Source organism: Gobius niger, assembly GCF_951799975.1.
Source record: "Gobius niger genome assembly, chromosome: 7".
Lineage (NCBI taxonomy): Eukaryota > Metazoa > Chordata > Actinopteri > Gobiiformes > Gobiidae > Gobius > Gobius niger.
The window spans coordinates 23428186-23550081 of NC_136858.1; the positions used below are offsets into that span (position 1 = coordinate 23428186).

Below are 121896 nucleotides of genomic sequence, written 5' to 3' on the forward strand. Positions count from 1 at the left end.
ACAGGTCGCCCCGTGCGACACTGAGGATGGGTCAAATGCACAGATTTCTCTGTATTTTACTACAAAGCGCCGCGGAGAAGACTCAAACACGTGTTTTCGTTGCATCTGCGCAGTGTGCTGCACAGACGCAATAGGCCCGGCCTGCTTTCGAAAAGGACCTCACTCATAAGTTCAAGTCTGAGTGTTGTGATGTGTTGATTACGAAGTCCAGCTCGGAGGAATGCCAGGTCTGGCGACGGGACTGGTTCAAAAGTAAGGCAGACTGCCACGTGCAGCGCCTCACATGGACGACCGTGCTCAAACGTGGGGTCACGTCCTCGACCGAGCGCGGAGCATCGGGAGAAGCGCACTTAGAGCTGTGAGGGCGGAAGGGGGACACCCGCCAACCATCACGATCTGCCAAACTAATACCAGCGATCAATGGGGTGGAGATGCCGCGCACCTAACGCCCTCTCGTCCAGCGGTGAACTGGACTCGAACTACTTATATAGCGCTGCAGACAAACAGAGGTCTCGGTCACGGTTTGGCTCGTGTCAAAACATCAGCAAGACGTACGAAGTTGACTTACTGCTCATATTTCGTACATTTAATTGGAGAAATGGTTATTGTCCAACTTAGTGGGGAGAGAAACCCGTTTATAGCGTTATCCTTGTTGATGGAGGGTGTTTTCACCGATGTCCCAAGTTTGGTCCAGAACCGGAAGTGCCGCCATGACGGAGATGTTAACGAGACGGGCTGTGGATGTGTTTTTATGGACAAAAACACAAGGGTTTCTGATTAACCCTCGACATCGGATCCCTAAACTTCTCACATAGCTGAGCAGTTGTACAGACAAAGACTTCATGCAAAAGGAAAAAAAAAAAAGATTTTCGATCAAGCTTAAGTTAATTGGGGATGAAGATCCACACGGATGCCCGTTTGTTCAGTGGCGAAGCCTCCCGCAAGTCATTTGGGGAGGCAAGACTTACTCTTGGTAAACGGTAATACTGCAAAGGAGTTTCTCTGTCTGATCTATTGTGACAGACAATACCACCATTTGGTTGTTTCAAACTTGTGTTTGATAGGCGAGCACATGGGTGAGTACAGCCATATTATGTCCGACATTTGAAAAGTGCAGCCCTCAAACTTGTGCATTTGCAGCGAACACTCTTTCCAAAGTAAGATCTGTTATTCATGTAAGCGCCAGAATCATCTCTAATAATAGTGTAGAATGATCATCAACTTTGTGCTGGTGGTCACCCTCTCCACAGCAGTCTTTATCACTGTTGAAGTGAAATATTTGAGGTGAAACTGCGTCAGAGTCCTGCACCTGCACGGGTCTATTTTCGGAGACCCACCCGCACCCGTCCGTAAACCCGTGTTTATATCCCCGTATATACCCGTTTCCCACCCGTGCCCGTGATAAAGCACACATAGAGGCGTTAGGATGTTGAAGCTCCAGGCTATATTTCTTTGGATGCGCATCTGAACGAAACAACGTGACGCTAATGAGAGTTGAATGCTTAAACTGGTAAAAGTCCCATAGCGTCAACTTCATCCTTTTAGATGAATGTTTAGGTTTGATTTAATGGTTGTGAGCGTCCTGCTTCTGACCTCCTGCAGACAATGACCCTTGTGTTTGTTTTCAGCATCTGAAGTATTGGTCTCTCGTCAACTGTAGACACGAGTTTGCACATCCAGTAACGGGCTTTCCTCGTGTGTGCACGAAAACCACACATCTCTGCCGCGCGCGTGACCTTACCGACAAGCTGTGTGTAGCTGAACCGCAAAAGGATATTTATTAAAATATCTTTATCAATTGTTTGTGCTGCTTAGTGCCATAAATCTGTCATTTCTGCTGTTATAGCCTGCTGCTTTTCACATAGTGATGTTTTTTTTTTGTCCCCCTCTTCCATACAGATCGTGCGCTTGCCTCAGAGCAGGACTTAAGTGGACGCTTCAAGGCTTTAAGGTTTGTAATGTTATGAAAAAAGAATCAACATAGAACAACATATGTATAAGGGGCAGGGAGACCTCACATGTGACTGATAAAAGAATCAGCAATATTTCAAAACCAGAATAAACACACATTTCTGCAGCACAAACGATTGGCTTTTTAAAAATCGATGACGGAAATAAATGACAATGATTTTAAAGATGTATGTTTTTTCTTTAATCTGTTTTTCCAGATTGAAATTGAAACAGCTGATGGCATGAATTCCAGTTTCCTGTCCCTCTCCGAACTCACGGGTGTGCTCTGCAGGGTGCTTTTCTCTTGGAGCAATAGCCTGCACTTAAGATAGTTACAGGTAATACATTTAAAGTAGACAAAACATTTTGCCGGACACCAGCATTTCAGCCATTGACAAGAATCTCTGGCCGTTCATAAAAAGTAATGAATGTGTGACTCACTAACACTGCACCTCCATTTGTTTATAGACGGAGCGCTGCATGGCTGCCGGCTGCTCAGATCCAAACATAATGTTGCAGAGACCATGGAGAGCGGTAGGTGTCACGTACCCCACTCAACACATCTGCAAACACTCAGACTGCTGGTAAACTTGATCTCTGTCCTTGTCCAGCTCTGTCCGCGGCGTCGGCTGTACAATGTGAGTCGGGCTTCAGGATGCGCTCCCGCACCTGAAACGTGGCTTCAGGTGCAAAAAAAGCAATTACTGCCCTTTTCCACACGTCACCACCCGAGTTTGAACTGCATTTACTTCAAGTGAGTTCAGTCCGTGTTCACACGCGCCCATGTACATGCAGTGTGTAGCCATCAATAATATACATGTTCACGGTTTTTTATTTGTTTTTGTTTTTTTGGTCAAGGCCAAAGGGAGCCATTACAAGGCTGAAGAGATTTTGCAGACCCCAGTCTAGAGCAATTCACCACGGACCCAGCTCTGCCACACAGGAGCGGCTCAGAATAGCGGTAAGCCGGGGCAGTCTAAGCAGACAGGCCAAGAAAAGTGCCTCTGAACTGGACCCTTCTTCTCTGAAGAGCCACTGCACTACAGCGTGTCAGTGTGACTTAACACTCGACTGTTTCATGAACCTCTAATCAAATGAGAAATGCCTTTCATTTCCAGTGCAATAATGGCGTTCTAACTGTGCTTTGTAAAATATGGGCGTAGATCTATTTTGATCAAAATATTGAACCTTTATGACCGCCAGGCGAGTTTCTGTTCTCTCTCCTTAGGCCCTCCTTTCTCTTTCCATCCTCCTGTCTCCTGCCCAAATTCCTTTCCTCACCTGTCTCTTGTCTCCTGCTCTCCTCCTCATCTGCATCTTCTCTCCTCCAACTGTGTCTTTCTATTTCGTTTAAAATCAATGTACCATATCTAACATGCGCAATGTCATGTAGGAACAAGTGGATGTCCACAGCCAACGTGCCTTGGTTCTATCGTGTGCATGAAGACTGCTCCAATTTTTGGAAGACACTGGAGGTCAGTGCACAAAGAAAACTGTTAACGGACTGTATTTGTATTGGCATTTCCTCATTTGTTCTGCTTTGTTTTTTAGTTGAGGCTAAAACCATGTTTGTTTGTTGATTTTAGACAGCAGCTTCTGATGAAACGGACATAGAAAATGTGTCATTGGGTCTTCTCTCAATCAATGCCAACAACACTGACAAAGCTGAGCGACCATCTGTACGCTCCATCCCGCACCCCGGTCTGCAAAGGATACAGATGTGGCAGTGCAGCTCCTTTCTGCAGAGAATGCATTGGTCTGGGACTGTGACGGGCACAAGGATCGTTGTAAACTTTAAGGACAGAGACAAGAACTTTAAAGAGGCGAGAACAAACTCCAAATGCGACAATTTTGGAACTTGCTTCGGTCTTTCTCTCTTACAAAACTACCGTATTGCCTTTTTTCTTCCCGCGTTGCTTTACTCACTCATCCCCGTGTTCAATTATTTTCGTGATCAGCGGAACTGAAAAGGCTCCTCTGCTCCTCACTCCACACGCACGCTTCTGTTAACAATGTGTTAGCAAATCATTGTTGTTGTAGAATAATTAGCGAGGCTCATTGTGATTCATGTTTGGACTATAATATCTTGAGGGCTCCTCCGCTGTACTCATCTTAATCCGCCCCGCCCATGCAGGCCCATTTTGGCCACGGACTGGCGCTTCCACTGTGGTGACACTTTGGGTAGAGCGCAGAGTCCCTTCATTAAGTGGGGAACGAGGGAAAATGTTTGCAGCTAAAATATGATGTGCAGTAGATTGATTTGTGTCAAATGTTCATTTTCAACAGCAAGTCAACATCTATCTGTCTCCGTCTGTGAAGAACTGAGTTTCTCTGACATCTGCATTCTAATGTAGCTTATACACATGTAGGGGCACCAATAATGGTGGCGTCCACTCCAACTTCCGGAATAATGAATGTTTGAGTTGTAAAGAAATTGTATTTATTTATTTATTTTTTATACAAATGGCACAATAAAGGTTTTGGTTTAGTTTCAATAGTTTTATTTGTTTTTACCAAACAAAAATATTTCAAGTCAATAGTAATTATTACGGTTAAACATGTTCATTTGAATGCAAAGATCTGCCAAATTAATACCAGCGATCAATGGGGGTGGTTATGTCTACAGATGGAAATTAGCATAGTGCTAATTCTGGTCAATCTTTTTCATGTCACTGCACACTGTCCTTTCAATAAACTAAACTAAAAAAATATATTAAAAAAGAAGAAGAAGAAACTCCACTGCAGAATAACATGTCTCTGCCGCAGACACAGGTTTTTTCATAAAAAACAGAAACAAAGCAGCACTTCCCTACCTACATGTTCAGGCAATCTTGTGCTATATGACCCTGCCCGGGCTCGAACCCAGGACCTTAGAGTTGGCGTGTTTCCCAAAAACTTTGACACCTCGGGTTGATTCGGATGAAAAGACTAGAGAGGCCTCCCGCTTTCCTCCACCGGCCGGTGGATTATATGCGGGAGACCTCCCAGTGGGCGGTTTACTTACAACCTGCGGGCGGTGGTTTACCCGCTCGGCCACCGCGCACCGAACAACATAGGACCAAAACGTCTATTTATCTTCAATTCACCAGAACACGACGGTAACCACGGCAACCTCATGAGTTTGGCCAACCCAGTCTCACACGAAACTGTGACAATGTGACAGAGAGTGGGTTGGTTTGGCTCAGCGGTTAGCGCTCGTGCGTCTTACGTCGAAGGTCCCGGGTTCGATTCCCACCTGGACGGGGCCTTTCTGTGTGGAGTTTGCATGTTCTCCCCGTGTCTGTGTAGGCTAGTGTTAGGTTAAAGCATGTGCAATAGGTGAATCCTCCAGCCAGGTGTTTCTGACCACCAGCCTGGCTCCACATCATGGAGATGGTTCCCCCGAGCGCCAGCGCGTGCTGGCAGCTCACTGCTCCGACAGGTCGCCCCGTGCGACACTGAGGATGGGTCAAGTGCAGAGAACTCATTTCTCTACACAGAGATTAATACAGTATAACTTAAATGTCATCACATGTGAGGAGGGAAAGAGCACATTTGGCCATTTAGGACAGCGATTTTTAAACTGTGGCGACATGGGACTTCCTCAGGTGGTCCAGGCATCAATGTAAATGTACCATAATTAGCATAATAGCTCAATTGCATCCGTTGTCCTAAGGCAGGTAGAAACATTAATAGCCAGAAGATAAATACAGACACAGACCCCAGGGCTACTTTGTAGCTGCGCATCTCTGTCATAGAGCACGGCTCCCGTGTTGTCTGGGCACAAAATAAAACATATTGATCATGAGAGAGGCGTATGAACGATCCTCATGGCGGCTCAGCTCAGCTTCTCCTGTCATAGACACTTTCCCTGTTGATCCCCCGCTCTGAGAGTCCACGATGTCGGCCCCTTTATGCATCTCCGTCCCTCTGCAGAGGGTCTTGGGTGCAGGCAGTAACAGGTGCGGGCTCGTTTGTGTTCAAAGCGCTGAAGTCCGCGGACAAGACTCCGCGTTGGAAGTGTGTGTTTTACATTCAGACACTGGAGCTGTCGCTGAAGGCTGGAAATGTTCAGGCAATCGTGTGCTATATTACGAAGGAGCATTGTAGTCAGTGAAAAAAAGAAGAAGTCTGTTTTAACGAGAAAAGTTCTGTTTTTACGAGAAAAGTTCTGTTTTGATGAGCAAAATAAATCCTGTTTTTACGAGAAAAGTTTTGTTAGAGTTAAACAATGTTTTATCGAAATCAACGTGATATTCTCCGAGAGGCGCAATCAAAACAGAGAGCCATCCATGGAGCCAACATGCTGTTCCAGTAAAGCGCGTTGGTCCACGAGAGTGAAGGGTTCCCAGCAGTGAACCGCTATGGCGTAAGCCTAAATCAAAATAAAAGCTAATTAAACTTAATTGCTTAATTGTGACATTTTCGCGTCGGCAGAGATAGTGAAACCCTATTCAGCTTATGCTAGTTCTTGTAAAACAGACAGTGGATCCTGACTTTGCTTAGAGGAACTTTTCTCGTTAAAGCAGGATTTATTTTGCACGTTAAAACAGAACTTTTCTCATTAAAACAGAACTTTTCTCGTGAAGACAGAGTTGTTGTTTTTTCACTGACTACAATGCTCCTTCGTACAGATGTGCATCCAAAGAAATATAGCCTGGAGCTTCACTATCCTAACGCCTCTATGTGTGCTTTATCACGGGCACGGGTGGGAAACGGGTATATACGGGGATATAGACACGGGTTTACGGACGGGTGCGGGTGGGTCTCCGAAAATAGACCCGTGCAGGTGCAGGACTCTGACGCAGTTTCACCTCAAATATTTCACTTCAACAGTGATAAAGACTGCTGTGGAGAGGGTGACCACCAGCACAAAGTTGATGATCATTCTACACTATTATTAGAGATGATTCCGTCGCTTACATGAACAACAGATCTTACTTTGGAAAGAGTGTTCGCTGCAAATGCACAAGTTTGAGGGCTGCACTTTTCAAATGTCGGACATAATATGGCTGTACTCACCCATGTGCTCGCCTATCAAACAGAGGTTTGAAACAACCAAATGGTGGTATTGTCTGTCACAATAGATCCGACAGAGAAACTCCTTTGCAGTATTACCGTTTACCAAGAGTAAATCTTGCCTCCCCAAACTACTTACGGGAGGCTTCGCCACTGAACAAACTGGCATCCGTGTGGATCTTCATCCCCAATTAACTTAAGTTTGATCAAAAATCGTTTTTTCCCCTTTTGCATGAAGTCTGTCTATACCACTGCTCAGCTATGTGAGAAGTTTAGGGATCCGATGTAAAGGGTTAATCAGAAACCCTTGTGTTTTTGTCCGTAAGCGACAGCCCGTCTCGTTAACATCTCCGTCATGGCGGCACTTCCGGTTCTGGACCAAACTTGGGACATCGGTGAAAACACCCTCCATCAACAAGGATAAAGCAATAAACGGGTTTCTCTCCCCACTAAGTTGGACTATAACCATTTCTCCAATTAAATGTACGAAATATGAGCAGTAAGTCAACTTCGTACGTCTTGCTAATGTTTTGACACGAGCCAAACCGTGACCGAGACCTCTGTTTGTCTGCAGCGCTATATAAGTAGTTCGAGTCCAGTTTACCGCTGGACGAGAGGGCGTTAGGTGCGCGGCATCTCCAACCCATTGATCGCTGGTATTAGTTTGGCAGATCGTGATGGTTGGCGGGTGTCCCCCTTCCGCCCTCACAGCTCTAAGTGCGTTTCTCCCGATGCTCCGCGCTCGGTCGAGGACGTGACCCCCACGTTTGAGCACGGTCGTCCATGTGAGGCGCTGCACGTGGCAGTCTGCCTTACTTTTGAACCGGTCCCGTCGCCAGACCTGGCATTCCTCCGAGCTGGACTTCGTAATCAACACATCACAACACTCAGACTTGAACTTATGAGTAAGGTCCTTTTCGAAAGCAGGCCGGGCCTATTGCGTCTGTGCAGCACACTGCGCAGATGCAACGAAAACACGTGTTTGAGTCTTCTCCGCGGCGCTTTGTAGTAAAATACAGAGAAATCTGTCCATCCTCAGTGTCGCACGGGGCGACCTGTCGGAGCAGTGAGCTGCCAGCACGCGCTGGCGCTCGGGGGAACCATCTCCATGATGTGGAGCCAGGCTGGTGGTCAGAAACACCTGGCTGGAGGATTCACCTATTGCACATGTTTTGTATAACCTAACACTAACCCACACAGACACGGGGAGAACATACAAACTCCACACAGAAAGGCCCCGTCCAGGTGGGAATCGAATCCGGGACCTTCGAGGCAAGACGCACGAGCGCTACCCGCTCAGCCAAACTCATGAGGTTGCCGTGGTTACCGTCGTGTTCTAGTGAATTGAAGATAAATAGACGTTTTGGTCCTATGTTGTTCGGTGCGCGGTGGCCGAGCGGGTAAACCAGCGCCCGCAGGTCGTAAGTAAACCGCCCACTGGGAGGCCTCCCGCATATAATCCACCGGCCAGTGCCGTGGGGGTCCTTGTACATAGAGCTGTGGCCGGTGGAGGAAAGCGGGAGGCCTCTGTAGTTTTTTCATCCCAATCAACCCGAGGTGTCAAAGTTTTTGGAAAACACGCCAACTCTAAGGTCCTGGGTTCGAGCCCGGGCAGGGTCATATAGCACAAGATTGCTTGAACATGTAGGAAGGGAAGTGCTGCTTTGTTTCTGTTTTTGTGACAAAACCTGTGTCTGCGGCAGAGACATATTATTCTGCAGTTTTTTTTCTTCTTTTTTAATATATTTTTTTTAGTTTAGTTTATTGAAAGGACAGTGTGCAGTTACATGAAAAAGATTGAGCAGAATTAGCACTATTAGTCAGGGACCCAAACTCTCATAACTGGGTTGAACCTGACACGGTCTGAGATATGTTTTATTTGTGTTTTTTCTGTTAACTTTGACCCTAAGGACCAGTAATTGGAGGGTCTGTTCTGCTGGAAATATCGCGAAAAAAAATGGTGGCCATTTTAGTGCATGTACCCTGTATTTTTATCAGAAAAATGTGAAAAACTTTTTTCCCTCAAATCCTCAGTGGGTTGAGTAGGCTGTCAATAAATGCATTCCAGATACACAGAACACATGTGCTGATAACATCCACTGAAAAAATCGCTCTAAAAACACATTTCTACACATTTTTGCATCAATTTAATGCAAAAAAATGTGGCGTTTTCTCACTTTTTTCCAATATTTGTATCTTTACTTCATTGGCAATCAACTATTCCACCCAGTTATGGCATCAGTCAACATGCCATTATTTTAAACAGACTGTAGACACATTCCACAGAAAAAATGATCAAAATCAGACCAAAATCATTGGATCTGTGATGATTTAAAGACCAATAAGTGATCAACAGACTCAGAACCTCAGAACTGTCAAAAGTCACTTTTGACACTGGTCCATATTTTGGTTTAGGCCATTTCCAGCCCATTAGATAATGATTTACACCAATGTATTTGGTATCATTGGAAAGAAGACATTGTCATGTTTCATTTGTGGCCAAAGGTACTAACTCTGTAACAATTACCGTGGTAACCAAAGCTCCTCAGACTCAAATGTGAGAACATTTTTTCACAATTTTCACAAAAAAATGTTTCACTACGTTTAACGCTGTTTCTTCCAGGAACATCACAGACGCAAATCTCTGATACTGGGTAACTCTCTAGACTCTGAGGGTTCAGGAAATGTATAACATGTCAGTACCTTCTCAGCTTAAGGCCTCACTGTGACCCATGAAGTAAAAGAATGTCCACCTCATATGAGCCTCTCCCATAGAAATAAGCCTATATCTGCCAGGGTGGAACAGCTGGTGGGGCTTTCTGTTCAGGACAGGCCCAACGTAACTTGAAATTACATCTATAAATTACAATTATTCTGCATCATATATACTGTATCTTAAATTGTATATATATATATATATATATATATATATATATATATATATATATATATATATATATATATATATATATATATATATATATATACAACTTAAGATACAGTATATATTGCTCACAAAAACTTAGGGCACACTGTTAGACTGTCCAGTTAGTGTGAATCAATTTCACTTGGTGTAGTAGAAATTAAACAGACACAGGTGGAAATGAGAGGCAATTAGCAAGATCACTCCAAAAGAGGAATGGTTTTGCAGGTGGTGACCTCAGACCATTTCCCTGTCTTCATCCTTTGTACCGTATTTTTGGAACACTTTTGCATTTGTCCAGTGTTCTCACCACTAGAGGTATCATGAGGAGCATCTACAACCCACAGAAGCTGCTCAGGGAGTGATGCTCATCCAAAATGGCACGTCCATTCGTGCTGTGGCAAGAAGGTTTGCTGTGTCTCCCAGCGCAGTGTCCAGAGCATGGAGGAGATACCAGGAGACAGGCCAGTACACCAGGAGACCTGGGGGGGGCCGACCGAGGTCAACAACCCAGCAGCAGGACCGCTATCTGCTCATTTGTGCACGGAGAAACAGGAGAAGCACTGCCCGAGCCCTACAAAATGACCTCCAGAGGGCCACAAATGTGCATGTTGGTCCTCAAACGGTCAGAAACCGACTCCATGAGGGGGGTATGAGGGTGGTATGAGGGGGGTATGAGGGGGGTATGAGGGGGGTATGAGGCTGGTATGAGGGTGGTATGAGGGGGGTATGAGGGGGGTATGAGGGCGTTGGGCCGGTGCTTACTGCCCAACACTGTGCAGCCCGATTGGCATTTGCCCGAGAACACAGCGATTGGCAGATTGGCCAATGGTGCCCTGTGCTCTTCATGGATGAGAGCAGGTTCACCCTGAGCACATGTGACAGACGTGACAGAGTCTGGAGAACGTTCTGCTGCTGCAACATCATCCAGCATGACCGGTTTGGTGGTGAGTCAGTGATGGTCTGGGGAGGCATTTCATTAAAGGGCCGCACAGCCCTCCATGTGCGAGCCAGAGGTTCCCTGACTGGCATTGGGTACCGGGATAGATCCTCATACCTATTGTAAGACCATATGCTGGTGCTGTGGGCCCTGGGTTCCTTCTGATGCCTGATAATGCCAGGCCACAAGAGTGTGTCAGCAGTTCCTGCATGATGAAGGTATTGATGTTATGGACTGGCCTGCCCGTTCCCCAGACTTAAATCCAATAGAGCACATCTGGGACATCATGTCTCAGTCCATCCATCAACGCCACGTCGCACCACAGACTGTCCAGGAGCTGACTGATGCTCTAACCCAGGTTTGGGAGGAGATCCCTCAGGAGGACATCCGTGGTCTCATCAGGAGCATGCCCAGGCGTTGTAGGGAGTGCATTCAGGCACGTGGAGGCCACACACACTATTGAGGATGATACACTCGTTTGGAGGAATTTCTACAGAATTTGGATCAACCAGTGACCTGATTTGTCACTTTGATTTTGACTATAATTTTGGATCCAGACCTCCAGGGGCTGAGAATTTGATTTCCATTTATCATTCTTATGTTATTTTGTTCTCAACACATTGCCCTACACTCTAAATGAAGATTTTCATCCGAAAAATCGAATTGATTGACATCTAGGATGTGTTTTTTGAGTGTGCCCTAAGTTTTTGTGAGCAGTGTAGCCTTTAACAGTTACAGGTGAAATGGAAAATTAGAATATCGTTCAAAAGTTCATTTATTTATGTAATTCAAGTTAAAATGTGAAACTAATATAGGATATAGACTCATGACATGCAAAGTTCCATATGTCAAGCTTTTGTTTGTTATCATGATTATGGCATTTTAAAAATATTCAAATTTTATGAGATTTTTAATATGTGGTTTTTACAAGGCGCACTAATTAATGCTGGTTTACCTGTAAACCTGTAGGTGTGTAAACACAGCCAGAAACTGATACAAAAGTCGCACCGGGATATAAGGCGCACTGTTCAAATTAAAGGCTTTTATGTGTGCCTTATAGTGCAAAAAAATATGGTAAGTTGAATAACAGAAATGAATGCACTTTTTAACGTTATTCTAAAAGAAGCTACACTCCACAGGATATAAGTATAAGTAAGTGCTTTGTCAGTGTATATTTGTACACTGACATTGTGTTCAGGTGTTGGGTTAGCCCTGAGTCACTGCAACTGAGCGTGCTGCCTGACCACCATGTTTTTGGAGATCAGGAGTACCCAGAGGAAACCTGGCTGCCTGCTTTCAGTGCTGTTCTGAAAACAGTGCAGCGCCTCCTGGGTTTGTCCCTGTTTCAGAGCATGGTGTCCTGCACTGGTCAGCTCCTCTTGCTCCTGTATATTCAGGCCAGTGCTAACAAGTTTGGTGCAACTCAGAAACATCCATTGTGACCTTCCTGGGGTCATTGTGTACTTTGGGTCTTTCTACATCGTACACTCATATCCAGACGAACCAGTCGAGGTGATCAAGTCCTGCCTTGTGTGGTTCAAATTTTCAGCCTCACTTGATCCACAACTTTTTACAATGTCTGAAATGTTCTTGAGGGCATTTGTCTTAAGTAATTCCTTTACTGACAACATTTGTAGTGCTCTTTGGAGTCCCGTTTAGTATTTAATGCATTCATAGACTCCCAATAGGGAAATTGACCCTCTGCATTTGACTCATCCTTCAAGCCTCAGAGAAACCTGCAGGAGCAGAGCCATCACGCTGCCTGGGGAACTATCTAGATTTTGAGCCAGAAGCTAGGTTAGAAGTACTGAGGTGTTCTAGAGTACTGGAACTGGATTCTACTGAAAATTAACTGATGCTGACTTGAAGACTCCTTCAGGTGTGTTCACGCTGTCGACTTGAAATGAACTCTTTTGCCCTTCCTGGGAACATCTGCTTCGTCTGTGCAAAACCCTTTGACCCAGGTCTGCACCCATCCATCCATTTTCTTACAATTTACCCACGGTCTGGTCATGGATGCAGCAGTCAAAGATTCACAGATATCACTCTTCACAAACACTAACTCCAGCCCTTCTGAAGGAATCCCGAGGCATTCCCTGCCCACAGAGAGATTTAGTCCATCCAGTGTGTCCCCAAGCCACCTCATCTGGCTGCTCCTGACAGCAAGGAGCAGTGGTTCTACTCTGAGCTCCTCCCAAGTAACTGCCTTACCCCAAGCCATCTTGTGAAGGTAACTAATTTCGGCTGCTTCACACTCGGCTGCAAACCAGATCAGCTGAAGGTCCAACAGAACAACATCATCTGCAAACAGCAGAGATGAGATCCTGAGGTTCCCAAACCAGCAACCCTTCGGGCCCTGGCTGCGCCTAGAAATTCTGGTCATAAAAGTTACTTTTTGTTTAATCATTCATAAAGCACATTTCTTGTGGGTAGTACAGGTTCAATGTGCCAGCGAATAAAATAAATAAATTACACAACATTAAAGGTCCTACATCATGCAAAATTGACTTTTTAGAGCTTTTAGCCATGTTGTTATGCTCTTTCCTTCTCAAAAACACCCCCAGAGTGTTTTTTGGCTTCATTCACGCAGTTCTCAGTAATCCTCCTGAATCCTGCTCTCTGAGCAGCTGCTCCGCCCTCTGCTGGAAAACCACTGACCTGTGTCAAACAGGAAGAGCACGACTTCTGTAATGTAATGCCTTACAGCCTGATTTTAATTAAAAAACTAATTGAAAAAAAAGAAAAAAAAGGAAGTGCCTGGCGTGTCCACACTGCCCCTGCGGAGAAAACAAATGCACCCCTGAGCGTCTGAACAGATGTCATGTTTGCACTGAAGGATGTGAAAAAGGAGCTCTTTCTAACCTACTCTGGACACACCTGTTCTTTTTTCTTACCTAACAATAATGTCAGGCAGACGTCAACTCCTTATAACTGCATTATAAAGTAACTTCACTTATTGCTGTGATATCTATATTTCTTTTACTGCTAATAATGCATGAGCCACATTACTATCTAATGTATAACAAATGTGCAGTATGAAAAGCCAAACTGTTGGAATTATCTTGGATTATTGAGGATTTTTCTTTTTACACATTTAAAGGGATGTATATTGGAGTGAAATCAACAGACGTATATTGTGTATATGGCATAGTAAAAGATAGATAAAAAGTTACATAATATAAAAAATAGATGAACAGCTTTATGTAAAAATACAGAACTGTTCTTCTCCATAAATGTAATTTCAAGTTACGTTGGGCCTGTCCTGAACAGAAAGCCCCACCAGCTGTTCCACCCTGGCAGATATAGGCTTATTTCTATGGGAGAGGCTCATATGAGGTGGACATAATTTTACTTCATGGCTCACAGTGACGAATGATCCGAGGAGCTATGTTGTCTGGGGCTTTATGCCCCTGGTAGGGTCTCCCATGGCAAACAGGTCCGAGGTGACGGGTCAGACGAAGAGCAGTTCAAAAGACCCATATGGAAGTACAACACACAAGGACCGTGACGTCACCCGGCATGGCGCAGCCGGGGCCCCACCCTGGAGCCAGACCTGGGGTTGGGGCCCGAACGCGAGCGTCTGGTGGCCGGGTCTCTGCCCACGGGACCCGGCCGGGCACTGCCCGAAGGGACGACGTGGGCCCGCCCTCCTGTGGACCCACCACCCGCAGAGGGATCCGTAGGGGTCGGGTGCGGAGAGGACTGGGTGGCAGTCAGAGGCAGGTGCCTCGACGACCTGGTCCGCATGCACAGCTTCTGGCGTTCGGGACATGGAACGTCACCTCGCTGGGGGGGAAGGAGCCTGAGCTTGTGCGGGAGGTTGAGAGATACCGGCTAGATATAGTCGGGCTCACCTCCACGCACAGCTTGGGTTCCGGATCCCAACTCCTGGAGAGAGGCTGGACTCTCCATTTTTCTGGAGTTGCCCGCGGGGAAAGGCGGCGGGCTGGGGTGGGTTTGCTCATATCCCCCCAGCTCAGCCGTCACGTGTTGGAGTTCACCCCGGTGGACGAGAGGGTCGCGTCCCTACGCCTTTCGGGTCAGGGACAGGTCTCTCACCGTTGTCTCGGCCTACGGGCCCAACATCGGTGCAGAGTACCCGGCCTTCTTGGAGTCCCTGGGAGGGGTACTAGATAGTGCTCCGACTGGGGACTCCATTGTTCTGCTGGGGGACTTCAACGCCCATGTGGGTAACGACAGTGAGACCTGGGAGGGAGTGATTGGGAGGAACGGCCTCCCCGATCTGAACCCGAGTGGTGTTCTGTTATTGGACCTCTGTGGTAGTCGCAGTTTGTCCATAACGAACACCATGTTCGAGCACAAGGGTGTCCATAAGTGCACGTGGCACCAGGACACCCTAGGCAGGAGGTCGATGATCGACTTTGTAGTTGTGTCGTCTGACCTCCGGCCGCGTGTCTCGGACACTCGGGTAAAGAGAGGGGCTGAGCTGTCAACCGATCACCACCTGGTGGTGAGCTGGATCCGCTGGCAGGGGAGGAAGCCGGTCAGACCTGGCAGGCCCAAGCGTGTTGTGAGGGTCTGCTGGGAACGTCTGGCGGATCCCTCTGTCAGTGGGGTCTTCAACTCCCACCTCCGGAAGAGCTTCACCCAGATTCCGGGGGAGGCGGGGGACATGGAGTCCGAGTGGACTCTGTTCTCGTCCTCCATTGTTGATGCGGCTGCTCGTAGTTGTGGCCGTAAGGTCTCTGGTGCCTGTCGCGGCGGCAATCCCCGAATCCGGTGGTGGCGCCCGGAAGTAAGGGATGCCGTCAAGCTGAAGAAGGAGTCCTACCTGGCCTTGTTGGCTTGTGGGACTCCTGAGGCAGCTGAGAGGTACCGGCAGGCCAAGTGTGGCAGCACGAGTGGTTAAGGTGGTAGAAATTAAACATAATATACTTAAAAGTAACTAAAAGACCAACAACGCCAGCTTGAATAAACAAGCACTAAAGGACACACAGGTTCGTTATTGAGTAAGAGGCATAGACAGTTCCATTAAGAAAATACAGTATTTCTTTTATTTACTTTGTATTAGGTTCAATAAATTATTTCGTTTCATTTTGTTCCCTCATACCCAGTACCATAAAACCATACAGTTCACAATCTCACGTTGGTTTAACAAACGTGGGCACCATCGTTCATTTAGTTTGTGGTAGTGGAAGGTACAAAGCAGGAGGACAAAAAGCCGAGAAAGCGAGAAGGCGAGACAGCCATGGTGTTGGGGTGTAGATCTATTAAAAAAAAAAGGAAAGTTAGGCTACGAAATAATCACGTTTACCACGGCCTTGATCAAAACAAACACGTACCTCCTCCGAGCGCAGAGGCACGCGCTGTCAGGACAACAACCGGAGGAACACACACATGGACAAAAGCTAGGCCATCGGCCACCATAGCCAGCCTCTGTACACCGCGGCGCAGGCCGGAGCTAAAAGTGATACAATCGCTTGAACAACTAGTAAGATACGATAGTTATGATAAAGAGAGCTATACTGATTACCTGTGAGCCGCCCGCAGCTAACGCTCCGTGACTACCCGGAAGAGGGACGGTGAGGCGGCGTATGTGGGGGCGGTAACAGTGAAAGCAGAGGACGGTAAAGCTACAGCAGGGGCTATTTATATTTTAGGGCTGGCGCCATCTAGTGGCAAGTCCAGCCTGCTACACAAGCGTGCTGCAGCTCGTGCGGTCGCGGAGGCTAAAACTCGGGTCTGGGAGGAGTTCGGGGAGGCCATGGAGGAGGACTATCGGTCGGCCTCGAAGAGATTCTGGCAAACCATCCGGCGCCTTAGGAGGGGGAAGCAGTGCTTCACCAGCACTGTGTACAGTGCGGGTGGGGAGCTGCTGACCTCGACTGGGGATGTCGTCGGACGGTGGAAGGAGTACTTCGAGGACCTCCTCAACCCCGTCGTCACGTCTTCCAATGAGGAAGCAGAGGCTGGGGACTCGGAGGTGGGCTCGCTCATCACCGAGGCTGAAGTCACCGAGGTGGTGAGAAAGCTCCTCGGTGGCAAGGCTCCGGGGGTGGATGAGATTCGCCCTGAGTACCTTAAGTCTCTGGATGTTGTAGGACTGTCTTGGCTGACACGTCTCTGCAACATCGCGTGGCGGTCGGGGACAGTGCCCGTGGATTGGCAGACCGGGGTGGTGGTCCCTCTCTTTAAGAAGGGGGACCAGAGGGTGTGTTCCAATTACAGCGGAATCACCCTCCTTAGCCTCCCCGGTAAGGTCTACTCCGGGGTGCTGGAGAGGAGGATCCGGCCGATGGTTGAACCTCGGATCCAGGAGGAACAATGCGGTTTTCGTCCTGGTCATGGCACACTGGACCAGCTCTATACCCTTCATCAGGTGCTCGAGGGTTCGTGGGAGTTCGCCCAACCAGTCCACATGTGTTTTGTGGATCTGGAGAAAGCGTTCGACCGCGTCCCTCGTGGTGCCCTGTGGTACCCTGCCCGGGCTCGAACCCAAGACCTTAGAGTTGGCGTGTTTTCCAAAAACTTTGACACCTCGGGTTGATTGGGATGAAAAAACTACAGAGGCCTCCTGCTTTCCTCCACCGGCCACAGCTCCAAGTGCAAGGACCCCCACGGCACTGGCCGGTGGATTATATGCGGGAGGCCTCCCAGTGGGCGGTTTACTTACGACCTGCGGGCGCTGGTTTACCCGCTCGGCCACCGCGCACCGAACAACATAGGACCAAAACGTCTATTTATCTTCAATTCACTAGAACACGACGGTAACCACGGCAACCTGATGAGTTTGGCTGAGCGGGTAGCGCTCGTGCGTATAGCTCACACAGAAAGGCCCCGTCCAGGTGTGCGGAGTTTGCATGTTCTCCCCCGTGTCTGTGTGGGTTAGTGTTAGGTTAAAACATGTGCAATAGGTGAATCCTCCAGCCAGGTGTTTCTGACCACCAGCCTGGCTCCACATCATGGAGATGGTTCCCCCGAGCGCCAGCGCGTGCTGGCAGCTCACTGCTCCTACAGGTCGCCCCGTGCGACACTGAGGATGGGTCAAATGCAGAGAACTCGGAGATGCATAAAGGGGCCGACATCGTGGACTCTCAGAGCGGGGGATCAACAGGGAAAGTGTCTATGACAGGAGAAGCTGAGCTGAGCCGCCATGAGGATCGTTCATACGCCTCTCTCATGATCAATATGTTTTATTTTGTGCCCAGACAACACGGGAGCCGTGCTCTATGACAGAGATGCGCAGCTACAAAGTAGCCCTGGGGTCTGTGTCTGTATTTATCTTCTGGCTATTAATGTTTCTACCTGCCTTAGTTTTGCATGTTGGTGTAGGTTACCTTTAAGGTGAATGGTGGGTGGCGCCGACGTAGCTTTTAAAGCCGTGCACGCGCTCTTGCGCACACTTTCTTGAGTGGGCTTTGTGGTGGCGGCGTGCTGTGGGCTCCCGCACTACCTGCTTTGGGCCGAATCTCTCCCCAACCTCTGCGTTCATCCGCATTATTATCCAGGTTAGTTCTACCTCCTCTTCTGGTCCTGCCTATGCCAGCTTTGCTTAAACATTGATTGTCTTAGGTCCGGGACTACGGTCCGGCCGGCTTGTGTGGTCTCCCTCCTTCTCCTTGGGAGTGCGTGCGTTTGGCACGCGTCGTGGGCTCCAGGCTCTTCTCGGGGTGAGTGTGTTCGTTGTCTCGCCGCAACTTGGGCTTGGTGCTGTGCTGATACCCAAATTCTCATTCAGGTCCTGGGCTGTTGCGGGACGCTGCCGCGAATTCCCCGCGTCTCTCCCCCTCCTCCCGCTGCCTGCGGGTGCGCGCACTTTGGCCGGCAGGTAAGACACCGAAGGCTTTACTAATGCAGGGCAAATCTTTAGTTAGTGGCTCACGCTCGTGCTTCTTCTTTTAGGCACGAGGTGCACAGTGTGCGCGGCCCACGTTGGAGCTGCCACCTTCTGTTTAAGGAGGCCGTTGCCTTGTCCCTCTGGTTCTGTCCGCCGTCTCACTGCGTGTAAAACAAGCGCTCAGTGTGCGCCTATGCGGGCGTGGACTGCACCGAGTATTTTGCCAGTTTGCTTTGCATGTTAATTTGCTCATTTTCTTTTCATTTGTTTGATTAATTTTTGTGTGGTTTGGGGTATTATTGCATGGTTTGATTTGTTGTTTTGCCTTATTTTCCTGCTGTAATTATTGCTTTATTTTCCCATTTAAGTTAATTGCTCATCATTTCAAGGTGCCGCCCTCGCTTGTTTAAAGCTGCACTGTACGACTTGAAACAGTTTAAAGCTGCACTGTATGACTGGAAACTGTTTAATGCTGCACTGTATGTTGAAACTGTTATTTTAAAAAAAGGAACGCTAGGCCTATTTTAATTTTTGTACATACCAAATAAATATTCTTTGTAATAACACTCACCCCTTTATTGTCCTGACCGAGCGCGGCCTTTGAGAGAAATTACAAGTAAAATTGAACCAGTCTGGTCCCAGGGCCATAACCCTGGGTGGCGTTGTTGGGACTTTTCAGTGGTCTACCACCGCTCACGCTACATTAGGAACACGGATGCAATTGAGCTATTATGCTAATTATGGTACATTTACATTGATGCCTGGACCACCTGAGGAAGTCCCATGTCGCCACAGTTTAAAAATCGCTGTCCTAAATGGCCAAATGTGCTCTTTCCCTCCTCAAATGTGATGACATTTAAGTTATACTATATTAATCTCTGTGTAGAGAAATGAGTTCTCTGCATTTGACCCATCCTCAGTGTCGCACGGGGCGACCTGTGAGCAGTGAGCTGCCAGCACGCGCTGGCGCTCAGGGGAACCATCTCCATGATGTGGAGCCAGGCTGGTGGTCAGAAACACCTGGCTGGAGGATTCACCTATTGCACATGCTTTAACCTAACACTAACCCACACAGACACGGGGAGAACATACAAACTCCACACAGAAAGGCCCCGTCCAGGTGGGAATCGAACCCGGGACCTTCGAGGTAAAACGCACGAGCGCTCCCCGCTCAGCCAAACTCATGAGGTTGCCGTGGTTACCGTCGTGTTCTGGTGAATTAAAGATAAATAGGCGTTTTGGTCCTATGTTGTTCGGTGCGCGGTGGCCGAGCGGGTAAACCAGCGCCCGCAGGTCGTAAGTAAACCGCCCACTGGGAGGCCTCCCGCATATAATCCACCGGCCAGTGCCGTGGGGTCCTTGTACATAGAGCTGTGGCCGGTGGAGGAAAGCAGGAGGCCTCTGTAGTTTTTTCATCCGAATCAACCCGAGGTGTCAAAGTTTTTGGGAAACACGCCAACTCAAAGGTCCTGGGTTCGAGCCCGGGCAGGGTCATATAGCACAAGATTGCTTGAACATGTAGGTAGGGAAGTGCTGCTTTGTTTCTGTTTTTTATGACAAAACCTGTGTCTGCGGCAGAGACATGTTATTCTGCAGTGGAGTTGTGTTTTTTTTTTCTTTTAGTTTAGTTTTTTAAAAGGACAGTGTGCAGTTGCATTAAAAAATTTACCAGATTTAGCACTATGCTACGAGCCGGGGTGCGCAAGTACATACGGCAGTAATAGTAGCCTACTTGCCGATGTAAAGAGGCTGAGATCATTTTGATAGACTGTCCTTTGGTTGAATAAATTTTGTCTAATTCCTGAAAAAAACATAGACTTTTAAATGAAGTTTATTTTTCAGAAGATGCAAAAACTGCACAGAAGCCACAAAAAGTCAAACTTAATTTTTACCACAGAGTGCAAAATTAAATGATTACAAATATGTAACAGTCGGTATTACTTTAAATCAAAATTAGAGCACTGCAGTTAAATAACATACAATGCATAAATAAATCTCCCAACTCTGCACATTACTGAATATAAAAGAAGTAAAAAAGAAGAGAGATTTTACAATAGTACACTTTAGCATCTCACAGTTATGCTTTTATGGACATATGCATATTGTGTTATAGTTTGGTGCAACATTCAGTGATAATTTCAATACAAAAGATATACATATATCATGTATTGAAGCAATAATTATTTTACAACACAATTTTTAAGTACAAAAGAAAAAACACTGAAGGACAATTAGGTTCAAGTTTTGGCTGGTTGCATTTTGTCAAACACAAACGGTTTCTTAATATTTTAACTCACAACATGGACAGTACGTATAAGGAAACAGATTTATTGCTGTGCTAAGATGTATGTACACATCATAAAACCACTGTGCCTACTCTTTGGAGGTGAAAGAGTTCCCCAGCAGTGCTATTATCACTTCAGAGGCCACTAGCGGTGTCCATATTTGGCAGACCAGTCAGTGCGCCCATGGATTGTCTGGACTGGTGGACGAGGCAAAGTGCCCAGTGTGCTTTTGGTGGGCAATGGCATGTTAGTGTTCATGTGGCTACGTCCAGACCGCCATGTTGCATAATCTGTAATAGATAATAGATAAAGTCAAACAATACAACCAAACCAAAGATCAGGACATTGTTTAGCAAAATAGTTACTTGATGCTGTTGATTCCACAGAGGAAACCGGAGGCCCTCTTTGACCTGGTGAACCAATGTCCTTTTTGTAAAAAGATGGTAAATATCCTCCAGGAATTGTGTTTGTACCTAAAGGTTAAGACACATTTTTACATTGGACACTGATTAACGGTCTCACCTTGAACAGTGAGGACGTGTCTACAGGGCAGCACAGTGGAATCTAATCTAATTGGCAACCCTACTCAGAGGCTGAGGGAATATATGTATTTGGGGTCAAGTCTGCGCTACGTAGGTATGGAAATGTGACTGAAATACAGTCAAACAGTAAGATTGTGAAAATCAAAATGAATGGAAGGTTGGAAGATGTGTGTTCTCTTTAATATAATGACAATCAATTTGATAGTATTCAAAAAGTATTCAAAGTCACTAAATGTAGTTTAAGGAAGTATTCTGTATTCAGAAGCTAAATATAAGTAATACAAATACAAAGTATTCTCCTCAACACTGACTGCATGTACATGGCATTATGTATATGTATATGGCACTTTCAACGGTGTTCAACTCACAGTTAAAAGTGCTTAAAGAGGGGGTATTATGCTTTTTTCAATCACATAGCACCAGTCTATATCACACTACAATGATGACGAAAACCTTCTGTTGGTCTGTAAATGCAGTAAATTAAAATTGCTCTCTCAAAATGGCTGTACTGAATGCCTTGAAATAGGCCTCTGTCTCTTTAGGAACCTCTGAGCCTTTCCGACACGCCCCCTCCACACGCTGTCTGTGGCTTCAGTGGGGAGGGGGTTCTGCTGAGGAGCAGTGGTTGGTTACTCGGCTGGTGACAAAAAGTTGGAGGCGTCTCTAGGAGGTGGGGGCGTTCCTAGGAGGACTCAGGCAAACCTATCCCTAAAATGGCCGCCATCAGAGTTTTTACAGATTACTCAAAAATATGTGAATGTGCCAAGGCAACACTTCAGGCATGTTTTTAATACAGAACAAGTGCCTCGAGAACAACTCGGTCCATGAGCAGAGGCGACTGTGAGGTTCCTGTGAGGAAAACCTCCTTTGGTCAAAATGTCCTGTCCTATAAAGGCAGTGTCCAGTGGAACAAACTACCAACCACTGTGAGGGAGGCAATCAGCTTCAAATCATTTAAAAGTCACTTAAAGGAGTGGCTCAGATCAACACAAACCTGTCAACATAATCGATAACATTTTATGTAAAACGTACCTTAGGGCACCACAGCACTTTAGATAGGTATTTTAAAGAGAGAGAAAAAAAACTTAATGAAAAATTAGATTTTTATAAATCCGTAGCAATTAATGAATTAAGTCTTCCCCTGGGTTTGTGGAAGTGAACCGCCTTCGCTCCCATTTTCTGCCTCACCCTTCCCTGTCCTCCCTGTCCTCTGTCCTGTCCAGTCTTTTGTCATTGTATTTGCCTGAGATCCCTAATGTTCTTTGTACAGTATATTTGAATGTGTATCTTGTGGTCCCATTGTTCCTTGTCCTGCAGTCGTTCTGTTCCTGTACTGTCTTGTGACTTTGTTGTGTGTCATTGTTAAATGTTCAATGTGAAGTTTCACATCAGCCTGTCTAGGGACAACAGATGGAAATTAGCCTATGGCTAAAATCTGACATATTTACATATTTTATATGTTCATTAATATGTACTGTCCCTACTTAAATAAGAAAATAAATAAATAAATAAAAAATAATGAGGGAATGACATAATAACATGATGTAAAGCTTGAAAAAGTTGATTTTGCATAATACCCCTCCCTTTAAATCCTCAAATACATAGGCTGGTACTCATATGCCACCAGAGAGTAATCAGGTGCCACCCCAAAGACAAAGGTCTGGACATGTGCTTACCGTGAGCACCTCTGCTTGGTAACGTGCCTCCAAATGGAATGGTACTGTTTCCCCAAAGGTGACTACTACTACTGGAGTCTTTGCTCACGTTTATTGCCACATTCTTTTTTGTAGCAACTCCTAAAAATGATCAGAAAGAACTTAAGTGTATTGGCTACAGCTATAGAGCACCTAAATCTCACACGTCACAAAGCCAATATTAGGATACATTACCAGGTAAATATCTTGACTGTTTCAGGTAATGTTGTTTGGCAGAGGCAGTTCTTGACGGCTCCTGGTAGTTGGTGGTTTTATTCAGATTTAATGGGCCATCTTCCTGCCCTTTAGGTCGACTATAATCCAGAGCATTGCCATATCTATTAATAAAAAAAACCACAATTTTCTTAATGACAAATCATAAGAATTTAATTCAATATATGCAAAGCATTACTTGGGCAAGGCTTCATCTCTCCGCTTTTCTGCTGGAAAATTGGATTTTCCAAGAACACCAAAAGACAAGTCAGTGTCTTCACAGTCTTCCCACTCATCCCCTTTATGGTGGCCCCACCGTCGACGACCTCCTTTAGGTTTCAGCTGGTAATTTGTCAAGTTAGTGTTCTCAGATTGCTCCCTTTTCTGTACAAAAGCATGAATTAATGCATTAAATAATGTTTTGACATCACTGACAGTAACTTTTTGTCTGTCTTCCTGTATCATGGGCAGTAAATGGAATCTTTCACAATTCGCTGTATATTAGTCACACCTTGATTTGATGATCTTTATCCGCAATGTACAGAAGGTGGTTTTGTGCTGTTCCCTGCTTTGGCTCTGGTTTCAGGATGTGCTTGGGCGGCTCGTGGAGCAGCTCTGTGTGCCGTTGATAAATTGCAGCCTGAGCAGCGGGTGGGACGGGTGAGGGCTGCATCTGCACCAGAGGCCTGGAGGAGCAGTGTTGGTTTGGAAGGGGCTGAGAGGGAGGCACAGGCTTCAGGAGCAGAGGCTGCTGCTGCTGCATCGCTGAGTGAGACTGTGATGGGGTCTGCATTGGCACAAAGTTCGGTTGGGGTCTCCCCTGCTCTAGGATTTGTTGAGGAGTGCCCAAAGCCTGACCCACATGAAAATACGAGTACCTTAGAGCCTGGAGAACATATAACTTGTATAAGAGACCAGTCTCATATAAAAACAATTGTGTTTGTTTTTGAATCACCTGTACTGAAGCTGGTCTCTTCTTGGGATCCCACTGAAGAAAATCTGTCATTAAATGTATGGCCTCTGGACTGGCATTGGGAATCAGTGTTTTTAGACTACTGGGAACACACTGAGGCCAACGGAAATTCATGGCATTTGCCAGAAGATATCCCTCAGGCCAGTCATTCTAAAGAAAATACAAGTTCACTGACCACATAATCCGAGACATTACAAAGTGAACTGTTTGTTGAAACACATACCTTCTTTGGGGTACCCAAGACTTGGCAAATCTTAAAAATAGTGTCTACTTCACTGGAGCCAGGAAAAAGAGGACGAAGTGTATAAAGTTCAGCCATAATGCAACCAACTGCCCATTGATCAATGGGCGAGCTGTAAGATATTGATCTCAGGAGCACTTCAGGAGCTCTGTACCTTTTATAATGAATGTAGCAATGAGTTTTACAGTAAATGCTACAAAACGGTCTTATTTCAATTATATAACTCACCATCTTGTTGAGACATAATCTGTGTATGGGGGACGAGACCGAATCTCACGTGCAAGACCGAAGTCAGCAATTTTCACCAACTCTGGACCCATACACAGAAGATTCTCCGGTTTCATGTCTCGGTGGAAAAATCCTGAAAAAACAATGAAGACACCATCAATAAACACACACACAGCAATCAGTCAAGAATGACGGCAGAAATAACAACACATCACGTAGTGTACTAACCATGTTTATGGATGAATGCAAGACCCTGTAGTATTTGGAACATGATATTTCTTACAGCAGACTCAGGAAACAGCCGAGTCCTACAAAACACAATGAATCAGTGTAAGAAAAGAGTGTAAAGCTATTTATATTTTGGAAGGACATCACCTGTCTTTCATCAGCTGATATAAATTCTCCTTCATGTACTCAAATATAAAGTACAAGTGGTCATTTTCCCGGATTACCTCCTTCAGTTTGATTACGTTTGCGTGGTTCAGTTTCTTCAAGGACTGGAAAAACAGATAAAATTAGCACGCACGTTATAACAACACAATTGTGAAATCATAGCAAGACTATTCATGCTGGACAAAAAACACATGGGTCATTGTCTGCAGGGGGTCAGAAGCAGGATGCTCACAACTATTAAATAAAACCTAAACATTCATTTAAAAGGATGAAGTTGACAGCTATGGGACTTGTTGGCAGGGTCGACATAGTTCTCCCATGCACTGGGATAATAGGCCGTAGTGTATACATGCCAAAAATTGGATGTTGCAATAATAATAAATCAATGATATTACATGCCTTTTTAAAAGTCTATTTACTGGGATTTAGGTGCATACATTAGTGTATTTGCTGTATGGATAACAGATGCCTGAGCCAGGGAACCAACAGCACACAAAAATCACCTTCTACTTTTAGTGACTCAGCTGTGACTTTATGCTGTGAGGAAATTTAGACAGCAACATTTCAATATGAATAGAATTATACAAATAACTGGATATTACATAGAGTTGTGCTAGTTGTAAAGTGAAATGGTTATTTTGTGGGAAATATTATGTAGTAGTACTCTGTTTACCTTGACCTCTCTGAGGTTCATGCATTCTTCCCAGGAGTAAAATTTTCTTTTCATCCTGAAAATACCATATTTTATCAGTAAAACCATTAATCTGCACATCAAATGAATATTACATAGGTTCTACCAATGGTATATGATTGCATCACAATGCAACAACCAATGAAAGAAGCCTACTTACTTTTTAATGGCTACAAGTTCTCCGGATTCCAGACTGCGGCCGAGGATGACAGAGCCATAAGTGCCATCTCCAAGCTGTCTGATTGTCGTGTATCTATTCATTCTGAGTGATTTTCCCGATCACTGTCAGAAAGGTGTAAAAGGAAGAAGTGCCGCCCTCCTGTTGCTGCTGAATGCAGCCAGATTTTCCTGTGACAACAGCAGAACACCTCCGGCTGAGCTGAGGGACCCATTGGCCTGCTCCTCACTACCTGAAAAAATACATGACAATGAATCTGTAAAAGCTCATGCTAAAAACAACCCAAAGCGCATGTTTGGGGCATCGAAACAGACGGACGCTTTGTTGGGCCTACAGCTAGGTTTATAGTGTAGTAATAACAGGACTAGCTATCATTTCTAACCAAAAGCTACAAACGCAGCTAGTCACACATGTTTTTTTATGCACATTGGGTGTGGTACAAGGGACTCTTACAACCGTTTAGCCCAGTAACAAAACAATGCAAAGCTGATGCTGTAAAAAACATCTGTGTTGAACTGAGGCAAATTAATGCACGCATAAAATAGGAAACGCAGAAGACAACTCACCCCACATATGTCATATCTACGGGTAAACATATCCAAACATGCATATTCTATTTCCAGTGAATGCTTCAGGTCGATATAAAACGATGTGCTGCAGATTTGGTTAAACAGCGGTTACACAGAAGGGCCGTTCAGTCAAAGTCTCGCGATGCTTGAGCTCTACCACAAATCACGGCTCAGCCCCCGAGTTTATGAATCTATTATTAAAACTGTTTAGAAAGGGGATTCCGGGCCCCAAAAGTGCGAACATCCCCGTTGTATCACATACACACACAAAAAACTTACCGCTATATATCGCTCTGATGTCAATTTTGTTTTCTTCTTACGCTGAAAAAAAAAAAAAAGTGTGAATGACAAGTTGATGAAAGAAATGATTTAATATGCTCTAGTTCTGCTCTGTTGTGCACTTATACTAAAGGGTTCATCGTGTGGTTTAATTAAAACTATTTTATTGTTCTTAGTTGACTCTTCAAAGTTGGATAGCCTGTGAGGGGGGGAGTGCGCACCTTTCGTGTTTGTTTTCGTCCCTTCACTTCCGGTGTCCGAGGCTCAGGCTCCAGGCTGCTCGGCAAAATGGCTGCGTTCCTGCGAGCTCGTAAATATGTTGGCTGCGTTGTGCGTTTCTCTGACCGTGAACTGTAAACGCAAGTGCTGACCGAGTGTTGCGAGCTAAAAAACTACTGGCTAAGCTGTCATGGTGGGTCTTCATATTTTTCACAGACCAAAGACGGCTAGTAGCAGACTTAGCGGCTAGTTAGCTGTCACACTGTTAGCCTTCTACGTCACCTGTCAGCCTTCTAAAGATAGCCGCTGGTTCATTTCCGTATTTCCCTTTTAAGTTATTCACATTTTAACGCGGTGTACCATTACAATGCATGTAAAATGTAATTGTTCACGTATGTATAATTGATATTGATTAAGAGTCTATCAAAGTGGTGATGTTTTACTACGTATTATATCAAAAAGGTGAATTCTTGCCATTACCAAACAGCATAAACTTTAAAGATTGTCTGATCAAAATACTCCTGATCGAAAAAGTTTCTTAACTCCTGGACTCTGTTTGACAACCTGACATGATATGATTTCATTATATTTGATAAAATGTATAAATATTCAGGATAACTCATAAAGTATCAAACGCTTATTTCCAATGTGGTAACCTCCCACTATAAGAGGGAAGGGCTACTTGCTGCTGCTGTCCTGAGAGTGAGAATGTTCTTAGTAAACGAGTTAGGCCACATTACTGGTAGTGTTATAAAGGAAATGCATGCTTTTAAACTCAATCAAGTGAGCAACAAAATATGAATAATTATTCAACACCACCACAACAGGCTGAAGATGATGCAGATTTTGGAGGTACAGTGGAGGATGAAGATGAGGGTTCAGAAGACCCGCAACTTCAGGTGAGACTTCAGGAGGCGGCTTGTAGAAATGCAACACTGTATGGTGGATGGCATGCATTTTCAGTGCAAATTAATGAAACGTAAATGAAGTATGTCTTTTTTCTTTTGGAGTTTTATTTTTTTTCCTATGTCTACTTTTTCTGTATGTCAATTGAGTGAAAATTTTCCAGGGGGTGTGTATCGTTTGGCGATCTGAATTAATTTCATGTCATTTTGATTTTTATCCCATTGTAAACACTCTTTACAAAAAACATTTTGGGTGCTTTGACCCAAAAATGTGCTCATAACTTTAGAAAGTTATAAAAATGAATGAAGGATTGATATTTTTTGAAAGTTGTTTGTATTTTGAAGGTCCGACCCTCTTGTCATACATAAAAAAAAAATGTTTTAACCCATTAATTGACTCATAATATCAGATCATAGCAAGTGTGTCTGTCTGCGGCCTGCAAGACAGAGGCATGTCGTGAAGTTGTAGTCCTTAAGGTTAGGCATTAGAAAGTATTTTAAGATTAGGGCCAAGTACAGGTTAAGGCTCGCATAATCCATACCAGAAATCGGTGTAGTAACGTCACTTCACGACACGCGTCTTGCAGGCCACAGACCGATACTACTCAATCATAACAACGCCGCCCAAGAAATGACTTCCTGTTTGTTCATTAGCTAAGCTGTTCATTAGTTCAACTTTCTTTCTGCCTAACTATTAAGAGATAAAACACTTAAAATGTGTGTATTTAATTATATTCTTGTAATGTTGCAAATACCTACTGAACTAATAATGAGACGAGCTGTGTGCTTTTATTTTGGCGTGCTGGATCGAAACAGGAAGTCACTTCTTGGGCGGCGTTGTTGTGATTTGAAGTTATGCACAGTCAATTGCCAACTTTCTGACCCAAAGAGGAGTAGTCTCAGACCTTCAAAACAAAAAGTTTAAACAAATATCCAGCCTATTTCCATAGCTTTCTAAGGTTTCAAGCACATTTTTGGATTGAAGCTCCCACAACGCTAGCATTTTACTAACATTTTCCTACATAAACAAATTTTAGCTTGGAAAAACAAATCCTTCAGACATCTGGCCACATCAGACACACCAGAAATTCCCCATTTTGCATTTGAGGTTTTTTGGACCATGGTATAGTAACTTTGCGAAGGAGAGTTGGCAATTAAAGGGTTGCAAATGTAAAAAAAATATATTTTTGTATGTACTGTATGGCAAGAGGAAGGTCAGACCTTCAAAATAAGATAAAAAGTTTAATCCTTCATTGAGTTTTTAGCTTCCTAAATTTACAAGCACATTTTTGTGTTGAAGCGCCCACAACATTATTTTCTATCATAATTTTTTTTGTTCAGGGGGAGCTTAATGCATTCAGAGTTCAATGGATGTCGGAACTCAAGCCAAGCTCTGAGGCGAGGGGCAAACAACAGCAAAGTAAAGAACAGAAAATGACCCAAGAAATGGTGATGGAGGAAAAGGTAAGTTATTATTATACATCCAGTTTTGACATTTTGTGTTTCAGAATGCAGAATGCAGTCTATGGGGGTCATTTCCCTAGCGTTGGCTCATGTGCAAAGCAAATAGCGAGGAAAAAGTGGATCAACAACAAAGTCATTCACTTATTTACACACCAGATTTGGGATCATAATTCTGTAATTCAGGCAACATCGAAAGGCTTTAAAGGAATAGGCCACTGTTTTTCCATAGTGAGATATGTTTTTACCTGAGCTTAGACGAGTTGATGCTTAACTGTCTGGTCTTTGTGCGTGCACTCAGTCACGCAAATAGACCAAAGCATACTCCTATAGCTCCAAACTGGTGTGAAGTTAGAAGCGACCAAGCTCTTCCACGGGCACTTGCAAACACCAGACAGTCACGCATCAACTCGTCTAAGCTCGGGTAAGAGCATATCTCAGTATGTAAAAACGGTGGCCTGTTCCTTTAAGTACACCTTGCCAACACAATAGCTAATTTGATGTTCCGGCTTGCAGCTATATCGCACCTGCCTTGATAAATGACCCTCTAAGTCTGTAAGGTAATGCTTTTGAGTAACTTCAGTGCCCCTTGTCCTCAGGCCACAGAGCTGTTCTTAAGAGCTGTTCATGAGGAACAGAGTGGAGCAGTCTATGAAGGTATAATAAAGTTGTTTATGTTCACTCCTATTTAATAGCGAATAATATATGTATGGAAAAGCTTTTTAAGGCCTTTTTTTGTTTCTTTCAGCTATCAAATACTATCGGATGGCACTGCAACTCGTACCTGACATTGAGTCAAAAATCAACTACAACCGCTCTGCTGATGCAGATAAGATGTTAGTCTGATATCGAGTGTGATTTATTTTGTCCTCAACATTTGAAGCCCCCTTTTGTTAAATCAATACTTTGGCAATTTCTATCCACTAAAACTACTGTTTTTCATATATGGGTGTGACAAGTATGTGAATGTTTATGTGTAATGTCATGTTTCGTTGCAGTTTGGGGGAAAGAGACGCGGACAGTGACATTGAAGATTTGCTGTCATATTTTGAGCAGCAACTCACACTGGAAAGCTCTTATCCAAAGTTGTGCAATCCTGAGCTGGAGATGACTCAGACACACATCTCAGGTATAGTCTGTAAAATGTAGCATCACCACAAACCAGCATATTGGCAATCTGAAGAAAGATTTGTTTTATTTCGTAGTTGTGCCTAGAGAGATCCTCATGTACATATTTCGCTGGGTTGTGTCCAGTGAACTGGACATGCGAGCTCTTGAGCAGCTGTCTTTGGTTTGTCGTGGATTTTATATCTGTGCAAGGTTGACTCACTTTGATAACTCCACAAGCATTGAATTACATTGTTTTTTAAACACTTGAAGTCCAAATCTTTGACTTTCTAGAGACCCTGAGATTTGGCGCTCTGCTTGTTTGAGAGTGTGGGGGAAGAGTTGCTCTAAACTCTCCAAACCCTACACATCATGGCGAGAGATGTTTCTTCAGAAACCACGTGTTCGTTATGACGGCAAGTTTAAAGAAGATCCATGAACGAAAACACATTTCAAATCGCTTTTATCAAATACATTTATTTGTTTTTTAGGGATCTATATCAGCAAAACATCATATATTCGCCAAGGAGAGGAGTCATTGGATGGGTTTTACAGACCTTGGCAACAAGTGGAGTACTACAGGTAATTCATTTATTTGTTAAATTCAACAGAGATAGTTTTTAAAGAATACTTGGTGTTACAGGTACTTGCGCTTCTTCCCTGATGGTCATGTCATAATGCTGACCACCCCAGAGGACCCACTCACCATTGTTCCTCACCTTAGAACTAAGAACACAAGGTGTGCTTGTCAAAAACAATGAACATGAACACACTGCAAACTTACAAACACCTTGCGTCATTATTTTTACTTTGCAGATTGGACGCCATCTTGCTCGGCCATTTCCGTCTGTCACAGGAGACAGACAATCAAACCAAAGTATTTGTGGTTCTTACAAAGAAAAAAGATGAGGTGAATGTAAATTTTAAGATGCATTTTCAGGGAAAGGCCTGCAATTGCCTCAATATATATAACTGTAAAAGATGTCAATAAATAACTTAAATTGTGCTATGTTTCAGAAAATGTCTGAGTTTTCAAGGAATCGGTTCAGACGGAATACATTGCCGGACACGGAGCACAGCTTCCATGTGGGTTTACAGCTGTCCTCTGGGGGGCGCCAGTGCTCCAATAAGCTGATGTGGGTTCACCACTCCTGCCACATCACATACAGGTGAAAGATAAACTGTGTTTTAAAAGACTTTTCAATGTGCATACGGGATTTTAAACTTGATTTATTTACAGATTGACCGGGGAAACCGTCGTGACGTCGTTCGACTTGGACCGGATGTACACACCCTTTTTCTTTGCGCGAGTCAAGAGTTACACAGCTTTCTCAAACCAGCCGCTCTAAACCCAAGCTTCCACCAATGATATCAAAAGTTGATTCACCACCTGTCGATGCTCTTGCTGCAGTGTATAAGATTTACAGATAGAAGCTACTTATTTTTCTGATTTCAGAAAAGACCGTGTGGTCAAAGCTAAAATGAATTAGCGTTTCTTTATTTTTAATAATGAATGTTACTTAACCATTTCTATTGAATGGTGCACTTTCATTTGTCAAATAAACGGCGGAGACCAGGCTGGTACTTGTGCTTTTTGCCTTAGTAGTGACCTCTGCATAGTGATCAATGAGTTCAGGTCATCAGCTCATTTTTCTGGGATACACCAAAAGGACTGATAGGATTATTTGAATACATTTAATATCCAATATTAGTTTAACAGAGAAGTTGAGAAAATATACACATTCTTTTGGCAATATAAAATGTATCTTGCAAGCTACATCTAGACCTACATTGCACTCGAGCCCTTTATTACACACATCTAACAGCTTGTACATGTCATAGTACTGCACTCTGCACACTGGGTTGTTTCAGACCAACCAGTGAACCACGATGTTTACATCATGTCCGGCTGGTACTGGTTAAAGTTACATTTCAATATATAATTGACCTGATGATTATGAAACAGGATTGCACAAAAAAAAGTTCATGGAATGTCAGTCTAATGTTAAATGACATTAAAATCAGCTGTAATCATATTTAGTGAAATGTATTGTAGTGTAGCTTAAGGGTTTTGTCATTATGTTGGAGGATAACTTCCAAATGCCAGGTGTTCTTGACCTAAACACTACATAATGGTTGGTATATACAGTATATTGCTTGCATATCTAATATAAATGTAGCTGAGAACTAAGCAGCAGCTACAATTTATTTGGCTAATGCACTGCTAAATTGTTCATTACTTTGTTTTATTCAACGTATTGCGTCACGTTACAACACAGGGCTATTATTGTGCAACAGTGCAGCGAGGAGCGAGTGAAGTCCATCATCAGACAGACACACTGCATGTCGGCCCGTCTAATTGTCACAGCTCCTTGGTTACATTCTGGTGTGTGGTAAACATACGCCAACACACATTCATCTTTGGACTTCTTCTGAATTCGCCTTGGCGTGGTTCATTACTGTGTTCCAGAGGTAAAGTCAGTTGTATTTTTAATTGTGCATAGCTTGCATTAAGTTTTGTGACTAAGATTAAAGATCCTAAAATATTATATTTTCTAACTACAGGTACTAGAGTATCTGACATGCTCAGATGTGAAAGACTAAAACCAAAATCAATCCACTCTGAGTTTCTTGTGCGTGTTTTCAGTCCCGTTTGCGTGTTGTTTTGTGTCACGGGAGCCGTTCTGGAGCTCCTTGGAGGAGGGTTTAATCTTCTGATAAGTCTAAGAAAAACAAGATAAACAGTATGTCATTATCACAACCTTTAAATTGTTTACAGAATCAACATAACAGTGTGTAATATTTTCTATATTCTATTGCACTATGTGGCATGTCCGCACTTAGAACCACTGCTATCACTTATCACTGTATCACTTTATATCACTTTAATGCACCCACACAATATGTAAATCCAATTGTTATAGATTATATTACCTCTTATGTTTTATCCTATTTATTCATTTATTTTAATATTCTTATGCATGCCCCTAAACTCTGTGTTATCTGTTTTTTTAATGTTGCAGGTCTCACCAAGAAAGATTCCTAGTGTGTGAACCTGTTTACAAACATGGCAATAAAAACTATTCTGATTCTGATTCCAATATTTAAAGAATAGTCAATGTATTTTCATTTTAGGGGGATTTCACAATACTGCACCTTTAGACTGGACCCTAGAGCATCTTTTATTATAGCCTGCATAAAATCTAGACCTGATTCATTAGCAACAATGAATTCACCGTTACAGTTAGGCTGGGTAAAGAGACAGAGAGAGAATTAAACCTACAGTGACTTACCTGGAAGTAAAAGTTAGCGAACAGGATAATGAGCGTAAACATGTAGCTGATTTGAAAGCACGTCCATCCTACTGGGAATCCACAGGGCCATAAAACTGCACAGGTGGAGTGGGACACGGTGAGGAAGAACTGTATCTGTGCAGGAAACACGACACACACGGCATGAGAAGGTGACCGGGGCATGTATAGGACAATATCGATCTACAGCTCAAAATATCTCTGATGGACGGAGAAAACATCCGTTCTGCCGCCGTGCAACTGCAACAACACAACAGCTGAGATTGTCCTAAATAGATGCAATTAATACATTGCATGAATCTGTTAAATACTTAACACTGGGCAGCAAAAACTCAAATGTTGACTCTACTATGCTGAATGTTTTCTCTCTGTGTACTTTTTAAAAACAAAACATCTTAGTTCATTGGTACTGACTAATCACACTGAATTTTAGGGGAGGTTCGGTTATATTTGGATAAACCGGTAATTACAGAGATAAAATAACCATAAACCAGGTTTATTCTACTGACAAATAATGGCCTTTCCTCCACTTTTGATTCCTTAGTTTGTTAAAAGCCATGTTTAATGTTCTAATGAATGAACGGCTGAACTTACTAGTTGCAACTGCGTGAGGTATCTCTTCCACCACAGATATGGCCTCATGGCTGGAATAGACGACAGGCCATAGTAGGAATACATCACTACATGGATGAAGCTGTTAAGCATGGCACCAAAGAAGGCTGTGGGCACACAAAGGAGAGAAATGTTAGCAAAGTACAATAAATCACACTTACACCAATTAAAGAAATGGTTATATTGTACTGCATTGGTGAATGGGAACTGTTAGTTTGCTAAATTGTCTCTCTATTCTCCTCCACATTTGTTTTTAAGTTGAAGCACAGTTTGTGATATTTGTGTTTTGCTGAGATCACCACAATTACTAAAGAAAATAATAATAAGCACTTCACTGTATTTGAACCCTAGACCTTGTGCTGTATCCACTGGGTTAACAAGCGTAAGGGGCTGATGGGGCTGATGCCACATGGAACACTTTGACCCCGGGTCCAAACATGGAGGCACAGTCATCTCCAGGTGGCTCTGACTGAAAGGAGGGGTGGGGAGATATTAAAAATCCACATCTGCTCTGGCACATGTAGAACCCGGAGTTTTGGATGATCAGATTTCTGAAGTGAATATAAACGCATCACATTCAGCTTATTGGAAAGAATCACGGGTTGGAGGCGCTCTCTTACACATTGTCCATCACAATTTGACACTAAGTTATTCATATTCTTACACTTGTCCTCATTGTCCACAAATGGCTCAAATACGGTGAGAAAACGCATAGAACAGTAAAAGTAACATGCGATTAGTGTCAGCATTACTTTGTGTAAGCTTGAGCCTAAAAATGGCTTTCTAATGGCGTTTTCTAAAGGGCCTGAATTATTTAACTCACTTTGGTGTTAAAGGGTTACGTTATTGTTGCAAATAGGCACTTACAGTGGCCACAGGGGACCCAGTTCATGACAAACCACCAGATGTTGAACATGGTGGCATGATGGTAGATGTGGAGAAATGTTATCTGGTGATTGTTCTTTCGAAGAATAAAGAAAAATGTGTCCATGAACTCAATGAGCTTGGAAAAGTAATACCACCACAGGGTCCTCATCACCTGGAACATAAAACACAGGTGCAAACACATTAGAAATGGAGCGAATCAAGCCATGCAGTGTCACGGGCTAAAATAATGGCAGTTCAACATTTCACCCAATAAATGTGGGTTTTGGGGATTGCTATAAAAAAAGAAAATGCATCTATAATGTCCTCCTCAGACCTGAATCATCCATTTGCTGTAACCGGGAGATATGCGGCTCGCCTCCGCTGAGCCTTTTCTGCTTTGCTTTGCTTGGCTTTATGTTTGTAAATGTTTTAGTTTTTCGTGTTGTCCTTATTGGGCAGGACAACGCAGGGTGACAGGGGGTGAAGAGCGGGAACAGACGGTCAGCAAATTGTCGGGACTTGACCCACTTCACCGAGGACGAGCAGTGTTCCGCCAAATGTGCAGAAGTCTCAACCACTCGACGATCCGCTGCACGTGTGTTTATTTGACAGGAACAATGCGGACGTAGTTAGAAAGCAGAGTCTGCAGATTATAGGTATAATATACAGGTAGCCAAACAATAGGTTTCAATGTCATCTGTCCCCTTTGAAATGTTTTATTTCAACAGCACACGTCAGTCAAGAATGGCAAAATAACCGTCATTATAATTATTTGAGGCACATTTGATATACATAGAAGGCATGTTTATTTATCTATCAGGGTTTTACAGCAGATACGTTGATCTTGTGACATAGAAACATAGAATCTGGTGTGCCTTTGATGCAATTTTAATAAAAAGCAATAGCTTATCACTATCAGCATACTGGTATTTTGTCACAATGATGATCACCAATAACATTTTTTTTTACATTTGTGTAAGGCTACAATAAGTCTCGTTGAATTGCAATATCAAAATGATTTCACTTTCTAAGAATATTCACAAATTTTGCGGGAAATACAGCTACATTTCCTTATCAACTGCAAATACACACACAGAAATCCTCCTAAACTACACCTATACCTATAATGTAATGTGATAAGCCCTTTGCCAAAAGGTCTTCGCAAAGTCCAGGACGCATCATTGGACAATTCAGCCATTTACAGCAGGAACACCCTGATAACTTTTAATCGTGGCAGAACTGCAAAGCTCTGCACATTTTTCTGTTCTACCTCCTGCACCGGAAAGTCCTGATCATGACACACAAGTCGGATTAATTCGACCTTCTATCTCTACAGCTTATCTGCGATTTACAGGTATTGGCAGCGCCACATCAGAGCCATAGATTTGCAAAAAGGACAGGTCAGAAATTGAGAACCTCCTTGCCATTGACTATTAAAGCATCAAAGGGAAAAAAGTCTGAGAAGAAACTAATAAACCACCTACTGTATTTCTACTTTTTAATGGATATGATTATGCCGAATCAAGCAGATATGGGCCTTGTGATGCATACTGCAGTATTAGGAATACTATACAGCTAGGCATCCTCTGAATGCATTTTACTCATGAAAAGCAATTTTGCTTCACAGCACAGGAGGGTTTTCTAGATAACTGGAGAAAACCAGTTTGGAACAACAATAAGTCAGAAGGTTCAATAGAAACAGATAAAGTCCAGGTACTCATCATTTGCAAAAATTGAAATGGAAAAAGCCAGTATTTCAGGGGGCAGAACCACCAGGATGCGAACACCACAAGAAGAATGAAACACCAATCTGACTGCACGTGTAAAGGTAGGAGAGAGAGAATTGGCTGTCATAGTTTTTTTTAGACACCAGGGGTAGACATTTCACTTTGACACCAATGTGGAAAAATTAGAATAATGACTAAATAAGAAGAAAGATGCGGATCTTAATTCAGGCCTGGGTACACTGTTGTGTTTTTTCTATTTCTATTCATGCACATCCATGATCCATGCACAAATGATGAGCGCATGGATCTTTTCATGTCTATTGAACTCCATCTTTCTGTTTGCTGGATACCAGTAACTCCCTGTTACAATTGCTTTTGAATTATCCAGGAGGGTCAGCAGACTCAGAGACTGACCTTAGTGTCCACTTCTGGTCCACTATAGGTGTTCTGGCAGAAGAAATTATAATGGCCATGCCACACTGCAGGAACAAGCTGAAGGAAAAGACAATACATTGTCAAATACAATGTAACATATCTGTAAGTATTGATCATTTAACAGAAAGGCCTAAGCAGTAAATCATATGAAATATAATAAATAGTATGAAATTAAATATGAATAATTTGAATGGGTAAGTAACTAATATGAGACAGCTCAAATAAACATTATCAAAATTAATACAAACAACTGATTATACAATAGGAAAAACAGAGATTAGTTGAAGGTCGATACTGAGTGGCGAATAGATCCTGTCACTTTGTCCGTCCCAATAAGAGGATTTACAAACTAATACAAAAGCCAAAAAGCTGCTGCAGGTTAAGAGCCATGTGATTATTCAGGAATAATATTGTCCAGATCCAGGTGGTGCATGATCTAATGTGCAGATTAACAAAGTGATTTAGCACAATTAAATCATCATTAAAACATTCAATTACTATCAGCATGTTCTGTAAACAATTCCAAAGTCATATTTGTGTGACCTCTCAGTTGTGCAGGAGATTTCCATTGTTAAGCTGTCATCTCTACTCTGTAGTCTAAATGTTGGGCATTTCGTTCCTCATCAAGAAGCTTGTAATGCAATAAATTCATTCAATTCAGTGCAAAGGTCATTATATAAGTGAAACAAAACAACAACTGCATAAGAGGCTATACCAACAATGTAGAGCAGGTGTCACCCGCCTTTTTAAAGCCGAGGGCAACTTCAAGAGCATTAAGTTGTTCAAGGGCTACCAGATAAATAATATCCCGAAGGCTTAAAGTCAAACTGTTTAATTATAGATTATCAAGCATATTATATGACAAAATCATGCTCTTAAACAAATACTGACAATCGAAAAGACAAATAACTGTTTTTTTTAACATCAAGATGCAAGAAAATGAAGTGCAATATTTTTTTTTACAAAAAACATCAAGGGCTGCTGGGGATGCTGCCTGCGGGCATAGGGTTGGTGACCCATGTTGTAGAGAAAGTAAGTCTACAATCCATTCTCACCTTTAAGTCACCAACCATTCCTTTGATGACAAAAGAAATGAAGCTATATTTGTTAAATATTTGTGTGGGTTCAGCCTGTCTCCTCCAGACTTTGTCCCAAAGTCTAGATCAGGGGTGCCCAAAGTGTGGCCCAGGTGTAAAATCCGGCCCTCAGACCTATTTCAGTATGATTAAAACCTCAAATACTAACAATTTACTTTGAGTCATAGGTGTGATTATGGTTCCAAGGCTAAATAAAGCTGTTGAGAATGGTTTAAACTGCTCTTCAATGCACCCAGTTAAATGTTTGACTGCACTGACCACCGATCTGTGCCCTCCTCCATGCTGTACACACTTCAATATGTGGCCCTCCATGAAAAAAATGTGGACACCCCTGGTCTGAATGAGCCAGCAGACAAAACTAAGATCATTAGTGCTGTCGACGGAGCTTCTCAGATGAGAGGTGTGAAATGTCCAACACTTAAACTACACAGTATAGATGACGGGTTAAAAACCTTTGTGAACAATTCCAAAGTCATGTAAAAATATTGCAAAATGTAAATATGATTGATTTAAGATGGGCTAGATTCAGGGATATAATTATTATATATATTTACAATTTCCTAGTGATACAAATGCAGACCCGTTGTGCTGTTTTTGTCATAAAAGTTTAGATTTGTGATCAATTCCATTACAGGAAGATATGAATACTTCCAATTCACTGTATGATCAATGCCACAGTAGAGCTCTGTTCAGTCTGAATGCTGCAGTTTGCGTGTATGTTTTCCATCATAATACCTCACTGAACATGTGCAGGGACAGCAGCGTCAGACACACATTATACATCAGTAGCAGACCCCTGCAGGAGTATGGCAGCCTGTCCCTCATGTACTTGGGTCCTATCCACACAATGAGGAGGTAGACCACTGTGAGAGCGAAGGTCGGGAGGTAGTTGTCGAGTAGCAGCCATCCTCGCACCCGCGGATCTGTCACAGGAACAAACAGGAGCGTTCAGTGCACTGCCCTACCGCCTTTGATCTGCACAATCCCGTCAGATCTGGGGGGCTAAGTACGAAAGGCCTGGTGGTACTTTGGGAACATCAGAAAGCCTGGACATTTTATTTTTTAATGTAACATATTTATTTTAGTTCCATCTGAATATATTTAAATTTCAGATAGGGGCCATGACACAAAGCATGTATGGGCCCAGTGGCTTAGTGCTTAGCACTCTTGCCTCACAGCAAGAAGGCCCCATGTTTGACTCCCAAACCAGGTGCTGCTTTGCAGAGTTTGCATATTCTCACCGTGTTTATGGGTTTCCTTCTTGTCATGTTGCTCAAATAAAAACAGGTCAACATAGGCTCACGATTAAAGTAAGTGCCAATGCATGAAGTGGACAAGTCTCAGCCTCACTGACAAAGCATGTGTGTGAGAACAGACTTTGTGATGTCTTAGTTCAAAGAAATTATTTACAAACGTTTGTTGTAAAACAGCAGTGACAAACTGTCATCACAACAGCTTTTGGACAGTATTCAAACCACTCACCTCTGGGACCAATCCAGTGCTCAAAGTGACTATTCAGTTTGTGGTTGAATGATTCCATTCCTGGAGAAAACAAACCAAAATCATTGTTTTATTGAGTCATTCAGCAGCAACATGAACACTGTTAATGCAGAATCCTTCAGTTTGTGACTATAGATAAACTGAAAGACCTTGACTTCGAACACAGTACCAAATAGAAATACAAAAAACTAGCAATTTGTTTTGTCATTTTGTGAAACAAAATGTTTACTGTTTACTTTTCTTCTGCAGGCTTGCCACAACAAATCATTTGCCTTGGAGTGTGCAGCGATTTGAGAAATTAGTATTAGTATGCAGGCTAGAGACAGCTCCAATATGATACCCTTTGTTGGCTATATGCGTCATCCTCATATGAAACATATAACCTTTTCTTTACAGAGAAGACTCAACCAAATTCAATGTAGTAATTGAGTCTAATTACATCATGCTGCTGATGCAGCCTCTGGGCTTATGGATGGATGCATTGGCAACATTGGTTGAGAAATAGCTGCTATGGATAAGACCAAAGCAAAGTAATTTTAATCAGTACTATATGCAGGGGCGTCTGACCGGGTACTGAGTACCCAGGGTCCAGAGCAGGGTTGGGGCCCTCGGAGTGCTGCTGTAAAAGCGTTTTGTATTTCCTCATAATTGACATAACAACTGAACATAACCAGGCTGAAATACAATGGTCCTATACAGAATTTGCACAAGCAATAATGAATAATGATGGATATCTCAGGGACCCCTTTAAAAATGTGCCAAATAGTTCAGCCCACACACCGGTGTTCAGCACCGCGCTTCAAGGAGAGCTCCATGATGCAATGACACAGAGCTAGGAAAGAGAAATATTAGTGCTGCCTCGCTTTTTCGCTCTTGGCTCTTATTTAATACTATTATCGCGGGTTTGGGATGAACTTTCTTGTGATAATTGACAGTTAAACATAAGTCAAGTCAAGGCGAGTGCCTCCCTCTCTGCCTGCGCTGCAGCGGCCGGTGCAGAGTGACCCGCCCTCTCCGCTCCTTCTTTCCTCATTTTAATTGCTGAAGTTTCCCTTTCCTTTTATTTACTGTCATAAACCAAATTAATGATGCAAATGAGCCGTGAGCATTCATTGTAAATGCGGAGCTTCAGAGACGCCTTTGACGTGGTTCTAGGGAAAATGTATGAGATGGCCCGTGCCAGACTTTTCAGGCTTTTCAGAACAAGAATTTACCAGCATATAAACTGTAGCCTACACCTACATGAAGGATTCAAATATGGTGAGACCAAAACAGGCTGAAGCATTGGTTTTGTAGTTCATGAAGAGGCCATGTCTATGAAACACACAGGCAACATATCATATAATGAATTGTATAACATAAACTAGTGTTTTAATGCCTATTTCGAAGTCTTACAGTGTCACAGTGCAGCCCCCTGTTTATTGTGATATCTTTAAGGTCAGTTTCAGTAGGCCTAGTAAAAGTAGAATTTTCCACATCCAATTTAAACGTCTGTGTATCAACAACTGAGGTTAAAACAGACCTTTCATTATTGTAGCTGCACTCAGTCCAAATGACATTTAAAGTCAAGATGACATTTACACAATAAACAAACCACACAGTAAGTATACAGGATGTAAGTAGATATATGGGGGGGTCCATCAAAATAGTCTGTACCTAGGGCCCACAATGTGGTGCTACACCCCTGACTATATGCCCAGTGATGCATTACCAAAACATGGTAATCTGCAGGACTTAATCAGAGCATGATGAGCCAGAGCGCAGTGAGAGTGCAGCAGCCAACATGGCTCCAGCTCTGAGCGTAAACACTGGCATCATGCAAAATGTGTCATTTACTATTAAAACACTGAGTGCTCACGAACCAAACTGCTCTCTCTTAAATGGCATACAAACATGCATCAGGCTTAACCCTTTCTTGTCTAGGGCCCTTTTCCCAATTCTTTTCCCTATATAATTCTGAATTGCAGTAAAATTGCAATTCTGAAAAAAGCTGCCTTTTAGTTTTAGTCTTCTATTATAAAAATCAACACGAATTAACAAGAAAAAGCAGTGAAAATGTGCTTCACTTCAATGGCTTGAAACAGAAAGTGCAAAGTAATTCTGTTGAGCAGTAAACAGACGGTAGCCTATATTTTGTTTTCCTCTTTAACAGTAACATTTCTCTCAGCCACAGTGTCTTCTTGTTAATTTTCTTCTTTTTTTTAACGCCCAATTACTTGAATTAACTGAACTAAACTTAGCAAAAGTTAGGCACCTGGTATGTCAACCACCACAACATCTCTGAATACGAAAACAGGAAAGGATAAATGAACTCCTGGTATGCAGCAGCTGCTCTCATCCAGACGAGGAGCTGAGGTCGCCGCTTCAGCATCACCGGTCTCTCCCGGACGCAAGCGCACTGCATCTCAAACGCTGCAAAATCCTCACTGAAGTTAAGAGAACCCGGTGGTGGGATAAAGAAACCAAAGATAGAAAAGTGATGAGAAGCGGTTTGCCCACCTTTAGACGAAGTGACGAGCACGCCTGATCTGCCTGTGAATCCCTGGGTGGTTGCTGGCCGCTCTAAGCACAGTGCAGCCTTATGGCTCAGTGGGGAAAAGTGGGAGGAACGCACTGACTGGCCCGGTGCCCTGTAGTAGGAGGGCCCAGCCACGAAGTGACCCGCTGTGTTGCATTGGCCCTCCACTCACCGCCAGGTTCAACACGGCCCGAGCGCTTTAGGGCGCAACACGCAGAAACACGCCACGGCCCTGTCATCTATTAACCAGCACCAGATTACAAGGTGACATGGCCACTATGCAGGTCGCGCGACGTGCCACGTGTTACAGTGGTCTACAATAAAGTTCTTTTGTGTTCCGATGTAAGGCTGACCTACTGTCTAATAGCCTATAAGGATGGTTGCAACTTGCCAAAAGTTTTGCAAAGTGGAAAAGCTGATGTGTTGTTGTAGCTTAGTCCCAATTCATACCACAGAACAACATTTTCTACTTCCGTAATGTTCTAATCTTACTGTTGTAATTGAGCATCCATGTAGTATGTTGCCGAATGCTCATGCTCCAACAGTGAAGGCAATGTAGGTTCCGCATAAAGCACAGCTACAGCGCCATCTTGTGGCCAAAGCGCCTAAACTACAATAAAGCGTGAGAACGCGCACTCATTTTGTGCATTTTTTGTAGCATAAGAAACAGAAATGTATAATTCTGCATTTTTGGGGAGAACACTAATTACTAATAGTGTATTTGGTCAGTGTCATTCTGGATTCATTACTTGAATAAATGCATTGATAGTAATGATAAAACGTGTAAATGTATTATTTAAGTTTATTTGAATAGGGACAAGTATGTCACATAAACTCATGTTACATACTACAACATTTTAGCCAAAGCTAATTCTCACTGTCCGTCCCCCATGTAAAATGTGTTGTTATTTTGTCCGGAGTACTATTCTTAATACCTGGAAATCTTTTCTTAATTTTTGTGTTTAAATGATTCATAAACCTGTAGACTATGCCTGTTGAAGCGCCTGTTATGAAAATAAGTGCCAGGCAATTGCACCAGGAGCTCAGCACATCACAGAGGTGCACATGAAGCTGAAATTTAATTGGAGTACTCTGATGTATTCCTTTGATTTTAGTGAAGTAACTGTATACCAAATGAGTTACTCTAGATGAGTATTCTAGATACATGTATTCAGGTAATACCCAACACTGTTGGTCAGTCAGTCTTAACACTTTATCCTTATTCCATTAATTTATTTAAAACAGGAAAGTTTCATCATCCATACTCCAAAGAAACGCCATACTCAAGTTCCCATTACAAAGCCAGCCAGCAGGTCAAACGTTTTTGCAAAATGAAAACCTCAACAGATTAAAAACTAGTAACACAAAGCACATGCCCAGAAACATAGTGTTGTTAATTAAAAGGAGAGGTACAGTATATACAAGCACAAGATTAAAAACAGTCTACTTTACAGCCCTTTCCTACATGTATAATCTCTCACAGGTTTGTTTTCCAGAGAAAAATAAATACACATCTGATTTTTCTATTACACAATCCTTTTACATGTTTCAGCCCTATTAAAATAACTGTATAATCATAAAAATCTGATATGAGTAAATATTTACATACGTTTGTGTTCCTCATAACACAGTTTTACACTTGAGTTTGGACCGCTTTCATTCCATCCCACATATTTGGTCTACTTTACATTTTTACCTACGTTTGCTGTGATTTATTTGACCCTGTTAAGCGGGTTGCCAAAAAGCTCGGGACACTGCTCCTCCTCTTTTGCGATCCGGTCACACTTTCTCAAGAGGTCATAGCTGATCTTGTCGGTAATAACACTGTCCTGCTTGTACTGGGGGTGGGTTGCGACAAACTCCCTCATCCACTTGGCCATGGTCATCAGCTCGCCTGTTTTAAACCAAGAAATAAACATTTACATTGAGAGATAAACATTATCGCTCCTTTCAATCATGACTTTGTTACCTGAGGCACGTTTCTTGATGAGCTTCAGATAATTCAAAATAGTGCATCGCGTGTCTACATCAACTTCCATGTTTTCAAGATAGCAGTTCAGAATGGGAATTAGGCCTTGAAAAACCCCCTCCTACAGACAGACAATAGATATGATTGAAAAATGTGCTCCCACTGGTTTTACACGTGAAACAAGAAGGCCAGCCCATTGCTTTTAAAACATAAGCGTTATTTCAGTTTTCAACACATTAAATTCCATTGGTGATTTGAGTCCTGTTGATAAATTCAACCATAAAATGTGCTTAACTAATGTTTTAAATGCATCAATGATTATGCTTTAAGTTACAGACGCTCTGGAGGTTTAGAACTGAATGCACATCCAAACAAATCTCACTTCTGCTCTAGACTAACCATGCTGAAAAACAGGAACGAATGCAGACGGTGAATTCTCTGAAAGTTGGTGAAGGTGCAAAAACAACACCATGGGGTCAAGGAGTCAGATATATATACGTGATGGAAAAGTACCAAGGAGGAAGGACCCCCCGCACCGCCTCTTCATGCATATTCAATACTATCATTGTATAAATGTACGAGCGCAGGGAAATGCGGACGATGAAGACCCGTGCACGTATTGTTGACAGGGAAAGACAAGCGCTCAGGTAATTTTGTATTAGAATTGTAATTGTAAATAGGGAATACACTTTTCTTGAATTAATTTATTGAATATTGTCCTTGTTTCTCCAATAAACGTAGTGTGCCGGTGTTTCACTGTTTAGAGAAATGTGTGCCATGAGTCCCGAACAGACTGTAAAACTCTAAATCATACAGATAATAGCATTTTAGCAACAGTCTATTGAAAAACATACTTTTCCATTGATGATGGTGTCAATGCTCATCAGTGTGTACTCCTCATTAGTGCCGTCAGTCTCCAAACCGTTCTGTGCAGCAGCAGCAGCTCCATCAAGGCCCGGGTTACAGCCTTCGAGTTCACAATAACAGTATCACAATGTGACTTGACCTCAAAAGAATCATATAGACACATTTGCTAATCCCACCTTTGAACATGTCCTTTCTGAAATAAAACATTCCCTCCTGGACTGCATTCCTCTTCTGAGCGGCCTTCATATTCTCATCCACCTGGTTCAACATTAGTACGAGTGTAACTTGTCTTTCAACTGCTGTGACAGAATTCAAAGAGCAGGATTTTTGTTTTTACCTTTGACAAGGGGATGAGGAAGTCCAGTTTGTAAGACAGGATGACTCTTGTGAGCAACACCACAAAAACCACGTATGCAGCATTTTCAAAGTCAGTTAGCTGCACCTTTATCAAGAAAAACAAAAGTAATGTTAGCTGTAGTTTAAAACAACAATACTGTATTGCATCAGCAAGGTTCTACCTCCATTGGGCGAAACTCAACTCTCCAGCCAATGTCAGAATTCGGAGGAGGGGGCTTGAACCTCATCGATTGCCAATTAGTTGACTGGATGTTCTATACAAGCACATTAATCAACGCATGTGATCGTACGCACAAACCGTTTCTCAAAACATTTGTATGACACAAACCTCAAAGTGATCCGACTCGTTCTCATCGTCCAGGTTTATTTTCTCTTGAAACACAGAGAGTGGGTCTCTGATGAAAAGGTGTGCAATGTGCTGAGCCAGCAGCTTGTCGATTCCTGTGAAGAGCGGCAAAGTTAAACCTGACGTCACGTGCCAAGTCTGTGTCCACAAAGCCGTGTACCTCCACTGAGCAGCTGATTGTAGATTTCTTCATCTATTGTTAGTTTAATGTCATTGTACTTCTCCCCGCAGCTTGAAAGGTAGCTGTCGATTGTGTCATATCTTGATTTTGAAATTCTGTATTTGTTGTTTATCAAAGGCTGGAACAGATCAACATTTGAGTTACGGACAAAGGGACAAACAAAAGAGGCTGCATATGATAGTGTTTTTGAGTTTGAGTTGCACACCTTTAATCCACGCTCTTCCGCTGTCCTGTCATCCACGGAGGCAGAAATAATGTCCCAGCGACAATCAATATCGGACACAAAACCTCTGTAGAAAGGTGACGCAGCGCTCAGGGCCATCTGAAACAAAGTGCCTCGTTATTTGTGTGAAATTGCACTGCCTTGGAAGTACCGTATTTATCTTAAAAGGCATATCCAAGTCACCTCGGTGTTTTAAGGTCACGTGAATAATTGAAAGTGTATACTGCTGTAATGCTCACCACAATAGGACAGAACGTGGCCAGTTGGTCATAAAGATATCTTGCCTCATCAATGCTACAAGCCTGGAATGTCACCTATAAAAAAACGTTCAAAGACAGAGAGCGAAGTACATTTATACATGACTTATTATGACGGCAAACTCACACAAACAACATTCAAATGAGGTCACTCTTCCTCATGTAAATCAACACAAACAGGATTTGAAACAGTGCTGAGTCATGTCACTCAATACCTGCAGGCAGCAGTTGCCCATGCCGAAGCCCATGGCGTCCATATAGATATGATCAGGTAGTGCCGCTCTGGCTGCTTCTCCGTCGTCTTCTGGGAACTCCTCCACAAAAGGAGATGGAGTGCACTTGTCTTTAAAAACTACAAGCACAGTTTTGCATGGGTTTATAATTGTAACTTCCCAAATATTTACTTTTATAGTTGCGCTGGTCAGTCACTTACTAGGCACATTGATGACAACTTTCTCTCCTCTTCTGTGACGGATGTTTCTGGTAAGGGTACTGAAATAAAGTAAGAATAAAGCAATTATAATAAAAGTAAATAATACAAGCAAAATTTGAAAATTCATATTCAATATTTAGCTGGAGAAGAGCTCAATTCTTCACACACTCTTGCTTCTGTTGCTTTCAATTGTGTAAGGAGGCCAACCTGAATCTGGGGTGTACATTGATGGCTTGATCTGGGAAAAACAGCGATTTGGACACTCCCTTCTCGACAGGGGTTGGTGCGTGCTCTGGTCTGGTGAAACCCGGGCAACCTAACCTACAGAAAGAGGAAAAACGACAAAAAGGACAAGCATTATTAACAAATTCTTTACATGCAACAATGGGTATGCTCTGTTTTTGCAAAGACGCAGTACCTTGGAAACGCAGTGATGGTAGCGAGCGTCTCGTTGTCTTTGAGCAGAGATGAGGCCTCTCGCCTCCTCTTGCCCATGTTGCCCTCCACAGTGTTAAACTCTGACATGGTCCCACCGTACGGTTGCCCGGGGGTGCCCTCAATCATGTAGCTGCCATACTCTGGTCTCCAAAGGGTCGGGTGACTACAAATAGGTACATGGGCAGTGGGATTAGCAGTTGTCCCTCACAGTAACAAGGCTTTTGATTTAGTCGTCTCAGTTTTGCTAAGCCTTTGTTCTGTTGCCATGTTTAAACGTATGTATTTCATAAACACAAGTTACTTTTCTTTTACATTTTGATGACAATATTCATCACTGGTTACACATGTTTGTCTCTAAATACAAATGTGCAGGCCTACTTCGTACTGTTTTAACATCCATCAGTCACGGTCTTTATAAGTCACAGTCAAAAGACGCGACATTTCACAGTGTGCTCTTTGGTGTGTGCAGCAGAGGGGCAGTAATGAGGAATGCATCATCTCTACTATTCCCCCAGCACTGGTATTTCCCCTGTGTGAAGTCAGCCCCATAGATTTAAACCAGTGTCATGTGCAGTGAGCAAGCACAACACTCACAATCTGCCTGGATAAACACATTCACAGCTCAAGCTCTTATATTTTTTAAGTCATGCTTTAAGGGACCCATCCAGTCAAGCTCTTCCCAGCTGAATTATAAAGAAATAATAAAGAACTTGCTTTTTAGTTTGACTTCAGAGATTTTTTCTTCAATACTGATATAAATAACTATAACTAAAGCAAGACAAACTGGTTCTAAATCACACTGCATTTCTTCTTCTGTAATAAATGCAAGATATGCATTTAAATTTAAGAGTTTAAGATATGTATAACGCTTTAGAATACAGCCCGCGTTTCAGGTGTAAGTACGGGTAACAAGAAAGTAATTACACATGTAAGTACAGGTACTCTTACATGTGTCACAAGGCAGTACAACATGTAACTACGTGTCAAGGTGTAGTAAAGGTATTCATTTTAATTTTTTTTATTTATTTCATTCAAAAGTGACATCATACAATCAAAACAAAACCACCAAGCCAATACAGTATGAATGAAACAGAACAATTAATGGTGCTGAGCTATCAGAGTTGTGGCAAAAGGGAATGTGGTATTGTTCGTACGTAATGTATTATAGTGAAAGTAATTACACATGTAAGTACAGGTACTCTTACATGTGACTGTGACAAGCAGAAGCAAGAGTGAACAGAGAAAAATAACAAGTGTAAGTAAGTAGTAAGTAATCTTTATTAAGTGTCCAAAAATGATCACCCATAATTATAATTCCTAAGTCGTTTCCCTTAGTTGTAGGGGAAACGGGAAAAAACCTCTGTTTGCACAGGAAAAACATGCACATCTGCACAGAAAAGCTCCGTCTGACGTAGGAATTGTTTCTGCTTGTTACAGGCAATGGTGTCTCACTATAAAAAATAAACAACAATCAATAATGGCTGGAGTCAAAATTAATGCACAATATCACATTCACTTTTGCCACAACTATGTGATAGCTCAGCACCATCTTTGCTACACATTAACACGTAGTTACACATTGTACTACCTTGTTACACATTGTTCCCCCTTGTTACACATGTAAGAGTACCTGTACTTACATGTGTAATTACTTTCTTGTTACCCGCACTTACACCTGGAACGCGGGCTGTATTCTAAAGCTTTACCATATGTTATACATTTATGCTCGACCGTAGTGAATCTTAAATCGTTGCCTGGGCTGGGTTTGGTTGAGTGAGGACGTTTTGCTTTTATCCAGAGAAACTTGGCTCTTGCAGTCTGAATGTGACACTGGCCCCAAGCCATATACAAGACTCAGGTCCAGGAGGAAGGAACCAAAACTGCCAATCTATTCGACTTGTATACAGTATCACTCAATGAGCAAGTCTTTGTTGTGCTCTGCCACTCAGCCAGCGGGCAGAGACGACCCATGGATGAGAGGCGAAACAATGTACACTTCAACTACAGAGTACAGAAGATGACTCAAGAACCTCGATTGAAGATGGGAAACTCCTGTACAACTGAGAGCCTACACAGACAATTACAGAGGAGGGTCGTTCACCTGATCCTCAATAGGCTGTTATAGAAAGGAGACAGAGCAGGCGTCAGTCCTCTATTGAGACTGGATTTCTGTTGAATCACAAGAATCGCCTCCTTTACTTTGTTTTGGTTAGACTGCTCTGGTTTGGGTCACATTCTGACCACAAGAGCTGAGAAGAAGCGTCTGTGAATAGAAGATAGAAGCGAAACGTCTTCAACTCAACCAAACCCAGTCGACGATGAACACTTCCTGGACCAATGAGAGCCTTCAAACATTCATGCTTGACCTATTAATTATAAGTTACTACAACTGTATAAGATGTGAGGTAAACAGCGTGTTGTTCAGTGTAAATATTGTTTCTAATGTTCACGCTCTTCACGGATACTTCTCCAATCAATTGCTTGTAGTGGGATGAATACATAAACACGTGCCTCAGAGAATTGACTTACTTTGGGTTTGTCTTTTCCCCCTGCTCCTGGAGCGTTTCCAAAATTTCCGCGGTTCTCAGGACAAGCCTCACCTTTTCCACTTTGTCATCCCACTCCATCAACATGTACTCCACCTACACAGTCAACAGATGAAGGCAAGAGTTCAAAGGGGGTTTGAAGAAAGTAACCCTTAAAAAACAGGTCCAGACAACATCAGGTTTCAAGAATAGGGTTTGGACGCCCACCACATCAATTCCAATCCAACGGTCATGTTTCCTTCACTTTGACTGTGCTGGTGCCGTAATCCCCTGTCTGAAAGTGGGATTAATCTATAACAACAGCATTCCACACTGTTCGAAATCAAAACACTTGGTTTAAGCTGCATCACACAATGACGTTAGTGAACTGGCAGGGGGAAAATAAATGCTGGACAGGCTTAGAAGTCAGTACAAGAATTTGTTTTAAACTTCTACAAGGACATTTTCAGATAAGCAAAAGTTCAAGATTACCAAACTGTAAGGATAGAAAGTCAAGATGCCATTTAGTAAAAGTCAACAATAATGCTTTATATTGTAGATGTTGTTGAGATGAGATATTTGAGATTGTGTTATGTCACATGTTGTTATAACTGATGGATAGTGCCATTCTAAGCTACATGTGTCAATACACTCACGTTGTTGCATCACACACCGTCAAATATCTCGACAGTAGCATCACAAAACTTCAGTCTCTTACCTCGTCACCCCACTTCAGCACATCTTTCTGTCGCTCTTTGACCTTGTTGTAGATGTTTAGGAACTGGATAATGCCGTGTTTCCTAATGTGGTTGGCATACTTCCTGGTTTCTTCCCAGTTGAGAGGAGATCCTTGTGAGAGCAAACCCATCGCACAGTCACAATTTAAACTGCTGACTGCCCTTTTGCTTTTTGTTGACTTATTGAACTCTCTCTCTGCGAGTCTGGGCTAGTTAGCTTCGTCAGTCCCACTCCCACTCAGACACGTCGCGTGGATCTAGGGTCTTGCACACGTCTTTTTTTTTTTATATGCTTCAAAATAATCCACAAGCAGATGCTGAGCCGCTTCGGGAGAACAGGTTAGACAGCGTGCCTTGCCGGTAACCTTAGCTGTGCATCAACATAAGAAGGAAAAGGCCCCCCTTACACATCACCTGCTGCTAATACCTAACGTTAGCCCACTACAGCAGAAGATAATGCTAAATGCTAACGACCTAAAAGAGTGAAGAGTGGTTGCTAGCCTTGGACGTGGCCGACCAGACGCTGCTCTGTGATGGAAAGACAACGATTCAAGTCGATGCAGGTGGTTTCTGCTTCTCAGAGTTGAGCTGCACAGTTCATATAAACGCCCTACTCGCTGCACGCTGCCCGCTGGGCACGTGACAGCGTCAGGCGGAGCGTGGTGACGTCAGCACAATGACTCAGCAGTTCTTCGCTCCTCCCCGCGCGGCTTTCAGGCCTAGTCGGAAATAGTTTAGTCCCCCCCCCGATGATTAGATATGTATGTGTAATATTTTCTTATTCATGCTACATCTTAAGTATTTAAGTGGCCTAGAAATCTCCTCAGAATGACAATGACCAGCCTCAAAAATGAGAGAAAAATTGAATGTATTTTTAGCCCTACTGTAATTGTTGGATGAATGTGTGCTGGTTCGCCCACAGCAACCTAATTAACCATACAGAGTTACAGACACCAAGCTGTACCGGTACCTCAAGAAATACACAAGTTTTAATTTAAAACGAACTAATCTGCAAATGCCAAATGTTCAATCTTATAAAAATCATGTGACATTAACATGAACAACAAGGTTTGATTTTTTGTTTGTTCCAGACAGTTCCACCGTTTTGCAGATACATTATCAGGGCCATCTTTATTTGACACGGTGGATGATTGCACAAACAATAATACATTGTAAGATTGAGGGTTTATTACAGGTAGCCACGTTGGTCCAGTGACTCAGCAAAACAAAACAAAAGGCTGAGATGACGAAGTACAGCACAAACCAGTCATCATGATGTGTTTTATTAGGTTCAATTACAGCTTTATTTGATCATATTTCTTTATTTATCATGTGTATGTCATGAAAAATAACTAGTCCCCATGGAATTTTACACAAAAAATAAACTTATTTGTATGTTCTGAGAGTCAAAACTGAAATTATATTTTTGTTTAATAGAAACAAGGTTGGAAATCTGGCCCTGGTCTATACCTCAGACAAGAGTGGTCACATTTAAGCTATGGGTCTTCATGAAAAAATCTGGGGTAGACTTTCACATCATTAAAATAAGTCATGTTGAACTTCTACCTACTGTAGTATACAGGTTGGCAATATATGCAATGTAATGGCTTTATAGAAGGATCAACCAGAAGTGACAATCAATCACTCGTACTGTTCTTGCCTGTCTTTACTTTGCTGCCACCAGAACAAAAGTTTTTTTTTTTTTTATATACGGTATATATATACAAAACACATGCCATCATGGGATATATTAGATCTCTTTAATAACAAACATTTCTTCAAGACATGAGCAGTTTATATTCTTGGGTTTCAAATAATATACAATTAGGACCAATGCTGAGCAATAAACAATGAAACATTGAAACTTTGTTGTTCTTGAATGATTAAAAATTGAATCTATAACAGGAAAAGGGATGTAAACCCATGAATATGCTCAGGCAGAAACATCATAATTACGGCTGTGTTTTTTATTTCATTTTTTTTCTTACAAAATGTCTGTTTCACCCATTCTGATTGTTCCAACATTTTAATCCTCTCTTTTCTGCACCGTTCCTTTACTGTACAGCAGCAGCCTATAATGAATGTAGAGACACTGCTTTCATTGACACACCCACTCCTGGCAGGTGAATCAAATACCTTCAGCATTTTCCTTTTCAAGTATCAGAGACTCACAGTAGCTAGAAGCACAATATACGGGGCTGTTTTCATTGCTTGTCAAACAACAAAACATATGGTTGGTTTCTTATTGTATAATATTTGATGTCAGGTTAACTTTTCATATAAATGAGCTAAAAGGTTTTTAAGCAAAGTTGGACCCTAATCCCTCTTTAAACATTACAAAATGTGATGCTGTTGATTTGTCTAAAAAGGTTTTGCATTTTTTGTGATATCCAAAATGTATTTATTTATTTGTATAAATAAAAGGGGTCATTAAGCACTAAAACAGCATTTCAGTTACAGACAAGACGTCAACCATAGCACAAGTAAAGCATGTTATGAGATAAGCTTTTATATACTGACTGGTGCAGAGGACACTGAACTGGCTCTGGACTCTCGTGTTGTTTTCTTTGTGGGAATTGTAACAACGCAGCATGAAATGCCAACCGTAGCCTCTGGCAGCTCATCATCTTCAGTCCATTCATTAAGATCAGGGTTGTAAACCTGAATGCATTTCCTGTACTTTTTCTCACCCTCGTTCCACCCACCCAGCACATAGACCTTGTTGTTCAAGATGGAGATACCAGCTGTGCTCACCCCTGTGTGCACTGGTGCACAGTAGCTCCACTGGCCACTGTGAGGGTTGTAGGATTCAACAGCCAGAACATCTACTCTCTCTCCACGCCCTCCCAACTGACTTCCCCCAATCACATAGGCGCGATCTCCCACTGTAGCAGCACAGTGCCAGCCTCGAGGGGTGCTCAGGCTGCTCTTGTCCTGCCAGCTGTCAGTAGAGGGGTCATAGCAGCACACTGCTCTGGAGTAGGCATTGTTGATGTAACCTCCAGACACCAGAATCTTCCCATCAATAACAGAGCTAGCGTGGCAGCAGCGTGGGATCTCCATTGATGCCTTCATCTGCCATTGGTTGGAGGAAGGTACATAACACTCCACTGATGCCTGGACTCCATCAGTATTTCGCCCTCCAACTGCAAACAGGAGACCATTGAACGTGTTGAGGCTGAAGTGAGTACGTCTCTGGATCATGTTGTTCAGGTGAATCCATGTGTTGAAGCGTGGATCATATCTACAAAGGAAAACAATATTTTATTGTTGGAAAATTGGTAAATTAACCAGAATATCAGAACTTACCTGCTGAAGTTGCTAACTGCATGCTTAGCTTGATTCCTTGCATCATTCTGGTCCTCTCCACCAGCAACGTACAGGAAGCCATCCAGTACTGCCACACACTGGTTGAAGCTCTTGGCTGGTAGTTCTGTGAGCTTATTCCACACATTGTCAGCATCCCGGTAAAGCACTTCTTTGCTGAGGGACTTCTCTGTCAGGGCGGGGCGTCCCCCCACAGTCAGAATGACCTTGACACCTCCTCTCACCTTGGTTCTGCGCGACTGGAGGATGTTCTGTTGGTAGGGCAGCAGGTGATAATTCATGGCATCCACCAAGAGACGGTGACACTCAGGGTCCAGCATCATACGGGGTGTGTTCTGGACATGGTTCACCAGGTCTGGAGCCGAGATTGTGCCAAAGCGGATGTTAGTCAGGAGATCGGCAGCATACTTTAGCCTCTTCTCATCAAAGTCCAACCATTTCATTGCAATTTGGAAAGCAGTGATTTCCGATGGGAGCTGAAGTGAGTCATCAGACAGGAAGTCACTAATCTGCTCGTAGGTTAGCTTCAAGAACTGCTCCATTTCAGAGAACTCAATAAAGTTCTCCCGCATGAATTTCTGAGCAGCCTCCTTGGTCTCATTGAGCTCATAAGCATCGGCAATATTCGCCACATACATGCAATTCTCAACACTCAGCTCCTGCATCAGAAAATCGCTGCACATCTTCACGAGGGTTCCTATTTGCAAAAGCCTGGCCGCCGCTATTGTGCTTCCTATGCTGTAGAGCGACAGGGTGAGCTTTCCAGAGTAGGCATATGTAATGGAAGTGGCGAGACCGACGGGTGACAGCTCATTCAGGTCAATCTTCTGCAGCGAGGGATCCTTCTTCAGAATGTTACGGATGTACTCGCTGCATGATGCCATCACAACCTTGTGCACGTCGAAGGATTTGGACTTGGTGGCCACGGTCAGATCACACAGAAAGCTCTCGTGTCGCATGTTGCTCAGTCCCTCCAGCAGGTTCGGGGCGTACACTGCATCCGTGACTTCGGTGGAGATGCAGTTGAAGCCATTGCCCCCCTCCAGCAGGGTGTTGAGCCCATTAATCTTGTTAATGGGGCTGTCCTCCACCATGATGGTCATCTCATTTAAGTCTCCCTTGTTCTTCTTGGTTGTTTTGTTCTTTTTGGGTGCCATGGCTGCTGCAGCCCAGACTTTCTGTAATATGAAATAAACATAATTTTACATTTTATTTATTTATTTTTTAACATGGTTCCATTGGAAGCAACATTAGTCGGTTTTCAATTAATGACATATTACGGCCAGGCCCCACTGTACATCTAAGACCTTTTGAGCCCATACTCCTCAGGCCACACTCTTCAGTCCTCTGGCCAGAACCTGCTTGTCGTCCCCAAGACTCTTATAAGACCCGAGGGGACCTGTCTTTTCAGTCTGTTGCCCCCAGCCTGTGGAACGCCCTGCCCCTGTCTCTGCGTCTTGCCGACTCTGTTGACTCTTTTAAAAGGATCTGAAGACATGTTTATTTAAGAAGACATGTTTATTTAAGACGGCCATTTTTCACCAGTGTCATTAAAGTGACACTGGTGAAAAATGGGTTTTCACCAATGTCACTTTAATTTTACACATGTATAATAAATTTTACTTACTTACTTACATATGGCAATTGTTATCCTTTATCACAGGTTCCTATATTATTCATCTTAAATGCCCCGGGGGTTATAAACAATGGTGGGCCATAGATGGGGGAGAAACTAAACAGTGGCTACTTTGTTGCGGGACAGCTGCACTCACATTGATTCACCTGACCCATTTGCCACAGACTTTTTTTTTTCCAGTGCATAAAGACTTGAATGAAATATTGGGCTCAAAAAAAGTTTGTTTAGTTATAGGTTTGAGATGTTTAGGCAACAGCTCTCCAAACATACTACCAGGTGATGTTAAAGCTACTGAGTGCGTCAACAGACCCCTCAATGCATCTGTCACTATTTATCAGCAGTATGTCCAGGAATAGCAGCTCTGGGTGGCTGGCCACTGACGTTCCTTTTATAGACTGAGGCTGGAGCAACAGGCCTCATGTCCATCGACAAAGTGATTTTTTTTTTCCTACCCCCTTTGTTTCAAGAAGTTCTTCTTATGTTAGTTTATCCATTTGTTAATGACCATAATCTCACACTGTGGCACATTTGGATACATAGTTATGGCCATACAAACTTATAGCATGGCCAAAATGAAATGAAATACCAGACAATTCAGTGAATAACAGCCCTCTACAACCCCATTTACCCCATTTTCTACTCCATCATTTACACAGTTCAAGAGGAACATCTGCACTTACCTGAGAAATGGACTTGAGGCTGGAGTAAAGGGGACTTGTGCCTCCACTTACTGGAGCAGGAGAGAGAGAGCAGGAGTCACTGTGGAGACACACATGCGAGTAACTCCTCCTCTGGGGGTGTCAGTGCCAATCAACACTTCTCCTGCGCATGGGGCAGGGGTCTACGCTCCCCAACAAATGGTGCTCCTCCACACTACACTCTACACACAGTGAAAAAAGAAAGAGGCTTGGTTTATATTTATAGTTCAGTTGACAGTTGCTATGATGTTATCGAAATATTTTAAAAGGTAGACTAACAATATATTACCCCCTTCAATATCCTAGCATTTATTCATAGGTCAGTATCTGTCATGCAACAATTTCATCACAATACTTAAAGGTGCACTATGCAACTTTTGAATGTAAAAAAAAGTTGATATTAGTGTGTATTTAAACTTTCAGTGGCCCAGTGCCTGAATGGCTGTATGCTTGGCACCTTTACTTTCCATTCCGGTGGCTCCTATGATGCTTCAGGATCCGTTTAATTTCAGGGTTTTTTTAGGATTTCCTGTAGGTTTTCGGAATGGAATGTATTTGTTAACAACATAGCATGGATAAAGTTCAATCGTGAAAAACAATTGATCCTGGATTGTCCTACAGGCCATCGGGCTGGTAGGTAAAAGTGCTAACGTAAGTACACGCTTGGTCACTGAGAGGTCAAAAACCTTTTTTTCAACATAAAAAGTTAGTGCACCTTTAGCTAACACGTTTTTTATTTTATTGCTACTTATTTCTAAGGTCCTATGGGCAAAGGCCAGAATTACCTTTTCAAGATTTACAATGCTAGATTTTTGTAATTACAAGTTTCTGCTGACTCTCATTTCTTAGTGTAGGCGTAAAAGTCTTTTCACTCATTGGCCGTAGCCCCGCCCCCTTATTAACGGCGCTTACGTGCCATCACAGGGCACGCTGCCAGCTGTGTGTGGACGCCTGCACGTGAGTAATCGTGATGGCCAACAGCTCTGTCGTGAACAAAATAAAGCGCTACAAACTCCAGCTGACTAACTCAGAGGAGGCCGATAAGGTACTGACTTTACGACCCGCACAGCTGTGAGCAGAGTCGAGGGACCGGGTAGAACAAAAATATTGCTTATGTAGCGTATATGGAAATAAATGTGCTGCAAATAATATTGTCTACTTCTCAACAAGCAATTGCCACAGGCTACAAGGCGTTCAGCTGTAGTCTCCACTGCCATGCACTACCTCGGGGCACCTTATCCACTTTGCAGTAGACTTCAAAATGGGAGGCGCTTTGCTGCTAAATTTGGCGAGTCGTGCAGTTGTTCATCTGTGGCTGCCATTGGATACTCTGAAATGTTTCTCCCTCTCTCTTATCATGTAGCTTTACGGGTTTGACATCTAGGTGAGATGTGCAGATAATGAACAAGACATGCATGGCTACTTTGAAACGTATCACCGAATCAAAGTAATTCTGGGTAATATAGTCTTGTCCAATTATAGCTGTCAGTGGGAGGGCCAGTGGGTGTGAGGTTCCCATACATAGAACTGCAATGAATGCACAATCAGCAACTGAGGAGATACAAATAGGGCATCCATATTTGGCATCAATTATTATCGATTAGAATCAGAAAGTGAATTATTAAACTATAAACAGATGGTAAAAGCAAGCATGCACTTAATTATTTTCCAGATTCTAAAAACTTTGAAGAAACTCAAAGATCTGGAAATCACTTTGGATGTTCTTGCAGTAAGTCTTGATCTTTTTTTTAATGTAATGTTCTGCTATGTATGAAATATAAACAAGTGTTTATAAATCAGGAAACTGGGATTGGAAAGACCGTTAACACTTTGCGCAGACATGAATTTGCTGGGGACTTGGCCAAATCACTCGTGCGAGACTGGAAGAAACTGGTGCCAAAAGGATCCAAAAGGTTTGTAAACCAGTTCAAAAAAATGTAAATATGGACTTTGTTGATCAGTTCTTTTCCTCTGCAGTCCCACTAATGACGATATGGCAACCGACGAATTGCTTTCTAAAGACAAATCGAGCAGTCCTGTTCGTGCAGCAAAACATGATTTGAACAATAACTGTTTGGCTGATGAAAGGGAAGCAGATGAGCCTGTAAACAAAAAGATCAAAAAAGATGATCTTCAGGTTTGCAAAGACCCAGATCAACTGAAAAAGCAACACCTTTCAACAAATGACTTTTTAAACAAATCTAAATTAATTGAGACGGAAAAGAATAATATCTTTGATCAGTGCCACGAAGAATCTCGTGATAAAAACGGAACCATACGCCAAAAGTCAGAGGACATTTTAGGAAAAGGAAAAGGTAAATCTCACAAGAGGAAAAAATATAACCGTTTTTCTGATGATGAAAGCGATCATTCAGATGATTGTGACAAAAAGCTACTGAAGGAGACGACATCTCAAGGCCAGCTTTATCCTGAGTCGAGCCACAAAAAGTGCAAGGACAAGGAGCAATCTGCAATCAAGCACTCAGAGGCTCGAAACAAAACAAAGAAGAAAAACAATGGTCACAAAGAGAGAAGTCAACTCTCTAAAAATAAAAATGCAAAACGCAAAAATAAGGAGGACAACTGTGACACCGAAGAGCCCACGATGTCGTTTGAATCCTACTTGAATTATGATGAAAATATGCCCAAGAAGAAGGAGCGGCCCCAACCCAAGAAACCACGCCCCAAATCAAAGCCTGTGCAGAAAAAAGAACCAGCAAAAGTTGTAAACTTTGAGCCTGAAGAGGAGCCTGAAAAGCCTCTGGCAGTGTCACCATATCATGACTCCCTGATTGAGGTAAATGTAAGGTGTGTATTGTTTACACAGTGATTAAACCCCAGAATAGAAAGTATCTTTTTTTTTTTCTTGTAAGAGTGCTTCGGAGTCTGTTGTGAAAATTCCTGAGAGCCCTCCTTTAGAGTCGTGGTTTCCTGAAGTGGTATCATCTCAAAGAAAAGGTAGACTCATCTTAACTGTTTTAACTGTAATATTAATACTAATGGATATGTATTATTTTAAAAGCTGATAAAGAAAGCGATTCTTGTGACATTTTGGAAGAATCGGCCATTTTCACTGGTCAGCGACTTAACAAGAAGATGCAAGTCTACTCTGGTGTTAAGACAATCTTCCTTCCAGCCATGATGAGCCTTCATCAGCAGTGTATCCGCACGCTACAGAACAACATTAACCGTAAGTCTCTGTATAATTACATGTTATATGTGTTCACATGTTCTAACATTGAGCTGTCTCTCTCAGTGCTGTATGAAACTGGGGGAGTCCCTTTTGATGTTCTTGAGCCAGTGCTGGAGAGGTGTACGCCTGAGCAGCTCCTGCGCATTGAAGAGTTCAACCCAGTGAGACAATACACTAGTCAAGGCAGTTCATTTTGGTGCTCACATTGGTCATGGTACAAAGCTGCCATGGGGCAGATTGATGCAAGTGTGACTGTCATTCAGCCCCGCTGGCCGATTTGTTCTCCATGAAGTTGCAATTGCACTTCCACATTTATGTGGAAAGGTTTTGTAATTTTTGTGTCTTTTAGATGTATATTGGTGAGACCGATCACCTGTGGGGAAAGCACTGTCAAAGGGACTTCAAAGACGCCAAACTACTGGAGTACGAGTCCTGGAAAGAGATGTATCTCAGATTGTCTGAGGAGAGAGAGAGGAAGCTTAAAATGCTCACAAAAACCATTGTCTCTGCACAGTCAAGCAAACCTAAAGGTCTGTGTATTCACATTTAAGCCATTTCTTATTCAGTTTTATGGTTATGGCAAAGCTCAAACACATGTTTCTGTTTTTGAGACTAATCTTTAAAGCCGCCTTTGATAAATGAATGAACTCTAATGTTCAATGTGATGTTTTTAGGTCGGCAGGTGAAGATGGCATTTATTCATAGTGTTGCCAAGCCACCAAGAGATGTGCGAATTAAGCAGGAAATCCATGGAACTGCAGTTCAGCAGCCTCAGCCGAAGTGCAGGTGAGCCTCAGCACAAGCATGAAAACAATAAGGCTCCTTATTTTTTGTTACAAGGCTTTTTATATCACAAGCCCATATGAGTTGAGAGGTCTAGTAGATTTGTTAAAGTTGCGCTTTAAAATTGTATAATAATTGATTTTCTAGTTCATTGTTATATTTTTTCAGTTTGGTGGATGTTCCAGAGTTTATACCTTTTTAAAAGTTGTTTGGGTTTAGTGCCATCATTGAATCATTCTCTCCATAGCTTTAAAATAATATGTGTTCAGTGTAAAGATCCCGGACAGCAGACCCCGACAGATGTCCAAAGAGCCCAAGTCAAGCACCAGCAGCGGCACAAACAACAGCACCAGCACCACCAGCAGCAGCAGCACGTCTGCAACAAACAATTCACTAGACCCCCGTAAAAAGACCAGTGAGTCACATTAACAGATGTTTTTTGTTACTTTTTTAAAATTTATAATATAATAATTTTGTTTTTCTCTCACAGAAATTGCTCCGATGATGGCAAAATCTCTGAAGGCCTTTAAGAAACATTTCGGTCGTCGATGAATGCTCTTATTTTTAGTGTGAGGTTGTGGGATACATTCACCCTTATTATTTTTGGACAGTAGAGCAAATGCACTCACCAATAAACTGATAAAATGCACCTTTGTGATGTCGTTTTGTTCACTTACTATACATTTTACATAGTCGTGGCGCCCTCTGGTGGATGTTGTAACAAAGTGCGTTTCTAAATCCCTCTCAAATGTGTGATGTGACAAACTGTGATAGATGCTTCTCCAGGTCGCACACGCATCATCTGCAATGTTTCATTTTATTAATTGGGCAAAATTGGTTGACACATTGTTCCCATTGAATTATTAATCTAAAATGCAAAGTCCGTTCTCTATTCGACAAATAATTACAATGGGGCCATTCTTGTGCATTTTCTTTGTATTGCATCCTGGTGAAATATATATTGGGTCCACATATGTTGCACTAAATTGAAAAGTGACCAGTGCATCCTTTAGCCCATCGAACATTTAGACTGAATCCTGATTTGGGCAGCACTATGCAGTGTTAATTTCGTCAACTAAAATATTTAGTCTTAATTTTAGTCAAAGTGATATTTTTGATGACTAAAATTGGACTAAAACTAAATTAAAAGTTTTTCATGAGACTAAAACTATGACTAAAATGTCCAGATATTTTAGTTGACTAAAATAAGACTAAATAAAAATGAAAAGGAGAGACTAAAATCATCCAAACTTCTATTGACCGTCTGAAAGAGCCTCAGATCATTTGAATTCACTGCCAAAGGATCAGCTCTGAGCTTTATCCATGTAGGAGCAGCTCCATGAAGCAGAGGAACAAGATTTAATATGATTCTAATGAATATTATCAATGCAAAGTCGACTAAATTTGTCTTAAATTTAGTCGACTAAATTGACATGCAATTTTAGTCGACTAAAACTAAATTAAAATATGTTGTCAAAATTAACACTGGTACCATGTCATTATGGACTGATGGGATTTGTATATGACCTACCACTTACTGTCCCGGGGCAGCCAGGACCATGCCTTTATCATATGACATCTATGGTCAGGAGCGTCTGAATAAACAGCTCTGAAAGAAAAAAAAGTGTGGGGCCCATTGCTTACAGACTGCGCCCCCTGGTGGCTCAGTCGTGGAGCGGCCTGTACAGTGGCCCATCATGGCGCACTGTACGGGACGGGACGGGGTCCGGGGGGTGGGACCGGGGAGGAGCCTGCGGAGGTGACGCAGGATTGGAATGAGGGAGTGAATGTTCCGGGTCAGAAACTGGACAAGAGGAAATTAACTCTGGGACGAGAAGAGGGGAAAAGGATCATGCTGCCTTCCTGTACACGGAGATGTTGCCCGTGTTTTTAACGCTGAAAAGGGGTTGAGCCGCGGTGGTGGTGGGCGTCGCGCGACAAGGGCCCGAGTGCTGAAAAACAGGTGCCTACAAACTCACCAAAGTGACACAGCGACGAGGAGCATTCCCATGTTCGCCGCAGAGCGAACGACGCTCGCTCGACTTCTCTGCGCCCGGAGTTTCACTGTGTTTGTGAGTTTTGCCTGAGCCGTGCACTTCGTGGAGGGCTGTCCCGCCGTAGCAATCTGTTGCATCCCCTTTCCTTCTTCCCGCTGTTTGTTTATCGCACTGCTGCGAGCTTTACAGCCGCCCACCCCCGTGATGTTTCACTGTATACCCCTGTGGCGGTGCAACCGTCATGTGGAAATGATCGATAAACGCCACTGCTCCCTGCTCTATGTGCCCGATGAGATTTACCGCTATGGACGAAGTTTGGAGGAGCTTTTACTGGATGCCAACCAACTCCGTGACTTGCCCAAGGTAAGCACAAACTGTTTCCGCTCGTTTGAACTCACACGCCGCAGTTTTGTCTGATCTAATGAAATGACCTCCTGTGGTGGGGGGAGTGCGGTGAGTCCCGTGGGACCCGGGACACTCATTACGCAAGATCAGCACGACCTGAGTTGGCGGAAAACCCCCCCCCTGGTGCACCTCACACGGCAGGTTAACAGTGCAGGCAGGGTGTTGGTGACACAATAAGCATATCTCACTCACCAGCCTGCTGCCTGGAAATGTCTGCCGTGAAACCTGTTGCTGAGGTCAAACGTGACCTCAGGGCTGATGGAGACAGATGCCCTCTCTGACAGACAAGGAAATCCCTAGATGCAATTGGCCACAAGTGGACTGCACTTATGCAAAATATAAAGGGAATATTTGTGTTGACGTTGCAGGTTAAAATATAAACAGCTGTCACTATTTTGTGCACTGTGCGTGATGGACCTTAATCGGTTTAGTGGAGAAGAATTGCTTTTTTGTCTGGTTGTTTGCTGTGTACCTGACTGATCACAGCTTTCCATGTTGTTTTGCATTGGACATGGACAAAAAAGAGGGGCAGATTATGGGAGAATTGTGTAGAAATTGAGGTAAAATAAAAAAACAATTAAAGTGCCACATGTTGCACAGTTCAAGATACAAATCATAAACACTCAATCCTACACTTTCTATAAAAGGGACACAATTGCATTCGACTTTAAATGACACATCAGTCCACTGGCGGTCACTGCAACGTTGTGTTAAACTTCACAACATATCTTCTCTGTCGCTTTAATATGCTAATGCAGAAGAACATGAGAGTACTTCTGTGTGGCCAAGTGCTGAAAATATATAATTCTAGTCACACTCATCCATAACGCCATCTTCCCACTGGTCTGAAGTGAGTTTGAAGAGACAACCACCAGTCCCGATGGCCCTCAGCAAACCCACACACTTGGAGAAGGGTTTCAAAATTGGATATATTTTCTATTCCCTTTGAGAACCTGCAGTTGTTGGAGTACGGTGAACATCGGAATATAGCAATATAATATAATATAGTATGATATTGTGAAGTACTGCTTCCTGACGACACTTTAGTAGGTACAACAATGACACTGATGTTTGTCTGCATATTGGATTTTAACTTCTTCCTGTCTGACCGGTTTGCCTTCTTTCTTTCTTTCTCCTCGTTCCGATTCTTCATAAGCTTGACACTATAATACCAAGGTGTGTTAGGGACAATATTAACTTTAACACTGATTCAAGACACATTTTCAATCAAATTAATAACATTTAAATGGTCTGTGTCCCACCTGAAGAAGCCCGATTTACTATTAGTGGTTTAAGTCGATGTCACACTTGTAGAGTCTAGAAAATGTATCTATAATTAACTCTACTAGCCATTTTTTTTTTAGATGTTTGGTGTTTATTGTGAAATCCAGCATAGTTAAGTGCAGACGTGATGCCTCACAGATCAGTTGGTGACACAACATCCGCTCATTAACCCATCAGGACTATAGTATTGGCGTCCGCAGTCAGTTTGTAGACATTTAAGGTATGTTTCGACAATAGCAGAGCGCATTATTTGCATTGCAGCAGCCTGTTTTGAATAGGAATGCAGCTTGAGTCATCAATGCTTGCTGAATGACCCCACAAAACATCTCCTCTACAGGCCCAGGTTTCCATTGGGGAATGCGGAGGCCCAGCTTTGCAACCATTAACCCTGCGATCTATTAAAACCTTTCTTTTTCTTTCTATAACATCAGCTGGCAGATTAAAAACGTGCGTAAGTGATCCGAACAGCAACAAGACGAGGCAAGTCCAGCCAGAGAGGAAAGTTTCACTTGTTTAACACAGAAATGCCAGCAAACCCAGTAACTAGTTTTCTGCTCAGCTGGTGTTTTTCTTTTTAGCGCCAGTGTTACCTTTTAGCCTGTTGGCGTTTCATTGCCGCAGTGAGCTTCCATTATACGACTGAAATCTTTGCTATTCTTTGTCTGTTCTTGTGGAGTATCTGCCTCCAGTCCTAACATGCTTTGATTTGACGATAATTTCACATTATAAAACTGATGCCCTCGCTCAAACCACATTTTAAACTTGCATTTAAAAAAAAAAAAAGCATTTCTCTCTTTACATTTTTCAAGAGCCCACTTTGATATTTAAGGTGAGGAGAGGGTCCTTTTGTTATTATTGTAAAGATGAATCCAAATAAGGCTCACTGCCGAGGTATCCGTCACAGGAAGCTTGACATGAATGGACTGAACTGCTGCTGGAGGAAGTTTGTGGTTGGACAAAGTAGTCTTTAGAGCAGAAGTTCATACAGAAAATAGAGAACAATGAAGTCCGTATTCTTGGGGCAGGCTTTCCTTTGATGTCCCAGCTGGAAGCATTTGACTTTGTAGGCTACTGAATATTAATAACACATGAAGTATGACTTGGATTCGTAGCAGGACTTGACTAGAATTGATTGAAGGACTAATAAATGGCCGAATATTTAGGTTTATACCAAAGAATCACATGTTAATGCAGAATCTGTGCGGTGGAATTAATACAATTTGAATCTAATCTTGTTTAAATCAGATCTACACCCAAATCTCTTGTAGTAAAACGGCTTATTGTACATTTTTCATTCATTGCTCTTACATATTCTTGTCTTTTAAAAGCGCTGGGGGTTTGTTTATCCCACGCGTAAGGACCAACAACTGCTATGTAAAAAGCTATTCTCAACTTGACCAAAACTAAACCAGGACAAACTATATAATCATGTAGCCCAAATACCCAACAGAACCTTCACCCCAATTTGAAGACCACTTGTTTTTACACATTGCATGTAAACATTTACTCTGGAGTTAGCCGAGAGGTTAATGTATTCCTAACTGAGTCTGGTTTTGGTGTCACACATGGGTAGCTGGTTGGGGCGTGGACAAAGTCACCAACCGGAAGAACAGGTTTGGTGTCTGGCAGCGAGCTTTCGGCGAACACTAGACAAACAGATTAGAGTCAATTATGACTGGACGGTGCGTCTTCTTCCTCGGTTGTTCTTATGCCACGAGCACTGACTGGGCAGAGCAAATCGAACTCTTTTTGTTCATGCTAGAGAAGGCTTAAGGGTTTCTAAGCTCGCTTCCTGTTTTGATGATAGTGGCAAAAGGAGTGGCTGGAGTGACATGCAATTTCCTCCAGAGTTGAATTTAACATTTAATGTAAAATTCGGCATCGTAAAAAAATCCGGCATTAATTCATTACAAGTGATATAATTGGAGAAAATGCCTAATAAGTGTCTTCACTGTGAGCACGGTCTCCTCACACGTGACTTGGCTGGGACATGAGCAGCTCGTCTCCAAACATCATTACTTTGCTTTGACAGGTAGCTCAACTTTAGGTTTGAATGTTTGGCTTTCTCTTTCAAATGTTCTTTGAAAACCGCCACTGCACAAACAACACTGTTGGTATCTTGTTGAGCATATCTCTGGCATGCTTATCAGTGTTTTAGGACAGATTTGTTCCTTTAGTGAAGCTACATATCACCTAAAGTGTAGCTTTAATAATTTGAATAATTGCCATAGAATTGTTAGTGCACAGATGTTGAATAATTTGCTAGTAATGTGATGTATATCAGAATTACTGCAACCTGAATGTGGCTTAATAAATGATGAAGTGAAATGACTGAGACTGAGCTTCAAAAGCCGCAGGTAATGCCTTCATAGAGCCCAGGTTTATTTGCTCGGTAATGTGGCGGATTAAGGCTTGTTTGTACTGTCTTACATCTTCAGAATTACAGAACATTTTGTTGAAGGGTGGAGTTTGACCTTTGGACTCATGGCACAATATTGAAATGGTATGATTATTAATGCACGTAGATCTTGCTCAAAAACAATAACTACGGCAAACTGTAATTCAGGTTTGAATGATCAAATCCCGCACCAGAGGTCTTTGAGATAACACTTCATTTCCATATTGCACAGCATGGTTAATAATGTAGATAGTACTGTGAATTATGCACGAGGATTACACCCTTTGTTATTTGAAAATGACTGAAGAGATTGTTGTGTAAAATATTAATAGGAGTTGATAACGACAGGTTATGTTGCCATTACAAATGATGTGCTATAATGGCTCCAACTATGTGGTATTAAGACACGGAGAGTACAGCAACGTTCAAATGAAAGGATGCATACCCCCATCTTCAGGTCAAAGGTCACTGTTTACTTTCCTTTTAAGTTAGTTTTGCCGTGAATATGACTCCTGAAAGCATGATAAGTGATGCATACAGATTACACACACAACGAAATGGTGATTCTACAGACCTTTGAAGCTTTTGAAATGGTTTGTTGAACTGTAAGAGCGTGTAAGACTCCTCGTCGAGCTCCACAGAACCAGTTGAGCTGCTTGATTGATGTTTATCTGACGCTGATAAAAAACAACACCAACTTTCCCAGATAACATTTGTAAAGCTACAATATATAACACTTCAAAACTCAACATAATCACATGATTAGATGATGTAGAAAAACTATGCAACAGCAGCACACACGGTTTGTTTGTCCAAAATAATACCAGTCAGTCAGAGTTGATAACATCATTTTTCATTTGTTGCTCTTGAACCATTTCCTCTATAATAACAAAGGTGGATGTTTTATCTGGTTTGATTTCTGTCTAACCTAAAGGGCAACAGAGCGATTGAAACTAATTACTTTTCTCTCTTCCTCCAGCCATTCTTCCAGTTGATCAAATTAAGAAAACTCAGTCTAAGTGACAATGAGATCCAGAGGCTTCCTCCAGAAATCGCCAACTTCATGCAGCTCGTTGAACTGGACGTGTCTAGAAATGGTAAGAAGCAGCATAATGAAAAACAATGTTCTTTTAGACCGACAGGCAAAGTTGTGGTTATTATATTGACTCCGATTAGTGCTGGGATTTGTCTGTGCAAAGATATGGAACTATGAAAAAGATGATTACACACATTCACCATTGCTTGTTACTGTATTACCCTAAACTAATTGGTTTGGACGCAGTAGTGTGATCCATCTGCCTCGCTGTTTTAAGATAGTGCAGCCTCATTTATCATGGAGAGTTCAAACTCAGTGCAAACACAGGCCCTTTGTGTCTTCACTCCACACTCCACTGTACACACTTAAGATCCATTAGCCATTTTCACATGTTTATATCTTCAAACCTCGTATAATGCGTGTGTTTTGTGTTTCATTTTCCCGCACAGATATTATGGAATTACCAGAGAGCATTTCATATTGCAAAGCTCTACAAGTGGCAGACTTCAGCGGAAACCCATTAACAAGGTAACTACGTATTCATTGGCAAAAGGAAAACCAGTTCGGCGCTACCCAAATTTAAAAGCTTCTCAACTGGAGAGCAACAGTGTAATGCCTCATTTGAAAGCGAAGACCTACACAACTGTTAGTAGCGTTTTTGTCTCCTTGATGCCACGTTTTTTTGTTGATTTTTTTTTCTTCACATTTTTTAAGTGTTTTTGTCTGTTTTTTGTGGCTTTTTTGTTATTTTTTTGTTGATGTTTAACTTTCATTTGTTTTTTTGTTGCTTTATTGTCGTTTTTCTGGCCCATGGCTTTTCCATTGATTTTTTTCATTGCTTTTTTGCCACGATTTAGCCAATTTTTTGCTGCTCTTTTGTCGCTCTTTTGTTGCTCTTTTTCTTTTCATCCCTGTTTTCGTCGCTATTTTGATGCTTTGAGATTTGGGTAAAGCCAAACTGGAGAAAATGTGCTCGATTCAGGTGAGGGTTAAGAGGTTAAGGCTGAGTTTTGATTAATTTTCCTGTTTTCTTTGAGTTTCTCTTAATGCCTTAGCCACATTAAACAAAGCGCTAATGGCCTCGGTCTGGATCTGAGTCCAGGCTTGTCATTGTAATTGAATAAAACAATTATCTCCCTTGTATTCAGGCAAAACTAGGCCAGAAGCGTAAGAATGCAGGCGAGTCAAAACAAATGCACTTGGGCTATTGTCCCATTTAATGTTCACGCACAAGTTAACCATTCGTCTCTAATGCAGCCGTAAGACACTTCTGGGCAAAGGGCAAAGTGCAATGAACCGTAATTCATCTTATCAGAGCCTTTATTGCCAGGATGGTGGTAAATTCTTGCCTAAGAATTAGTGGTAAAACAATCAAACAACATTTTAAAGCAACAAACGTCCCCCCCAGTGCAATTGTGTGCGAGGATGCAATGTTGTTTGGCGTTGTGTGTAATGTATGCTAAGCCCTTGTGAGTGCCTTTGTGTGTGACCTCTGTCTTGTTTCACCAGATTACCAGAAAGCTTTCCAGAGCTCAGGAATCTCGCATGCCTTTCCATCAACGATATTTCACTGCAGGTCCTTCCAGAAAATATTGGAAAGTAAGTCCTCTGCACCATTTAAAAGACAGGCTTGGACTCACCTGTGTTGTTTTACATTAGTTTAAACCAGTGTCTGTGCTTTGGCTGCAACTCCAACCGTCTTTTTAATAATGTTTAAAAAAATCTCCTGAGACCGGACATAATCCACAGAGGAGCCATACCCACCTGTGTTTGTGGAGGCTGTTCTAATTGGTTCCATTTCTAGAGGTTACTTTGTTTGAAGGGACATTTGTACAGAAGATTAGGTGGAATTTAATAGAATTGTTATTAAAATTGCCGAAGGATATGCGACCTACTGCTTAACATTGTTCAAATACAGTGTTTTATGCAGTGTATATTCATGGACACGGCTTCAGCTCGTCACATCATGGGAGAAAAGTCAGTTCATAAAAACACACTATTTCGGTGTTCGGTTGGAGCTTGTCTTGTCTTGCAGGACTTGTGCCATAAAGTTGGAGATGTTACTTAACCTTGCAGATTTTTCATTCCCTTTTTCTGCTTTATGTCGGGACTAAAGCAGGTTAAATTGTCCTCTGGCACTTCTTTATTCTTTTAAAGGACCTTTTGGCCCGTAGGCTTTAATAGACAGGACAGTTCAGGATGAAAGGGATGAAAGGGAGTGAGAGACATTTAGCGAATTGACTTAAACCCACTGAACTACTGGACTATCGGCTGTTACTGATCCTCATTTACCAATTAAAGGTTAAAATACTTAGTTTCTCTGAATGTTCTTTTGAATGAACTGTGACTCTCTTAAATACAGTTAAAGCTCTGATTTATTGACACAGATTGGTGACTTTGGAGTTTATTATTAATTTATACTGTATATACTTTTGGTTCATTGACATGAATATGGTTAAAATGGCTGGTCATCACAACCCCCTCACAACGGGTCCAGTGAAGATGTATTTTTACCCGACTGAGTTTAAGGTCAAAGGAGCAGCACATCTGTTTGGGCCCTTGCCCTGTTGGTACGGCATTTGGCCCACATATGTTGTGGCTTAGACCGAGCAGGGAGGTGAGGTCTGCTGTCTGTCAGAGCAAAGTAACAAAGTGCCTTAGCACTTTTGATCAGTTGAACAGGATTAATGCACTGGGGTTAATGGCGCCTGTAGTTTATCTACGTAGATGAGCTTTTTTAACAGTGGGTTCAGGAAGTATTCAGGAATTGTCCTAGTTTGTAGTAGAAGAATAAGAAGATCTTCTTCTTCTACTATTGCCTTTAGCAATACTAAAGGCACAGAGCCTTTAGTATTGCTAAAGGCTCTGTGCCTAAGTTTCACAGCTTTCAGGAAACGGAGTGACTCTGTAATGTTCACAACATTAGCCACCACAAGGCTAATTGTTTTAGCATCGATGTCTCCTTTTTCCTTTAGTCTTTGTGCACACAATATATTGCAAAAAAGGCGACATGGATTTCACTCTAATGCCGGCAGGAAAAGCAGGTACATCTGCTTTAAGTAGAAGCTGTATGTTTATGTATAGAAGACAATGAATGGAATTTCCCTTTGACCTAACTTTAAATTAATGTTAAAAAGCAGCCACTTTAAGGATTATTTAAACATATTTTAGGATACTCACTAAAGACTTTTTACTCATATAAAATAAAGATATTTGATTTTAGTATCATCCTGCAACATTGAGGTAATTGTGAAAACTTTGTGAGCCCACAGAAGTTTGTTTTTGCGGTTCAGCTGATGACGAAAGCCAGATTTGTAGCAGTGAGCGTAAGGACTGTGAACATGTGCCTGTCTCGTAATCTCATGCCTGTGTGTTATCCGCTGCTGAATGAGAAGCGCACTCTGAGGATTAGCAAGCGCATTGTCGACAGTCAACCGTCAGAGCTGTTCAAGAAACAGTCAGTGATAAAAACACGGATATTGGAGTCATGTGTGAGTCAGTACTTCTACAATGAAGTGGAAAGGCAATAGTTTTTCAGTTGTTCAACGTCTAATCCATTATGTATTATACGTATATTCTGTGTATGCAAGTATGTACGTATCTACGCAGAGTAAATAAACACATTTGTCACAGTATATAGAAAATCAAAATGAAAGTAGGATTGTTTTTGAAATTGTATACAGTATATGCAGTCATGAATTTCGCCACTGTGAGATCAATAATGTCTTTTCTTCTCATCTTAGACTTAAGTATCTTTAGTCACTCAGACAATTTACAACTTGCAAGCAAACCAGCAAATTCAGTGACCGACTGCAAAAAGCTGTCAGAAAAATCATTAAATTTGCAGGACCAAGGCAGATATGATAATGCCGTCCTGTCGTCTGTGAAGGGTTTTGGATGTTTTGATCTTCATGTAAAGCTTGAGTTGTTTGTGGTGTGTCAGTCTTATCAAGGCTGTAAAATCTGAATCACATAAAGTGTTTCCTGTCCCTGATATCTGATTGGAAAGATGTCTGCGGCAAAACCTTTAAAATGTTCTTTATAAATCCTGTGTGAGCATAACAACCTGTTATTCTTCTTATAGCCTTTCCAACTTGGTTTCACTCGAGCTGAGAGAAAATCTGCTGACATTCCTTCCAGAGTAAGTATCACCTGTGTGTGCTCTTGTACTGTGCACACAATCAACAAATCTCCAATTCTGAACAGACGTTTCCACTCTCTCGAGGCTTGGGAACATGTTATACCGGTAGATGTTATAGAACGGAAGTCGTGCTGTGTGATTAAACGCTATTAAACTGAAACTACAATTTTATTGGTTGCAAACTGACTTAAGAGGCACAATGTAATTTGCAAACAACAAAATGTCCTGTCTCCTTGGAGTGTTTTTTTTTAATATCGAGTTAAACCTGATATCCTTGTTGTTTAGATCTCTGTTCTGACATGCTTTTAGTTTAGTTGTCAGCTCTTTGACTGCCATTTGTCAATACAGCATCCATTATTTTTTCTCTAATGCTATTCATTTTGCACTTCACAGGTCTCTATCTCAACTTAAAAGACTTGAAGAGCTTGATCTAGGCAACAATGAATTATACAGCTTGGTGAGTGTGCTTGTTTAACTACGCTCTTGTATGGATAGAGAAAAACAACCCATAAATTCACCTAAATGTGCAGAATGAAGACAGACTTGTCCATTTCCCTGTGGTTGTGTCCAGTAGATTAGCATTCCTCGAGCACAGCTTCCTCTCTTATCAAGCAGATGGGAGGATGAGCATCTCCTTTGGGAGATTTGGTTTTCAAATGTGAGCTCAAGGCAGTGGTCTTAACGAAGGAAAATGCTCCGCTGGCACATGGTCTTTACCGCCTCTGGACACTTTTATTTACATTGGCAGAGATGTTGGGATTTAGCTGCTTTGTTTGCTGTTCTTTACATCACTTACCGAAATTAAATGTTTTGGGCCAAGGGAGATTGATAGATCCTGAAAACCGTCAAGAAACAGCATTATACAAATCTACAGTGAATACACTACACTGAAACTCAGAAGTGTAGTGTAGTGTTTTTTTATTAGATTTTCTTACTGTTTCTTACTGAACTAAAAGCTGTAACAAAGTTGATGTTGGCTCCCTATAATTTCTCTTTATTAGCCCTGTTCCTCTTGTTGTTGTGCTGCTGAGAATGTCCACTGTTCATTGTCCCTTTCCAAGCTCATTCCTCCTTTCTCTCTCCCACTCAGCCGGACACAATAGGCTGTCTTGTGAGCCTGAAAGACCTATGGCTGGATGGAAACCAGTTAACAGAAATACCTGCAGTATGTTCAGTCATTCATTTCACGCCCAACTTTGCATTACAGTATGTATTCAAATCAAAAAAGATAACATGTGTTTTGTAGGAGATGGGCAGCATGAGGAGTCTGTTGTGTTTGGATGTATCAGAAAACAAACTAGAGCGTCTCCCAGAGGAACTAGGAGCTGTAGAGTCACTCTCTGACTTACTGGTGTCTCAGAACCTCATTGAAGCTTTACCGGAAAGCCTAGGTAAGTTCATAATGTGTAAACGGCAACTTAAACAAATTGTGACCATTAATAGGAGAAGGCAAGTTTACTGTTGACTCTATTATTATGATAAATGTTAATGGGTGGGATTTGTAATTATATAAAGCAGTCAGTGAACAGTTTGTGCTTCAACTTGGGCAACAAAATGGGCAACATGAGGATTTCACTTGGCTCCAGTTGAAATTGTTTTAAAAGAGGACAAACTCTTAGTTGGGCATTTGTTGCTGATTGGATTTTATGCACCTCGTTTTAGCCAATCACAGCTAAGTCTCAAAACGTAGTTAAAGCAAACTAAGTAACTTGTTTACCTTAATAAATCCTTTTCGTAGTCCCTCTGGGGGTAATACAAGTGTTGATGGGATGATTGGAGGGTCTTTCATCTCCCCCTGGTGTCTCTGGCCAGAAAACTCTAATTGCAGCTTGACTGCCACTGGACCGGGCACCAATACACACTAATAGAATCACGCTGAAGAAGCTAACAGGCTAACGGGTAAAGCTAACTGTGGGCTAGCGCCACTTAAACCGTATTTACAGCCAAGTTTGAGTGAAAAAAAAATGAATATCCCTCTCTCCCTTCGCCTTTTCTGTTAGCGTAGTATTTACTCTCACGGACAATTAATGAGTAAAAACATCGGAACAAACTACGACACCTGCAGTTGCGCTTACGGCCTCTAGGGGCATGAGTTAGTACTGCTTTAACCTCTTACACCCCCACCTTAACAGACAGGATCTCAACGGATCTTTTTCCTTGTGTTGTTGCCATGTTGCCATCACTTTTTTGCATTTTTTCATCTCACTTTTGCCACTATTTTGGCACTTTTTTGTGTGGATTTTCAGCGTTTTTTGTCACATTTTTGCTGCACTTTCATCATTTTTTGTCACTTTTTTATCCTTGTTTTAGTCTCATTTTGTGGCTTTTTTTCAAGACGCTTTTAGATTTGGGTAAAGCCAAGCTGGAGATAATGTGCTCAGTTCAGGTTGGAGGTAAAGAGGTTAAACAACATAGTGCTTTTTAATGTGTTATTCTTGTTTCTATGTCTGTAGAGGCGCACCTTAACGTTTTCTAATGTCGCTGTATTATTAATTGGTATGAATGAAACGCCCACTCATGGCAATATTGTCATGCGATTGGTCCGATCTTCCATATGTGTCAGCTCGAGCCTTTCAAGATTTTAGATTGCTCAAATTATTACCTGCCAGGTCAAAATTTTCAAACTGTGGTCCCTGCCATTCATGTTTGGTGTATTAGTGTGTTTTCCTACAGGTGACTTTGAGGGAAATGTGTCATACACTCAGTCACCATTTGTAGTTGTCATAATGTTATGCTCAACCCTCTGAGTAATTGTATAATTTGTCATCTTTGCAGGAAAACTACACAAACTGTCGATTTTAAAAGCCGATCAGAATCGACTAACGTACCTTCCAGAGAATATTGGCAACTGCGAAGCCCTTACAGAACTTGTACTTACAGAAAACCAGATACAAGTAAGACACGGCTCCCACATTGCATTGTTTTTGTCAGTATTCTCACTTATCTGTGCACGCAATTTGTTTTTGTGTTGTTCGTAAACAGCTGCATCACCACACCCAGGATGAAAACTGCATTCTTGACTCTCCCTGTTAAGATTGCAAGCTAACATTTGATTTAGAGCATTATTAAAGGGCGTGTGGTGATGCTCTGCTAAACTTAGACAGTGTTTTAAATGTGACTGATTTGAAGTGCCTGTCTGTTGCAGAGTTTGCCTAGAAGTATTGGGAAATTAAAACGTCTTTCTAACTTTAATTGTGACCGGAACCAGCTCACGTTGTTGCCTAAAGAGGTAAGTGTTTGTCGGTCACTTCACGATAAAGTCGAGGATTAGGAATTCTTAATGATGAAATATTACTGAGATAAGTAAAACCAGCCCAATTTTACGCTTGGTTCTTGTATTTCAACACCCATAAGTGAGTCAACCCACATTCCTTCTCTACAACTCCCTGCTTTATTGTATGAAAAGAGATAACAACAGATTTCTCATGTGTTCTGACAAAACAAGCCATGAGATAAAATTATATCTGCAATGGGAAGTATTACTCATGTAGAACTGTTACTTTTGTGACAGTAAACTGTAATAGTTTTTTGTTAAAGTGGTGATACAGAACATGATTAAAACTGATTCATTGAAAAAGTTAAAGCAGCACTAAGTCACTTGCTTACCTTAATAAATCCTTTTCGTAGTCCCTCTGGTGGTAATACAAGTGTTAATGGGAGGATTGGGGGGTCTTTCATCTCCCCCTGGTGTCTCTGGTCAGAAAACCACCCTTACAACTTTGCCTGCACTGGGTCGGAGGCGCAATTCACACTAATGGAATCACGAAGAGGAAGCTAACAGGCTAACAGGCAAAGCTTACTTTGGGCTAGCGCCACTGAAACAGTATTTACAGTAAAATTTGACTGAAAAAAATTATCTCCATTGTGTAATTGGATGTACAATATCTCTCTCTCCCTTTGTCTTTTCTGTCAGCGTAGTATTTACTCTCACGGACAATTAATGAGTAAAAAAATGCAACATGCTATGACACCTGCAGTGGCGTTATGGCCTCTAGGGGCATGAGTTGCTTAGTTCTGCTTTAATGTGAAAATCAGTCGGTGACACTGGAGAAGGTACAGCAGGCAGCAGTTATAAATAAAATGTTCTTGAAATAAGTAAATGTGCCCTGATTTGAGTCACTAATTTCAGGAAATCTGTCAATGAGAAGTTTTTTTTATACTTTTTTTTTTTTACACACGAAAAAAATTACATATAAAAAGATCTTAATTTACTTGAAATTATATTGTTGAGGATGTTTTTTGTTTTCTTAATTCAATCTCTTACCCCCCGCCTTAGCCAAGTGCATTTTTTTTGCAAATCCAGTTCACCCAAATCTAGTCTTTAGGCCTCATTTGAAAGCTAAGAAAAATGTGCTTGTTCAGGTGGGGGTTAAGAGGTTAAATGCCTCATGGACAGATTTCTTGTAATTCGTTAGACAAATTTACTTAAGTTAAGAAAATGTTATTTATTTCAATCAAATAGACTGCAGATACACAATCTGAATGAAAGTCAGTTCTGGGGCTTTAGCTTGACTCCTGATTTACAGTTTGTTTGTATCGCTGTATGTGTAATGCTCGCTTCCACAATACGCCCTGTTATTCCTATGGTACTGAGTCTGTCCAGCTCGGTCTGAGTGTGGATTGTGTCTTGTGCAGCCTCTTGTCTGCGTAAGTAAAGACCGGCCCGGGTTAAGTCCTGATGTGAAAGGCTCCTTCACCACGCGCACAAAGGCCCTGTGTCTTCAGGGAGAAAATGTTGGGGCAAAAATTAGCAGTTAAACACACTTGGCCCGTAATTATGATAAAACTGCTGCTTCTCCTCAAACCATCGCTGCAAACAGTTCTATGTTACTGTACAAGCCTGTGGCAGTATTGATCTGTGCGTTGCAGACCGACTTGTCCATTGGTTGAAGCTAATGGATCCTATTGATTCATTAAGTTGTTGTCAACCCATTTTCCAGTTTTTATTTATATTGTGATTGGGGCCAACATAAGGCTTTATTTTATAATCGTATCTATGGATATTTTATCAGTACTTATTCCAGTACAGCTGACAAGGGATTTCATTTGCAAATACCAAACAAAACCTTTTCCAATATGCACAAATCTAAGCTCAGAAGTGCTGGTCATGTGTCTTATGTGATCATACTGTAATATCTAAATAATAGCAAATGTTTCCCCCTTGATAATAATGGTAAACAAAACAAAACAAAACGCTATTACGTAATTTGAGAGAACATTACATTTATAATATATATATAATTGTTATGCATTTCTTGTGGCTTTGGTTTATAGAATTAAGAAAAACCATCACCCGTTTTTTAAGCATTTCCCTCTCTCTGAATGGACTCTCAGCTCGTCTTCATGAACTGTTGCACAACCCATACACTCCCATAGTGCTTTGTTCATTCTCTGGCGCTAATTGTTTCTAATTTAGGTTACTCTGCCACAGCGCATTGACATCTTTTCAGCTCTCCCATCCAGACCATCAATTCTGGGGCAAAGTGACCATATCCTATTGCTGCTGCTCTTTTATTTATTTATCCTTTACTTGCGTAACGAAAGTCTCTTTGTGCGTTTTGCAGATTGGAGGATGCTGTGGCCTAAATGTATTTTGTGTAAGAGAGAACAAGCTGACGAGGATACCGTCCGAACTGTCACAAGCCACTGAGCTGCATGTGCTAGACGTCTCTGGAAATAGGTGAGAATGATCGTCAAGTTCATGGTATGGTATGGTATGGTATGGTTTTTATTTAGACAGGGACAGTGCACAATTTAACATTGACCAAAAGGAAAGATGCATTGTGCCAGGTTATAGCAAAGATGCTAATTTCCACCTGTAGTCCCTGGGCAGGTTGATGTTGCAGTACAAACACTGATTTTAAATGTAGATGAGTACTTGACCATGGATTTATACATTTTGACATCATTAAAAACATAAGTTTTAAGTTTAAGTTTAAATTTCAGTATCAGTGAAGTATCAGGCGGAGAGCAGGGGTATCGGATCAATGGCAGATTCATATTTGTGGAAAAAAGATCTCCCAAATCCACAAAGTTTTGTTGGAGATTAGTTCTGCAAACCTACCACATTAATCTCATTGCTAAAAGTTTTTCCACCTTGCAACAATGTCCCACTTTTCAACACTATAGTGAGTAAACAATGTCTTTTGTATGAAGTATTTTATAAACTTTTTTCCGTGGATATTTTCACATATTAATTTCAGTACTTATGCTAATTTTTAGGGCTGGGAAAATGATTTTGTTAACGCATTGCGATTTATAGAGGTTCATGTTCAGTCAGATTTCCGATCACCCAAAGCGCTTCACACATGAGAAGGGAATTTTAATTCACTCCACACTGATGAGCTATGTGTGAATGTAACCACAGCTCCCCTTGGGGTAGACTGACAGAAGTGCAACTGTGAATCTGCACCACTGGCCCCTCAGAGCGCCACACCACGCAATGGCTCCCAGGTGTTCCCTCACAATCATACAGTCCATTGCGAGGCTGAGGCTGAGGCTGAGGCTGAGGCTGAGGCTGAGGCTGAGGCTGAGGCTTTCTCTGCATTTGACCCATCCTTAATGCCGCTCGGGCGACCTCTAGGAGCAGTGATCTGCCAGCGTGGGCCGGCGCTCGGGGACCCAACTCCATGATTGGAGCCAGGCTATTGGTCAGAAACACCTGGCCAGAGGATTAACCTATAATACATGTTTTTAGTGGTAGAGGAAAGCTACCTAGACACGGGGAGAACATGTCATGTCTTTATATTGTATATATTTTATTTATCTTGTCTGTTCTCGTGACATTGATCCCTTGATCCATTGGTATTTAAACACACCTATAAAGGTTTGTTTTCTCTATGCCCTGACAAAAATCCATTCAGGATCGAAACGCATAGACGCCCCTCTCAAATAAAGGACTTTTAACCGTGCCATCGGAGTGCATCAGATTTTTGCCCACAGAGCTCTTTATGTAAGGGGTTTTAGTTTGTTTGAGAATTTATGTGGTATGTTGAGGATTACTCTTGCAACAACACATCATCAGTAAGGTAAAACTAACCTGTCTCACGATGGTCTAAATCCACTCACATTCCCTATGAGTGGTGAGCAATCCAACGCTTGGTCAATTCTGTTTCACAATGATAGGAAGCACCGAAGGATCAAAAAGCGGCGTCGCTATGAACGCTTGGGCGCCACAAGCCAGTTATCCCTGTGATTTCTGACACCACCTGCTTAAAACCCGTATTGAACTTATTTGGTGACCACACTCTCGACTGGCATCTGTCTCTACGCTGTGCCATTAACTTTAAAACAATCCATTGACTCAGACATAAACATTCACCTCGGACTGTGGAAAGACCTGCTCCTCTTTGGCCTTGTCAAAACAAACTAGAGTCTCCTTTCTGAAACATGTACCCTTCTACATTAAACAATTCCTGACTTAGTGTTTTGTGCAGCTCTACATTTAATCATAGTATGTTGCCAAATTATTTTTATTGCAATATTAGCTGCTGACACATTCATTCTGACACAAACATTCATTCATCGCTGATTTTTATATTTTTATATTGTGTCACGTGATCATAACCACTTGCTTTGTTGTTTGTGTCTACAGGCTCGCTCACTTACCTCTGTCGCTGATCACACTACAGTTGAAGGCCTTGTGGTTGTCGGAAAACCAGTCCCAGCCGCTCCTCACGTTTCAGACGGACCAGGACCCTGAGACCGGGGAGAAGGTCCTCACCTGCGTGCTCCTGCCCCAGCAACCACTGGACTCTGATCATAAAGGTACACACTTTGGAAAATCAAAACTACTGTTGAACAAAGGTTTCAGAAATGTGTTTTATTAACTTGGAGGCCTGACCTAGAAAAATCTTTAGTTGGATTACCATATTTGTGACTTGTTTACTTCTTACCGGCCTTGCATCATGCTTTCACCACTGCAAAGTGCAATACAGTGCATTGTTTTTGGATCCCTGATAAAATCTGGGGCAATGTGTAATTTTGACTGGAAATTGACTGCCTAACCTCTAGACCCGACTATCTTGTGCAATCCTCCAGAGCGAAGATGTTTTGGGCACAGATGTGTGTGCCTTCTTTTTTATGTGTAACAAACACAAGAATCGTTCGAGCTTTGTCTCTTTGTTTTGTGTATTTTGAATGTTGATTTGGTGCAGCTCCCATGCCAGAACGCCCCTTTTCTAATGGGACCTTCCTCACTACTGGCTTGGGTTTCTTGGGACCCCGGTTTAACTTAAATCCTATTCGGGTGTTGCATCTTCGTGTAGTTCAAGCGTCCGTAGAACTGTGTCCTTCTGGCATAGTAGATTGGATTTCATTGAGGAGTCTGAGTGCCAAGTCTGTGACATTTGAGTAATATGCCCCGTCAGTCCGAAAGTGCTGTTCACAAGTATTCAGCGGCCTGCGGTCTTGATAACATTATCACATGATCTGCCTGGAGCGGCACAGCATGTACCTCTCTGACCCCTCCCCACGGAGCTGCTGCTGCCGATTATGAGCTCCTTTAGAGCGATCACAGCTCCCTCAACAAATCCCAGCCTCTGCACTGCCTTGAGGCCCTCCTTAGTTATGTTTTTTCAGAAAAGCACTCGATTAGACAGCTAAAGAGGCTTAGTGCTGTCTGGCATGCTGCCATTAAAAGCTTGCCCACTGGATATAGAAATGTATCAGAAGGTCGCCAATGTTTGGGCTCCTACACACTTACTACGCACCATGTGTGCTGCCTTGTTTTCAACTTCACTTTATTGCCAATATATCCCCAAGTAAAACAGATTTCCGGTGTATTTTTAGTTTTTATCCTTTTAGTGTAACAAAGTAAGTTGGCATTCAAACATGGCTATTAATTTGACATTTCACCTCTCAGAACTGACGAAGTGAGAAAACGTGTTCACCTAAAAAAAAAAAATGTCCGAATGACTATTTTTTTTAAAATTGTTATGCCTGCCCTGGACAACCAAGAGCCCATTTGTTTGTCTTCTTAAAATTATCTAAATGTAAATGAATGGGTGTCCTTGGAGAGGTGAGCGTTGCGAAGTGTTTCGTGTATTACATCATACTGCTAAACATACTGCTTTAACAGTACGTGTATTGCAATATGCTGAAAGTTGAACCCTTTTTTGTGATGCTGTGTCGCACGGGTACTAGTGAGCACATCATATTGGGTTGGGGGAGGGCAGATTTTGTAGCTGTAAGCTTGTAACTAAGCTGGGATTTGAAACTGTGATCTGGCAGTTTCAGGCTCTCATGGGATGTAGTTATGCTGCAATTCTCATTTAAGCGGGTGTTGTGCAGGGAAAACGCTCGATAGACGACGTAATCGATTCTTGTGGGTATAATAATCCTCCAATCTCACCTGCTCCAGAAGATTTATGTACTGTGCTCAAATTGATTTTAAAATGCCTTCACTTTTTTATTATTATTATTATTATTATTATTATTATTATTAAATAAATTATTTTGATGCATCAGCTGTTTGTACTGCATACTGCTGCTAGAAGACCCACACAGCAGCCTTCTCACGTCTGTGCAATAAATACTATTTTAATTGAATTGTGATTTAACTTTGAATCAATAGGTCTGTAGTCAGCCATGTGGCAGGAACAGCCTATTGTTAGTAGGGATATAATGGAAACTATTTTGTGTTACATTTCATGAACTAAAAGTGTAATTGAATTTTTAAATTGAGATCAATCAATATGAGGGGAAAAAGTGTTGTTTTCCTCATTTTGCCCTAAGTGTTCTTTCCTTCATGTACCTACCATCACCATCATCTTCTCCTTTATTTTCACCTTCATCAAAAACTGTAATGTTTGGATTGAATAGTAAAATAATGCAAAGCTTATGAATGATTGTGACTGTGTGCTGCCAGGCTCTGATAACCTGGCCCGGTGTGGAGCTCTGGAGAGTCTGGTGAACGACACGACAGACGACACGTGGGACCCCAAGGCCGTGAACCGAACCAGTGCCATCCACTTCCTGGACGATGACGAGGATGAAGATGATGACAAGGTTGCGCTTTTTCCTTTTACAGTTCTTCTCACACATGTGCTGTCCTCTCGTCATACTCTTGGAAGTCTCTGGTATTTTTGGAGAATCTCTGGACATTATTCTGACATTGTCCTGAAGTGGATTCATTTTCCACACCTCTTATCAAACGCATATGACTTATTCACTTATAATTATTACTTAGTTTGATGGGATGACGCCTGTGGTAAGTAGTGACACAGTTTTACAGTAGTGAAGGGGAAATTTTGCAAAGGAAAGTTGACCAGAAATGCAAAGAAAAGAGCAAGCGTATGTCACTTCCTGTGCCCAAGGATCAATAATGACAGAAAAATCACAAACCAGAGAAAGTTTGGTAGACTTTTTGTAAAATCTGTGAATACCCATGTTCTGGTGATATCCGTCTAATATATTATCTATTTTTGAATCAGATGTAGCAGTCTAATTATATACATACATACATTTCTATACCATTGGGAAGAAAATCTACATTGATTAGCATGCAATCATACATTTAAATTCAGATCCTATACAACGGCAGAACCATGTCATCGCTCTCAATCATGTGCTGTCTTTGAACATTCATAAAAGTTTTGGTCTGTTGTAAATCCCGTTTATTTCCCATAGTACAGAAAAGAGTACAGATTTTCACTTATTGAACCCATTGCATTATGTATCTGTGTCTTTACTTCTTATACTTTTGGTTGTTTTTCTTTTCTTTTTTCCCTGCCGTCATCTTCAGCACAAATCCCTCTCTAAACCCGACACAATATTAACTCTAGTCTACACAATTTACTGTTTGTTGGGGATGTTCTCAGAGCTTAAAACCATAGATTTAACGGTTATGATGTCTGCTCAAACACAGCTACAATACGTCTCCTAGACGTGGATCAAATACTCTCTACACAGTTCAATATGATATTGTTTCCATGATGAACGTATCTTTTATTGCTCCTTCCCATAGCGCTCCTCAAAACATTCATCAAGTATCGCCTCATACATTACTTGGTCAGCCTTCGAGAGCAGTTCAGCTGTCGTACCCGCCTCAAAACACGCTATGGTTCTGGAAGTAAAAAATCTATTCAGTTTAATCAAGCTTAATCCGCTATGTGTTAACTACTGATAACAACTACTGGGTTTAATATTTAATGTATGTGTTTCATGCCACATACACTGCGTGACACTGCAATGTCCAGCGTTGCATTTATTTTTCCACCCAGATCTTGTATTGATGATGAGAGAGTGTAACCACTGTGTACAGCCTTGTCCAGCACATCCCACAGATTCTCAAAGGGGTTAAGATATAGACTGACCAATCCATGTGTGAAAATGATGTTTCACGCTCTCCCTGAACCGCAATGTGAGCCAGATGAATCCTGGTGTTGTCATCTTGGAATATGACTGTGCCATTAGGGAAGAAGAAATGCTGGAATAACTAGGTCATTCAGGATGTTCAGCTGAGCTCATTCTTTGGTCACATAGCGTTGCTGAAACTAGACCTGACCAACTGCAGCTACCCCAGCTCAGAGCAGTTAGTTAAATCCACTCTGCGACTTGTTTTTTGTTGCTCAGCGAGTGCAGCAACTGATTTCCACTTTCTTTTAAAGTCTTAACACATTAAGTTCCTAAAACAAAATAATTTGTGTGTTTTTTTTAAAGGGACTAGGGAGTTTAAAAATGTCAAAATTAAGTATTTTCCTCCCCCTGCATGTTCCAACAATGTCTTATGGTGTAGAATGAGCCCAGACATATTCACCACAACTGCCTCTAAAATCCTGCACTGTCACTCAAAAAGGTGTTAATTCGGGTCCGAAGTGCCGTCATGCACAAGCTTAATATAGAAGCTGCAGTTACACGTATGACCTGAGGTGACAGTAGTGAGTACAAAATGGCTAACTTGCATCTAGCCCCTTTAAATTACGAAACTAGACACTCTAATACACCTTATGCGTGATTTCGGGAGCTCTGTGATGAACAGCTCAAGTCACGATCTGGACATTTCATCTGGGCATATAATCACAACGCAGGAGAAAGGAACAATGTTAGTTCATCGTGTGTTTTCAATGCCCCGCCCATCGGTCCTGCTGTAGCGTGGGGCTCAGAGAGAGAGGAGGAAGTGAGAGCAGAGGGCATCTCCTGCACAGAACAACCATCTCCACACCTGGTGCTTCAGATTGCTCTTTATTTTTTATAATCACGGACCAATGAGGCCAACGGGTCGACAGGAACTAAAAATAAACCTTGTGTCAGGCGCGAGCACCGGCACCCTCGGCTCGCAACGTATTTTTGTCACAATATTTCAGTTCTGTTCTCTTAAAACAACGTGAAACTCTCGCCCAGACATTCTCAATAGTCGATGTTCTTTTCTTAAGCCCCTGTTTTCAGTCGCAGCCCAGGGAAGAGAGTGAAATGAGGGAGACTGTTGTGTTTCATAAAACATGCAATATCTCCCTTTCTAGAAAGAAAACTGTGATTTTGAACAAAACTAGCCTCTGTATCTTAGGATTTCTGAGGAACCGAGGCACGTAGAATTAAACTGTTTTCACCGACTGAGAGCTCAGAGTCTCAGTGTGTGTCCATAGCTATAACACGCTGTGGTGCTGCAAATATCATGAAAAATGGTCTGGCACTCTACTGCTAAATCCCCAAAACAGCGCAGCACTCAACATGTTAATATTGATTTCTGCTTGGTCTATGAGGAAAAAATGAATGGTAAACACTTCCAGAACCAGAGTGATGTTGATGTGGCAGGACACTGTTGAGCTCCATTTTCATGCAGGAGAAATTGTTGCCGCATTTCTTGATAAGATGTGCAAATTACCACTTGTTTTTGTTTTCTGACTAAATGAGATTTCCTGTTGATGGGCTATTATATATTCGTCTCTAATTTGAAATCTGTGCGCTGCTCTTAGGGAACACTCCTTCGCCGGGCCACACCTCACCCCGGAGAGCTGAAAACCATGAAGAAGGCGGCGGAGAACCTGCGCAATGACCTAAATGCTGCCAAAAGTCTGGACTCCAACAAAAACGAGGTCAATAACGCTGCGGCGGACAGAGTAACTACGACTACGTCTGTCTAAGCTTTACCTCGGACACCTGTGCCTCCTGTGTCGTCCCGCACCAGCTGATGCCCCTTCCCTCGTTCCCTCTGATCTTCCCAGATCGACCCGGGATGCCTGTAAACCCCCTCCCCTTCTCCATATCTGTCCCAACAGTCTCAGACTAGCCGTGCCTTCCCATTTGAATCTTGTCCACAGCAACAGTCTGCACAAAGATTTTTAAAAGGATATTTTAAAGATTTAACTTTTTTAATTGCCTGTTTTTAAAAATGTAATTAGGTAGTTGCACTATTCTGTATCTTTTATAATACATTCAAACCTTTCTTAAATGTTTTATAACTATTTTAAAACACTGGGTGAATACATTTGGGGCAAACATAAAGACGGGGGCTTATTGGACCTACTGATTATTGTATAGTCTTTGTGAATATCAAAACTTTTATACGTTTTGGCAGCTCAGATGTAAATAAAATGTATAGCAAATTTCTCTATCATTTTGAGATTGAAAGTTTTTCTTTTAGCGTGGTACTTGTCTCTTTAAATCATCGAAAGGAACAAAACAAAGCAGCCAACGTCTTTTGGTGCATTCGCAACTGCTGTTGGCCTTGAACACTTTTTTTTACATAAATCATTGGAGTTAAGTGCTGCACACTAATCCCTTATATATGACGGACAGTTCTGTCTTATTCTGCTTTACAGAGGGTTTGCCAGAAAATGCCAAAACCTTTCTATTTGATATCGTACTGTACAGAGTAAGTTTAAGTTTAGGGGTTGAGGTTTGCAACTCTGACTTTGGCATCCTTTTCAAATGCCGTTCTTCGAAGTTTCACCTCAACACACTTCTCAGTGTTTCTCAGATCATATTCTTTTATATGGTACATCAAATATATTTTTGTGACTTCATTCTTTGGTTCAGTTGTTGGTGTTTATGTTTTAATTATTGTCTGATCAAACTGCACAAAACATCTCTCCAAGAGGCCTATAGGCCCGGAGGTTGGAATGACTTTTAACCACTGATCAATAAAATAAGTGCAACACTAAGCATGGTTGTCTTTTAATTTATATAAAAAATATTTTATTTCGCAACCACAACAGAATAACCCCCATAAGTTGGCATAGTATGTAAAAGTGCTGACCTCAAAACAAAAGACTGTGGCCTGAACTTGCATGTACGCCTCAGCATGTTGCCTGCCGTGTTTACCCTGCTCTAGCTACTGTTGTGCTGCTGCATGCTCCTCTACCAAAACCAAGAAAGAATAGTTTCGCTTCATTGTACTTTTCTTTGTAAAAATTAATTGCCATTTTTATAATTGACAAGTTTTACACAATGTTGAAAACTATTGAGATCATGTCACTTTAACCCTTTATAGGTCACTCATTGAAATACTTTGAAACATATAATTTCCAGGTTAGAGTGTTATTGGGGGACGTAACACAAGTTTATTTCTGTTGCAACAGTTTTCAAATGTTTTCTTTATCATGCAGAAGATCAATGTGAGCGAAATGACCATATTTGGTTCCTTGCTCTAAACTGATAAACGAAGTTACCATATTTAGTCCTTTGCCCTTTAAGTGGTAAAGGTTTATATATAAAATATACAAAAAGTACTTTCAGGTCTCGGGGAGCTGGTATTCAGGAGACGTGTTTTGTGATATTGATGTTTGAATGACCACATCATAGGTAAGAGTTTTTCTAATGTGATTGTGCTTGACATGCAGTGGGAAGGGTCAGTTTTGTTTGCCTAAAAATGTTACTAAAAATAACCTTTGGCAACATATAAACATAGTCCGAGGTTTATTGGTTCTTTTGTCAAAAGAATGTAAGTATGAGTGATTGATGCAACAGGCATGTCCAAAGATTGGCCAAAACTTTAGGTTTAAGTAACTTTAGGTTTAAGTGAACAGTATGATCAAATATGGTGCCTGCCTTTTTCATGCTGTATTTTCACTCATTTCACTACGACCTCCAAAACCAACACATATATCATCACTTAGCACAATTATTCACCAATAAAATGTGTAAGTTTCGTCAACTTACCATGGTTAGTTTTCAAGTTATGTAAAGAAATGTACCATAAATTTAGCCACACTTGGGTCTTTTTCAGACTTCAGAGAAAACAGGATGTTTAGAGCAGGGGTTCTCAACCTGGGGGTCGGGACCCCCAAGGGGGTCACGAGACAAATTTGGGGGGTCGCCAAAGCAAATAGATAAAAATGTATATTTTAATATTATTATGATGGTGTTGCTATTATACTAGGGTGCCATTATTTGTTCTAAATTTGATTCATTTTATTTTAGCCATTGTTTTGTCTTTGTTTTTTAGTTTTTTCCCTGTTTTTCCCATGGTCTGACCCAGGCGGGGGCCTGGCTCTGCCATACTCTTCCCTGTCCATTCCATGCAGGGAGTTAGTCTGGTCACGGAGCAATTGGAGCAGTTTGAACGGGCGGGCCTAACGCGCACAGATTGTCGGTGAAATAAACCAATTAGCGATTAGCGGACGTGACGACAGCTGTGTCCAATTAAACAAATATGAAGTGAATATAAACTCACGCGGAGAACGCGAGGCAAAATCCTTCACTACTTCATCCAATGATTAGTTTTGGCTGATGTTAACGTTAATTGAACTAAAAACATAGAGGTGCAGCGAGTGACGTAACCTTCTCATTTCTCTGGGACGGTCGTGATTGGTTCGGCTCGGCCTTAGCCGCCAATCAACAACTTGTCTACCGTGCGTGGCCACACCCACCTTCTTTCGTGCAGAAAGAAGGTGGGTATGGTTTATCAGGCTAGGCGGGGGTCACGATCCTAATGAACTGTTATAATGGGGGTCACGGCTCCAAAAGGTTGAGAACCACTGGTTTAGAGCACGACCGGTCTCTGCTGATTGGTCAAATGCCACAGAGGTGGGACCTGATGTAGAGTGATCTCTTCTGACTGGCTGCGTGATGACTACTAGAGTGTGGAAATTACCTAAAATAGTCGTTTGCCAGACCATTTTAGATTGCATTTGTAACATAAATACATCATACTTAAAGGCACACTACGTAACGTTTTGGATTATACCGTTTTCTGCAATATAATACTTCACGTGCTCCTAATGTGAAATGCTGTGTTTGCATTGGGTAATTAAAGCATGGATTTGGGTGAGGACCAAACTTTTTTAAATCTCACATTTGGCTGCCTTTAGTCAACATCTCCATAACAACAAGCTGGAGACGTCCCGCTCCCAGTAAAGTTACAAGTCAGGTCCTTTGAGAGGTGAGCCGCTCATTCATTCATTTTTAAGGCGTTTTTCAACAATAAAAAATATCTGTAACCAAATAAATCCTTGTATTTACTGTGTGAAATGTTACGCAGTGTGGCTTTAAAGAAAATATGTTTAAATTATCCTTTCTTCAGTGCTGGTACTTGTATATCAGTTACAGCTGACAAAAAGTCTGTGTCTTTGTGATAATCATTTTAATCTCTCCCTAATATACAAGTGTCCTGCGTCGCTTCTGGGTCAGTAATTGTGCTCCGATCATGGCAAATTCATCTTCGTTTTTTGTCAACACTGTGGCTACATATCGTTGGAGCAGGGTGGACGTTTACATTTGTATTCGACACAAACACACAGCGTCTCGAGGCTCATTCAGCTGCAGCTCGTGTAGATATAATATACAAGACCAAGGGTTCAGACTGGAACAGACAGGAAATTAAGCTTTGAGGAGGTGCCCCCATGACGCTCGTCTTAGTTTATGTTGATCACTCCTAGCAGGGAGAGAGCTGCCTATATTTGATGTGTAGAATGGCTTATTGTACTGATTAATAACAGCTTTTCTGTTTGACACCGATATAACTCATTTTGAAGCATTCTTATATGGGGCATTGTTAAGACGCTCTGCATTTTGACACATTGTTTTTTCCCTAAGGCCTGCAGTAAAATCCCATGATATGTCCTCACCAGGATGGACTGATCCCATGGCCTGAGTCAGATGACCCACCACACTTGTTAGTCCATAGTGTGGGCTCCCATGTCTGTGAAGAACCCCTTCTCAACACAAACCTCTGCTCCATCAAAGAACAACCCAGGCCTGCAACAACTTCAGACCGAAGCCCTCCACGGAACGTCCAACAAGTGCCAATGAAAGTAAAATACTCTTTAACAGAATTGATCAAATAAATCAATCTATTTCATATTTGTGCCAGTCTTTCTAACTCACTGATAATAACTTCCCTTAGTTACAGATCAGAGTGAGTGGCCAAAGGGGTAGTTTGGGGATTAGCATTGCTGGAGGAAAAGGTTCTTTGCCCTATAAAGACCAGGATGAAGTAAGGGATTGCTCTTTGGTTGATTTGTTTGGTTAAAAGGAAGTCATTGTGAAATAAATGAAGACCTTGCCACTTGTTTCAGGGCATTTTTATCTCCAGAGTGACAGAAGGAGGGCCCTCAGAGAAGGCAGGCGTCCTTGTTGGAGACCGACTTCTGGAGGTATGAAAGAAATCTCCCTGGTCACAAAATCCTAAAGAAATCACAAATGTCATAAATATTTCTCTTTAAGTATAGAATAACTATTTTTTGGATGAATTGCTTGACACATAACATTTGCCTACTATTGGAGCTGTATGTCTGGTAATTCCTCCCGTGGTCTTTAGAGGGCATGACAACACAACATGACTATGAGTGAGACACTCTCTCATAAGTACCACAGAAGCAAGAGATTACATCAAAACATAAAGTGACATTTCTGAAATTTGTCGCATAAGTCCTATTGTAAAGGTTGTAAGAAACAGAGAGAGAGAAAACACTTTGGAATCCTCATTGAGATGACTGTGACAAAAGGATTGATTTATTCCTGACACAACCAACTATGCAGATATATATATCAAATAATTACAAAATAGAACTGTGTGTTCGAAATAAAATGTATCTTAAAAGTAACACACATGAATGTGCTTGCAGATGTAATGGACCTCTGTGACTTGCATGTGAATGAATGTGAGAGAAAACATGAGTGAAGTATTGACCATGTTCATAGTCATTTGAAACATCTCAGAGGAGTAGTTGAAAAGGAGTAGAAATCAGAAAAAGTGAACTGGCGGCTGAGACAGCTGTGAAATTTTCATTGACTTTTTGTTTGTGATTGACATTATATCTTGGAATAAATCAATCTGAGGCACTGTGTATATAAATTAATGGAATTGTACAGAACGGACTGTGAATGGATGTCTGGAGGAGTGGGTATGTCAACTTCTACCTGGTATTACATGAAAATGAAAAAGAAAACCCCTCCAGTTTTTTTATATGTTGTAGTTGACACATAGGGCTACATTTTTCCCATTGGCGTCGGAGAGGTTGGGCGTGTCCCACAGGGTCAATTTCAAGGTCAAAATATAAGTACAAAGGTAATTCAAGGTAATTTTCGCGGAAAAGTGAAAAAATGAAAATGCCATATCTCGAAAACCGTTCGTCCGATTAGTTTAAAATTTGAAAAAAAAAATTCTGGCCATGGATTACATGTATACCAAATTTCACAAAAATTGGAGAGGGTGTGGTTTAACTCATCGGGTGAACTGAGATGGACTGACCCTCATGTGGATCTCTGCAGGGGCCATAAAGCACTAATCATTACTGTGTTGTCCTCCAGGTCAATGGACTCAGCATGCACAGAGCCACCCACCAGCTCGCGGTCAGCGCCCTGAGGACAGCCGGGAGCTCCATCCGGATCAAGGTGCTCAGAGAGCAGCTTGATAAAGAACAACAAGCCCCAGAAGATAAGGCCCTGGATTTGCAGTGCAACACGGGCAAATCATTCAGCCGTCAGGAAGCCCCAGACCAGAGGAGCAAACCACTGAAAAAGGACATCGCTCACAACTGTTTGTCCAGGAAAATCCAGGCAGTTGTCTGTAATGGAAATGGCATTGTGGGTAGTTTTGAAGCACAAAGACAGTGAAGTTTGCTTACAGAAATACACTGCTCATTCAGGGTTTTTTCTTTTCAGGTTGACGTGAACAAGGAGGAGAGTTTGCCTGAAATAAAGAAGGAAGTCTCAACAAATAAACTTTCATTTCTAGAAGAGAAACACACAATGCTTGTAAGATATTTTTCATAAATGAAAGATGACATGTATTTCATCCATTGTTATCCACTGTTTCTCTCTTTCTCTATACCCCCACCCTTCCCTCCCGTGGGTGGTTATTACCTGCAGATCCCGCGGATCATCCTCACTCATCCCTCCACATCAGATGAAGATGTGGAGCTGCTCACACTGAGCCCTGGCCGAGAGCAGCTGTATGCCTTTGACATTTGTGATAGGCGCCCGCTCCCTGACTGTTTCGACAGCGCTTTTTATCCACCTTGACCACAGCCAGAGCCACCTACAAGGACGACCGATGGACCTCTGTCAGTGAGGTCATACAAATGTACTGCATCTCAAGCCTTTTCTGTCAGATTTGCTGTGTAAAACTAACAAATAAACAAAATAACTTCCTTTTTCTGCTTTATAATCACACTTTTGGTGTGAGAGGAATTATCCTTTGTACGTATTTCCACCTGACTCATCTTTTGATGCTTTAGGACATTGCCAGGATCCTGGTCCAGAGTACCTACATGGAGGACTAGTCTGTATATTACATGTTTTATACAAATATTTTAAAGACATTGGGAGAGCATGCAAAAAATACTTTTGATAAATGTTTGAGATCTGTACTGGTTGTGCCACTTAAACTTCAGAAGTGCTTTTAAGGCTACCTCTACTTTTCTGTGAAGGGTTCAGTTGCTTTAAAACTAATAAAGATATTCTAACAAATGTTTGCCCAGTTTGGCTTCACCCAAACGCAACATCACTTCTTTATGGCCTGAGCACTTTTTTACTGTACTTGTTGGAGTATTGTTAAAAGTGACTGTGGTGGTCGGAGGGTCTGGGTGCGCAGATATACAGACGCACTTCTGTCAGTCTACCCGAGAGGACAGCAGTGGCTGCATAAGTCACCTACCACCACTAAGTGTGGAGTGAATAAAAATAAAAAGTTCCTTGCTATGCACTTTGGGCGGCTTGTATCATATGAAAGTGTGAAACAAAGTGTTTCTTTGTGTTCTGAGTGTTTATTATAGCTGCTTTTATGTTGTATTCTTTGGAAATATCAGAATTTTCTTTTTTCATGATTACTTGAATAATTACTTTTTTTTTGTACTCCCACATGGCTTAAAGGAAACTTCATCTCTTGATATTGCACAAAGATCTCTGTTATTGCATCAGTCTCCAGTGTATGCTGACCTAATAACAAATAGTAGGGTGACAGCACATTTGATCAGGGATACTGTGTAGGTGATAACCTGCTGGGGGTAGAAACGTGTTACTGCAGCACAGCCACAGTGTGACTTTTCAATCCACGCTCATATCCTGGAATGTCGTTTATATATTGTCATCAGTCCCGAGGGCTGCTCATGGAGGCCATGAGGAGGACTCCATGAAGCCTCGCAGTTTGGATAACACATAAATAGAACCCTGCCAGCCATAAGTAACACCCGCTATCACCCACCTATTAATAACACACTTTTAAACAGAATAAGCGCCTGCTGACCAGAAAATGCAATCACTGAAATACTATGTGGTCACTTTGAGAGTTCACTACACCCTAAACTAAAGGGTCCATTTTCAGTGGTTTATTTGCTGTTGGCAAATTGTTTTGTAAGTTTTTGGTTGTCCGCTTCATGATCAATGCTTGAATCGACAGATATCTGTGATGACGAGGGAGTAACTGTCAATTATTATTGTTATTAACTATTATAATTTGAGTTGAATAGTTTTGCTTGGATTGTGGCTTGTCATGACATGTTAAAGGTGTGTCCCAAAGTGACACCAGTTGAGAACCACTGCCCTAGACAGACAATATAACAAATTACAGAAGAATTTCAGTATTACAACTCAACAGTCAATGCTACTTTGGTTTCTTATAATTATCTCATGAAATTTGGTAGAAGAAAATGAGCTTCCCAGACTGGCATTGAAGGAATAGATATCTTTATATTTAAAACCACTTCACTTCGTCAATAAATGAACTTAAATAGCCCACAGTAATCTTGTAACTTTGTGCTTTTATTATCATTATATTCTATCAAATCCTTAGGTTTCCTTTTCTTCTTGGATTTCGCTTCATGTACGTGTGCCTCGTGACCATCCTATTTCTTGTAACAATGTCCAATCAGATATGACTGTGGCTCATTGCAGTTTGCACTGATTAGGAATCAACAATTCCTTTGAAATCAAATAGCATTTATCATCTCTGCAGGGGTCATGTGATTTTCTAATTCAGAACAAAAGACATTACGCTCTGAAATATGTTTTCATAATTAGTTCAATTTCTCTGCCAGGGTTTGAAAATGATTCACGTTTTGAGGGTGGCTTCTTTCTTGAGGCTAAATGCTAAGTGGATTCCGACCACATGCCAAAAACAAGATCGGATTTGCACTGAAGTGCGCATCAAGAGGATTATAGATTCACATATGCATAGATTACTGGTATTACTGAACACATACTGAGAAATATTGTCAAATGTAGTGATATACTATTTACAGCTTGCCAGAATTAAAAATGGTAGAATGGTCTCAACTTAAATAGTGATTTTATACATTCATCAGGCCCAAAGCGCTTTACAGCAAGGATCCAGTCACCCACTCACACTCTCATTCATACACCAGTGTACACAGACACTGGAGGCGAGGCGGGTGAAGTGCCTTGCACAAGGACACAACAGCATTATGGAGCTGGGATTTGAACCCTTCCAATCATGAGACAACCCGCTCTACCTACAGCGCCACTGGCTTAAATGTTTGAGACCCCTTTTACAACATGTCTTTAAAAAACATGGGCAAGTTTCTTCTGAAGAATCGTGCTCTTATTAAAGCTATGTTCTATTTTATGTATTTGTATTGAGTTTATATATATATATATATATCAACTCAATACAAATCAACAGAATCTGTGTGAGTATTCATATTCAAGTTCAAAGTATTTTTGCATTGCCCAACAGAAGTTGCTTCACAGAGCTCTATTATATACTATATATTGCTCATTTACAAACAGAAACAGAAACAGTTTGGAAACGGTATGACACAGACAAACAGTGAAACACATGCAATGTCTAAATGAACAGTCTGGATCAGATGTAAATGAGATGGATAGTTGCCCGGGACTTCCCCATCCTTAAACTCTTCCAAATGACAATTAAAAACTCAAAAACCAGTGCCAGGAAACCTTTACAAGAACTCCTTTGGATGGGCAACCTCCTGGAGTGAAGGCCAATGCTCTCCCGCCTGTTTTCAATTATTAGATGATTTTTCCCCCCCTTTTAACATGTTTTAAATCACTTTTGTGTAGAGTGTGTAGTAGCTGTGATACAGATTTTGATATTGTGTTGTGAAGTGCGACAGACATGGACAGCTGTGACAGGAATGAAGAATGTGGTGTACTTAGGGAGGATTAGCCTCTTTGCCAGAGGTCTGCTTTCACCCACCGCCGCAGACAGAGCAGCCATGAAGAAAACACAACAGACAAATGAGTTTGTTTGCAGCCGCCTCATAAGTCATTTAAGGAACATGCTGTGGTGTCTCTGTCATCTCAGTGAGCTGCTGCTGGAGCATCATCTGACGACTAATTCAACATGTTCCCATTTGAATAAGAATAGCACAAAAATAGTGTTTCTTGTTAATAATAAAAACAGCCTTTGCTCTTCCTACACGTCAAATTCAAAGCTCAGCTGTCACTCAAGTCGAGTTCAAAAACAAGCCCTTATTCAATGCAGCAGCAGCAGCAGCAGCAGCAGCAGCAGCAGCAGCAGCAGCAGCAGCAGCAGCAGCAGCAGCAGCAGCAGCAGCAGCAGCAGCAGCAGCAGCAGCAGCAGCAGCTTAGAACCAGGTAATGACTCGGATGTTCATGCTGAACAAGATGAACGCTGGGAGTCGTTGCACAATCATCCCGCGTCGTGAGTCTGTGACAACATCTGAAGAGTTACTGCAAATGTGAGGTGTGAAAAATGCTGTGATCCAATACTGATAGCTGTATTTGTGCTTGTGCTGTTTTGGCATCTACACAGAACTCATGAGTATATCAAATGAATGACAATGAGAACAGGACGAAGAATGAAATAAACTGCTGGTCGTTGCAGAACCAAAAAAAAAAAAAGGACATATCAGGATTCAGCGGCTCAATAAATACCTCAACACCTTAAACTTTTGCTTCTATGATTTAGAGATTAAGCATTCAGCTCATGGACATAGGCCTGCTGCATGAGGCTTCCCAGCAGCACATTGTCATGGGGGGTGTCAGAGGGCTGGCAGTCAGCCGTCTGATAGCTATTTGTGGCTATTATGGGTCTATAAAAGGAAATGCACATGGCGGGACACACACAGTCGCACACATTGAAGTTCAGACGCAAGGAGGACTTTCCCTTTCAACTTTTTAATGTTTACCGAGTGTTTGTGAATCCCTAACATATTCCACTCTTGCACTGGCAGAATGGACAGCCCTGTGGATAAGCGCCTGGGGGAGGTAAGAAAGTTTGACTATAGATTCTAAAGATGAAAAAGATGTTGTAAACAGATCTCTCTGACTTGCCTGTAGCTTTGCCTTAACCTCTACGCTGTAGTACAGTATAGTCTTGATCTACGCCACATTTAAAAGCTATAGACCCTCTAAAACTGAAACTACTATGCTTTTAAAGCCCATTAGTCTATAAAGATTTTCAATGTGCATACTGGCGACCCCCTACTCCGGTGAGGCTTAGAGGCACTATCTGCGCCTCCAGCTGTGTCTTTGATTCAGCATATCACCAACAGGCTCAAAAAGCACTTTGAAAGATCCTGTTTTTTTCTTTCTTCGGACCATGAGTTGCAGATTCACCTTCACTTCATATGGTACAACTGTTTAAAAACTTGCAAAATGCTCAAACCAAACTGAAACAGAAAAGATCATGGACTTCAGAAACTGCAGCTCTACAAAGCTTTTCATAGCTAACAGTGTCTCGGGCTCACACAGAGCAGCCTTTAAAAGAGAACATGTCTTATGTTTGCCTGTACTGAGGGAACGATGCTGATCCCAGACGTCACAGAAGGATAAACAAGCAAAGAAACACCTTTTATTTTCCAACTTTGAATCAGATGGACAGTTGAAGCTGGAAGTTGTTTTGCATTACTTGAAAGTATGTCACAAAGTTGCATTAATAATTTCACTGTTAGACAAACAGTACTGCCACTTCTCTAATCACAGAGAGAACTGATGATGATGATAATTGCCTGTCACTCAGGAGAGCTGCTTTCAAAAAACTCAATTATTAGAGCTAAATAAGAAAACTAAAACCATTAATCACTACCTTTTCAGCTGATGTTATTGTCAACATTATGCTCTAACTCTGATGCCAGTAATAAAGTGGCCAGTGATTGCATGCTTCCTGTACGTGACGGCGATTATTTTTAGCCCGCTTTTTCTCTTGTGACATGTGCATTCCTTTACGGTGGCTGCGGTCAAATGTTTTCCCACACGGGCAGCTGGCACAACGATATATTTACCCTATCAGCCCTGAAGGGAGGGGCAGTGTTTGTCTGTAATTAAACACTTAAGGGACACGCCCGCACTTTCACTGCGGCGGAAAGGGAAGCCGATAGAGAGATAGAAGCATAACGGTATTTGAAGTTTGTGTTTAAAGGAAGTTTAAGATGTTTGACACTCACAATAACAAATTTGACGGCTGACAGTAGGGGTGAACATACAGCACCTGCGGGAGCGAGGAGATGAAAGGCGCGTTATTGAGGGCATCACATGGAAGACGGTGGTTTAAACGATCAGCACTTCATGGGTTGTAAGGGAATAAACTTAAGTTGTTGTATAGTAAACAAACCCAATAAATGGTCTAACGGGGGAAAAACAAAGCAAAATCTAAACCTTCATTTGTTTGTAATGGCTCTACTCTCGATGGTTCAGTTAGGAAATTTGCCCTTTGCGTTTCCTTAAAGCAGTACTAAGTAACGTGTTTACCTCAATAAATCCTTTCCGTAGTCCCTCTGGAGGTAATACTAGTGTTAATGGGATGATTGGGGGGTCTTTATCTCCCCCTGGTGTCTCTGGCCAGAAAACCACCATTGCAATTTCGCTGCCTACAGGTCGGAGGCTCCAATACACACTAATAGAATCGAAAAGAAGAAGCCAACAGGCTAACGGCAAAGCTAACTGTGGGCCAACACCTCTTAAACAGTATTTACAGCCCAGTTGGAGTGAAAACATTTATCTCCCAATGTGTAATTGGATGTACAATATCCCTCTCTCCCTTTGTCTTTTCTGTCAGCGTAGTATTTACTCTCACGGACAATTAATGAGTAAAAAATCGCAACATGCTACGACACCTGCAGTGGCGCTTATGGCCTCGAGCATGAGTTACTTAGTTCTGCTTTAAAGGTGCATTATGCAACATTTTTTGTGTGTGTAATTTACCTTTTAGTGACCCAGTGGTAAGCATGGTGTCTTTATTTTTCATCACAGACCTTTCGAGTTTCTGCTTTCTGAGTTTCTGGTAGGTTTTCACTCTCACGAGAAAACCTATAAAACAATTGATCCTGGAGAAGTGTAGAGGCCATCATGATTGAAAGTAAAGGTGCCATGTTAACCAGCCATACAGCCGCTGGATCACGAAAAGGTCAATCATGCACAAATATCAAGTTCTTTTTCCCCATAAAATGTTGTATAATGCAACTTTAAGTGCCGCCGGGGTAACTAGTTGGTAGCAGTGGGAGACAGCAGTGGCCAGATCATGAGTTATGAGTTTGTTCAGAACGGACGTATTTAGCCAAATGAACATTGGGCCTCCCTGATGAATGTTTTCTTAAGAAATAGTTAGTAAGTATCACTTTAAAGCACTAAGTGACTCATGCCCCCAGAGGCCATAGACACTGCAGGTGTCATAGCATGTTGCGTTTTTTTTTTTAACGTATTAATCGTCCATGAGAGTAAACACTACGCTGACAGAAAAGAAAAAGGGATATTGTACATCAAATAACACAGTGGAGATAAATCACTCAAACTTGGCTGTAAATACTATTTAAGTGGCGCTAGCCCACAGTTAGCTTTGCCTGCTTCTTCGTGATTCTATTAGTGTGTATTGGTGAAACCTACCTGGTGGCAGCGAAGTTGCAAATGTGGTTTTCTGGCCAGAGACACCAGGGGGAGATGAAAGACCCCAAATCATCCCATTAACACGTGTATTACCCCCAGTGGGACAACGAAAAGGATGTATTAATTTCAGGTTTCTGATAAACAGCGTTCTTATGAACTCAAATCTAAAAACAGAGATGGGCCAAATTCCCGAACGTGGCACTCCCTATGGCATTCATCATATTTGCGATGTAAAAACAGAGACACGCCCTCTAATCCTCCATTTATGGGCATGACAAGAGCATCATGAGAGACCAGAAGTTTGTTTTTCTAAAAATATAGTAGTACTCTATACTTCATGGTCACACTTTTATGACTGCCTTAAAAAAAGTTTTCATAACTGAGAAAGGAGAAGATACTTGCTGTGTAATGATAATACCAATAAACCAATTCATCACAACTACTGTTTTTTTTTAAACATAAATATGGATCATGTGCTCTCACTTGTGTCCTTAATAAAGATTGAATGAATGAAATGAAATGAAATACTGTAAGTGGCCATTTATTTTAGCTCTGTTATAGAGATGGCGTGCCACTCTCTGCAATAGGTCACAGTCTATGAGAGTCTCCTTTGAGCTTGGCCTTGGAGGGTGGTCTCTTTCAGGAAGTGATTTAAGGCCCTTCGATGCCGTTGGACATAACCGAGTGTACACATGCCCTGGGCCAAGAGACCATCAGTCGCATGCTCGGAAAGGTGATACACGGACAGCATGACCTCTGCAACTCTCCACGGCAATTAAACATTCATGACGGCACCACGACGGGCAGGGAGGAAGCGCTAGTTTTCACCTTTGCCGAGTGTAAAATAAACTGTGCTGTGACTACCGATGGCAAAACAAGCTCTTACGCAAGAACAGAGGGAAGTAAATAAGATGACACAGGCCTATTTTTAGTTAGGACATTTGTGTGATTATAGTAACAGCTCATAAACAGAGATACAGCGTGATTTGACTTTTGGTTTTATTTACTCTTTCACAAGGACTCTCAATTTTAACACCTTTACTTATCTCAATCTATCTTTCTGACAGTGTTGAAATGACGGCATCATTTCAACATTAATATTAGTGTGTTGTTTTGCAGTCACAATACACAATACACACACTGCTTGACAATAGAGCGAACTGCACTCACCAATGAATGCATTCAGGAGAGACATGGCCACAGGGAAAATTAACTACAACATCATGGACAAACATTGTGATTAAATAAGGCAAAACTGCCTTTAGGAGAGAGTGTATGTGTGATAACTGCAAAATCAACCCAGTCTAAGCGCCAAGACAGTGATATGATGAAACTGTTGAGGCACCTTTACCAGTGTTAAAGATTGAGCGCAATAAGAATTGACAGTCCAGTAATAATTTATGAACAATGCGTATACGATCGGCTGACCTCTCCGTAACCATCACTGCATTTCAACATAAGAAATTAAGGTTTATTCCCTCTAATCCAGGCCGGCTCAAGCGAAACATGTTGGAGCTGTTGCCGGCAAGAATAAAGGCCTTGGATTTTTGTATTTTTTGAGGCTATTTCGAATTTCAAGTCAAGTCTCTGCACCATTTTTGTTTAATTTTTCTTCTTCTTCTGGCAATAATATATTTAAAACGTTTTTTTTTTTTTTTCTAATCGCACAGGTGCAGTCTGTGCTTTGCCTGAACATGAAATGCAAAGTGCCTTGAGCCAAAATGATTATTAGCGAAGCACATTCATAGAGGGACGCTGTGGCTGCAATAATAACGTAGTGTGGAGTGTGTGGAGTGATATTATTATTATTAGTTGTTGCATTTCTTGTGGTCACAAATTAAATAAATAAAACAAAATACATATACAGCGGACAAGGACACACTTGAGGTAAAGCACTGGCTCCATCAAAGGGATAGAACGAGACCCTCTCACGACAGAATGACTAAACTGCTTCTATGGACATTTTGTTCAAAAGACTTTTATGCAAGGAATTGGCTCAGACACAAATAGCAAAAAAAAGAATTTTATCCTTAATCCGTGTGTTAACGGGATGTCAAGTGCCCTGTAGATTATAGGGGGGAATCCTACTTCACTCTCTTTAGTTTAATCTTTATTTAAGGGACAATACACAGACTTTATAGAGACTAGTGGAGACAGAGAGGTACTGCACCAAACTATAGCTAAATATCCGTAGTCCTTGGATACAAAATAAATATCACAATACTCTAAACCAGGGGTGGCTAACTAGTCAAGACCCCAAATTTTCAACCTTGATCCTGTGAAGAACCACAAAGGCACCAACCATTCGTGAGATCCAGGGGTGATTAAGTATAATGTGATAATTATATTTTTATCACAATAAACTATAACGTTATGTCAAGCGCTTTTCAATAATTGTATTAGATTTAATGGTTTTACTTGTGGGGAAACTGGCCAATGCTTTATAGCAGGCAGCCCCTCCCCCAGATGAGTACACTCTACCTAGAGGTAAGTATACGGTTTACATTTACAGGTTAGGTTTCTTTTACTGGAAACATTTCACAGGTTACTTTCGTCCCAAATACGTGTTTTGACTTTGACAACAATCAAACACCAAATACCTAACAAAACCAAACAAATACTCAATAAACACAATACTCAAAACCAGTTCCTCTTTGTGGACCAGGTGGCAAGTATTACCAAGTTTTGATTAGTTAAATGCATTTCAGTTAAATTTAACTGTTTAGTTGGATATTGCCTAAATGATTAATGTGAAAACAATGAATACATGAACATAACTGAATAAAGTGACAAAAATAAACTAATGGGACAAAGTAACCTAAACCTACTTTGACACATTACTTCTAACCAAATCAATTAATATTAAATAAACGTTTCTGGTCGTTCTTTGCATCATAAGGCTGCGTTAGAGCTTTTATAACTTCCTAATTTTGATCTTTATCTGTGAATAATTTCATCATAAAGAGTGACAAGAAACTGTTTTACGTCACAGACTATTGTTTAACCTGTGTCTGGCTTTGAGTGAACCGACTGCATGCGCGCCTTTTACACACTGCCTCGAAAAGGAAAGCGATACGGACTGTCATTCACGTGTGTAGAGATGGGTTCAAGATTCTTCAAGATTGTGGAAAATATGCACCAATACTTATGCAACGAGCCCCATTATATAAAACATACCCTATCATGCAAAGAGCCGCACTCTGATTGGCCACACATTACAATCAGAGAAGAGTTCTGCCCTCTGAAGTACAGATCAAAACATTTCCAAAACAAATTCTCAATTTCCTCATTGGCCTTCACCCGCACTTTTCATCTAGAATCAAAATATATTTGATGAGACACATGATGAGCAGCCCAAATGGATTCAATCAGACGTGTTGATACAAATAATCTGATTTAAAGTTCCTCCACAAACAGCAATCTGAATGCACCATCTGCATGAAAATAACGGCATCCATTTGGTGTGCCCATACGTATGTGGATGATGTTTACACATGTATAGTTCACAACCACGCCCCCACGGGACATTTTTGCAGATGGTCATGCTCACGGAATTGCCCACTGATAGCGTGAATGCGGCGCTGATGCATCTCCAAGGGAACAAGACAGGGTCGGAAAATGATCAATGTTCTCTGCCCAAATTGGTTTCCTCAGTGGTTGATAGAGAATGCCATAGTCTTTTATTAGCTTCGCCGTTATAAAACATATATTCAACATGCTAAAAGCCTGCGGGGTTCCTTCCAACACCTTCCAAAGTGCTGCACAGACAAGTAATAAAATACAAGACACAAGAATAGCATAAAAGTGCTTCATTCAGAGTCAATAAAAACGATTTAATCATGATTTCAGGTTCATAGATTAATCAAAGGCACATCCACAAAGTCAATTCAGTATTTTACATTATAGATTCAAATCTTATCTAGAGCTGCCATAGCTGAGAACTACGACTTCCTTTATGGTTTCTTACAGTTTCAGAAGAGTAGAGATCATACTGATTTGCGATATCAGTGCATGGATTCAAATGAGCAAAAACACGAGAATAGAAGCCGCCTGTTCTGTCTGTATCTTCCAACCTTCTTATAATCCACCCATAGCTGAGGCAAAAAGGTAAAAGGTAGACTCTAGGAGAGAGATAGGATACAGCATCCTAAACAGAAAAGTGTGTGGGGTAATCCCGAGCACAAGGAAAAACAGCAATTTATGTTATCCATGTTACTGAGGGGCCAGCCAGATTTAGTAACACTAAAGACATGCACATTTTGACGTTTTGGATGCAATCATAAAAAGTTCTCCTCGTCCACATCTGTGAATGTCTGAGAATAACTTTCAAGACCCTAGAAAGCATATATGAAGCTCCCTCATTGCATTTGAAATGGGCTGATTTTAATGGCACCTCATTATTCCTCATTGAGCCAGTGTGTATGTGTGTGTGCGTTGGGGACTAAATTGCTTAATCTGTGTGAGTGTGGCTCATCAGCGCCAACATTAGCACAGCTCAATCTGGTGGCAAAACCCTAATCTCCAATTAAATGCCACGAAAGCCAGTGACGAGTGGTGGTGACATGTGCAGGATTACATAAAACATTTTTACTTTTTTTCCCCCTTACAGGTCACAGTGCCCCGCGTCTTCACATTCATGCCAGTTGTGCAGAAATTGCCAATTAAAAGCTGTTTGGAGACGACATCTGGTGCTTCAAAGGGAAAACCAAATGAGGTGCAGCATTTACTCAACACATTAATTAACTTTTTATAAACTCCTGTATGATTGGTTGGAAGTGAGATTGCCCTCTTCAAGCTCGTCAAATATTAAATAAAGCCATTAATGGCGACACTTAGTCAAGTAAAACAAACTCTGGCCACTTCTGATCACTTATGTTTTTCAATTTGTCTAATGGATTTGTGAAGAGCTACAACATTGTTAATTAAATATGTTTCCAAGGAAAAAAGAAGCTTTCTTACACAATTAAAGGCCACACCGACTAATATTTCACCCAATTAAATAAAATGCATTTATAATAATAATAATAATGCATTGGTTTTATATAGTGCTTTTCTGGACACTCAAGGACGCTTTACATTGCACTATTCGTTCACTCCATACTCGGTGGTGGTAAGCTACTACTGTAGCCACAGCTGCCCTGGGCAAGACTGACGGAAGCGAGGCAACCAGTCTGCGCCATCGGCCCCTCCGTCCACCACCACTCACTCACACACTACATTCGCTAGGCTTCCTGGTGTTTCCAAACGGTCTCCCATCCAAGTCCTGCCAGGCCCTTCCCTGCTTAGCTTCCAAGGTCTGACGGGATGGGGCAGAGCAAAGGCGGCATGGCCACATTTATTTGATTACAGATGTTTTTATGGTCAAGGTCAAGGTCAAGTTTATTTCTATAGCACATTTACAACAACCACGGCTGCCCAAAGTTCTTCACAACACAAACAAATGATAAAAACTAGGAATACAAATACAAACAAGGCATAATAAACATTGCATCAATTAAACAAAAAATACAATGGAGAAACAGTGTAACATATTAAAAGACCTGTGTAAAGAGGTGAGTTTTAAGGGAGGACTTAAAACTCCGGGGCCAAACGGATGTTGAGGGGCAGACGTTCCACAGTCGGGGGGCAGCAGCGGAAAAAGCTCTGTCTCCTCTGGTTTTCATGTGCGTTTTGGGCACATCCAGAAGGAGCAGGTCAGCTGAGCGAAGTGCTCTGGACGGGGCATGGACAGATAGTAGCTCAGACAGATACAAAGGTACCAAGCCATTTATCTGTCTTTGCTGTGAGTGGATCATCTCTCTTAAACTGGACTGTGGACTGTGGACTGTAGCTTTACTGGGAGCAGGACGTCTCTGGCTTGTCTTCATGGACATGTCGACTAAAGGCAGCCAAATATGAGATTTAAATAGATCCTCATTCAAATACATTCTTTGATTACCCACTACAGAAATAGCATTTACTGTCTCTAGCTAGAAGCATGTTAATCCAAAATGCTACCCAGTGCGCCTTTAAAAAACAACTTCAACACTTTCACAGAGTATTAATTAAAAACAATTTGCTCATTTAAGCGAGAGCTTTAATCAATGTAGTAAAGGCTCCAGTAAAATTTAGCAGATACTACAGAATTTAGATGATGAACTTTTAAACATTAAGTTTTTAATCTTTTGTTTTGTTCAACAACTAAAGAAAAGACAATTCCTAACTCTGCATTTAGATGTTCGACAAAGCAGTCAAGCAGCAAAGCATGTCACCCCTGGACAAAATGCATTTAAAAATGAACATAGTGCTAACAAAAGAATCTGCACAAATCCAATGAATGTTCAAATGTTTGTAAAGCTCCATAGAGTCTGTTGTTGCTGTTGGTTTTTTTGCTCTTTTTGTTTAATCTCGTCCCAACTGTACCATTAAAAGTAAAAGCTGTTCCTGGAGACGATAACTGCTTCATAAAAAAACATTAAAACAGCTAAGTGCCCAGGGCTTGTAAAATAAATATTTGTTCTTCAAGACTATCAGTGATGCAGAGCGAGCGTACAAAGCCCTCTTCTTATTATCAGTTTATTTCACATGTCTGGCATATTAATAGTCATAGTGTTGCATGCAGAATAACCCTTTTTTTTCAGCTGTGTATAATTTCAAATAGAGTTGGCATTTCCCAGTTATTTTTCCTTTTAGCTCTGAGCAGTAAATAGTATGTTTCTGGTCTGACCCCCCGGTGCGTGAAAGTGGCGCTTCCACATCACAGCAGCTCTTTGGGAAAAGGTTTGGCTCCTTTAGTGTGACGTCAGGCTGAAGACTTCAAAGGCGCTCACTGTGTGGGACTGTAGGCTCGCCAGCTTCCCAACTGCCTGTACCTCCATATGTTATACTGACAGTCAACATATGACAGGCTTTACAGTGGAACAAATGTGGGCTGTGTCTGAGCCCATTTCCCTGGTTGAACAGTTGTTATTTATTCATAGATATCACTACAGCCCACATTTCATGTCGAGTTAGTCTCAGGCATTACTATACATCTAAGTCAAGGTGGGCTTCTCTGTCTAATGCTATGATTGATATAAAATGATATGAGGTCACAGCAGCTCATTCATTCTACACTTCCATCTTCCATTGAACATATTGAGAACAAAATCCTTGTTCTTTGGAGTCATTATGAGGCTGTATTTAGTCAGAGCGTCCGGCCCCAGTGATTTCCTGTTATAAGGAGAGTGTCTTTTTCTTGTACAGCCAGATGCACATGTTGCTATTAATTCCTATTCTTAGCAGTCTGTTTGCCTTTAATTCAATCTGAGGCCAATATTATGTCAGACTGTAGTGCATGCTACATACTGTACATATAATTATGACTCCAATAATGTGGCTGTCAAGTTGTAAGCCCATCCATTCTGACATCTATGTATAGCTGCTTCTGACACTGTAATGACATTAGCCACTTTTCCTGATGATTACAGCTCCCAGAATAAAGTGTTAGTTTGACAGCCTTCTATTAGTTGGATTATGCTGTATCTCAAGTCATATTCTCTAACCTCGGAAATGATTTTGGATTGGATTATGTTGAGAGATATAAAAAAATCCACTATTAATCAATTTGTTAATGTAATAAAGCAAATTAACTGTTTCACCATCATATTTACTTGCTATTTATTAGATAAGATGCACCGATCTGATATGGGAGCCTGTCCTGGAAAAATACGGGATCGAGCATTGATTCCGAATATCTAATACTGAAACGATGCCTGTTTTGGCTCTCACCATTTAAAAAAAACAACAACTTTAACCATCTTTTAAGGACAGGCCATACCTCATTTTGAAGCTTTAAACTTAGAGTTTACGCTCCGCAAATTTACTTTTGATCGTTCATCAAGCAAGTAATGAAACAATATTGGTCAGTGTGGAAGATCTCATTGTTTGCAGTTTATGTCATGCTGTTAAATAAGGCTGGGTATTGCAAACGATACGTATTGTGATATGGGGCCATGATACGATAAGTATCGCGATACACATGCAGTTCAATACAGAGCCAATTTACAAACAGTAAAGACGATTACATATCCCGATACACTTTGAATAAAGAGGCCTTATAAATATATGATATAGATTTTCCTTTTTTTTGCTGTCAGCTAAAAACATGAACATACCAGGATATGCTGTATATGCCCTTATTTCATTCAGTCTGATTCATTGGAAACATAAATGATTTTCATTTTTCAAAAGAAAATTCCTGTCCAAATGTGATCTTTTCTTCTGAAAATAAAGTAGGCTATATGTAAATCAAAAGTATTATTCAATTTTCACTTCCAATTATTTTATACTGTAATACTAAGTAAGTAATATACTTAGTACAACTGATAGCAGTGATTGTTATTAGTACTGTTACTGCAAATATTGTTATATTGTCATTGTGTCCTTGGGAAAGACAACCTTATCAGTGGTGTCTATGTGCTTGCACAGACAACCTGTGAATGGTGAATGCACGGACAACACATGGGACTGTGGATGGAAATTAGCCTTGAGATAAATCCGGCATATTTACAGCATTAGTTGTCTGTTCATAATATGCACTGTCCCTTTCAAATAAATTAATAGATGAAATGAAAATGAAACAGATACAAATTTGCCAATGACAACAACCTTGCGTGGTGTAAACATGCACATGTTTATTTATAACTCAATGTACCTATATTTACAATATATGTTGTATAATTTACAATATTGCATATTTACCAGTCCATCCATCCATCCATTTTCTTCCACTTTATCCGGGGCCGGGTCGTGGGGGTCTGCTGAGACTGCTGCCCCCGCGATACAGTGCCTCTCGTGAGTATTCATACACCTTGAACTTTTGCACATTTTGTCATGTTTACAACGCTAAACATAAAGATTTTATTTTTATTTTTTTACTGAACGTTCACACACAAGTAACAGACAACTGTGAAGTGAAAGCGAAATGATACATGATTCTGTTATTTTTCAAAAAATAGAAGTGAAAAGTGGGGCTTGCATAAGTATTCATACAGCATGCATGAATACTTTGTGGAACCCCCTTTTGCTGTAATAACAGCAGAAAGTCTTTTGGGGTTTGACTCTACAAGATTTGCACATGTCGAGACTGACATTTTAGCCCATTCCTCTTTACAAAACAAGTCAAGTTCTGTCACATTAGAAGGAGAGCGTTTGTGAACAGCAGTTTTCAGATTATTCCACAGATTTTCAATAGGATTTAGGTCAGGACTTTGACTGGGCCATTCTAACACATTAATATGTTTTTATTGAACCATTCCATTGTAGATTTAGCTTTGTGCTTCGGGTCATTGTCCTGCTGGAAGGTGAATCTCCGCCCCAGTTCTCTTGCTGACTCCAGCAGGTTTTCCTCCAAAATGTCCCCATATTTGGCTCCATCCATGTTCCCAACTATTCTTACAATCTCCCCAGTCCCCACTGAGGAAAAGCAGCCCCACAGCATGATGCTCCCCCCCGTATATTTGACACTGGGGATGGTGCACACAGGACGATGAGCAGTGTCAGGTTTGCTCCATACATAACGTTTTGCATTTGGGCCAAAAAGTTCAATTTTTGTCTCATCTGACCAAAGGTCCTTCTTCCACATGGAGCTGTGTCCTCCATATGACCTCTAGCAAACTTCAAACGGGATTTCTTAAGGCCTCCTTTCAATAATGGCTTTCTTCTTCCACTCGTCCATGAAGGCCAGATTTGTGTAGATACGACTTATAGTTGTCCCATGTCCATATTCCCCCAGCTCAGCGGCAGGACTTCACAGCTCCTCCAGAGTTATCTTGGGGCACTTGGTTGTATTTCTGACCAGTGCTCTCCTTGTTCGATCTAATATTTTAGGTGAACGACCGTGTCTTGGTAAGTTCATAGTGGTGCTATACTCTTTCCATTTCTGAATGATGGATTGAACAGTTCCCCCGGGAGATGTTTAAATCTCGGGAAATCTTTGTATAACTTAACGCTGCTTTAAACTTCTCCACAGCTTTATCCCTGACCTCTCTGGTGCTCCTTGGCCTTCATGATGTTGTTCAGTGACCAATACACTCTGACCACAGCTCTGAGGGCCTAAAAGAACAGCTGAAATTATACTGAGGGTAGATTACACACAGGTGGCCTCTATTTAATGGTTAGGCCAAGGTGTGAACATTCTGGAGTCATTAGGAATGTTATAAAGGCAATTTAATGCACTCAGTAAATGCTGTATGAATACTTATGCAAGCCCCACTTTTCACTTTTCTATTTTTTGAAAAATAACGGAATCATGTATCATTTAGCTTTCACTTCACAGTTGTTGGTTACTTGTGTGGGAACGTTCAGTAAAAAAGTCAAAATAAAATCTTCATGTTTAGGGTTGTAAACATGACAAAATGTGCAAAAGTCCAAGGTGTATGAATACTTTCGAGAGGCACTGTATTTACCAGTCAATATTCGAATATCATTAATAATTAATTGAGCATTTCTTTTATACAAACGTTCCCACCTTAGGGAATGTGGTTGCGTGTCCTGTGTTAAAGCCAGTATGTAACATGTGTAAATGTTCATATGTAGTACGTTGGGGGCATGACGGTGGTGACAGCGATTCACCCCTGTGCCCTGCTCACCCCAGACTCTGCTCAGGTTTCACCAGCCCTGTGCCTCCTAAACATTTGCCTCACTTTCTCCTGTCAGAACATGGTAAAGGAGACCACCAGGGAGGCCGTGTCAGGAAAACAACTCTTCACAGCCGTCTACGTCCCCAACTCTGAGGAAACGAAAGGAAGTAGCGGCACACAATCACAGAGAAACACCGACACAGTAAGCGACAAAAGAATATTATAAGTGCATTGCAAATGTTGACATTTTGTGAGATAAGACAGTGCCAGCATTAGCCTGGGCTGCAAGACTCCCAGTTTGTAACCATAATAGCATTTGCAACTTGTCACCAACCTGTACTTTATAAGGTTATTCCCAACTCCTTTTTGCTGAATAAACTATAACAGCATTTTTGCTAAAATTTCTGATAAAATCCTTCAAAGTCTTCTGAGACACAGTGGAAAGTGAAACTTATTGAATTAGTAGCTGCAGATTCGTAAACATGTCAGAGTTTGGTGCCTCATTGAAAGAATATTTCCTGCTTAACTCTTAACTTTTATTCCATATATTTGTGATGATGCCTTATTTAAAATAGCCTTCTGTTAAATACTTAGCTTAGTACTTCATTTAGACTTACTTCTTCTGCTGTTTAATTAAAACTGGCAAATTTCATTATGACAAACATTACTAAATGTCAAATGCTATGAATACAAATTCTATATGTTGCTTTGACCGGTGAACTTAAGTAACACGTTTTGTTCTCCAGTGTGCACTTCCCTCTGACCTCGACTCTCACCCGGCTCCCATCATCAGTGATTGGTCTGAAAATACCCCTCACTGGGGACAAGCCACCATGGAGGCAGCCCGTAATAAACGCACAGACATTTCGCCACAGCACTATCACCGTGTCCCAGGACATGCCTCTGAGGTTAGCTTGGGTTGCTATTTCGAATCACAACAGGACAGAGCTAGCCCCACCAGTTCTGCAGACCTCTTTCCCACTCCAGCTTCTTCAAGAGAGTCCATCTTGTCTGCATGCTCTGACAAAGACGTCTCTCCTGCCTCGGGAAGCCGCACTATCTCACCCTGCTCTTCGGTCTATTCTGGCATCTTCACTCCTTCTATTCTCCCGGTGAAAAAGCACTTCCTGGCACCGGGCTCTAGCCTCATTAGCTTACCGCAAAGTTGCCGCTCTTCATGTGAAAGTTTGACATACCCAATGTCCCCTACTCCAACGCACCACCGCCCGCCATTGACCCGCCTGTCCCTCCTCACCGCCATTTTGAGGAAGGGTCGACTTCCAGTTCTATCCTCCAATGTCCAGCGCCCGTACACTCCCTGCTGGCCAGTCAACAACATTACACTGTCCCATTGCAGTGCCTGCTCAGCGGCTTCCAGTGTCGCGTCCATTCCCCTCGAGCTCTCCACCGAGTTCCCCTCCACGACATCCATAGACAGCCAAAATGACGCGTACAGGGGCCCGAGCCGTTGTGCCACAGCTCCTCCTCTCCTTAGCCAAACAAAATGCCCCCAAACTCAAATTAGGACAAACAAATTGAATGCTGTCCCAAGGTGGCAGCATCTGATTTCACCACCACCACCGCAGAGCGTTTTGAAATCCCACAAGAAAAACATTTCGCTTCAGCCTGTCTGCTCATCTATAGTCAAATCAGTTTCCCCAATAAACCTACATAGATCATACGTCTCTGTTTCCAAGCCAAAATTGCCCACACTGAAGCCTTCCTTCTGCCATAACGTGGATCATAAGCCGAACAAACTCTCATGTCTATCCCCTGAACCTGCGCTCGAACTTGATACAGGTGTGCCACAGAAATGGACCCGCCTCCCTAATTCATCCTTCTCAAAGCTTCAGTCTCTATCGCAACAGCTCAAGACTCCTTGCTCTTCTGAAAATGTCACTTCTGCCTATTCCCCATCGCCTCCACCTGTTCAGCTCACAGCGGGGAATCCGCGGGTCACGAGCCACTGTGAACCCGAACGATCCCCTAACCTGTCCCACTGTCTGTCTCCTTCTCGCTACACGCCCACGGCTTTTAGGGGATGGCCTTCTCCCCGCGCAACCCCCTCTCCCACGCCCAACCCCACTCCCTCACCCGCTCCACCAATCAGAGAGCTCACCCCCTCGCCCTCCCTGTCGCTGCGGTCCACGCCTTCTCCAAGACCGGGGAGTGGAATATCAGACGGCGCTGACAGGGAGGGTAAAAAAAGAAAGGTAGCTTTTCCCATTTGCATGACATGCGCATGATTTTTTTTTAAATTCCCTTTTTGTTTTTTAGTTGCTGCCTGACATACTGTTCTCTGACATCTTTGACATACTGTTCTTTGACATCTTTGACATACTGTTCTCCACCCACGCGTTCACATTTACAAGCAGATGTCTGATAGCTAGATATCAAGTGTATATGAGTGTATTTTTCTTGGAGTGCTTGTCATCAAACTGTCAAGTCAACTATAAAGACATTCCTCTTAAAAAAAAATCATAGTTGGCGATGTTGGCATGTTGTCATAAACTGCAGCAAACCATATGTAAAATACATCAGTGTAGCTTTCGAGGGAGCACAACTAAAAATATATTGAATTTGATACCACACTTCTCTGAAACGTTGGTGTGACAGCACACAAGTTTCACTCTTCAATACCATATCAGTTGAAAGGTCTATCTATCTATCTATCTATCTATCTATCTATCTATCTATCTATCTATCTATCTATCTATCTATCTATCTATCTATCTATCTATCTATCTATCTATCTATCTATCTATCTATCTATCTATCTATCTATCTATCTATCTATCTACAGTGCCTCTCGAAAGTATTCATACACCTTGAACTTTTGCACATTTTGTCATGTTTACAACCCTAAACATAAAGATTTTATTTTTATTTTTTTACTGAACGTTCACACACAAGTAACAGACAACTGTGAAGTGAAAGCAAAATGATACATACATTATGTTATTTTTCAAAAAATAGAAAAGTGAAAAGTTGGGCGTGCATAAGTATTCATACAGCATGAATGAATACTTTGTGGAACCCCCTTTTACTGCAATTACAGCAGCAAGTCTTTTGGGGTCTGACTCTACAAGATTTGCACATGTAGAGACTGACATTTTAGCCCATTCCTCTTTTCAAAACAACTCAGAATATCCATACTGCTTATTGTTTAGATGTCTGTCTGTCTGTCTGTCTGTCTGTCTGTCTGTCTGTCTGTCTGTCTGTCTGTCTGTCTGTCTGTCTGTCTGTCTGTCTGTCTGTCTGTCTGTCTGTCTGTCTGTCTGTCTGTCTGTCTGTCTGTCTGTCTGTCTGTCTGTCTGTCTGTCTGTCTGTCTGTCTGTCTGTCTGTCTGTCTGTCTGTCTAAACAATAAGCAGTATGGATATTCTGCAAGCACTCTCAAGATAAAAAATAAGAATGCAGGAGCCCATGCACGCTATGCAATAAAACACACATGGCTAGATATTTCAAGTTTGAAAAACACAACCATATTTGATCAGTTGTCATTCATAATGTTTGAGATGTTTGCCTGTAGCATGTCCCTCGAGAATGATTGACATGATTGGAGTCAAAACTTCAAGGAAAAAAAAAGACCAAGTTTTCTAGGCCAAGCTTCATTGGCAATAAAAAACACCTCGTTCAAATTAATCTGATAAAGAGCAAGAATAGACAGGAACGATGTTGCCAATGGCGTTGTCGCCTGCCAGAGTGCAAAAGTGCAATGGACTTCCGGGATGACATTTCCTATCAGCACCCCCCTCACGCGGTGACAGCTTTGTGTTAAGGCAGTGTGTGTTTTGCATGATGATGATTACTGTACAGGAGGAGCAGCAGCAGATAAAGCATGCCTGAGGATATGTAGGGCATAAATAATGAGCTTTTTGTTGGAATGCCCTTCAAAAAATATGCTTTCTTTTACACATGCAGCCACACAAAATGAAGTCGGGCTACAAATCCCTGGCAGCGATTCCCACCAACACCCTTCTTCTAGACCAACAGGTGAGTTCAGTTTGCCTGACCAACCTTAAATCCACTCACATGACCTTCTCCTCTTTCTGGTGCCAACAGGACTTTTGAATTACACCATTTGTAATGCTCTCGAAAAGTTATCTCTCTTTATTTCATTTTTACTTGTCTGAATTCCCGCATAGTTTCCAATGTTAAAATGTCAAAATGAAGAACACCAGGAACAGGAGACACAACACTCAGAGATCGGGAGCCCTGAGAAGGGGAACTGTGAATGAATAGGAAACACAGCATTCTGTTCTGTCTGTCTTTTATGCAGGTGATAGATGAGGAGGTGGAAAGAGGGGAGGACTCCACTTGGGACAGAGGTGTGCCATCAAACGCCACAGAGACAGACACCCACAACGAGGTAATTCATTGCACTTTTTCGCGCCTCTGCAGCAGCACCATTGAGCAGGTAACAATACAAATATGTCTGTGGCCGCAGATGTGTTCCCCCGCGTGGCTCAGGAAGGAGTCTGAGGAGTTATACGCGGTTATAGATGAGATTTTGGCGGGCAGCATTTCCTCCGTGAGTGTCCATCATGACGTCTCTGTGGCTGATTCTAGCGTCATGCATTAATGTGTTTATTCTTTCCCTTGTCAGACATCAAAATCGACAACTGTTACAGAGGCACAGGTATACTCTTTCTACTCTCTCTAAATCATTATGTTCTTTTGTCAGCACCTGTTTATAGCCCCCAACTCGTATAACATTCATTCAATGTTAACCTGTCAATGTAGTAGGCATCCAAGGGCAAGAAAGCCAAATGTTACGGCATCTTATGAATTACTGAGAAGTGCAGTCAGATAGAAGATGTGTGTGAAATCAAAATTCAAAGATACGAAGCTAGAGTAATAACATGGTAGTAGGGTGGAAATTGCATGGTAATTGCAGATCATGGGCATAATGCGCTGTATCTTGCAGTTTTATTTTCATATTCTTAACAAGAAAACACTAACCATGTTCTCTGATAATCTATAGTGTTTAAACTGGATTATGGTAAAGCACGATTACTCATGCAATTAGAGTTTTAGGTACCAAGCTTTTTTAATCCCCTTACCATGTTATTAATAATAATGCTGCGAATAATAATATCAAACTTAATCATTGTCCAATCATAAACCATTGCTTTCCAGAATTTTCCCGGATATCCTCCAAAAGAAACTAACGGACCCGGACCTGTTTCTCGATAAATGAGCAAAAAAACTCACCACCGGCTAACTTTTGCGCCAAGCCAGCATTTGTTTTCCATCGGTCTTGTCATTTGCCAAGAGTTTCCTAAACTTTTTCATGAAAGCTGGACGTTTACTTTGAGACCAAAAATCTGATCATAATCTGATTTCTGAGTCCTCAGATTCTTAGACGTGGCATGTAAACAGTATAATCTGATATAAATGAACTGATATATCATATAATCTGATTTCTATCTGATCTTTCGAACTTGTGGATGACCTATAGAACCAGGAAAATGCAACAAAGACACCAAACTAATGTCACAAAGACAGTGATCAGAAGATATTATGAAAGCGTTGAAAGCATTGTTGATTAAAAAAAAAAGAAAGTCATCCATGAAATAAATCTTGTGTGTGTAGAGAAAGTACTGTGTGCTTCCAACACGTCCTGCACGTTTGGCAAAATATTACTCCATCCCCAGCGTTAAATCATTGTTCCCTTTTCTTCACCTTTGCATTTTTAATAGAAGTTGAAGTACAGTTTGTGCAATTTGTATTTGACTTTACTTTTCTGCTACAAGTGCTTAGAAAATAAGACTTTGAGTTACTAAACCTGAGCCGTGTCCAGGCTGTTACAAACTCAAACCACTAATGCCAAGTGGACAACAGTTTAACTCCAAGTCTAAATATAGAGGTGCAATCATTCTCCACCTGGTTCTGCAAGTTGGCCTGATTGAATCTGCTCTGGCTCATGTAGAACCTGGAGTTCTGGATTCTCTGATTTCTGAAGAGAATGTAAACACATCAGATCTGATTATTGAGTCATCAGATTTCTCCAATTATCTGATTTTTGAACATTGGCTAAGGGGCGGGGCTTTTGAGAAAGTCAGTTCCTCACTTCCTCATATGTGCAGGATTGAAAAACCTCGTGGAAGCAGCGGAAGTAGAACTTAAAGAGCATGTGTCTGTCACTGTGAGGGTTATACAACTGCATCTGCTGCATCTGAAATACTTCCCAAATCCCGACGCCATATTGGACTCAGTGAAAGAAGACCAGAGCTCCATTCACTGCAATGCAAAAAGACTGTGGCTTAGTAGATTTACCATTTAACAATTAAAAATAAAAAGGACAAATGATGTACAATACATCCTCCATACAGACACTCAGACACAATATATTGTTCCTATACCCAATAGCATTTAGCCATCAAAAATAAAAAATTATGAACAATCCAGATGTTTTCAGTTATAGTCATCCCATCGACTGTATTTAAGAAATACCCAGATTTGTGTTATAATTTTGATGTGATATGAAGTATGTTACACCACACTGGACAGATAACAATGTATAAAACAGATTCTGCCATCACTGTAATCAGATACAGATCAGTACTTTTAGCCAATCTCCGAACTACAACCACAAAGTTTTGTTTTTGTTTTGCTTTTTTAAAGTTATGAACGGCAACCCCTTGAATATGTGAACGTCATCACCAGTCAGAACTCGATCTATCACTTATACAGCTGAATAGACAGCTGACTGAATATTTGACTCTTCTCTACTGTGAATTCCAAGCAGGAGACAGCAAGGACTCCTTTTCTGTCTTTTTTCACTTCCCTTCCTTGCAATGAATGCACTGAGTTTGAGTGACTTTTATCCCCTTGAAAATATGCTTTTTCACACAGTGCGTCTCATTTGTTTACTCTTCGTTTCCAGAAAAACAGCTCTACATTTCCTCGTGCTTATGGCCGTGAGACTAAATATGTAAGTAAGAACTGCATGAACTCACCTTGAGGCACTGATGAATTATTGCTGTTTTTGCTTTCAGGGGAAATAATAGCTGGTTTTGAGAAGTAAAACAAATCATAATCAATTGTGCCAAGTTAGTTATAATCTGGTTATTTTATTTTATTTATTGTGGACATAGGAGTAAGAGAGTGAGAAATCCGATATCACATTTTTCCCCCTAACATAGAACAGAGTCTTAATGGTGATGCCTTTCCCAATCTTTCAAGCACAAAGATGAGCTATACTAGTGATAGTTTTAGTTATCATTACCTTAATTTGGTTTAGTTTCAGTCTCATTTTAATTAGAAAGAACACTATTTTGACAAACAATTCTGAACAAATATTTTAGTTGATGAAATTAATGATGATTTGGAAAACTGGATAAATCGTCCGTAAAGAGGTTGGACTTTCATATATGATCATATATTTCCCACGGATCAGGCGCTCCTCATTTCATCCAATCACAGCCAAGTCTCAAAACATGGCTCAACTACAAAGCACCAAAGCAAGTAGATATTCATATTTTAAAATATTTTTTTTGTTTATTGATAAAGTGCTTGTGCACACTCAGAGATATAAAGCCACACGACTGGTCTGAATCATCTTTCGAGCCTTTTTTTTTTTAGACTGAAAATTCAGATCTTGCAGCAATCCATCCTTCAGTTCAGCACATTCTTACTAGTGATGTCAATCGATATATATAATGGATCACACTTAATTGCTGTTAATTTTTCTCTGAGAATTATATTCATTATTAATATTTGGCTGACATAAAACACTAAAATTTAAAGCATTTCCTCACATTTCATAAAGCAAATATTCAAAGTTTCATAATTCTATGGGAAAAGCCCAACAGCTGATAACGGTGACCCCGGCTAGAAGCTCCCCAGCTCTTTCTTGGTCGCTCGCCCAAGGCTTTCAACATTTCTACATTTCGATCTGCTTGATAAGCACATTTTAGATACTTTTTTAGGGGGGGGGGGGGGCCTCAGAGGCTAAGCAAGAAGCGCCTGGTCGGGACTTAAACGGGAGTCCATTTGGTAACACCAGGAAGCCGTCACTCTACCCCAGGGCAGCTGTGGCTACAATATTAGCTTACCACCACCGAGTATGGAGTGCTTTTTAATGCACTAAATTGTAAAGCACAATATAAGACTTATACACAGTTATTATTAAAAGATTAACACTGTACTTCGCAATTTGTTTTGTTTCACAAGAATACTAACATCTAATAACTATATTCATGGTTTTATTCAGGCATCTGTATGCAGTTTGCCTTCCAATGGAAATGACGACAGACATGCAGATCCTCATAAGGTGCACCTTTATTATGGACTGTCTACTTAAACATATGTGTGCAGCATACTGTACATACCTGCCTTCACTGTCGTGTTGCAGACGAAGCCAGGAGTGATTCGCTCTGTGACGCCCGCTTCCAGACTGACAACACAGGATCATGATAAGAAGTCTGAGCGCAGTCCCTTCAGGCAATTCGTTGTCTCACAGCAGCTCAGTGACAGCACAAAGGTACAATATAACCATGTTTATCTGCCATTAAACAGACTATGCTAATGTGCAGGACGCCATATCTACTATGGGGGGCAAACAAGGCTAAATGCGATATTATTGCTTGTGTACTGCACTTTGGGCAGCAAGGGTTGTTTTAAATGACATTTATAAATAGATTAACTTGACCGGCCACAGTAAACAAGCCTCAATTCCCTAACGTTCTTTTGTTATTCAATTCATTTTTATTCCGGACTCGTATTCCATTAACAATAAAATAAAAGAACTAGACAATCTATCAAAATGGCATTTTAAAAAGACAATCATGCCTGTGTCTCCACAAGTCAGACTGATAATGTGCTTTTTTTTTTAATTGTGAGGGACACTATTTGGATTAAGTTAAAATAATTGATTTTGAATTACACTTTTAAAAACTCACTCATATAAATGGCTTGAAACAACAGTTTGTTCCCACTAGCGGCAGGTTAAGGTTAAGATGGTCTCAAACCTTTGATCAACTGGTTAACAGGCAATTTCAGTTTATTCTGTCTTTAATAAATTCTTTTTTATAGCCACGTGAGTAACAAAAACGATACAAAAGGTCAGGTGGGCTGAAAAAGAAAGGCATCAGCAACCCGTGTGAAAAAAGTGAATAAAAAAGATATAATTTATCTGTATAACACAGTCTGCTGAGTCTCGAATCAGGCGTGAAGTTGCTCTAAGTGAAAAGAGCGATTGTCCTCAAGTGAATCCAATCCAATATTCTTATGTCCAAAGGCAGCGGCTTCAGAGATATGGGGTCCCCCTGAAAGCGACATGTTTGGTGTGGATCAGATATACCAGATTTAAATTTGGCCATTATATTGTTTCCAGTATTTTACATAAACAAGCAAAAACTTTTCAAAAGGAAATACAAAATTGGGGTTGAGGCGTGTCTTATGAGTGTTCATCATTGTTTGTTCAGATCTGAGGCAGAATCTCATAGACACAAAGAGAGTAGACAATGGAAAAGATTTGTTTTGTTTCACAATGGAAATAAAAGTTTAACCAGGGCTGCAGAGTTGTGAATCGTATAAACTGTTGTATATCTTCCCCTTGAGCATAAACCATGTAGTTTTTGTTGTTGTTAAAGGGGCTAGATGCAAGTTCGCCATTTTATACTCACTACTGCCACCTCAGGTCATACATGTAACTGCACCTTCTATATTAAGGTTGTGCATGGCGGCAATTCGGACCCGAAGTAACACCGTTTTGAGTGACAGTGCAGGATTTTAGAGGCAGTTGTGGTGAACAGGTCTGAGCTCATTCTACACATTAGGACATTGTTGGAACATGTAGGGGGGGGGGGGGGGGGAATACATAATTATAACATTTTTAAACTCTGTATAGTCTATAGTCTAACTTATTTGTATTGTCTTCTCAATTTGAACTTTGTGGTTCCTCATTCAGTTCAGACCAGTCCCTGTCAAACTGTAAACCAATCCCGACCATGAGGTTTATGAAATACATACAAAAATCCCACCTATGTGTGTCCCCAGATAAAACATGTTCAGATCAAATATTGGTTTTACTGATGAGAGTGTTAGTGTTGATTTTGTTTCTTTAATATTATGCAAAAGTTGTATGTGTAAAATCTCTTACATTGGTTCTCAAGACGATTTCCAAAGAGTCCCGCAGTTTGAGTTGTCGTAGTACAGCAACATTTACATTTTGTTTCCCATATACCACAGCTCTTAACTATATCAAAATGAATGTCTACATTACGTGCAGTGAGCGTCATCGAAATAACAGCTCTCTGAAAAAGTCAACAGAAGAAGCAGGCACGGTGTTTGAAAAAGCAGGATGATGCGCCAGTCTCTATATTTAATTACACACATTGAAATAATGTCTTATACAATCAAAACTACTAAAGATTAGCATTTTTCGAAAACCGCACGAAGTCAGCTTTATTACTATTCAGTGCATCTCCTCTCGGGTCATCAGGCCTGTGCCTCTTATTCGGAAATGTTGGGGACATTAGTTCAATAGTCTAACCCCATTGTCCACTTGAATTCTTCTGTCTCACGAGAATTACATAACCCATCTAGTCATAATTGACTCTTATTGCAAGATTCTTGAAACTATCTGCTGCTCAATCATATGCATTAGTCATAGGAGGACACTGTTTGCCTGCTAATGACTTCTATCACATGCTCTGAGGGTTTACCTCGCTCCGTATTCATGTGCCACTAGAGCAGTGTTTTTAAACCTTTTTTGAGCCAAGGCACATATTTTTCATTGTAAAAATCACGAGGCACACCACCAGCAGAAAATGTAAAAAAATGTAACTCTGTAGCCTATATTCAGTCGTTCTCATCAAAGTGTCTTGAATAGGAACACCGTATAGTCACGCGAGCCACAATGCCATTGATCATCACAAATGAGCTCCCTGCGGCCACTTACTGATAAGGAAGAATATTACATGGGTACTCTGCCGATCACTAGAGGGCACAGACATTCAAAAACCGTACATTATTTGCAGATAATAATGTTTTTTTTTTTTTTTAAACTAGGTGAAATTGCATAATTTCCCAAGGCACACCAGACAATATCTCATGGCACACTAGTGTGCCACGGCACAGTGGTTGAAAAACACTGCACTAGAGTATACTGTATGAACATGCAAAAGACGAATAGAATGAATAGAGTTTTATTGTCTCCCGAGGTAGAAATTCATCTTTCTGATTAACCTTAACATTAACCAGAAACCACATTATTATTTAAATATAGGCATTGACCTATTGAACTCACATTTGAGTCATCAATGCACTACCCAGGACTGAACAGAACGCACCCGTTGATATATATTTCATGGATGTAAAAATGTCACGGATTCCCGTTTCATAGACTCTCATCCCAAAATGGCAGAAATCCAACATGTCGTAAGCCATTTCCATAGATATGTTTTTTTCTCAACTGGGTCCTATCTTGTGATGTAAAAACCCTGAACCATCAGCCCCTGAAACCACCACCAACCCTTCCCCCTCACTCACACAACAGTCATAGACAAGATAGCGGGATTTGAAACGCCAACTTTCTGGACATGAGACGACCCCATCTACGATCCGAACATGACGCACGCATTACATGATTCCAATGCAGAGAGGCTTTATAGTAAGTGGCCATGTGCAGCTGTCATTCTCCGTTCTCTTATTCTCTCGTTGGTGCTGGTTCTCGTGGAAACTACGTCTGCTTTCTGTGAATCTCTGCCTCCAGGTCTGCCATAAAATCTTTTCAGATTTTCAAGGTCAAGGTCAAGGTCAAAGTTTATTTATAAAGCACATTTAAAATACAGTTGACACTGCCCAAAGTGCTTCTGCATGTTTCAAGCAGAAGGGACATCTGCCATTCTTGTCTTCCATTGTTAGCTACATACTTTGCTAACCTCCATTCAAAGTTGGCTTGTTCTCAGTCAAACAAACCTCCAGAAAACCTTGACAGAGAGAACGCCTTGTAAGAAATGCACATTTGTAACATACTTTTGCATTTTAAAAGTGTTCAGAGTGTTTCATTCATTGAAACAGAAACGGATGACTTGCTTAGTGTCCTTTTGTAAGTTAGCTGTCACTCATTGTTTGACTGCAGGAATAACTTAATTTCACTGAAATTCACATCTATTTATCACAACAATAAACAGTTGTGTTGCTGAACTGAAGAAAAAAAGATCAGCATCACACTTTTTATATAGTACTAACCTTTTATACTTTTCAGTGCTATTTGTTTTACAGAGATTCCTTTCATAGTTTACAAAAACATGTGTTTGCACTGCATCATCTGTGTCAGTCATTTATGCAAATCCTTGTTTTGCAGAAAATTCAGCGCAGGTGATGAATAAGTCAATATCCAAATAGGATAAAGACCATTATACACAAATGAATATTTAATCCACAAATATCCTCAGGGAAAACACATATTTTGAGCCCTCCTGCCTCTCTCCCTAACAGCTTTAAACATAATTTCTTTGCCTCTTCAAGGGGGAAAACACCTGTGGTTCAAAGATGCAGAGAGAAGAGGAGTGTTCCTATGGACCCCCAGCATGTGACCTGTACATAACAGAGCCAGAGGAGCACAACCGGCACCCTCCAAAACATGGACCTCCTCTCGGCACCTCCTCGTCTTTCTATCCTGCTGAGAGGCAACTGGAGGCGTTTCAGGTGCAAATATAAATGTACAGTGAAGAAAAACACCTGAAATTCACAGCAAAGCAAGGCCACTGAAAGATGAACAAAAGTGCAGCACATGAAGTAATGAAGTTGCCTGATGAACCTATAGTACGTAAAAGAGCACCAAACGCTTGTTTTAACTGTTGAGATTGATAGAAAGAGCAATTACAGGCAACCGATAAATAATAATAAATATATTCCAACCAAGTTTGTCATTTTTATTCAATCTCTTTAATTTGAGACTCAGTCAATCAGTCAGTCAGTCAGTCAGTCAGTCAGTCAGTCAGTCAGTCAGTCAGTCAGTCAGTCAGTCAGTCAGTCAGTCAGTCAGTCAGTCAGTCAGTCAGTCAGTCAGTCAGTCAGTCAGTCACTCAGTCACTCACTCACTCACTCACTCACTCACTCACTCACTCACTCACTCACTCACTCACTCACTCACTCACAAGTGAACAAGCGGTGAAGGGATGAGGCCAGGTGGAGGAGGGGCAGAGGAGGGTCTCAGCACGCTGGGAAAGGAAGTGAACAAGGGGGCTG

The 121896-nt window shown here is 41.6% G+C and overlaps 8 protein-coding genes and 1 long non-coding RNA gene across 11 annotated transcripts; 5 read left to right on the forward strand and 4 right to left on the reverse strand.

Moving 5' to 3' along the window:
• Positions 1–18342: 18342 nt before the first annotated feature.
• On the forward strand, positions 18343–18761 carry LOC306965729. Its single transcript, XR_013793060.1, has 3 exons — positions 18343–18442; positions 18511–18600; positions 18675–18761. It is a non-coding gene; the product is annotated as an uncharacterized lncRNA (long non-coding RNA).
• A 2046-nt stretch (positions 18762–20807) lies between these two features.
• Positions 20808–26750, reverse strand: LOC306965665 (serine/threonine-protein kinase ICK-like). The gene is made up of 14 exons (XM_079560185.1): positions 26614–26750; positions 26030–26279; positions 25852–25906; positions 25161–25282; positions 25014–25093; positions 24786–24918; positions 24540–24711; positions 24299–24466; positions 23855–24229; positions 23543–23727; positions 23326–23468; positions 23113–23232; positions 21260–21367; positions 20808–21184 (listed from the first exon to the last, which is right to left on the reverse strand). Exons 2-14 carry the CDS (start codon positions 26128–26130, stop codon positions 21039–21041), a joined length of 1908 nt encoding a protein of 635 aa, XP_079416311.1. The 5' UTR covers positions 26131–26279; positions 26614–26750; the 3' UTR covers positions 20808–21038.
• A 387-nt stretch (positions 26751–27137) lies between these two features.
• On the forward strand, positions 27138–32167 carry fbxo9 (F-box protein 9). Its single transcript, XM_079560235.1, has 13 exons — positions 27138–27307; positions 27942–28013; positions 29361–29483; positions 30080–30137; positions 30229–30316; positions 30479–30609; positions 30686–30800; positions 30882–31003; positions 31079–31169; positions 31231–31326; positions 31404–31497; positions 31605–31756; positions 31828–32167. The coding sequence occupies exons 1-13, from the start codon at positions 27305–27307 to the stop codon at positions 31934–31936; spliced, it is 1254 nt and encodes a 417-aa protein (XP_079416361.1). The 5' UTR covers positions 27138–27304; the 3' UTR covers positions 31937–32167.
• A 547-nt stretch (positions 32168–32714) lies between these two features.
• elovl5 (ELOVL fatty acid elongase 5) lies at positions 32715–116872 on the reverse strand. 3 transcript variants are annotated; one of them, XM_079560355.1, is made up of 9 exons: positions 116869–116872; positions 42391–42416; positions 40119–40178; positions 39372–39559; positions 37519–37596; positions 35378–35549; positions 34493–34617; positions 33881–34015; positions 32715–33310 (listed from the first exon to the last, which is right to left on the reverse strand). In XM_079560355.1, the coding sequence occupies exons 3-9, from the start codon at positions 40174–40176 to the stop codon at positions 33200–33202; spliced, it is 867 nt and encodes a 288-aa protein (XP_079416481.1). In that variant the 5' UTR covers positions 40177–40178; positions 42391–42416; positions 116869–116872; the 3' UTR covers positions 32715–33199. The 3 variants fall into 3 exon arrangements, with proteins under 3 accessions (XP_079416481.1, XP_079416482.1, XP_079416480.1); XM_079560356.1 differs by lacking the exons at positions 42391–42416; positions 116869–116872 and adding an exon at positions 42636–42720 and having other exon boundaries at positions 35378–35471; XM_079560354.1 differs by lacking the exons at positions 42391–42416; positions 116869–116872 and adding an exon at positions 42636–42720.
• On the reverse strand, positions 43916–51646 carry gclc (glutamate-cysteine ligase, catalytic subunit). Its single transcript, XM_079560165.1, has 16 exons — positions 50969–51646; positions 50255–50367; positions 47706–47888; positions 47495–47608; positions 47288–47346; positions 47070–47206; positions 46837–46911; positions 46580–46696; positions 46354–46492; positions 46176–46288; positions 46009–46101; positions 45828–45932; positions 45667–45748; positions 45478–45590; positions 44624–44744; positions 43916–44548 (listed from the first exon to the last, which is right to left on the reverse strand). The coding sequence occupies exons 1-16, from the start codon at positions 51116–51118 to the stop codon at positions 44367–44369; spliced, it is 1896 nt and encodes a 631-aa protein (XP_079416291.1). The 5' UTR covers positions 51119–51646; the 3' UTR covers positions 43916–44366.
• On the reverse strand, positions 52355–56707 carry klhl31 (kelch-like family member 31). The gene is made up of 3 exons (XM_079560460.1): positions 56631–56707; positions 54297–55492; positions 52355–54231 (listed from the first exon to the last, which is right to left on the reverse strand). Exons 2-3 carry the CDS (start codon positions 55469–55471, stop codon positions 53496–53498), a joined length of 1911 nt encoding a protein of 636 aa, XP_079416586.1. The 5' UTR covers positions 55472–55492; positions 56631–56707; the 3' UTR covers positions 52355–53495.
• Positions 57612–61176, forward strand: eloal (elongin A, like; the record flags this gene model as incomplete). The annotated part of the gene is made up of 11 exons (XM_079559408.1): positions 57612–57693; positions 58321–58377; positions 58449–58561; positions 58626–59445; positions 59522–59606; positions 59671–59838; positions 59905–60002; positions 60191–60371; positions 60516–60627; positions 60894–61039; positions 61115–61176. Exons 1-11 carry the CDS (start codon positions 57619–57621, stop codon positions 61174–61176), a joined length of 1917 nt encoding a protein of 638 aa, XP_079415534.1. The 5' UTR covers positions 57612–57618.
• Positions 62403–85969, forward strand: lrrc1 (leucine rich repeat containing 1). Its single transcript, XM_079560187.1, has 14 exons — positions 62403–62984; positions 67688–67805; positions 68194–68272; positions 69254–69343; positions 71829–71885; positions 72279–72342; positions 72976–73050; positions 73132–73276; positions 74661–74779; positions 75031–75114; positions 77450–77565; positions 79480–79652; positions 81754–81893; positions 84800–85969. The coding sequence occupies exons 1-14, from the start codon at positions 62826–62828 to the stop codon at positions 84965–84967; spliced, it is 1587 nt and encodes a 528-aa protein (XP_079416313.1). The 5' UTR covers positions 62403–62825; the 3' UTR covers positions 84968–85969.
• Positions 95346–121428, forward strand: mlip (muscular LMNA-interacting protein). Its single transcript, XM_079560352.1, has 12 exons — positions 95346–95477; positions 102700–102804; positions 108768–108893; positions 109438–110904; positions 112615–112686; positions 112973–113062; positions 113141–113224; positions 113300–113332; positions 115583–115630; positions 116912–116971; positions 117053–117181; positions 121174–121428. The coding sequence occupies exons 1-12, from the start codon at positions 95445–95447 to the stop codon at positions 121363–121365; spliced, it is 2439 nt and encodes an 812-aa protein (XP_079416478.1). The 5' UTR covers positions 95346–95444; the 3' UTR covers positions 121366–121428.
• The last annotated feature ends 468 nt before the right edge of the window (positions 121429–121896 follow it).

Excerpts from the sequence above, each read along its gene's own strand:
- LOC306965665 (XM_079560185.1), bottom strand. The coding sequence starts at position 26,130 with ATGAATAGATACACGACAATCAGACAGCTTGGAGATGGCACTTATGGC. Across the intron at positions 25,907-26,029 it reads GAACTTGTAGCCATTAAAAA|GATGAAAAGAAAATTTTACT; the intron begins GTAAGTAGGCTT and ends TGGTATTTTCAG. Across the intron at positions 23,233-23,325 it reads ACAGTCAAGATATTTACCTG|GAGTTGCTACAAAAAAGAAT; the intron begins GTAATGTATCCT and ends GATCATTTTTAG.
- fbxo9 (XM_079560235.1), top strand. Across the intron at positions 30,138-30,228 it reads GAGTGGAGCAGTCTATGAAG|CTATCAAATACTATCGGATG; the intron begins GTATAATAAAGT and ends TGTTTCTTTCAG. Across the intron at positions 31,004-31,078 it reads ACCACGTGTTCGTTATGACG|GGATCTATATCAGCAAAACA; the intron begins GCAAGTTTAAAG and ends TTTGTTTTTTAG.
- elovl5 (XM_079560355.1), bottom strand. The coding sequence starts at position 40,176 with ATGGAATCATTCAACCACAAACTGAATAGTCACTTTGAGCACTGGATT. Across the intron at positions 35,550-37,518 it reads GACCAGAAGTGGACACTAAG|GTGATGAGGACCCTGTGGTG; the intron begins GTCAGTCTCTGA and ends TTTATGTTCCAG. Across the intron at positions 34,016-34,492 it reads ACCTCACGCAGTTGCAACTA|ATACAGTTCTTCCTCACCGT; the intron begins GTAAGTTCAGCC and ends TTTCCTGCACAG.
- gclc (XM_079560165.1), bottom strand. The coding sequence starts at position 51,118 with ATGGGTTTGCTCTCACAAGGATCTCCTCTCAACTGGGAAGAAACCAGG. Across the intron at positions 46,912-47,069 it reads TGGGCAACTGCTGCCTGCAG|GTGACATTCCAGGCTTGTAG; the intron begins GTATTGAGTGAC and ends GTTTTTTTATAG. Across the intron at positions 45,749-45,827 it reads TCCTCATCCCCTTGTCAAAG|GTGGATGAGAATATGAAGGC; the intron begins GTAAAAACAAAA and ends ATGTTGAACCAG.
- klhl31 (XM_079560460.1), bottom strand. The coding sequence starts at position 55,471 with ATGGCACCCAAAAAGAACAAAACAACCAAGAAGAACAAGGGAGACTTA. Across the intron at positions 54,232-54,296 it reads GCAGTTAGCAACTTCAGCAG|ATATGATCCACGCTTCAACA; the intron begins GTAAGTTCTGAT and ends TTTCCTTTGTAG.
- lrrc1 (XM_079560187.1), top strand. The coding sequence starts at position 62,826 with ATGTTTCACTGTATACCCCTGTGGCGGTGCAACCGTCATGTGGAAATG. Across the intron at positions 62,985-67,687 it reads AACTCCGTGACTTGCCCAAG|CCATTCTTCCAGTTGATCAA; the intron begins GTAAGCACAAAC and ends CTCTTCCTCCAG. Across the intron at positions 81,894-84,799 it reads AGGATGAAGATGATGACAAG|GGAACACTCCTTCGCCGGGC; the intron begins GTTGCGCTTTTT and ends CGCTGCTCTTAG.
- mlip (XM_079560352.1), top strand. The coding sequence starts at position 95,445 with ATGGACAGCCCTGTGGATAAGCGCCTGGGGGAG. Across the intron at positions 112,687-112,972 it reads CCCTTCTTCTAGACCAACAG|GTGATAGATGAGGAGGTGGA; the intron begins GTGAGTTCAGTT and ends TCTTTTATGCAG. Across the intron at positions 117,182-121,173 it reads AGCTCAGTGACAGCACAAAG|GGGGAAAACACCTGTGGTTC; the intron begins GTACAATATAAC and ends TGCCTCTTCAAG.